Source organism: Globicephala melas, chromosome 1, assembly GCF_963455315.2.
Source record: "Globicephala melas chromosome 1, mGloMel1.2, whole genome shotgun sequence".
Classification (NCBI taxonomy): Eukaryota; Metazoa; Chordata; class Mammalia; order Artiodactyla; family Delphinidae; genus Globicephala; species Globicephala melas.
This window is the reverse complement of record NC_083314.1, coordinates 187,430,507-187,543,144: the sequence shown is the minus strand read 5'-3', so window position 1 is coordinate 187,543,144 and position 112,638 is coordinate 187,430,507. Positions and strand designations below refer to the sequence as shown.

General features: G+C 64.8%; 11 protein-coding genes across 25 annotated transcripts; 5 read left to right on the top strand and 6 right to left on the bottom strand.

Moving 5' to 3' along the window:
- Positions 1–2,867: 2,867 nt before the first annotated feature.
- Positions 2,868–15,786, bottom strand: SDF4 (stromal cell derived factor 4). Its single transcript, XM_030881944.2, has 7 exons — positions 15,640–15,786; positions 12,226–12,578; positions 9,340–9,476; positions 8,745–8,858; positions 4,431–4,589; positions 4,052–4,227; positions 2,868–3,401 (listed from the first exon to the last, which is right to left on the bottom strand). Exons 2-7 carry the CDS (start codon positions 12,528–12,530, stop codon positions 3,225–3,227), a joined length of 1,068 nt encoding a protein of 355 aa, XP_030737804.1. The 5' UTR covers positions 12,531–12,578; positions 15,640–15,786; the 3' UTR covers positions 2,868–3,224.
- Positions 15,787–15,899: 113 nt separating this feature from the next.
- B3GALT6 (beta-1,3-galactosyltransferase 6) lies at positions 15,900–18,981 on the top strand. Its single transcript, XM_060289575.1, has 2 exons — positions 15,900–17,553; positions 18,638–18,981. Exon 1 carries the CDS (start codon positions 15,900–15,902, stop codon positions 16,872–16,874), a length of 975 nt encoding a protein of 324 aa, XP_060145558.1. The 3' UTR covers positions 16,875–17,553; positions 18,638–18,981.
- A 9,834-nt stretch (positions 18,982–28,815) lies between these two features.
- On the bottom strand, positions 28,816–32,649 carry C1QTNF12 (C1q and TNF related 12). Its single transcript, XM_030865272.2, has 8 exons — positions 32,482–32,649; positions 30,517–30,633; positions 30,352–30,436; positions 30,103–30,254; positions 29,660–29,768; positions 29,334–29,424; positions 29,046–29,124; positions 28,816–28,914 (listed from the first exon to the last, which is right to left on the bottom strand). Exons 1-8 carry the CDS (start codon positions 32,647–32,649, stop codon positions 28,816–28,818), a joined length of 900 nt encoding a protein of 299 aa, XP_030721132.1.
- Positions 32,650–34,489: 1,840 nt separating this feature from the next.
- Positions 34,490–48,280, bottom strand: UBE2J2 (ubiquitin conjugating enzyme E2 J2). Of its 2 annotated transcripts, XR_009558994.1 has the most exons (8): positions 48,140–48,280; positions 44,326–44,456; positions 41,655–41,695; positions 37,610–37,712; positions 37,392–37,530; positions 36,995–37,075; positions 36,014–36,411; positions 34,490–35,520 (listed from the first exon to the last, which is right to left on the bottom strand). XR_009558994.1 is itself a non-coding variant. In XM_030881836.2 (7 exons), exons 2-7 carry the CDS (start codon positions 44,454–44,456, stop codon positions 36,127–36,129), a joined length of 780 nt encoding a protein of 259 aa, XP_030737696.1. In that variant the 5' UTR covers positions 48,140–48,280; the 3' UTR covers positions 34,490–36,126. The 2 variants fall into 2 exon arrangements, 1 of the variants encoding a protein (XP_030737696.1); XM_030881836.2 differs by having other exon boundaries at positions 34,490–36,411.
- A 43-nt stretch (positions 48,281–48,323) lies between these two features.
- On the top strand, positions 48,324–57,732 carry SCNN1D (sodium channel epithelial 1 subunit delta). The gene is given in 11 exon segments (XM_060295567.1): positions 48,324–54,026; positions 54,028–54,074; positions 54,621–54,784; positions 54,892–55,084; positions 55,261–55,579; positions 55,683–55,781; positions 55,973–56,090; positions 56,219–56,301; positions 56,376–56,433; positions 56,672–56,770; positions 56,847–57,732. Coding segments are annotated over 11 exon segments (2,373 nt in total). The 5' UTR covers positions 48,324–53,177; the 3' UTR covers positions 57,191–57,732.
- A 460-nt stretch (positions 57,733–58,192) lies between these two features.
- On the bottom strand, positions 58,193–72,553 carry ACAP3 (ArfGAP with coiled-coil, ankyrin repeat and PH domains 3). The gene is made up of 24 exons (XM_030881633.2): positions 72,417–72,553; positions 68,558–68,615; positions 67,763–67,882; positions 67,512–67,565; positions 66,287–66,345; positions 65,700–65,883; positions 65,223–65,267; positions 64,984–65,079; positions 64,829–64,903; positions 64,414–64,425; positions 63,711–63,823; positions 63,573–63,624; positions 63,235–63,335; positions 63,051–63,162; positions 62,606–62,814; positions 62,457–62,526; positions 62,237–62,331; positions 61,953–62,158; positions 61,676–61,780; positions 60,579–60,677; positions 60,275–60,495; positions 59,962–60,071; positions 59,713–59,823; positions 58,193–59,626 (listed from the first exon to the last, which is right to left on the bottom strand). Exons 1-24 carry the CDS (start codon positions 72,461–72,463, stop codon positions 59,479–59,481), a joined length of 2,502 nt encoding a protein of 833 aa, XP_030737493.1. The 5' UTR covers positions 72,464–72,553; the 3' UTR covers positions 58,193–59,478.
- Positions 72,554–72,732: 179 nt separating this feature from the next.
- Positions 72,733–76,241, top strand: PUSL1 (pseudouridine synthase like 1). 4 transcript variants are annotated; one of them, XM_030881764.3, is made up of 8 exons: positions 72,739–73,296; positions 73,559–73,616; positions 73,726–73,913; positions 74,073–74,222; positions 74,311–74,484; positions 75,254–75,308; positions 75,388–75,550; positions 75,914–76,241. In XM_030881764.3, the coding sequence occupies exons 1-8, from the start codon at positions 73,232–73,234 to the stop codon at positions 75,970–75,972; spliced, it is 912 nt and encodes a 303-aa protein (XP_030737624.1). In that variant the 5' UTR covers positions 72,739–73,231; the 3' UTR covers positions 75,973–76,241. The 4 variants fall into 4 exon arrangements, with proteins under 4 accessions (XP_030737662.1, XP_030737624.1, XP_030737654.1 ...); XM_030881794.3 differs by having other exon boundaries at positions 72,742–73,296; positions 75,868–76,004; XM_030881774.3 differs by having other exon boundaries at positions 72,769–73,296; positions 75,891–76,241.
- Positions 76,203–88,858, bottom strand: INTS11 (integrator complex subunit 11). 5 transcript variants are annotated; one of them, XM_030881675.2, is made up of 18 exons: positions 88,723–88,858; positions 85,775–85,872; positions 85,347–85,420; positions 84,882–85,027; positions 83,848–84,041; positions 79,775–79,873; positions 79,653–79,687; positions 79,269–79,407; positions 78,744–78,808; positions 78,387–78,576; positions 78,142–78,225; positions 77,637–77,726; positions 77,351–77,513; positions 77,132–77,239; positions 76,981–77,042; positions 76,768–76,910; positions 76,552–76,681; positions 76,203–76,468 (listed from the first exon to the last, which is right to left on the bottom strand). In XM_030881675.2, exons 1-18 carry the CDS (start codon positions 88,748–88,750, stop codon positions 76,406–76,408), a joined length of 1,911 nt encoding a protein of 636 aa, XP_030737535.1. In that variant the 5' UTR covers positions 88,751–88,858; the 3' UTR covers positions 76,203–76,405. The 5 variants fall into 5 exon arrangements, with proteins under 5 accessions (XP_030737535.1, XP_030737555.1, XP_060140541.1 ...); XM_030881695.2 differs by lacking the exon at positions 83,848–84,041 and having other exon boundaries at positions 84,799–85,027; XM_060284558.1 differs by lacking the exon at positions 83,848–84,041 and having other exon boundaries at positions 79,299–79,407; positions 84,799–85,027.
- A 129-nt stretch (positions 88,859–88,987) lies between these two features.
- On the top strand, positions 88,988–92,817 carry CPTP (ceramide-1-phosphate transfer protein). 6 transcript variants are annotated; one of them, XM_030881919.2, is made up of 3 exons: positions 88,988–89,034; positions 90,999–91,131; positions 91,292–92,817. In XM_030881919.2, the coding sequence occupies exons 2-3, from the start codon at positions 91,010–91,012 to the stop codon at positions 91,812–91,814; spliced, it is 645 nt and encodes a 214-aa protein (XP_030737779.1). In that variant the 5' UTR covers positions 88,988–89,034; positions 90,999–91,009; the 3' UTR covers positions 91,815–92,817. The 6 variants fall into 6 exon arrangements, with proteins under 6 accessions (XP_030737779.1, XP_030737770.1, XP_030737758.1 ...); XM_030881910.2 differs by lacking the exon at positions 88,988–89,034 and adding an exon at positions 89,041–89,234; XM_030881898.2 differs by lacking the exon at positions 88,988–89,034 and adding an exon at positions 89,041–89,693.
- A 144-nt stretch (positions 92,818–92,961) lies between these two features.
- On the top strand, positions 92,962–98,729 carry TAS1R3 (taste 1 receptor member 3). The gene is given in 12 exon segments (XM_030881931.2): positions 92,962–94,599; positions 94,601–94,679; positions 94,681–94,890; positions 94,967–95,285; positions 95,288–95,644; positions 95,647–95,747; positions 95,863–96,045; positions 96,158–96,435; positions 96,437–96,530; positions 96,532–96,758; positions 96,760–96,984; positions 96,986–98,729. Coding segments are annotated over 12 exon segments (2,601 nt in total). The 5' UTR covers positions 92,962–94,309; the 3' UTR covers positions 97,224–98,729.
- On the bottom strand, positions 98,086–109,953 carry DVL1 (dishevelled segment polarity protein 1). 2 transcript variants are annotated; one of them, XM_030881654.2, is made up of 15 exons: positions 109,708–109,953; positions 104,370–104,439; positions 104,121–104,242; positions 103,731–103,834; positions 103,349–103,487; positions 103,000–103,093; positions 102,851–102,920; positions 102,629–102,768; positions 102,477–102,553; positions 102,325–102,392; positions 102,030–102,182; positions 101,297–101,428; positions 101,051–101,218; positions 100,713–100,919; positions 98,086–99,456 (listed from the first exon to the last, which is right to left on the bottom strand). In XM_030881654.2, the coding sequence occupies exons 1-15, from the start codon at positions 109,875–109,877 to the stop codon at positions 99,068–99,070; spliced, it is 2,103 nt and encodes a 700-aa protein (XP_030737514.1). In that variant the 5' UTR covers positions 109,878–109,953; the 3' UTR covers positions 98,086–99,067. The 2 variants fall into 2 exon arrangements, with proteins under 2 accessions (XP_030737514.1, XP_030737524.1); XM_030881664.2 differs by having other exon boundaries at positions 102,105–102,182.
- Between the last annotated feature and the right edge of the window lie 2,685 nt (positions 109,954–112,638).

Genomic DNA, 112,638 nt, shown 5'->3' with positions numbered 1-112,638 from the left:
CAGGCTCGGCCCAGCCAGCAGCTGCAGTGTGCAGATCCGGGGCCTGAGTGAGGACCCGCAGCCCCCTGACCCCTGCCAGGGCCACCAGGCCAGGTCCTCCAGCCCAGCCGGTCTGCACTGACCCCTCCCCCTGGACCCCTCCTACTCCTGTCTCACAGGAAACTGGAGCCCCTTCCGCCAGGCATCCTGGCTGTCCCCCTGCCCTGCCCAGCCTGGCCAAGCTGCCCAGACCGGGGTGGTCTTGGGATCCCTCCACCTGGCTCACTCCTCCTGGGCGCCCCCCTCTCTGCAGGGCAGAGCCCTGAAGAGGAGCGGGGGGCTCACCCTGAGGCCAGTCCTCACCCCTGCCCCACAAAAGGGTGCCCGGAGCACATGGGCGAGCCAGGGCAGCACACTGGGTCAGGCATCAGGTGCAGGGGGAGGGCTGGTGGTGTCCAGGGCTCCAGAGCATGGTCACTGGCCCAAGTGTCCAAAACTAGCTCGGACCAATGCCAGCAGCACTGGTGGGTCAGATGCCTCATGACCAGTGCCCACAGTGGGTGCGCAAGCACGTGAGGGTGTGTGCTGGTGTGAGAGGGAGAGAGCAGCTGAGCGTCCTTGAACACAGCAGGCATCTGAATCCACGTTAGTGCCCTAAACCCACACGTGGAAGCTTGATCCCCGTGCAGCTGTACTGGGAGACCGGGGCCTCTCAGGAGGCCATAAAGGCTGGGTGGGGTCACAGGGTGGGCCTGATCCAGTGTGACTGGTGTCCCTACAAGAGGAAGAGGGCAGGGCACAGACACGAACAGGGCACGACCACGTGAGGACACAGGGAGGAAAAAGGCCTCAGGAAACACCAACGCTGCCCACTCCTCGGTCTCTGGACATCCAGCCTCCAGGACTAGCAGAGGGTAAACGTCTGTGCTGCAAGCCACCTGAGCAGACCGGACACGTGCTGCTGGGCAAGCCCTGCCCGGTGACCTGGGGGTGGCGTGTGCCTGGGAGCGTGCACCAGCCGTGTGTGCAGCACGCGTGTGTGGCGCTGGCTCCACATGCCGGGACGTGTGCTCCCATGAGCACCTGCGCATGTGCCTGGGGCGGGGCGTCCCGTGAAGACAGACTCTCCGCTCTGCCCCCTGGCCGGGCAGGGGCTATCTCCCTAAAAACTCTGGAGGCCATGCCAGGCTCTCCCTGCGCCACACCCACCCCAGGTTTAGGGTGTTCCTGCAGCACCACTGGGACAGGAAAGAGAGCTCCCGTGTCCTCAGGACAGGTGGGGAGGGCCTTTGTACCGGCCCCCCGTGGGGCACGAGGGAGGAGCACAGGTGCCCATGCACACACATGCACACGTGCACGCACACACGTGTGTACATGCTCCCTCTCATGCAAAGCTCTGATCCTGGTGGCCCAAGGCAGGGAGGCCGTATGGCTTTGGTGCTTTTAAATCTGAACCACGAGACAGGATTATCTGCTTAATGGTTAACCTGAAGCTTTGGCGGTGGGGGGGGGGGGGGTGCAGGCCTCCCGCAGTGGCTGGAAACCCCCCACCTCCTGGGGGCACAGGTAGGATGTGGGGCTCCCTGCCCACCTGCGGGAAATTCCGCCAGCCAGCTCCGCCTGCGGGCAGGGGCCACCGCAGGGTCGTCGCCCTCAGCCTCCAAAGAGAGGGAGGGTCCATGGGGGAGGGGCAGGGCTCCAGGCAGCCTGCTGTGCACACTTGTGTGTGCGTGTGTTGTGCCCCGTCTCCCACTGACAGTGAGAAAAACTATTTTAAGACAAACCATAGCTGCCGAGGTGGAGGCAACTCGGGGTCTGGCGGGCAGCACCCCATGCCTTATGGGGGCCATGGCAGGGGAGGCCGCCCGCCCCCTGCCCAAGGCCCCGACTCTGGGCAGCGCACCGGGGCCCGGCCCGCACCTCTGTCCCAGCGTCCCACCTGCTGGTGGCCACCCACCCACACGGCCAGAGCCACGGGCCCCGCCCTCCCACCCCGCCTTCTGGTCGCAGTTCTGAAAAGCCTTTCCTCTTGTTTGTCTGGAAACCGGCCCAGATTCTGCGGCGGCCCCTCCCCGGCCCCTCCCCACGCTGCTCGGAAGCAGGTCACGTGGGCAGCTCAGGGCAGCCTCTCTGCCCACCTGGCCTGAGCCTCCAACCCCAGCAGGGCCTTCAAAGGCCCGTGCGGACCCCCTGGCCGGGTGAGCCGTCCACCGAGGCACCATGGGCCACGGCTCAGGGCTCTGAGGGGGGCCCGGCGGGGGGCCAGGTTCGTGGGTATGTAGAGTGGAGACCCTCCCTTGTCACTTAACTCTCACTGCCCACACCCCCCCAGCCCGCACCCCAGCCAAGCCAGCGGGCGTGCCAACCCTGGGGGAAGGGCCCGGTGTGGTGGTGGGACCGCAGCCGGGGGGACCAGGTCTCACCCCTCCCGCCAGAGGCTCCTGACTCCCCAGGTCGCCCCTCCCCGCCCCCCCCCGCCCCAGGCCAGGACTCTGGGTGGCTCTTGGGGACTCCCCCAGTTCTCTGCCCCCAGCCCCGCGCCCTGGGGGCCCAGGGCTCGTCCTCAGAGCCCCCTCCACCCCAAACTCCCATTTCCTCCCAGCCCGTCCCAGGTGGCCTCACCCAAGCCTGGACTCCAGCTCCTGACTTTAAATCTGCAGCCCAGATCCCCAACTCCCGCCCTGCAGACGGCCCCTCCCTGTCCCCCACCAGGACACCGTCCCGCCTGGCGGCCCCGTGTCATCCTCCCCCGTGTCGCAGGTGACCACCGGCGCTAGCAAGCCCCTGCTCTAACCAAACCGCCCACCGCAAAGCTTCAAGTGGAAGCCGCCTGGCCACAGACATCCGAAGTCGTCTACGTGTTTTTTTTCCCACCAAAAAAATGAAGCTGGGAGAAAAAGGAAACTATATTTCAAAGTAAATTAATGTGATTCCTGTCACCAGTATTAGCGTTTCCTCGGAGACTGAACGCCACAGGGCCGGCGGCTCTCACGGCCCCTTCCCGACCCCCCAGCCGCCGGCTGCTGGTTTCCAGCAAAGCCTTCATCTTTCAGTTTTCAAGGAAACGGCGGGAGCTGCGTATTTCCCACGGTGTGGCCAGCCCGCAGGCCCTGATGTGGCCGGTGCCTCTGGCAGAAGGGCTCCAGTTCTCGGAAGCGAGCAGCAGTGGGCGCGCGGGAATCGCGGGAATCGCGGGAATCGAGGCGCCGCCGGGGGGACGGGGCGGGGCGGGGCGGCGCGGCGGCTCAGAACTCCTCGTGCACGCTGCGGGCGTAGTCCACCAGCTTGCTGCCCGTGAAGAACTCGCTGTACTTGAGCACCTCCTCGGGCTCCAGGCAGTGGTTCTGGTTCTCGTCGGCAACGGCGATCATCTGCTTGGCCTCGTTGAGGGCGCTGAACTCGTTCATGGGGTCCATGTAGTCCTGCAAGGGCCCCGGCTCAGCCCCGCCACAGCCCACGCCGCCCCAGGCCAGAGGCATCTCCTCACGTTCAGCCCGCATCCGGCCACGCAGCCGAGACCCCCCGCCCGGAGGACGCCCCATGCAGGCTGGCACCCCTGCCTCAGCGGGGCTGTGACACCACAACCAGCTCCAGGAGGTGAGGTCTTGCTGGAAATACTCCGTGAGCTAGTGGGACAGAAGCTGCGGGGCAGGGAGGTGGGAATGTTCTAGAACGTTCTGGAAGGTGGGTGCCAGGCCGGAAGTGGCTCAGGGACAGGCAGCCTGCACCGGCATGGGTAGCTCCACGCCCACGGAAGGGCAGGACAGGGGGAAGGCTGGCCCTGGAGCGGGGCACACGCACACGGACCGGCTTGGCCGCCGGGGCGGCAGTGCTGAGGGGAAGGAGCTCCTGAACCGGGGGTCCCGCCGCTATCAGCAGGGATCAGAGAGCTCCGGCTAAAATGAAATGACTCATGCAGCAATGGGGAAAAACAAGCCCCACGCAGCACCTACACGCGACACCAGTGAAGACACTCCCGAGGCAGGAAGCGGGTCCAGCGGCGCGCAGCCTTCCCGCCCCAGCGTCCGGCCAGGCCGACCCCGCTGCCCGGAGCAGCGGGCCCCACACCCACCTCCAGCTCCGCCGCGGTCACGATCCCGTCGCGGTTGGCATCGATCAGCTCCTCGAACTCTCTCTTCCTGTCTCGCACCCAGCCGTCGTCCACGTCCTGGCCCTGCTGGTTCTCCACGGTGCCCACGGGCAGAGAGATGAACTCGGACAGCGAGAGCTTCTTGTCACCATCCTGGTCTGCGGGACACGGGGGCAGACGTCAAGACTCCAGCGGGCGCGGGACCACTGAGGCCACTCCGGAGAAAACTCAACTGACGGGGCTTTGCTGCCAGGTTTTCAGTTTGTGTGGTTTCGGCCTGACCCCAAACAGCGGCCGTACAGCCCCCGCGGGCCACCCAGCCCAGGACCGGCCCGTGCTGACCTCCGCGGCTGGGCCTCACCCAGGTCCCGGATGATCTCCTTGACCATGAACTGCAGCATGCCGCGGCTGTGCTCAGGGTGCAGGAACGACAGGAACTCGCTCTCCGTCAGCAGCAGGTCCGGGGGCGGGTTGTCCGCCTGATACCAGCGGTCTTTGAGGTTCTCCAGGACTTCCTGTGCTGAGAGAGAGAGGCGCATCCGTGAGGACCCACGCACACGGGACCCCTGCACGCATCCAGAAAGTTCCGAGACACGCAGCCCGAGTGCAGGGGGGGCCAGCTCAGGATGTGGTGGCACGCGGGGCCAAGGGCCTGGCCCTCGGAGGGGTCCTCAGCCCCCTGGGGCGCAGATACACAGACGCCCCAAGATGCAGGTGCAGACCCTCAACCGAAACAGACCCCCCCCCACCCCGGACACAGACCCCCTTAGACACAGCCCCGCCCCCGCTCGTTCCCGGGAAGCGGGCCGCCGGCTCTGTGGGAACAAAGGCACGACTCGCTTCCCTTCCGTCTCCGCCCGTGCACTGTCCCGGGCAGGGCTCTGAGGGAAAACAGTTTCCAGGTATGACTCACGCGTCCCCTGTGAGATCCCCGCTACCCCTGCCACTGTGGGAAGGCCCGGCGAGGGGCCCTGGGGCCGGTGGTCGGTGACGGGCTGGGTGTCCAGCCAGGGAGCGGGGAGAAGCCGGCGCAGCATCCGCACCCTCACCCGGGGCCCAACTCCAGCTTCCGGCTGGGAACAGGGACGCCGGGCCCGGCCCGGTCGCGACGGGGAGAACCCCACACAACGCCTGTGGCCTCACACCTCGTGCCTTCTGACAGAAGGACAGAAGAGCCGTGGCAACTACAGGATCGCCCACTGCCTACCTGCCCGGCCACGGGGACAGGAGTGGTGGGACGGGCATGGGCTTGCCTTGCCGTGTCTACCCAGAGCCTGCGAACGCGACCTGATCTGGGAAAAAGGTCTTGGCAGGTGAAATTAGTAAAGGTTCTTGAGACGAGACCACCTGGGATTCAGGTGGGCCCTAAGCCCCGGTGTCCTTGTGTAAGAGGAGATGAGATTGGAGAGCAGTGGCCACAAGCAGGGACGCTGGCAGCACCAGAAGCTGGAGGCGGCCTGGAGGGACCCCGTCTGCAGCACAGGGGACGGCGGCCCCGGGGGGCCACGTGAGCTCAGCCCCCCCCCCACGCTCTCCCTCCTCTGGGACCCTCGACAGCCGCTTTTCATTTCTGATCCCCCAGAGCTGCTCATCCCCCTCCCCCCCCCCGACTCATGAACACACGGGAGTGAGGTGAGGGCTGGGCGGATGGAGATACCATGAGCTCTAGATCCAGGAAGAACACGTCCTGACCCCACACACACCCAAGGGAAAGGGCGCTGAGGACAGACAAGCAGGCACAGACGGCCAGCAGCTACCCAGGAGCCAGTGCTAAATGTCCAGTGCTGGCAGGAGGAGGACAGGGGCCCCCCGGACACCTCTAAAGGACACCTTCGGGGGACGGTCTGAACCCAGGACAAACAGTGGAAACACAAAATGGAGACAAACATAAATGGCCAACAACCATTTCAGGAAGAAAATAACATCCTATTTACAGGCTTTAAAAAACAGCAGAGGGGCTTCCCTGGTGGCACAGTGGTGAAGAATCCGCCTGCCAATGCAGAGGACACGGGTTCGAGCCCAGGTCCGGGGAGATCCCAAGTGTCGCGGAGCAGCTAAGCCCGTGCACCACAACTACTGAGCCTGCGCTCTAAAGCCCGCGAGCCACAACTACTGAGCGCACGTGCCACAACTACTGAAGCCGCACGCCTAGAGCCCATGCTCCGCAACAAGAGAAGCCACTGCAATGGGAAGCCCGCGCACCACAACGAAGAGTAGCCCCCGCTCGCGGCAACTAGAGAAAGCCCGTGCGTAGCAATGAAGACCCAACGCAGCCAAAAATAATAAATTAAATAAATAAAAACCAGCAGAACCAAAATCCTGGGTGACACCACACAAACTAGGAAGGAGGCCTCTATACTGCCCAGAACAGAGTAAAATGGTCTTGACTTAGACGGTCAATGACGGACTGAGAAGAAAAAAGTTAAGCTGTAAGATACAAAACCCCTGCCCACAATGGGCAGCCCCCATGGGCACACCTGGAAAGCTGGGTGCCCCATTCACACCTGTCAGGCCACCAGATAGGGTCATGTGACTGCTGAGAAAAGGAAAGTGGGGTCTCTAAATCCCACACTAGCAGAGAGAAAGATGAAAGGAAAAAAAAGAAATATCAATAGAAACAGAAATGAGCTTAACCCATCTATTACCAAGAAATTCAGGCTGGCTCACGATATAAAGCTAACGTCTACGCAGCCCACAAAAAACAGAACGCTTTGGAAAAACCAAGCCTCAAGGGCGGTTCACAGGTGAATTCTACCAAACATGTGCGAAGGGGGCCATACCAAGCTCCACAATCTCTTCCAGAGGAGAGAGACAGAGTGAACACTTCCTAACTCGTCCTCTGAGTCCTAACACTAAAAGCAGAAAGGACACAAGAAAACTACAGACTGATGTCTCGCATGAACGTAGACACAAAAACATTCAACAAAATATTAGCAGGGGCTTCCCTGGCTGCGCAGTGGTTGAGAGTCCGCCTGCCGATGCAGGGGACACGGGTTCGTGTCCTGGCCGCTGAGCCTGCGCGTCTGGAGCCTGTGCTCCACAACGGGAGAGGCCACAGCAGTGAGAGGCCCGCGTACCACCACCACCACCACCACCACCACCACCACCACCACAACAAAAAAAACAAAAAAAAACATATATATACATTAGCAGATCAAATCCAACAACATACAAAAACAATTACACGTTACAACCAAGTGGGATTTATCCCACGTAGGCAAGGTTGGTTCAACGTCTGAAATTCAACTGATATTCACATCAACAGGCTAATGAAAAGAAATCACGTGGTCGTATCAATAGATGCAAAAAAGCATCTGACAAAATCCAACACCCATTCATGACGAAAACTCTCAGCACGCTAGGAACAGAGGGGACTCGTCCCCTTGATATAGAATACCCACTAAAAACCCACTGCTAAGATCATAGTGGCGAGAAAGCCGAAGCTTTTCCACCAAACTCAGATGAAAGCAAGGATGGCCCTTCTCACCACTGCTCTTCAACATCGCACGGGAAGTCCAGCTGCTGCACTAAGACAAGAAAAGGAATGAAAGAGACACTGATTGGGAAGAGGAAATAAACCGTTTTTGTTCAACGATGTCACGACCGCCTACGTAGAAAACCCGAAAGAATCGACAAGAAACTCCTGGAGCCACTCAGCAAGCACAGCAAGGCTACAGGAGGGAAGGCTGCCATACAGAAGCCAATGGCTTCCCTGCACCACAGCAGGGAACAAGCGAAATTCGGAACTAAAAACTAAAGAGCACACACAGAAACAAGGCGCAGAGCGCAACCTGATGGCAGACGAGAGTCCAGTGCCAAAAACACCAACCCTGACAGAGAACCGTGGCGCCCACAGCACGTCTACACACATAACAGTAACGAACATCCCTGGACCAAAGAACACAGCGCCAGCCGTCACAAAGCAGACGCGGGAAGGGCCACAGACACCAGCAGGAGGCCATGACGCAACCCTGACGGCCAGGTGCACGTGAGACAAGCAGGGTAGCATCACAGGCACAGAGACGTCCCAGTAAAAATCCGGCACTCACGTGTCCATCAAGAGAAAACGACACACTGGATGACAATGGCAGGGACGACCTGCCCAGTAGAGACCGAACAGGAGAACACAGGAAGCACACGGCGCTCTGACAAAGCCCCCAACAAGCTGAACTCGACACCCGGCTGCGAACGAACCCCCGGGAGGGACGGGATGGCACAGAGCTGGAGACAGTAACCAGTGAAGGTCACGAGAACTCTTCAGTGGTGCTTCAGAACTCAGCTAAAAGGCGTCAAATTTTGTACCAGGGAGACGGGTTTTTAAAGGAACGTCTCTGAAAAGCTAAGGGGAGAGCCGGCTGGGACTGCGGCCTCCAGGCACCGCAGGCAGGAGCCCCCCCGGCCTTGCCGACTCCTGGGGTCGGACCTCATCTGGCACTGAGGACCTGTCCCAGCCGAGACCCGCTTCCGGTGCTTCCGCCACCTCCTCCCCGGAGCTCAAGCCCACCTGAGGCCGCCGGCTGCACCTACCCACCCAAGGCACCTGGGGGATCCTGGGGGCTCTGCCTAGTGGCCCCGTGGGAGCACTCGGCTGTGGCCACACCCGCCTCGCCCCCTTCCCTCCCGGCATCTGTGCTGTCACGCGCGCCACGCTGGCCACGGGAGGCCGAGCCCTTACTCTCTTCGTCGATGTTCAGGTCCCACTTATTCTTTATCTTATCAGCAACTTCTCTCTCATCATGGCCTTTGCTTGCCAAAAACTTCACCTTGTACTCATCCCATGACACATGGCCTGAAAGAGCAAGACAGCTTGTTAGAAGGTTTAACAACGAACGCTTTTTTTTTTTTTTTTGCCCGCGCCGTGGGGCACGTGGGATCTTAGTTCCCCGACCAGGGATCGAACCCGAGCCCCTCGCATTGGAAGTGAGGAGTCTTAACCACTGGACCGCCAGGGGCGTCCCAACACTGAACGTTTTAAAAAGATGTATCTAGTTACTTTAAGCCATCAATCCAAGATCCTGGTGCTAAGGGCATCTGTAGAGGCAGGGACAGCAAAACACGGTTCCAAGCTTCTCGACAGAGCCTAGCCCCGTGGTCCCCGCCTGCACGGCAAGCTGGCGTCTGTCTCCCTGGCAGCACCTGCAGACCCCTCCTGCCTCTCACCTCCTCGTTCCTGGGCCCTCGGCCTGGAGCCCCGCCCCCGCACACACCTCCAGGCACCGCCCTCCGCCAGCAGCCTCAGGCCACCAGGGTCAGGGCGAGGTTGGCTGTACCGTCACCGTCGGGGTCCACGGCTCGGAAGTGCGCCTTGCTCTCCGTGATGGCCTCCTGGAAGTGCTCGGCCGTCTTCTCCATGATCCAGCGCTGCATCTCCTTGGCACTGATCCTTCTGTCGGTGTTCAAATCCACCCTGCAGGCCCACGAGACGTGTCAGGCGAGGCCTCCAGCACCCCGACAGACGGGTGTACGGACAGAAGGATGGCCACAGGCGTTCTGCAGCAGCCACAAAACCACCACGAACAGCAACACATCCCACCCAACGGTGACGCAGGAGAAGTCGGGGGGATGTGGGGGACACAGTGGGGGAATCAGGGAGGACGCTGGGCAGTGTCACTACCCCATCCGTTTCGGGACCACAGCGAGGGGAACAAGTCTCCCCCCTGCCGCAGGACGGGGTCCACAGACCCACACACCTGGGACTCACGAGGAGTCCCTGGTAACAGGGCTGGAGCTCAGACACTGGAGCACAGTCGTGTCTACTCGCACAAACACAGCCAGCGAGACAAAGAAACAGCTGTAGGTGCAAGTGTGCCGGCAGCTGTACACTCTGCACACACTCACGTGCATATGTGGGTGTGTGCATGGCTAGTGCACACCAGTGGACGTGGGTCAGAACACATGTGTATGCACGGGCTGGCGCACACACACATAGGAAAGGACTACAGGCAAGGACACCCCAGCAGCAACGCCCACACCCGCTGCCAGGTCCTCGTTTCTAAATCCCACTCTCCCATGAAACAAACCAGCGCTCCCCGGAGAACTGGGTGATTCTAGGGCTGAGGCGGGAACACAACAAGATGAAGGGAAGCTGGCGTGGCTGGCAGTGCAAGAAAGGAAGGAAGTGCTCACAAGGGGCGGGGGGTGGGAGGGGTGGGCAACGACAAGGTCCTGGCGGCCAAGGCTGGAACGAGGTGGGCAGCCAAACCGACAGCGCGGAGCTGCATCCCCACCAAAGTGCAGACGACACCCACACGTCCATCCTCCTTACGGGAGTCCAGACCACACGGTGGGTCTTCCCCAGAGCTTCGCTCCCACCCCCGGGAGGGTGGGCTGCCCCTCTGAGTGGCTGCCAGAGAGACGGGAGGACAGGACAAGGAGCGACACTCCTTGGCAGATCCCCCCTGAGCCAGGTGACCAGGCCGACAGCCCCCGTGATGTCGTGCGGACGTCAGGTGCCCTGATGTGATGTCACGAGAGTGCCACCTCACCTCTGGGGTCTTCTTTCCATAAACCACAACCCCTGTCTAACCAGAAGAAAACACAGCAGACAGAGCCCAAATCAGGGACACGCTACAAAACACCTGAGTGGTCCTCCCCAAAACCGTCAAGGTCACGAAAAAGTAGCCTCCCAGATGGGACCCCGGGCAGAACGAGGACCCTGGGGCAGCGCGTGACCTGCAGCCTGGAGCGCGGGGGACAGTAACGGAGCACCGTCGTGTCCTAGTTTCCACAGTGTGCCTCGGTCTGCATCTTTCTGTAAACCTAAAACCACTCCAGAATAAAAACCTCACTTGAGAGGTGCTACGCAACCTAGGTCTTGAGGCTACGTGTTTGATCTGCCCCGGGCAGGGTGCAGGGGAGGCAACAGCAGCTGCAGGGGGCCCCACAGGGCCCACGGTGGCACCTCCAAGTGGGACGGCTCTGGGGGGGGTCCGACTGAGAAGGTGAACACGGGCTAGACGCTCCCCGATGACAAACCTGTTAGACACGGGACGTATAAGGAAGACACGTGACATGGGCGGATGCAGCCGCGCAGCTGCAACGGCCCCAGGAGCCCGGTTTTCTGCGTTTCCCGGTGATCTGCTCTCTGCACCTGAACCCCACTCCCACTCCCAGAGCAGCTGCGAGGGAGGCTCTGTCGCCACTCCTCCCCACTCCGGGGGTCCCCTCGGCCTGGTGCACGCGGCTGCCCTGCTGATCCCTGGAAGAAGCCACGTGCCCTGTGGCCCCGCTCACAGCTTCCTTCCCGGCTTCACGAGACAGTGAGGTCTGGGCGCCGGACAAGGTTTCGGTCACTTCAGCCGCTGACAACGATCAGTTCCTCAAACTGAAGAGGGCACATCCAGGGGGCCAGGCGGCAGGCTAGGCGCCTCGGGGGGCCGCCGCCCCGCCCCTGGTCCCCCACTTCACCAACGGGGATGCTGCCAGAGCTGGTCCCCCGGCCGCGTGACCCCTGTGTGCATGCACAGCCCCCCACGAGAGAGTCAGTCTCCTTTCTGGAACCAAGAGCCACCCATCGTGCATCCTGGCACACGACCCTGGCGGCCACCGTATCGCCAGTACCGAGCCTGAGACCTGCCAGGCCGGCGCTGAGGCAGAGCCCCGGGCCAGCCCACGGCCCGCGGGCACCTAACCCACAATGCGTGCAGAGAGCAGACCCATCGGGCCGCCGGGCGTCCCCGGGCCAAACCCCTCCCCCCCCACCACCTGCCCCGTGGGCCCTGTCCGCCCATCACCTCAACCTGTCGTGGCTCCAGGCCAGCAGAACAGTACAGCCCCGTCCGCACACGCTCACTGGAGCGCTGATGGCGGCGCGGAGCCGACGGCCGACCGTGCCCGGCAGCAGCTCCGCGCCCACGGGCCCTGCCTCTAACTGGCACTGCGACCAGTCCCACGGGCAGCAGGGTGCTGGCGCCTCTGCCCCACGCAGCCCTCCCCACGCCCTCTGAGCCCCCGCCGGACACAGGGCGCAGCTCAGGGCTGCCGCCTCGCAGCTCCCACGCTGCCAACTTCCCAGGAGCTCGTGTTACAGCACCACCTCCACAGCACGTCACCGAGGGGGGCCTCGTCACCTCGGCGCCGCGCAGAGCCAGGACTGGACCAACAGGGAGGCCGAGGCCAGCCCCCCACGCCCCCCCACAGGCCCCAGCAGCACCTACTTGGAGAAGATGGCCATCAGCTTCCTCCGGCTCCTCCGGGGCTCCGCGTCCTGTTCAAAGCCGTCCGTGTCCTTGCCCAGGAAGACCTCCTGGTGGAAATCCCTGTTGAGGTGCCCATCCATCTCTAGCTTCACCCCGTTCAGGTGGTCCGGAGGCAGGATCTCGTTTTCCTCCCTGCTACCCACTCTCTCCCGAGCGGACGTGTGGTTGGCGGGCCGGGCGGACGCGTCCATCAGAAGGACAGCCCCCAGGAGCCAGAGGCAGCGAGGGGCCAGGCCACAGAGGGGAGCCTGCCTGGAGGTCATGGCTGCCGGGGTCTGCGCTGCAGGATGGCCTGCGAGTGTGGCCGGGAGCTGGGGAAGGGGGGTGGCAGGTGAGGAGGTGGTGATCACAGCCCGCCTACCACCCAGGGCAACGCGGGAGGCCCCACAGCCAGCACAGCTGCCTGCGGCCAGCAGCCTGAGGCTGCCCGGTCCCAGCCAGCACTTAATGGTCCACGAAGAGGGTGCAGAGCCATGAGATGATGGAGCCCCAGCAAACACTTCTCTAAAGAGACGTTTACTTTGTAACACGAAATAGAAGTCCTTGGTTTCCAGGACCTACGCTGGGCATCCTGTTTTCTCCTTCTTCCACTCCCCCCTCCAACTACGATGAGGTGGCCCTGCCTCAAGGTACGCCCTGCACCGCTAACCCTGCCCCTTCTCCAGGCCCACCGAGCTGCCCCCAGCACGGCTGTCCTTGGAGGCTGGCCCCAGAGTCACCGTAACTCACTCTCCAGATGCCGGCTCAGCGCTCACGAGCTCCGGGACCTTGACGAAGGCACCTGCCCGCCTCAGCTTCGGCCTCCCCCCCCCAAGGCTTTGTGAGGGCCTGGTGCCAGCGAAGCCCAAACCCACCGGGCAGGGCACCACCCCTCCCCCTCCCTACCTCCACGACCCTTGTGCACACACATGTACACACGTAAACGCAGCGTGTACACACACACACAGGCACACACACACAAGTGCACTCATGCACATACACGAATGCACACACATACACAGGCACGCATCCACATGTACGCCCACGTGTGCTCACACACACACAGACACAGGCATCCTTGCTCACGTTCACACACGAACACCGAGAAGGCCAGAGTACCCAGGAAGTCTGTGACCCTGGGCGTGCCCGGGCTTGGCGGTGAAGGAACAAGGCCACCCTCTGTCCACGTCAGGGACCCCAGGGCCACAGGCGCTCACACCCAGCACTCGGCCACCCGGCCTCTCCCACATCTGCTGCCCACCCCGGGCCGCCTGCCTTCCCGCCCCCACGGCTCCTCCTCCAGGCCCCCCCCCCCACTTCCCCACTGCGCTCCTCAGGACCTTCTTGCACTTAACGTGTTCCTCTTGGAGCTTGTCCACCCAGCAAACGCCTGCCGGCCCGCCCAGGTGCCGCGGAGGCCCCCCTCCAGCAGGCCTGACAGGGAGCAGCGGAGGGAAGCCCCCCAGGCCAGGGTGGTGTCCAAGGTGAGGCACAAGGGGTTCGAACCACGGTGCCCTCCATCAGGCCAAGCAGGCACCTGTGCTGGCTGGCAGCGCAGCCCAAGGCCAGGGCCACAGGCCCTCCCCGGCTGGCAGACGCCACCGCTTGCTTCTCTGATGCCTCTTCTGTACCCTGCGCGCTCCTGACCAACGCCTCCCCTGGCACGGGGACACCTCAGTCGGTCTGACAAGGACAGGGTAAAGGGACAAAGCAGGTGACTAAACAGTTAATCCCACTAAGGGCTCATCCATGAAGGAGAACGTGTGGGAGACCCCTGTAAGTTAATGATCACTCTAGAAAGCAGGTTTGCTTAACCACAAAACCGAGCCGGCTTGCTTAGCAACAAACCACGCAACATAAGCACAAGACATGCCCCGGGACGATAAAATGGGGGAATGAGACCCACATCCTGCCCGCTAAGGTCAGTAAGTTAATGGTTCCTAAGACACGCTCCTCTGCGCAAGCTAAAAACAAAAATATAAGGACAAGGTGGCGCTACACTGAAGCCTGAGATGATTTCCCATATTTTAGTATGTGTTACTGCCTTTCTGCTCATTTCCACTGCGCCATGACAGTCCCAGTTTGACCGCGTAGGGACAAGAAAACTCCCCCGCCCGACAAGGAGGAGGAACTGGTGATGGAAGGGTGACGTCTACTCAAGAATGAGGAAGAAGGTGGTCTTCTCCCCTGCCCACTTTCCTTCCGCTATAAAAACGTAGCTTAGTTCTCAGGGCAGAGCTCCCCGCCTGCCCGCTTGTATCTCTCACAGGCGTCCTACAGTAATAAACTCTTTCCTTACCTGTCACTCTGCTGCTCAGTGAATTTCTTCTGCGCCGAGACAGAAGACCCTTCGCTCTACTATCACCCGAGACGCGTTCCGTCGGTTTCAGGTCCTCTGGGCCCAGGCGCTATCTGGACCCCTGGACGAGATCCTGCTCTCCCAGCTCAGCTGGCTCATTCCTTGGAGGCGCAACTCTCACGGAAGGGCCGCCTTACGTCCCTCCTTCCGTGTCTGTGAGGGCCTGCACCCTCCCCACACCCACGAGAACCCACCAGCTGTGCTCTCTGCGTGGTCACCGTCCCCTGAACCACATTTACTGGAACTTCCACTTGTCCCTCTCTGAGGGCACCGCCCCAGCACCCATCACACTGTCCACACAGCAGGCCTTTCTGCTCTGCCACGATGCATATATTCCCCAAGCCCACGAGCAAACCAAGACAACTTCCTCCTGGCCTTAACGCCACTCTGCTGACTGGTGGCCATAAACACCGAAAAGACTGGACTTTTCTGGGAAGAGCAGTCAATCCCACATTCTGCTTGATAGGCAGTACAGGGAATGTTATTTACATGATATTTTGCACAAAGAGTAACCCCCAAATAACCGTGTAGGCATCAGAAGGTCGGGCACTTCCTCCCCTCCATGCACAACGTTTCTGTACCGTGGTGAGCACAGGAGTCAGCCGCTCACTTCCCGCCCCAGGGGAAGAGATTTCAGAGCAGGGTCAGCCCCACTGACTGGGGGACCCATCCCGGACTCCTGGACAGCCCTGGTGCCCGCTCTGGTGAAACTAGTAAGAACAGCGTCGTTAAAACGCAAACACTTTTTCTAAACGCTCCGTCCTCGGCTTCAGGAGTCGCACACGGCGTTGGCAACGACTTCCCCGGGCCGAGCCGGGTGGCCCGGGCCTCACCCGGACTTCGGACCCTCCCCACCCCCCGAACGGCGGGGCCGCGGCCGCCGACCCGGCTCCACCGACCCCCGACTCCGGCATCCGAGGGGCCGGGCCGGCAGTAGATGCCGGCCGCCCGAGGCCCCGTCGGCCTGCGGCGCGCCGCCTTCCCGCCGCCCCGAGGCCGGGAAGGGGCTGTCACGTCCTGGGACCCTCACTCACCGGCCTCCCTCGCCGCACCCAGGATCCACCGAGCGCGACCCGAGCGCCTGCGACGCCTCCAAAGGGCCACCTCTTAGGCCGCGGCCATCACTCTTCCGGGAAGAGGCGGGTCGCAGGGCGGTGCGACCTCCCCGCGCCGATGCCGGCGCCGCCATCTTTCCCCCGGGCGGAAGCGGCCTCACCGCCCTCCCGGGCGGCCAATGAGGAGCGTACGCGGGTTCACGTAGCCCGACGGCGCGATCCGCGGCGCTCCCCGCGCCATGAAGCTGCTGCGGCGCGCGTGGCGGCACCGAACGGCGCTGGGCCTGAGCGCCCTGGCGCTGGGCGGCGCTGCGCTGCTCTACCTGGCGCGCTGCAGGGCGCCCGTCGACCCCGCTGCGCCCGCGCCCTTCGGCCCCGCGCGCGCCGCCGCTTTTCTGGCCGTACTGGTGGCTAGCGCGCCGCGGGCGGCCGAGCGGCGCAGCGTGGTCCGCAGCACGTGGCTGGCGGCGCGGCGCGGCGGCCCCGGGGACGTGTGGGCGCGCTTCGCCGTGGGCACCGGCGGGTTGGGCGCCGACGAGCGGCGCGCCCTGGAGCGCGAACAGGCACGGCACGGCGACCTGCTGCTGCTGCCCGCGCTGCGTGATGCGTACGAGAACCTCACGGCCAAGGTGTTGGCCATGCTGGCCTGGCTGGACGAGCATGTGGCCTTCGAGTTCGTGCTCAAGGCAGACGACGACTCGTTCGCGCGTCTGGACGCGCTGCTGGCCGAGCTGCGCGCCCGCGACCCCGCGCGCCGCCGCCGCCTCTACTGGGGCTTCTTCTCGGGCCGCGGCCGCGTCCGGCCCGGGGGCCGCTGGCGCGAGGCCGCCTGGCAGCTCTGCGACTACTACCTGCCCTACGCGCTGGGCGGCGGGTACGTGCTCTCGGCCGACCTCGTGCGCTACCTGCGCCTCAGCCGCGAGTACCTGCGCGCCTGGCACAGCGAGGACGTGTCGTTGGGCGCTTGGCTGGCGCCGGTGGACGTGCAGCGCGAGCACGACCCGCGCTTCGACACCGAGTACAAGTCCCGCGGCTGCAACAACCAGTACCTGGTGACGCACAAGCAGAGCCTGGAGGACATGCTAGAGAAGCACCGGACGCTGGCACGCGAGGGCCGCCTGTGCAAGCGGGAGGTGCAGCTGCGCCTGTCTTACGTCTACGACTGGTCGGCGCCACCCTCGCAGTGCTGCCAGAGGAAGGAGGGCATCCCCTGACCGCCCCGAGCAGGGCTGGGACGCCCGGCTCCAGACCCTGCGCAGCCATTCTGCCGCTCGTGGTGGTGTGTGGAGGCTGGACCGAGTCACTGGGGGCCGCCCGCCTGCCTTCCACTGGTGAAGCTGACAGCTTCTGGCTGGTCGTTAGCATGAGGCCGGCCCTCGAGAGGACCCAGTTTACCTGGTGACCATGGGCCAGATGCCAGGCAGCAGTGGACACCTCCTAAGCCCCGGCTCTGCTAAGCACCCATACAGCCTGCCCGAGGGCATCTTGTTCTGCGTCTGCGGCCAGCATCCTGTCAGACAGAAAGGTCCCGTCCCTGGATTTTAGCGTTTTGCCTGGACGTGGGCGAGTCCGCAGGCAGCCCCGCGGGGCCTGAGCACACACTGTCCTCTCCCAGGCCGGCACCAAGGAGCCAGAGGATGGAGCTGACAGGCCTTGCAGGACATGACCCCAAAGAAAAATGCCCCACCCCCCAGGGCTGGGGACAATGTCGTGTCCTGCCTCCACTGTACTGACCATCCACCTGCACCTGCTGAGGGCTGTGGCCGCTGTCAGCTGGGCCCTGGCACTTGGAGACTCGCCATGTGATGCAACCCAACAGCTTTTATAGAAGTTACTGTTGCTTTATGCGGTTAGGTCACCTCTTGCGTCTCGTGCTGGTAACCCTTGTCACATGTACGTCTAGGGTTTAACTTCGTTTTATGTGAGTCAGCTTTCGTGGTATTTTGGTCTGTGTGTTTGTCTGGAGTGAATTCGTGGTACGTGTAATTCAGAGCTTGCCTGCTATTTATTTATAAATTTTGTGAATTTGCGAAGATAAGCGTTTGAGTTGAGAGTTGGGGGGGTCTCATATGTTTTGGTATTCAAGAGAGGATTTTTCTACGAGAACTTGGAATTTGTGGGTTAATCAGTTTTTCCAACTTGAGTTGTTAGACGCATTGCTGCTTAAGAGTTGAGACATGGAAGAGCTCATCCACCTCTCTTCTGTTTACACGGAAGGCGACCCCACTGTCTCTCTCTAAAAACACTTTTCTTTAAGGCTTCCTCTCGGCCGCCCAGGGCAAGTGTTTCTGGAAGCATTGACGAGGTTTCCCAAAATCTGTCTTGAGACAGCCTTGCTATGGCATGTCCCCTTGGGGACAGCAGGAGTTCGTGGCACCCTTGCACGTCCCCAGAAGGTTGGGGCTTCCTCTTTTCCCCGTTAAATGTGAAAAGTGAGCACTGTGGTCATTGCAGAAGTCAAATAAAGTGGCTCCCGGGAAACGGGGAGCCCTTCTCAGGCTGGGGGTGTGAGAACTCTGCACTTTCTGTCTGGGTCCGGGCTGTGCTGCCACCTGCCTGCAGCCCAGGCTCTGGGGCACTAGGAACAGGAGGGCACAAGTCTCTGACTCACCTGTTTACTGCCATTCCCGAGCCCTCAGGCTGTGCATTTCAGGAGCGGTATCTTGGCCCAGGTGGCTTACACATCAGACGGCTCTCTCTTGTGGCTTCTGGAGGCTGGGGGCCTGTGATCGGGGTGCCGGCGTGGTCGGGTTCTGTCAAGGCCCTCGTTCTGGTGTGCAGAGGGCCACCTTCCTGCTGTGCTGTGGTGGGGGAGCCAGGGCGAGCTCTCTGCTGTCCCTTCTTAGCAGGGCATTAATCCCCTCATGGGCCCCCTGACCCTGATCCAGACGCCACTGCACCAGGGCATTGGGGCCTCCGTCTGATTTGGGGGGCACAGTCAGTCCATAGTGACAGGTTTGGTTATTTTTGTCTAAAGGTAGAAGAATATCAAGAACTCTCAGGGGCTTCCCTGGTGGCGCAGTGGTTTAGAATCCGCCTGCCAATGCAGAGGACATGGGTTCGAGCCCTGGTCCGGGAAGATCTCACATGCCGCGGAGCAGCTAAGTAAGCCCGTGCGCCACAACTCCTGAGCCTGCGCTCTAGGGCCTGCGAGCCACAGCTACTGAGACGGCGTGCCACAGCTACTGAAGCCCGCGTGCCTAGAGCCCGTGCTGTGCAGCAAGAGAAGCCACCGCAATGAGAAGCACGCGCACCACAACGAAGAGTAGCCCCCGCTCGCTGCAACGAGGAAAAAGCCTGTGCGCAGCAACGAAGACCCAAGGCGGCCATAAATAAATAAATAAATAAAAAGTCTGGGTCTCAGTCCATAAAGGAGGGGGTAGTCTTATGGTTGGTGACCTGACCACAATTCTCCTGCCTTGAGAAGGCAGAGGCTGGACAGCAGAGGCCCCAACCTCTGACCTGGCTCTGATTATGAGGTGTGGTGAGCCTTGCGCCAGGACTGACTGCGTGGCTGAAGGTCTGGGGACACCAGGGTGAGCTGGATGGGGCCCTGCCCTCCACTGGGTGAGTGCTGAGGGATGCTGACTGTCTGGGATGATGGTCCTGGGATGTCTCGTCTGAACCCCGGGATTATCGGAGGAATTGGTGGGCACACATGTCCATTTCTCAGAACAGGATAAGGTGCCTAGAGTGATGGGAAGACCTGCGGAGGCTCACATGGCCAGGGCAGAGCCGCTGGACCCTCAGATCCCTCCCGGGCACCGACGTCCAAGCCCCCCTGGTAAAAACTCTAAAATTCCAGGCGCCTGTCTTGGGGGTGGGGCACCGTGAGCTTTAGCATTTAGTTGAACCACGTGAAAATGCCAGTATGCAACCAGTTTTGACCCACAGACGTGGGAATCTCATACTGTTCAACCCAAAACACTAAATTCCAACACATCACACACAGCCTGGGCTGACGGTGCCCGTCCACACTGTGGTTGAGGAGATGTCAGACAGCATGTTGGAGCTGAAGGCCGGGATCCCTTCCTAGAGGGACCCACAGCCACCCCATCTGTGGTCCTGGAGCCCGTGCACGGGCCACACGTGGGCGTCACGGAGCCCAGCCTGCCACCGGCCTGGAGGAGTCTGCCCTCCAGCCTCTGCCTCTCTGCTCCTGCCCTGTCCGCTTCGGCAGGTTCTCCTGGCCGGGCGGGTGCCAAGCCTTCACCCTCCCTGCCGGCTGGCACCATCCCCTGCATGCGGACCGGCCACGGCGCCCCCTCCCAGGCAGCCCTCCTGGTCTGCACCTCCCATGAAGTCCACGCCATCTGGGCATGGGTGCCCTGTGGACCAGGGGCCGAGCCCAGGCTGTCCCGGGTTCAGGAGGCAACAGGTCCTTAGGAGATGGGAAGTCGGACCACCAAACTGGCTTTTCTGGGGGAATTTAGGGTACAGGACACCTCAAGTGGTGAACAGCCCATGGGGACCCAAAACTCAAAGTTTAAGTTAAAAATACGATACGATATCACTAATTAATAAAATAGAGAAACGTGGGACCCAAGAACCTAGAGGACACAGTGCCTGCCAGGAAGGCCCAGGCACGGGGGGTGGTCTGTGGCACTGCACTGCTGGGGTCGCCACACGGCCACAGGTGGGCCCTCTCCAGACCTCCAAATCCTGGGTCCACCTGGTGTGGCTGAGTTAGCAGGACCAGTGACGCAGTGGAGGCCAGGGGTTCACCCAGGACACATGGCTGCCAGAAGAGACCCTAGGACAGAAAGGGGCTGAGGCTCCCCTCAAGTGAGCCCAGAGGTGCGCCTGCCCTTGGTGCTGGGGCCTCCCGGCCTCCGGACCCTACAGTGCAGGCTGGTGTGCAGTTTGGAGCTGGGAAGAGATAGTGGCCCAGCTGTCCCCTTGTCCCTATGTGCTCAGCCAGCCCCTGACTCATCCCAGGGGGTGGTGGCGTCCTCCCTTCCCTGCCCACCCCCCAGTGTCGCTGTATATACCAGGTTTAGCCAGTAAGTTCTGGCCTTGGGAATGTCCTCCAGCCTCATATGCACATGATAAAAATAGAAACATTCAGGGCTTCCCTAGTGGCGCAGTGGTTGAGGGTCCGCCTGCCGATGCAGGGGACATGGGTTCGTGCCCCGGTCCGGGAGGATCCCACATGGCCCGCGTACCAAAAAAAAGAATAGAAACATTCAGATTCAAAGACCCCTGGTGTTTGAAGCGCCGTAACCCTGGGGGTTCTATGCCGAAAGCCCCTTGCTGGGTCTGGGAGGGAGACATGGGGAGGGGGAGATGCAGGAGCCCCCAAGATGCTGGCCCTACTTCACCACCTCCAAACCAGCCACTGAGCAGTGGGGCTGCTGGGGGCCCGCGGGGAACCCCAGAGATGCCCAGCCTGGCAGTTGGGGCAGGAAGAGCCAGCAACGGGGCTTCCCGGGCAGCCCAGCGTGTAGGACTCCGTGCTGCCACTGCAGGGGCACGGGCTCCACCCCCGGACAGGGAAGTAAGACCCCACAAAACGTGCGGCACAGCCAAAAAGTAAACTAAATAGATGAGAGAGAGAGAGAGAAGCCAGCAGGGCACCGGGGGCCCTGCAGCCGCTGCCCCCGTCACCTCCCCTCACTCAGGCTGCTCTCCGGGGCCCCTGGCTGCAGTCTCCTCTGCCCTCCACGCCAGGCTCACTCCTTCCCTGAGCCTCCACCAGCCCTTGCTCACGGCAACATCCCTTCCTTGTCCTCGGGGAGGCCCGTCCAGATCACCTGCCGACAGCTCCGCCGGCCTCGCGCTTCCCCCGGCCTTCACCTGTGTACCTGGCTGTCCCGGGGGTCTGTGCTGCCCCAGGAGTGAGACCGACCCGGGAAACAGGAGCCCCTTGCCTGCCGCCTGCTGGGCCCAACTGCTCGGAAGACGCCTCCCGGGAGGCAGAGCTGGCGCTGCTGGGTGCCCGGAAGCCATGGCTCAGGCTCAGCCAGCCCCGCGTCCTCCGGATGGGCCTGGGCGGCTGCCTCAGGATACGAAGTGCTGCTGCGTGTGGGTCCTCCTAGGACGTGGCCCCATCCCCTCGGACCTTCTCCGTCCACCCACCTGCCTGGGTGGGGCCCATATTTAGCTGTGGTCAAGGTTCTCAGGGGCCGGCTACGGGCTGTGCTGTGTCCCCCAGAAGACGTGTCAGGTCCCAGCCGCCAGGACCTGCAAGTGTGCCCTGATTGGGAAGTAGGGTCTTTGCAGGTGTAACTAAGGTGAGCACAGCAGGTGCAGCCCTACTGTAGTATCACTGTGTTCTCGTAGGAAGAGGAAGCAGAGACCCAGGAAGGAGGAGGCCCTGTGCCAACGGGCAGAGTCCGGAGCGATGCAGCTGCCAGCCCAGAAGTGCCCCGGTGGCCGGCCCGAGGCCCAGAGGAGACCGGCAGGGGTTCCACCCAGAGTCGCAGAGTCTGCTGAGCCCTGGATTTCAGCCGCAGGCCCCAGACTGTGGGAGACCCCGTTTCCCTGTGGACAAGCACAGCTCCGACGCCACCTGCCCGGTCCTCCCAACTCTGGGTGCTGGGCGGGCGCCTGCCGGGGCATTCCAGAGCCCTCAGCCACTGGCTGAGCCCAGCCTCCGCCACGTCCCAGGGCTCAGCACAGACCCTGCCACCTGGGGGCGGGCCCGCAGTGGCCGTGCCAGGATCCCCGCAGCCTGTGCCTCACCTGCCTGGCCCCACGTTCCCTCCATCCATCGGGCCCCCCGCGCCCCTGTGGACTGGGTCTCAGCCCCGTATCCGCAGGGTCTCACGGGGGCGGCCAGCCCTCTTCTCGGTCCCCCTGCCCCAGGCACCCTGTCCACATCGTGAGACCACTGACCCTTGCCATTCAGGGCCCCACGGAGCCCACAGCAGCTGCCGCAGACAGGCCTAAAGCAGGCCCGCTGCCCGGCCCCCAGCGGGGCCCCCCTCCGGAGCAACTTGAGAACCCCAAGGTCAAGGTCACATCCAGCCGTTCCTTGGTGCTTGCGCTCTGGTTCCAGGGGCTTGACGAAGGGCACGGGCTGTTCTTCCTTCTTATAAACACGCTCTGGGCTGAGCCGACATCTTTCTCCCACCATGAGTCCAGGGAGGCGGTGAAAGGCCGCCCCGCCCACCTGTCCAGGCCCCCAGGCCTGGGTCTCCCCTGTGGTCACCGTCCCCACAGCCTTGGGAGCTGGAAGAAGACCTCTCACCTGTCACCTGGCCTCTGCGGGCGCCCCCCAGGCCCCACCCCTCGTTTCCGCCCCCCCCCAACCCCACCCCATCTGTGGATGGTGCTACTGGCTCCCCACCCCTCCCCAGCACGCCCCCCTTCAGACCTCACGGCCTCACACAGAGGCAGCACTGCCCACCACGGCCACACTGCGGCCAGGCGACCCCTCCGACGGCGCCGACCGCTTCAGGGATCCCCCAGAGCAAACGGCAACCGGCCACCCCACACGTCCCCAGGGTCCCTCCTCGGCTGGGGGTCCCGGGGACCCACCCCACCCTTCCTCCCCAAGGACCCTGAGCCTCCCTTGCCACGGGGCCCTGGATGGGTGATGAGAGGAGAGCAGGAGGGGAGTGGAAGGCGGCCAGCCTCAGTCCTCTGCTCGGGCCACAGTGACCAGCAAGACCCTCAGTGTGACCTTGTGGACATCCCGCAGACCGTGGCTGCAGCACTGGCTCTGCCCAGGGCCCGGGTCTGGTGGGAGTCACAGGGGAGGCCAGTGGCCAACGGCCGAGTCTCCACTGATACCCCTCCCGGCTCCTGGAGCCCCAGAACAGGACGCGAGGAATGAGTGACATCAGGAAAGGTGAGCAGTTCCTGTGACGCTGGGGCAAGGCCTGACCCCACTCTGGATGTCAGCCTCAGTCGGCCGGGTCAGCAGACAGGGCAGAGGTACGGCCCCCGGCCCAAGCACCAGCAGGCACCCCGGGTCCAGCCAACGCCACCCGACTGATGAGGTCTGCCCAGGAGATGGAAGTGGGGGCCTGGGGGGAACCTAGGAGGTGGTAGGGTCACGGGTCTCTACAGAGGGGTTTCCACTGGAGCCTAGAGATGGCAGCTACCCGAGAGCACACCCCCCGCCCTGGGAAGGGGGCTCTGGTGGCCAGGTGGGCAGCTGGACCCTGGACCTTAGGAGGTCTGGGCAGTGGGGACAAGGGTGTTAGCAGGGGGCCGACTCTGACCTGGCCACTCAGCAGGACATCAAGGACCCTCCCACCATACAATGCCCTGGGCTCACAGCTGGTACCCCATGGCCGCTGGCCCCAGGTCATGCCTGCTAGCCGGCCAGCAGGGTCCACCGGGCAGGGCCCAGCTGGCCACGGTGCTGGGTGACGCTCAGGGCTGGGGAGGAGCCAGGAGCCAGGGTGGCCATGGGGACCGGACAGAGGTTGACTCCGTCCTCTAAACACCGAACCTCCACGGGCCTGCCAGCGGGACAGGCGCCCAGGGAGGGCCCTCGTCCAGCTCCCACTTCCCACTAACCCAGGGCCTGACCCGGCCCAGTGACCCGAGAAGGAAAAACCCCAGCCCCGGCCCCTCCCTCCTTTGGCATCTGAGGGTCTCGGCGGCCCAGCCCCCGAGGGGGCCCGGCACCCCCGGCTACAGCCGCCCACCCCGTCCCGCGCAGAGTGCCGGGCGGATGGCCAGAGCCAGGCTCGAGCCCGGCCAGCAGTGCTGGGTCACCGTGTCCAGCCCTCTGACTGTGTTCCCAGACGGACCCCAGCCTGCGCCTCCGGCCCCAGAGGCGAGAGCGGGCAGCCTCCACGGTGAAGGCCAGGCCGATCCCCGGCGGGGCCTGGTGCGGGCGGCGGGGCGGCGGGGCGGCGGGGCCTGGTGCGGGCGGCGGGCGGCGGGGCCTGGTGCGGGCGGCGGGGCGGCGGGGCGGCGGGGCCTGGTGCGGGCGGCGGGGCGGCGGGGCGGCGGGGCCTGGTGCGGGCGGCGGGGCCTGGTGCGGGCGGCGGGGCGGCGGGCGGCGGGCACAGGTGGCCACCTCCCCGGGCCTGGCCACCGCCTGCTGCCCCAGGTGTGCGTGTGGCGCCAGCTGTTGCAACACCAATGTCATCGCCCCAGAGGAGCCCACGAGTCACTGCCCCACAGCAGGGCTGCACCCAAATCCTCCCGAACAAAGGCCCTTGGTCCCCAGGGCCCTGGCCCCCGCCAGGCCTGCCCGCGTGCACCACAAGACACTCCGGCAGACGCGCCGAGGGGCAGGCGCGCTGATGGCGGCACACACAGGCACCGGTGTGGGAGTTGCCAATACCCAGGCGGGCTCCCCGGCCTGTGTCCACCCAGCTCCAGGGCTGGGCCGGGGGAGGCCCCAGGCTGCTGGAGGCGGCAGCTCCTGGGTGAGCTCAGGCACCCCGGGCCGGAGACCCAGCACCTCGATGACCTGGGTCAGGGCCCCGAGGTCATGCAGGGCTTGGAGTGGCCTGAACACGGAGCCCAGAGGGCACGCTGGCCGAGCCCAGCGAGCGAGCGAGGGCCCCCCCGGGTGCAGCCAGGTCCCAGGTCAGAGCGCTGAGTGCAGGCTGGAGGCCTCGGATGAGATAAGGCTCCCTGCTGCCCGCAAGGAGCTTCTGCGCCAGGACAGGGGCCGGGAGCCCCTCTCCCCTCCCCCATCACCCAGAGTCCCCGGCCGTCCGGTGAGTCCAGCTCCAGGCCCTGGGCAGTGGCCCTTCCCCGCCCGGCACCCATGGCCGTGCGGCCACCAGCCCAACTGCCCAGCACGAAAGCCCCCCTGGCTGGACCAGTGCCGAGGACCCTGAGCATGGCTGTTCCTGAGCTCAGGGACCGGCCAGCCAGGGTCTCCAGCCGCCGAGGCCTGGACACCTGCTCTGTATCCACTCCCGAGGGTCCTGGTGATTCGGCTCTGCCGAGAAAGCCCAGGCAGGCCGCAGGGCGGAGAGAGAGGGCACTCAGAGACCCCCACGCGGCATCCAGACACCAGGGACCATGGGAGGCTCCACCTGGACCACAGGGCAGGGCGGAGCTCCCAGAGTCACCACCGCAGCCACCACTGGGGCACGCGGGGTCAGCACGGCGGGCCCAGGTTCGTGCAGACCCAGGGAGAGGTGCACAGCCACACAGAGGACACGTCCACCCAGGTCCCAACGGGCCCCCTGCACTCCCCACACCCACACCCCCTCGGGCCGTTTTGGGTCCTTGGCCCAGGTCACAGGAGTCAGAGGGTCTGGGCTGGCTAAGGACAGGGGCCCCGGTGGGGAGAGGCAGCCCAAGGGGCCCTTGGAGCAGATCCCTGCGCCCAGCCCAGGCCTAGCCTGAGGGGACGAAGTCACACCGAGCTGGGCACCGGCCACAGGCGGCTGCAAAAGGCTGCAGCGGGCCGGCGTGTCCTGGCCACACCCTGAGGGCCTCCCCCTCCCCGGAGCCCCAGCCCAGGCCAGGTGGGCAGCCTGTCCTGCTGGCCTCACCCCTACCCTGTCCCATCCGCAGCCCACAGAGGGGACCAGGGGCCACCCCTGCCCCTGCCAGCTCCTGCGGGGCCGAGTGGGGGGAAGGGAGGGGGCTGGCAGCTGCACCCGGACCTGAGAGAACTTCAGACTGCCCTGAGCCAGAGACCCACATTCTTGTCTGCACTGAAACTGGACAGCAGGCCGAGGGTGCTGACCTGGCTCTGGCCCAACTTGGACACACCTGCCCCCAGCACCCCAGGGCTGCCTCAGCCTCGGGGCCGGGAGGGGCAGTCAGCAGCAGCCCGGCTGTGGCCGGGGACCAGGGCTTGGGAAGCCAGGGCTGGAGTGCTCCCAGGAGGAAGCGTCCTCCCTCGCGGGAGCCCCCAGCACAGCAAGTCCCCAGGCCCGGCTGCAGGCAGAAGGGTCAGCCAGAGGTTCTGGGAACTGAGCCTAGAAGGGCCAACGGGGTCAGCCCAGCACCTGCCGCTGCTTCAGAGCAGGGCTCGGAGTGAGGACTCAAGCTGAGGCTGCCAGCGCTGTGCTGGCCACCTCAAAGCCCAGCTCCAAACCCAGAGTCCAGGACAGGGAAAAGCCCGTCCCCAGGCCCCCAACCCGGAACCCCCGGTGAGCCCGAGGGGCAAGAGCTGCTACAACCCACCCCAGGAGCCCCTGCTCAGACCGGGTGGGTGTGACTGTAAGGGCCCAGGGCCCAGGGAGCTTAGCAAACACCCCAGTTTGGGTCCAGCTTCAGGAGATGACGGGGCCGAGAGAAAATGCTGCTGCTGGGTCCAGGGCGGGGCCTTTGGGGCCTCACCCTGCACTGGCCGCTCGTCCGCACTGGGAGCACAGCCTGCGTCTTTGAGGGCCACCCCAGCTCGTGCCCCTGGACCCGCCAATAGCAGCCACTGCCGCCCACCCCAGCCCCCCATGTCTTTGCTCCAGCTCTCCCAGCGCCAGGGCCCAGCTGGACATGGCACATTCCAAGGGAATTAGAGCTAAGTGGTTAATGACCTCCCATTAGGGGCAGAAACCGGGAGGAAGAAGAGACAGACGGGAAGCGTGGAGTCGGGTGCCGGGCGCGGGCCCTCCGGCCCTGGCCACCTGCCCGCAGAAGCCCTGGGCGGCCGGCTTGTCCGTCCTCTCCATCTCTCTTCTCCTCATCTCCTGTCTCCCGTCTGTCGCCCCAGCAGGGCCTGGCCCCAACCTCTGTCATCACAGCCCCTGGCAGGTCTGGGTGAGGTGAGACCTGCCCCCTCCCGGGCCGGGGGTAGGGTGGGGGGACCGGCCAGTGTTGAAGGACAGTCAGGAGAGCCCCGGGGGCGGGGGGGGCGGTCTGGTCCCACCAGTCACCGCCTCAGTGAGCCCTGTACATGGGTGGGAACACAGACTGGTGCCTGCGGCCAAGCTGGGCTCCATACAGCAGTGTCAGGAGGCCTGGGCTCCTCGGCCCACACAGGACCTCGGTGCCGGGGGTGTGGGGGGCGGCCCGCAGCCTCCCCCGACCTCCCAACAGAGACCCCAGTGCGCCACTCACGCCTCCCCCTTGCAGGCGGCGGGAACATCCCTCTCAGACCAGGCCGGCGGCGCCATGAAGCCGAGAACCGCCCCCAGACCCGGGGCCCCTGATGCCACCCGGGGGAGCGGGGAGAGAGGTGGGGACGGGTCAGTGGCCACGCCCGCCGCTGCACGCACTGGTGCCCTCCCGGCACCAGTGCTTTCCTGCCTCATTACCCAGCGGGCTGCAGGGAGGGTCTGGCGGAGCGGCGGGTAACCCACCCCACTCCCCACGCCAACCCGAGCTGGCAGACGGACGCCCGAGCCCCTGCCCTTCCCTGCTCAGCCTTGGAGACGGGTCTCCGGGCCCCCCTGCGGCGGAGCTGATCCCCCACCCCCAAGCCCCAGTCATGGGCGGAGGGGCCAGGTGCGGCCGCCCACCCAGGGCCCAGGTGCCAACCAGCGATGGTATCTCGGCAGCTCTGTAAAGACCCGGACGTCCACAACCAATTTACATTCTTCCGTCTGAGCTTGAGTGGTGCGGGCAGGGGCCGAATCCACAGGACCCACAGGCAGGGCCTCAGCCGCCTGTCCAGGCCACTCTGACCCTGTCGCCGGCGGGGGGGGGGGGGGCGGGCAGCCGCCAAGGAGAAGGTGGTGAGAAGTAAGGTCCCTGGGGGAATGAGGGACGCTGAGGACACCCGGGCCGCGGGGACATCGTCCGCGTCTGGAGGGTGTGAGGCCAGCACACCTGTCTGCTCCCCACCAGCCCCACGGGGGGCCCCGCCTCGCCCTCTGCTCCCCGACACGCACTGTGCCACTCACCAGCCTCGAGGTCTCCCAGGCCCTGTGAGTGCCCACGGGCTGCTACCCTCTGAGGCTGGACCGGCCCTGGGCAGGCGGAGGGGTGGTCCCAGGCCATGGGCAGGGCCAAGCGGCGCCTGAACAGACACCTGTCCTTGTCATCGAGGTAAACGTGGCCCCTGGCAGGCACAGGGGCCGTGGGGGACGCACCCCAGCTGCCAGGGTGCTCGGCCGGAAGCTCCACCTCCAGGGCCAAGCCCGCGCCCGCACCCATGGGTGTCCTGAGGCCACTCCACGGCTGCTGCTGCCCCCGCCCTCCCCCACCCCTGCCCCTACAACGCCGCAGCGACCAGGCGACAGGAAGGGCTGGGGGCTCTTTATTGCTGTGACCCCAGGTTTACCGGAGGGCAGCGGGGTGAGGGTTGCGGCAGCTGCCCCGCGGCCCGTTGGCCCCTCACGTGCCCAGGAGCAGGCCGGAGAAGCTGGAGCTGCTCTGGACGGTGAGGGCTGCGCCGGAGCCATTGTCCACAAAGACGGAGGTGTACTGTCCCGCCTGCAGACACCCACAGTGGACGTTACCACCCACAGGGCCCGGCTGCCGGCCAGGCGACACCCGGCCCGGGCAGCTTGGAGGCCCAGGACTGCCCCCCGCCCCCGCACTGCCCCACCGACCCCCGGCCTCACCTGCAGCTGCAGCAGCCCCTGCACGTGCACCGTGAAGACCCTGCCGCCGCTCTCCAGGCCGGAGATGGCCTCCAGGGACCTGGACGCGGGGCCGCAGGGGTGAGGGCACAGTGGCCGTGGGGTGGGGTGGGGTGGGCCCCCCGCCCCCCCGCTGGCGCCCAGAGACTCGCATGCTCCCGCCCCGGTGCTCACTGCAGTTCTCTGTGTTCAGGGAAGCCCCCCTCTGTGGGCAAGATGGTCCCCGTGCCCCTCAGGACGCCCCCACGACCCCCAGGAGGGCCCACTCACGTGTGGCGATGGCACAGGGACTCGATGCAGACCAGCACACGCACTGTGTCCCGGGCCCGCAGCCGGGCCCTGCCCTGCAGCTCCCTGGGGTCTGCGGAGACAGGCCAGGTCTGCAGCACCTTCAGGGAGGACGGAGCAGGGGGGGCAGGGGCTGGGGGGCTTCGGGGCACACTGCGGGTTGGGGAGGGTGGGCGTGAGGACCCGTCCAGCCCCCAAGGGAGTCAGGGTGCGAGCAGGAGACGCCTCTGCAATAGGACCCAGGCCTGGGGCACACCCGGAAGGCCAGCCCCCACGCCCCACATGCACCCTGGCCCGGCCCCGCTCACCCACGTGCAGGCTAGCAAAGAACTGGAAGATGGCGGTGACCGGGGCCGTGAACCGACCGGAGGCCAGGCTCAGGCCAGACCCCCGCAGGAAGGCGCCCTGGGCAGCGGGCTGAAAGGACAGCAGGGGGGTGCGGGCTACAGAGTCTGGACCCTCACCTTCCACACCCAGCCTGGCGGAGGCGCCTGAGACCAACAGCCCCCAGCCCAAAGAGGCCCCAGGTGGGCAAGGCAGAGGGCTGACCCGTGCATCTGCACCCACCCAGGCCTCTGGGCACAGATCGGGGCCCCAAGGACCTCCAGAGGGGAGGGTATGCCTGCCCCTGACCACCCCGGACCCCACCGCGAGCCTCGGCGGGGCGTGCGTGGGCCCGGGGTCGCCCGGCCCTGCTGGGGCCTGAGCACCCACGGTGGAAGCCCCCAGGCTGCCCCCCACGCCCACTCACGGCCTGGAAGCCCTGCAGCTCCACCAGCGTCCTCTTGTCCACCAGCACCGGGGCCTTCAGCCGACAGTGGAAGGCCTCGGACACCAGCCACCTCCCCGCCCCCTCGGGCAGCGGGGGGCCCAGCGGCGCTGAGGACCGACGCTCGGTAGCCTCTGTGGGGACAGGGTGGAGGGGCGGCTCGGCTCAGCTTGGGGTACCCCCAGGGTGACCTCCTGAGCCTCGGGAGAAGAGTGGGCGGGGGGTGCCTACCCTTCAGCATCCCCTGAAACTCCCGGAGCACAGCCTCCTGGGTCACTTCCGCACCGGGGGGTCCTGGGGGGCCAGGGGGGCCTCGCTGTGGGGGAGCAGGAGAAAATGAGGATAGCTGTGGGACCCACAGCCATCCCCATCCTGGGCTTAGACCCCGGGGCTCACCGACTTCTTGTCCTGGCCTCGGCACCGTTTCTTTGAGGCCCCGTCATCGGGGCGCCGGACGAAGTTCAGCCATGTCATGTGGGCATCTGTGAACTCAGGCCCTGAGGCCTCAGGCAGCTGAAGGGTCAGAGGACAGGGCTAGAGTGCTGACCATCAGGCCCCACTGCCCCCTGGGCAGACACAAGGAAGATGGCAACGGGGCACCACAGGCCACCCCCAGGACTCAGGCCAGGGCCTGACGTCCAGGAGCCTCGGGTCTGCTGCTGTGTTGCAGCAACCGTTCCCAAGCAGACGGGCACACCCGTGTGCACACGGGGCCGGGCCCCACATGTCCTGACAGGGGCCCAGCCCCGGCTGAGAAAGGCAGTGGTGGGCAGGAGTGAGTTCTCCAGAGCCGTGTGAGGCTGGGGGCAGTGGGCAAGGTCCCACTCTGTGCTGGGCATCGGGTGTGCCAGCTGGCAGCCCAGGATCGGACCCTGCAAGCCCCCCTCCTACGCCCAGTTTCTGCAGCAGGGCAGCAGGAGAGGCAGGGGCACGCCCAGCCCCAACGTCAGAGAACGCGACAGCGTGCCAGGGGAGGGGCATGTGCCAGGAGCTCGGTCCCTCTCTGCGTCCAGGTCTGTGTGCCAGCCTCACACAGAGGTCCCTGAAGTGGCCAGGAGCGCAGCAGACTCTGGTGTGGCAGGAGAGAGCCACTGCCACGAGGCCAGTGGAGCCCTGGCTACTCCCGGAGAGCCGTCCAGGCAGGCACGAAGAGGGGTCCTGGCCAAGGTCTGGTCCAGCGGTCAGCCTCCAGCGCCAAACACGACGAAGGCCCAGGCTCCCAGGGCAGGCCTTTACCCTGGGGAGCTGGGAGGGGCCCGCCAGGGAAGGGAGAGGAGCCAGGAACTTCCGAACGTTCCGGGTCCTCACTTCTGCTGTCCGCCTGTTCCTCTGGCCGCCTCAGACCCGAGCCATGTTGGAGGACCCGGGGTGGGCAGGTGGGGGAGGAGCCCAGCCCCAGCAGGAAGAGCAGGGCTCCTGACGCCTGGGGAGGGCCGTCTTGTGGCAGGGGTGGCGTGGCCAGGGACACCCCCCTATCTGCCCCCAGACTGCCCTGCCCTGGCTCTGGAGGGGCAGGCCGGGCAGGAACTGTCCCCAAGGACACCTCCCCCAGGAGCCTGGTTCAAGAGTTTGCGTGCCTCTGCCCCAGAACCTGCTGGCAGCCCACTCCCCTGGCAGCAGGGCCCGAGGCGGACTCTCTCCTCGGCCTACCCAGCTGGAAAACGGCGCCTCCGGCTCCAATGGGGCCGCGTGGGCCGAGAGCAGCCGGGGTGGCCGCCACGGAGACGCCCTCGGGAGGCGGGAGGCCAGGATCAAAGGCTCGAGGGCTGGCAGGGGGCCTGGCCCAGCAACTGCCGCTTCACTCCAGCGGCCACCAGGCCTGCGCTGCTGGGGTCAGCTCTAAGATCCCTTCGGGGAGCCCCAGCCCAAGAGGGTGGAACCCTAGGGCTGAGGCAGGTACAAGAAGCTCCTCTCAGAGGGCCGGGGGCCTCCCAGGCCTGGAGCACGTCCCATGCCAGAGGCCGTAAGGGGTGCTGGCTGCCCAGCAGCGCGTCAGGCAGAGGCTAGCCTTGGCCTCACCGGCGGCGGGAGTTGGGGCACCCCGGGTTGCAGCAGGGGCTCTGAACTGGCTGCCCAAAGCACTTCCCCAATTTGCAGTCACACCAAATGGCAGCAGGTTGCTCAGGGCATGATGGTCCCTGGGGCTTCAAAGGGTTCAATGTAGCCCACTGGGAAGCCCCTCCACGCCCCCACCCCTCCCCAGGCCCAGAGAGGGTCCTCGAGGCCCGCCCGATCCACACTGCTGTGGCTGCTGCCCAAAGCCCCCCACCCACCCAGACGGGGAGGGGAGGCCTGGAGAGTCCAGCGGGCAGAGCCTGCAGCTGGGAGGAAGGCGCCCACGTGCGCCCAGACCCTGCATACCTTGGGGAAGCCCAGTAGCCCCTCGCTGCTGGACGTGGTGGCGTTGGGGGCTGCGGGGTGCTGGCCGGGCTTCCGTGGCCTCTTGGGCTCCCGCCGGGCCCTCACGCCCCCAAGGAGCGTGAGCTGTGGCCAGAGGAGGGCCGCGGCGGCCGCCCAGACCCAGCGCATGTTGGCTGCCGGGTCGGCTGCAGCGGCTCAGTGATGTGAGCCCAGGTGCCTGAAGGCACTCAGAGCCCCGGCGCGGGAGCACAGCCCCGAGGGCTGCCCGGCCACCACTGGTGCATGTCTGCGCGGGATGAGCCTGGCTAGCAAGGGAAGCGGGAGGACACACCCCTGTCCCCACAGGTTCCCTCGTGAGCAGTGCCCTTGCCGCCCGCGCTGCCGCCAAATAAACCCTCCCCTCCTCCCCAGAGCTGGCGGACTCCAAGGGGGAGGGCTCACGGGGGGCCCGGGGCGATGATGGGGGCGGAACCCACACTGCTGCCGCCCGAGGGGAGGGGCGAGGCGGCCTCCACCCCGGCCCCTTCAGGGCGGGGCCCTGAAGCCACGGGCGGGACGCACTCCATCACAGCCCCTCAGCCGCCTCCTACGGCCTCTCTCCTCACCACCTCTCCCGGATCCTGACCCCTCTGGCTCCGCTGCAGGGCCCCCACCCTAGGGTCCTGGTGCTGCCACAGGCACTGGCCCCGCTCCCGGGAAGGGCAGGGTCTGGAAGCAGGACAGCCAACCCACCGGGCTCCCAGGCTGCCCCAGCCTTGGTGGCCTGGGGTGAGCGGGGCCAGCAGGGGAGACTGGCTGGCCTCGGAGGAAACGCGTGCCACATGGCTGCCCAGACCCCCCCCCGGGGCCCCCCTTACTGAGGGGCTGCCCTCAGCTCAGCCGGGCCCCTCGGGCTCTCCAGTCCCCAGGCCTGTCCCCCCGGCAGCCGTGCACAGCCAGACGAGCCAGCAGCAGAGGAGAGCAAGTGACAGTGGGCGGGTCCCCGGGGGAGCTGGGGCCCTTCCTCACCTCTGGGCTGCAGGCAGCAAGACGGCTGTAGCCAGGGGGCACCCACAGGCTCCAGTGGAGGCCCGGGTGGAGGCTCGATGCTTAAGGCAGGACCCCCACGGCCAGCCACCCCTCGGCTGGTGCAGCCTGGGGCTACGGGCCGTCAGAGCTGTGGCTGGCCGTCAAGGACCTGCTGCCTGCAGCCCAGCCTTGAGGAAGGTGGCACGGCTCACTACCCTGGAGGGCAGCACAGGAGACCCTCATGACACCACCCCCCCCGCAACTGGCAGACTCCAGCAGGAACAACGGGGAAGGAGACCCCGGCCCCAGGCCATGTCCACAGTCGGCAGCTACAGGCAGGCCCGCCCCAGACACAACGTGAGGAGCATCTGCCCGAGGTCACCTGGCCCCTCCCTCCTGGCTCAGGTGGAGGTGGTCACCTCCCAGGACGGCAGCGGCCAGCCCCAGTGACTCCTGAACTCACTGTGGGGGTCGAGTGTCCGGCTGCTGAGCCCAGGTCTCGAGGAGGTCATGGAACAGAAGCCTCCGCTGCGCCATCCCCGCTGGGACCCTCCACGTGACCTGCGGCCAACAGCCAGCCAGGGGGCTGCCAGACAGACCCCTCCTGTCCCAGGCTGGGCACCTGTGTCCTGCTGGCCTGGGCCACGTGGACATGGCAGTTGCGCCAGGCTCCGGCACCAGCCCGTGGGTCCTGTGGGTCCCAGCTCCCCCAGTGAGGCTGGACCAAAGGGAGCCTGCTCGAGGCATCCACGCCTCCCAGCCACAGCCACCGGCTGCCCGCGGGGAGGCTCAGGCCAGCTGCCCGCGACCCGACCATGGACACACCGCCTCCACAGGGGAGGACGGGACCTCGGAGCCCCGGCACAGCCCTCAGCAGGCCGTCTGCCCGCCGCCCGGGGGGAGCCGCAACAGCCTCAGACCGAGACCTCCGAGCTGCGCCTGCCAGGTGACACCCCAAACCTGGGCCTGGGAGAACCTTCTGAGGGAGAGACACAGGCCCAACAGGACAAGGTCATCTTTTATTCGGGGGTCACATCAGACAGCAAGCCGCCACGGGTGCCAGGGGGAGCCTCTGTACAGCACAGATCTGCTCCCACCGCTGACTGAAGTTTTTAAAAGTTGAGATTTCACACACACAAAAGAAAAAACACTTGTCAAGTAATTTCTATTTCCCAAATGTTCCTCCTCCGAAGAACCTCAGGAAACGCGGTGCGTCTGGAAGGGGCACCAACCTCCACAGACGCACCCTCGGGCCAGCAGTGGACGGAGGGAGGCCTGGCAAAGCCGCACCCGTCGGGGTCCGGGCCCAGCAGCACAGCACCACCCCGCCACCGGGGTCCACCGTGGGTCGCAGGACACCCAGCTGCCCACGGGCTACCCAGTGCTGGGTGGAGAGGAACTTGTGGTATACAGACCCCAAGAGCACAAAATTTAGGAACAAAGACAAAATGAAAGACTCTTTTTCACAAGAGCGGGTTGCATACACACAAGCAGCAAATCAAAGAGCAATTTTAAATAGATTGATCAAAAAACAAAGAACGTGAAAGAGGCGCCAGCGCCGGGCTGCACGCGGCCTCCCCGCCGGCCTCCGGAGCGAGGCCACAGGGTGTCGCGCGGCGGCGCCCGCACACGGCGCCTTCCAAACACCGTGCAGGATGTCATTAGCAGAGACGAGAACAGGGAGACGTCGGCGATGCAGGAGGCGCAGGCCCCAGGCCTGAGACGGCGCCCACCGGCGCTGCCCCTGAACCCGGGTGTCCTTCCCGGGCGGCCAGCCTCTAAGAACTGGCCACGGATCCGCTGTGAAAGGGAATGTGTGAGCCTGTCTCCAGGGCAAACCAAAGAGCTGGACCACGTGTGCGGGAAGCCCCACGTGTGCAGAGCCTGTCCGGCGGGTGGGACCCAGGGGCCCGCTGGGGGGGTCTCCTCCTTCCATTAGCGCAGCCAGTGGGAGCCCGCAGGAAGCCATGGGGGTGAGAGAAAGCCGGCAGCGCGACCACGCAGGACGCACAGCTCAGCCCCGGTGACAGCCTGTGGTCAGAAAGGAAGCAGATTCTCAACTTCAGCAAAACAGAGCACACGTGCTTTTCCCCAGGAGGAACCTGCTTCATTCTAAGTAAACACAAATGCCAAAGCCCAATCCCCTGACCCACCCATGGCTGTCCCCGGCCAGCGGGCCCCGGGCCACCCTGCCAGGCCCCCAGCCACCCTGCCAGGCCCCCGGCACTGCCTGCCGAGTCAGAGCTCCACACTAAGAACGCACGCAGAGTGTTGGATAGGCATCAAGTTTTATATTTTTAAGTGACCAAATCTAATAAAATGAAAAACAGATTACTAAAATAGATCCAAAAGACAATACAGGAGATAAGCTATAAAACCAAAGCGTGAGGCCCTCTCGTGGACATGGAGCCTCCCAGCCCCCAACGGACGCCAGGGCAGAATGGGGGCTGGGAGTCTCACGTCTCCAAATCCAACTACACACTTTGGTTTGTGTTTTCCTTTTGAAGGTTTTTAAAAAGCTAACCCCAGGAGTCAGGCAGGCCCGCCCAGTGCTCGGCGGCACGTCCAGCCAGCCCACGTCGAGCTCGGGCCCAGCGTCCCTCGTTTCCGACCACCTCTGCTGGTCGTGGCGGCGGCTCACTCCTGCGCTATGCTTCTCAGCACGTACTTGACCGTGTAGGCGAAGGCTGCAAACCCAACTATAACAAACAAGTTCGCCAGGGCACCGCCCAGGAGTCCGTGGTGCCGGTTGGCCTGCTGGAGCCCCGCGAGGTGCGGCCCAGCGCCCGGCGCGTGCCCGTTGAGGAGCGGAAGCCCGTTCTGGCCGTGGTGCGTCTCCCCGTCTGGAACCACGTCTGGTAAGGGGAGAGCCTGGGGTCTGCTACTGAGTTCGTCTTGTGCTCTCTGTTTTTGCTTAATTTCCTAAGACAAAAACAGCAAGAAACAAGGGTTGGTTGAAACAAGCCAGCTCCTTCAGGGCTAGGGAGGGGACCGCGGTCTACCACAGAGACCCTGCAGGGTCGGCGGGCAACGGCTGCACGTTTCGTCCTGACAACTGCCCTCGGAGGCAGTGCCGCTGCGAATCCTGTTCAACAGACGCGGAGGCCACATGACTTGCCAAATCCGCCAAGCCTACGCCTCACGAGCTAGGACCGAGGCAGGTCCGAGCTACTCTGAACCACCAGGGCCCCGACTTGCGTGTGGCTCAGCCTCCCGTTCATGGCCAGGTTGTCTGCTCTGGCACCAAGACCAGCAAGCATCCCTGCCCCTCACCCCTGGCCCCCCAGGACCTCGACAGGCCCAGCGGCCTTCCCCCGACTTCTCCCCGTCTCCAACCCACCATCCAACCCCCAGACCCCGGAGGAGAGGGTCAGGTCTTTGCACCTAAACGCCCCCCCACTCCCGGTCTGCAGTACAGGAGCACATGTTCTCTGTGGAAAGTATTGAATCAAAGTGTCCCTGACATGGGGAAAGCAAAACTAATGGCCAACTTTCACTTTCTTACCTCCACGACTTCGGGAAACAATTCACAGAACACTTTGTCTTTTAAATTAAACACTAAACTTTGTGCAGCCAGTTGTCTTTTCTAGGAAGAGAAAAGAAGAACTATCAGCCCGAAGGCTAATTTCAATTCTTTCACATCTAAACACACACTGACAGACAGTCGAGGGCTGCTGTCTTCTTGGTGCGGAAAGGACTCCACAAGCACGCTCCTCGTGACAAGCTGACGTGTGGTCTCCGAAGGCTGTTCACCTTCCTGCATCATCCACTGATGATGCTAGACCTGACCCCTACTTACAACGGGAGAGAAATGAAAGCCCGGTATCAAGGAGTCGCTGTCCTCACTGGGTACAGCAGCTGTGGAGACCAACCGCACTGCCCCCCTCCCGCCCCCAGCTCACTGTGAAGTCCGAAGTCTCAATGCTGCCCAGGGTGGGGCCCTTCTCCACCATGAAGCTCAGGAGCCCCGTCAGGATGGTGGAGACGGACCAGGCCGGGTTCCACGTGTCTGGGTGGAAATCCGTGATGGAAAGACACAGCCTGAAGAAAGGGACCCAGTCAGCGGGTGCACACTCCTCAGGACCCCAGGCCCACTTCAGAAGCACCCTGGGCGCCTTACCTCGTGTTGCACTTAAATCTTCCATTAGGAGTTATCATGTAAATACTAGGAGGCTTAAAAGGAAATTCTCTGGGAAAAATTAGTTTTCCATGATAATAGCCACCTGTATCAGAACAGAGAAGGAGCCTTGTCATTGTTCAGAGCGCGACAGGCCCTCACTGCCCTCAGGGTCCCGGCCCGGCCCAGCTAGGTGTCCCCACCCGCTACCCACCAGCCGACCATCCCTGGAACACACACATCTCACTGGGGCTCACGACCACCAACCTAGGGGGGGCCCTTACCCCCACTGCCGACTACACGTCCCTCCTCCACCCTCGCGTGCCCCCCTCCCCGAGAGCAGAGCATCAGGACAGAACCTCCAGGCTCCTCGCTGGCCCCACGTCCACCCCCGCGAGTGGCAGCTCTTCTGGTCCCCTCACTGCTGCCCCACCTGCCTCTCCTCCACCAGACCACACCCAGCAGCAGGCAAACGCACCATCATTTCCCCCCCTTAAAAACAAGTAAACAACAAAACTCTGACCCCCCCCCCCCCCCCCGCTCCCCTCCAAGCCCTGCCAGATGCTCCGCCTCCTTTATGTAAAATTCCTGACCTTGAAGTCACCAGACATCCCCGCTGGGCCACGTGACCCCATCTCAGGCCTCACAACCGTTCCTCAAGGCCCAACCCGAGCCCGGCTCCTTCTGGCATCCTCCTGGCACCTCCAGACCCTCCCCCACTCCAGACCTGCGTACTGACCGTCCCGGCAACACTGCCCCAGACGGGTACAAGATGGAATTCCTGCTTCTTCCCTCAAGCAGCAGCTCCGTCCTCTTAGTTATTCAGACTAAACTCTGGGGGTCCCCTGCTCCCGTATCACACCTACTCCATCAGCAAATCCCAGCAGCCCCACCTTCCCACAGATGCAGCCCCCAAAGCTTGGAGTGACCTCACCGGACCCCTGGCTTCCATCCCTGCCCACCCAGCTCCAGGTCCCACCATCCCGTCCCCACTGGAGGCCTCACCCCCTTGCTCTCAGGGTGGCACCTGGGAGCCTGTTGGAAATGCAGAGCCTTGGGCCCACCCACACCGGCGGGGCAGAACGTGAGTTTCACAGGATTCCCAGAGACGTGTGCGTGTCTGTGCATGTGTGCGTGTACAGAGAGGCTTGGGGTAGCTGCCCTGTCCTCCCACTGGAACTCCCAGCTGTCCCCCCAGCCCTGCAGGTCTCCGCTCCAGCACCCCACCAGGGCAAGGCCTCCCACCGCCTTGTACGGCTGCAGCATCCCAGCTACCTGGTGTGCTCTCGCTTCCACTCTCACTGTCGGGGGTGGAGGGGTGACCGAGACCAGTGTCACCTGCGAGGACAGCTCGGCACACAGACAAGCCCACCAGCAAGGGACTAACTCTAGAAGCGACGCTGAAGCACACCTGCAACCCACAAGTACTGAGAAAAGCCCAAATGGAAAAAGCGCAGGAGATGGGAACAGGCGCTCGGCCCAGAGAAGACCATGGTGGCGCGGTCGTGACGGGAAGCAGTGGGCTCACACCACAGGAACACTGTCCGTCTCGTTCAGTCGGGGGCGGGGGGTGGGGGGTGGCGACCCCGCCTGGCTGATCCAGAGGGGACCCGTCGGCACCCCCCGCCAGTCCCCAGAGGGAAGGGCTCCAGGCGCGGCCGAGCACAGCGAGGGGCTCAGGCAGAGCCATGAGCAGGGTCCACGGTGGCGGGGCCTGCAGTTCTCCTTGCACCCAGGCGCACACTCCCAACCTCAGAGGGTCCGTCTCGGGCCGGGAGGTGCATCCGAGGGCGTGAAAGGCCCCTGGGCCTCTCCTCCGGCTTCATTCCAAGTGTCCACAGGCACTGAGCCCCGGGACAGACAGACAAGACTGTGAGCACCGGGCCGGGAGGAGGCCTAGGAGAACCGCGCCTGGAACCCCAGGCACCTCCGGCCCCGCCCCGCTGACAGAGAAGCTGTGCGGGGCGATCCCTGGGCCCTGCTCCACCCCGGGACCCGCCCCGGCCACACCATCCGGTCCACACAAAGACACCGCAGAGTCTCAGAACGAGGCACGGTGACTCCCCCAGTTTTATGATTTTAAAAAACTATGTTAGCTATTCTAGGTCCTTCGCCTTTCCATAAGTTTTAGAAGCAGTTTTTGAATAAGCCTGTGCTCACCTACAAAAACCTGTTAGGGTTTTAATGGGATGCTGTAAAACCTCTAGACACAGATCAACACTCGTGTACTACCGGGAAGCCCACCGGAACTGTGAAACTAGTGTCACAGTTTTGGCACCGGCAGAGCCCAGAGCAAGGACCAGGTCAGCGGGCAACCGACACGGAGCCAGACAGACGTGGACGTGGGAGGGAAGGGTCAGAGCATCCGGAAGTCAGAGGAGCAAAGGAGGAGGGAGCCAGAGTCCACACAGGCCCAGACCCTGAGGCCTGAGAGCCATCCACCAGATGCGGCAATTCTGAGGGTCCCTCCGAGACCCTGATGGGAACAGAGTCAGCAGAGGATGGCACTGCAGACAGCAGAGCCCTGAGCTGAGGAGGGGACAGGCATCAGGAGAGGGCACAACAGCAGGTGCTGAGGGGAGAAGGGCAGCGTGTGGGCAGGGTGCAGCGGAGGAGGGGGAGGGCAGCAGGAAAAGCTTTGGTCTCCGAAGGAAAGCTTTACAAGGAGGATGAGGACTTTCCCAGCCTTTAGACCGGGAACAACAGGGACACACAGGAGAACAGATGGGGCAAATGAGAGGAAAAGTGACAAGGTTGGGTCTGGAAAAGGAGAGCCTTTCATCCAGCTCAGAGGGGCTGGGTGGGCGGGGGTCTCCTGCAGTCCCAGCCACCACACCGCTCGCTCGGGGCTGCCCTCTCCTCTCCCTGCCACCTCTACCCTCTGCCCAGGTGTCAGCCTCACTTACGCCACCAACAGTTCTGGCTGGTCCTGGGCTCAGTGTGTGGGGGGCTCTCATCACACAATTAGTAAGCAATGTTCTCTACTGTACGTTAAACACTAAAACCACAAAGAATAAGAAAACTCTGAAACCAGGCCTAACCCTACTCGCGAGAGAACACTGCTCGTTCTCGGTGTCTGTCCAAGTTCGCTAAAAACGTATCGTGTGTTTCGTAAGCGTTTTAACATGAGCTGTGCAAGCTGTTCTGCAGCCTGTCTTCCGCCCTTTCTCCTGGAAGCCCCACGCAAGGCCATCGCCGAGCCCGTTACCCTGTGGTCATGACACATCCACCCTATAGATACGCTTCTGCACACTGTTTCCCTAGGGCAGGTCATCCCCCAACAGGGATTCCTGGGCCACAAGAGTCCCACGAGGCTAGTGACTTGTCTTCCCAACTACCCACAACACTCCTGGGCGTCCAGAGCACCCACACTTCCTCCCCAGTAGCACGGGTCCTCTAGTGGAATCGAATGCACAAGCCCCCAGGAGGAAGACACAAGTGTGCTGCTCCGGCCACCCGAAATCAGGACCCAGGGACTAGAGTGCCCACTTGGCCACAGCTCTGTCCCAGGCTCCACCACCCGGAGGCTGGCGCCAGGCTCCCCTCGGGCCCCTGGAGGCTCACTGACTGACAGCTCCGAGATCTGTCTGCAAACACCAGAGGATGCTGGGTAGCATCACCTGACCACGGCAGGCCCTGCAGCCCCCTACACCTCAGGGTCCTACCCGCACAGGGGCCCGCCCCTCAGCTCAGAGGACTCAGCACAGAGTGAGCACTCAGGAAATGACCCTTCTTTCCTTCAACAATACACATGTTAGTCTTACTCTTCCCCCGTCTGTTCTCTCAGCTCTGATCCCACTGACGTCAGAGGCTGGGTAAATTCGATACTCACAGCAGCCCCTGAAGACGGAGGTACATGGGCAAAACCAAACCGAGCAAACCCCTCTATGACTTGTAGGAAACCAGAAGGGGCTCCACACGCGTGCGGTCTACCTCACGCACATCCAAACCAGAAACAGTGTTATTTACAAATAGGTGTTTCTCAGGCAAGGGCAGCTCTGAACACAGACGCCGCCACTTGTTCCTCTAACTCAGGGCAAAGACTTACCTTCGTAGGGAGTCATCTCAGGGCCTCGGACCACATAGTGCCTGAGGGAGGGAAGAAAATGAGTTGGCTTTGGGGACGGCAAGTTCTCCAAAGTCTGAGTCACTCCAAGGCCAGGATTTTTAGCGCCCACCCGCAACTAGACGTTCACAGACGCTCAGTAGGGGAGCTGAAGGGTGAACCCGACCAGCTACCCAGCTCCCAGCTCTGCAGCTTCTCCAGCTGCTGGCACGTTAGCCGCTCTGTAACGGGATCAGAGAGGCTGTGTCTCCCAAGTTTTCCACAGAGTACTTCTGTATCCACAACACAATATGCAAAAAGCTAATCCCCTCTAACCGTCAACCGACGATTTAAAAATTAACTTCACGGGCTTCCCTGGTGGCGCAGTGGTTGAGAGTCCGCCTGCCGATGCACGGGACGCGGGTTCGTGCCCCAGTCCGGGAAGATCCCACGTGCCGCGGAGCGGCTGGGCCCGTGAGCCATGGCCGCTGAGCCTGCGCGTCCGGAGACTGTGCTCCGCAACGGGAGAGGCCACAACAGTGAGAGGCCCGCGTATCGCAAAAAAAAAAAAAAATTAACTTCACAATTTATTCTTGAGACGTACCTGAAATCTGGTATTTTTCAGCATGCCCAAATATCACGCAGTAGCTAACCCGGGAACAGCTGGAGACACGCAGAGGCTGGGTCCCCGGCCCTGACGTCCTGGAAGAACCAGACTCGACCTCAGAGCAGCTGCCCTCCAGCAGGAGGGACAGGGACAGCCCGTGACTGTCACCAAAGTCCTCACACGCAGAGAGCTTCAGTCCAGGAGCACCAGCCGCCATGGACTCTGCTCTCCACGTGAATAAACGAGGCTTCATCTCTACGTCAAGAAGCATTTGAACTTATGATTTTTTTTTTTTTTTTTGGCCGCACCTCTCAGCTAGTGGGATCTTAGTGCCCCAATGAAGGGCTGAAACCTGGGCCCTCAGCAGTGAGAGCGCAGAGTCCTAACCACTGGACCGCCAGGGAAGTCCCTGAGCTAATGAATCTTCAAAGAAGACAGAAAGGCACAAAGAAGAAAGTAGACCTAACCAAAAATACCACACCAGACACACTGAGCACAGCTCAGTAACCGCCCCTTCGGGCACTGCTTCCCACCAGGACGCTGCGACAACCCCTACCCCCTGCTGCCTGATAACGTCTGACTCAAAAAATACTGTCGTCCCGTGTCAGCAGACCAGGAACACACCAAGGAACGTGGCCTTAGTTTGTTACTGCTCCCAATTCCTGTGCCCAATCTGAGGACACCGGGAAGGGCCGGTGAGCAGCGCTCTGAGAGCGCCCAGCAGCCCTGGGGCAGCAGAGCAAGGAAGGCTTGGAGGACAGGCATCTTCCAAAAAAACACGCTCTTCTCCCAGCTGAAGCAACAGACACCCACAGCTGAGCAGAAGAGCCCACGCAGCAGGCCTGACACTGCTGTCCTCAGCCAGCGTCTGGGAACTGGATTCCAAGGGGTTCTCATCACCCCAATGCATCTCAACTATTTGTGCAGAAAACGTACTTAATGCTGAAGGGAAGCCTGCTGTCCTGCTGGGAGTCTGGAACGCTGGCGGGTACCAGGCAGAGCTGCCCGTGACCCACCCCACTGAAATCCCTGGTGCTCAGTCCCGAAAGGGTTTCCCTGGTGGATACACCTCACAGGGCTTGTCACAGCTGGCCACAGGGGAGGGGAAGCTTGTGTCCGGTCTCCAATGGACTCTGCCCTGCGCCTCTTCCTCTGCAGCGGGTCCTCCTAACGAATGATGGAGCGTAGGACCCGACTCGACTCACATGCAGCAGGGGCCCACACAATGAGGATGTTCCCCTAGACTGCCATGGGACCCATCTGTCCACCTGCCAACTACGTCCTGGGGGCCACGCTTGGTTTTTGTCGTCTGGGGGCAGGGAGAGCTCTGCTGCGACACTGATGCCTCCCCCACATGCCAAGGCCAGTCTCCCCCCTGAGACCCTCTGCCCCACCTGCCAGTGCTGGCCCTTCTCTGCGAGCCAAGGGAGGAACGCAGACCCAGAATCCTCGAACACCTGTCCAACTTGGAAAACGCTTTTTAACTCAGATCTCTTTTCTCTGAATTTCAAAAAAATTTTTAAGTATTTGTTAAGAACAAAACATAACAAGGAGAAAACACTCCTTGATATTTCAGCCCTACACTTTGTCTCTCACAAAATCACCAGCAAACCTGGTAGGAGCAGCTCTTCTACAACACGGCGACAATCAATATGAAATGCACATTCCCAAAACACAGAGCTGGAGCATCAGGACCCGTCCCCCCGTCACCAACTCGCCAAAGTAAGACAGGGCGCCTCACAGCACCAAGAAGCAAAGAGCAGAGAAGGAGAGCCTAAACGCGCAGCTCCTCCAACAGCCATGAGGCCTGCAGGCCCCAAAGCCTCGCCCAGGAAGGGCCCTCTCTCTGGCCCCAGCACGCAGGGGCCAAGGACAGCCCACCACACCCCCAGCTGCTGCCCATCGTGAAGACACCCGGGCAGCGTCCACAGGCCTCACAGTCCACTCACACCTGCCAAGGGCACAGGAGCCCCTTCCCCGCGCCAAGACGGCCCATCCGGCCCACACAGCCCAGCCCGAGAAGCTGGGTGACGGGTGGTGTGGGCGAAGGAGGATGCAGAGCCTTACCACTCAAGGATGTTGGAAGGGAGGGGCTCGGCACAGATGTAAGGCACAGGGTCTTTCTTAATCCGGAGGTAGTCCTGCTTCAGGCGCTGCGTCGCTGTTGTGGGTGCTCTCTTAGCGCTGTTGCTGCTCATCTGTGGAAGACAAAGGTCTATGCTGACGAGGACAGAGGTGTTCCCTGCCGCCCTCCCTACAGGCAGCCTCCGCCACCCAGAGTCAAGGCTCATGGGCCGCGCTGACTTGCCTGAGCCCTCAGACACCCGCGGGCCTCGCGGAGTCCCCTTTCCTGTCTGCCCGCTAGGATCTTCGCTGACACGACATCGTCAGACAGAAAGGTTAAGAAAAACCCTGCAGCCACACTCCTGTTTTCAAAGAACCTCCACGGGGAGAGAGAGCTCTACCTGCAAGGGTCGCGGGAGGAGGCCCTGACCGCCTGCCACGCGAGCATCTCCCCAGTGCCGTGCTGGGCGGTGCCACTCCCCCACCACGGCCCACTGATGCCCGCTGTTAAACATTTTCCAGCACACCTACCACTGGCCACAGGTGGGTGGGAGCAACAGAGGAGCAGAGAAAGAGCCTCTTTTTGGGACTGGAGAGAGAGACGGGGACCCCAGAGAGACTCAGGAAGCGGCAGCTGGACAGGCAGAGATAAGGAAGTGTCCTGCATCCAGGACACACCACTGGGTCACCGCGGCAGGAGCCAAACACAGTGAACAGCGGCCGATGAGGCCAACCAGGGATGCGAGGCCAGGCCATCAAGCGGTGCCCACAAAGATTTTAGGCCCAAACCTTAAGGCACATCAGATCTTCTGTTAGAAAGGTCACTCTGGGGGCCCAGCAGAGGATGGATGCGACACCATGGGACATACAGGATGGCACAGGACAGCACTGAAGGCTGGGGACAGGGAAGGAGGGAGCAGGCATCATTCAAGGCAAGAGACCTGAGGGGGCCCTGGGACACCTCAGCTCTGCCCCAGAGGCGGGAGGGCAGGATGGGGACGCGCAAGACAGGGCTCCCCACTCTCACAGGCACCACGACGGCTCCAGCTCGATCCACTTAACCTACCAGAATTTCTCACAACGTAAGGTGCAAAAGCAAAAAAGTTCTACTGCTAAAAATAAAGCGCGAAAGCCACTGGTGTAAAACATGGTGGAGACAGAGAACACACCAGGGTGTGCAGCTCAGGATGGACAGGAGTGTCCAGGCTAGAGGAGAGGCCAACTGGATGGGGGGCAGTGAGGGAGGAGTCACTCTGCCCGAGTTCCCAACCTGTCCCGCCCACAGTGGCCAGGATCTCCACCTGCAGCCACTCCCCGCACCGGGCCGGCCCCGCCTCACCTCAGCCCGGGGCCTCTGCATGCCCCTTCCCTCCCATCAGCCTCTGCCCACGTCGCTGCACCAGAGGCCATGGACTCCTGCCCAGTGGGATCCTCCTCAGAGTAGCCTCCCCACCAGACGACGACCAGGGCTTGCTGTCTCGCTCCGCACCCCCGGGGTACCCGCAGTGGTCCCGCCACACGCATCACAGCGCAGCCCTGCTTCCTACTCTGGGGCCCCTAAACCTCGGATCCCCATTCACCCCCACTCTCCCCAGCCCCACCACACACCCCTGATGCAGGGCCCGCTGCTCTGCCCGTCAGAGACCTCGAGACTTCCGCCCAGCCTCCCGGCTCGCAGTCTCCCTCCATTTCAGTCCATCCTGTTCGCTGAAGTCGGATGACCCTTCTCATCGCACAATTCTGATCGCAGCCCTTCAGGAGGCACCCAGAACTAAGCAAATAAACGTCAACACCTCCACCACCTGCCAAGAGCTCTCCGGAGCAGCCCCAGACCGCCCTCTAGCGCCCGACTCCCAGGGCCCCCGACATGGCCTGAGCCGACCCCGTCCTCATCCCAGCCACACGGCCCCTTCCCGCTCCAGCCTCTACTGGCAGACAACTCGCCGAGGCCCTGGTCAAGCGCCTCCATGCCACCCAGCTCCGCTCCGCACAGGTGCCCGCCAGGCCCCCGCAGACACCACTGGCTGGTGTGCCCTCGCAGGTGGCTAGACCAGCCTGGGGGGAGCACTCCGTCCACAGCACCGCCCCAAAGGCCGGAGAAGCCAAGGGGACCAGGGCGATGTGTAGTGACAAACACAGCGACAGTCCAAAAGTAGGGTCACCACCCAGGACTCGTTTCCTTTAACTGCTCGCCGTAAAGTTAACTCTGCCGACACAAACCGGCTCACTGGGTAATTCAGATACAGCCGTGCGGGCCTCAGTCAAGCGGCCAGCTGGGTGCTTCACAGAGGGTAGCGCACGGCCACAGAAAATAAATAAAACAGATCCTGCCCGCCTGGGCACAAATGGACTTTTCTCTCGCTTTTGCTTCCAAAGCCGACTTACAATCCAGCTACCGGGTCCCTCAAAGGAAAGGGCTCCCTCTGCGCAGCGCCCTCAGGCCCCTCCGGGTGACTTCCGGTGAGCCGGCCTCTCCCAATCCGCCCGTGCGCACAGACCAGGCGCCTCCACAGGCCATGAAGCGCTCCTCAAGGGCCCTTCAGGCCACGTCCCCACGGAGAGAGCATGTAAGGCGTGTCACACTGAAGGAAACAGGGCGCAGACGTTCAAAACAGAACAGAACAAGAAACAGGGCCCGTGCACAAAACCGCAGGGCAGAGAAGCTGAAGGCGGGCAGCCCGAGGCAACGGGGGACAGACGTGCCGCCCGCCCCTTTCTCCCGCTCGGCGGCTGAGTGCTCCAGTGACTGTGCGGCACGAGACCTTGGCCTGACCCGCCAGAGGTCACGTGACACACCCGCGCCCGGGACTCGCACGGAATTCTCTCCCTTCACCAGCAGGGTTGCTTCACAGGCCGGACGGAGGCCCGGGGCTGATGGGGGCCGCCCCGCCGCCACTCCCGCACCTGCCAGAGATCGGCGCGGCCAAAGTGTGCGGATGACTGAGCGCCAGTTCTAGGTGCCGAGATCCAACGGTGCCTGCAGACACGCGGGACCTTTCAATCAAGCGAGACCCTTAAGTTCCTCTCCGCGAAAACGAGCCTACACCGAGGGCCTCGCACCTCCAAAGAACAGAGCCGCGACCACCGCCCTCACTAGCTCCGCTCGCCGCCCCCTCCACCGGCTGGGGCCTGACCTCTCTAAGTGTTTCATGCCTGGGCCCGCGTGCGGTCGGGAATGGATGGGAACTAAACACAGACCAACTAAGTGGTACTAACTGGAAAAGGGGCGAGACGCTTACACATGGCCAGACGAGAGAGCGGCCGTGCACAGGCGAGGAGCCGGCCCAGGGCCCACTCCGGCCGCCCGGCGTGGAGCGTCCCACTCTGACCGCCCGGATTTTCTCTCAGTTACCACCCCAAGGGCGTCAACCAGGCACGCTCACTGCTGGGGGGACATAAGGGGCGGTCTGGAGTCCTAACTGCTCGGGGATGAAGCGGCGGCGGGCTGGACGGCAGTCACCCCATCCCAACACGGATTCCCAGAGCAGTTTACGAACCAAGCTCTACGCCGGCCCGTCCTGACGGCAGCCGCAAGTGTGCCACTAACGGGAGGCCTTTCCGTGGGACGCCAACCGTGTAACCACCCGAATCCCCAAGCTAGCCGGAGGGAGAAAGAGCCGGCCCGGAGCCCCGGACGCCCCGCCGTAACCGAAATCGGGTTCCACGCACGGAAGCTCCAGGCCGGGCCCCGCGAGCGCGGACGGGGCGGGGATGGGCCGTGCGGAGGCCCCGCGCCCCCCCGCCCGCCGCTCGGGCCGGCTCCGGCGCGGCGGACGCGCGGCCGAGGCCCCGGCACAGGCCCGCGGCGCGTACTCACCTCTCCCCGTCGCCGCGCGTGGGCCGCCGCCGCGCTCAGGCTCGCCGTGCTCGAGGCCAGAGCAGGGAGCGAGAGAGTGGGGCCCGCGCCGCAGAGCTGCACCGCGCCAGGACCGAGCCCACCCCGACCGCCGCCGCCGCCGCCGCCGCCGCCGCCGCCTCCGCCTCTGCTTCCAAGATGGCCGTTCGCGGGGCGGGGTTATCCACGCTTCCGGTTCCGGGGCGCGGTTAGCCGGGGGGCGACCTCTCTAGGCAGCCGGGCGGACGTCGCCTGCGTCTCGCAGCCGCCACCCGCCCCAGGAAGCGGAAACAGTAAGCGCATGGGCAGTGGCTTGCAGCCTCGCGGGGCGGGGCCCGAGCCCTTCTGCACGTCTGGTCTGACAGCTGCGGCCCTCCGGTTGATCCTTCAGCCGCAACGCTGTCCGGCTGGCGGCCCCGGGGAGAGTCAGCAGCCGCAGCGGACCGGGGCCCCCCACCGAGCACGTTCCCCTCCTTAGGAACCCCGGCCTTCCGCGGGAAGACAGGTTCTGTTAGAGGGTGACCCCCGCGGTGCCGGCGTGAGCCCCGCCCGACTTCTCTGGGACGCCGACCCTCCCGCCGGCCCCCTTTCAAAGGATCGGCCCAGTGCGGACTGGGGGGCCCAGTTCTTGTGCCCATTTAGCAGGAGAGCGGGGGAGGCACTCTGCGTCCCCGGGCCTCAGTGACCGAACCACGTGGGGCCCTGAGAATCGAGTCCTGGGTGGCCTTGTGTGGCTGCGGTAACGCGTGGGACCCGGAGCCCCGCCAGAACCTGTGCCAGGTGGGGTCCGCCGTGGGAAGCCTGCCCAGCCCCTGCCCAGGGGGAGAGCTGTCCTCATAAAAAGTGTTGCACTGTTTCCCGACCGAATTTTCCACCCAGCCCATCAATAGGGTCATTATGCACCGTGGATGCCGCACTGAGGCTGGCTTTCCGCTCCCACGGCCCCCTCCCTGGCCCTGGGGGAGGGGGAGGCAGAGCAGGGCGGTGGGGCGGCCAGGGAAGGCCCCGGGGAGCAGAGGGTGCTGCCACTGGGACAGCATCAAGACAGCCCTGACCACGGGGCCTGGAGGTGTCATGTGCACCTCACATCTGCCTTGGGGAACACTGGGGGGCACGTGAGGATGGCACACAGGTGGGGTTCTGGAAAAGGGAGGGCTGGGCAGCTGGGCAGGCCGACACACTACCCTTCCTGGTGAATGGGGCTGGGGGTGCCCACACAGGCTGTGCCATTGCCGGCTCGGCTGTGAGGCTGGTGGTGCTCGTCAGCCAGGACCCATCTGGAGGGGCCGTCGCTGGGCAGAGCACAGGGCTCCGTGCAGCAGAGCTGCAGTTCAGACCCCAAGTTCTCACCCCTGACCACGACCCTGACTGCCTCTCGGAATAGACCACCGGTCAACGGGGTAACTGACCACGTGGCGATTGACGGTGGACTCCAAGCCCTGACGGGTGTAGCCGTGGCCACTGGCAGAGGGCGGGAGGGCGGCCATGCTCGCCCCCGAGTCTGGCCCACCCAGGGCGCCTCAGGCAGGATCTGAGCGGCCACTGCAGGGCTGGCCCCTGACCCAGGGCAGAAGCAGAAGGAGTGCCCGTCGTCCCTCGGCCCAGCACCAGGCGAGTCGGCCCGTGGGAAGCCAGCCTGCTACGTCTCTGGCCCCCAGTGTCCCCCGGTGCTGGCCCGCCCTCCTCCTGGGGAGGCTGACAGTCCCCAGGCCCCACCTCCTGCTGCCACGCTCAGGAAATAGCTCAGCCTGCCCTTCACTCCCCCGCCTTCCCCCGCACCCGGGCTCTGCCATCCCCACACAGGGTGGGCCCAGCTGTTTCTAGCTCACGGAGAGTTCTACAAGGGAGGCCACCCTGAGGCGCCAGAGTGTTTCAAACGCAGGTGTGGGGCAGACCCACGGCCGGACCCTGAGCCCCACACGGGCAGCGTCACGCACTCTGCCCACCGCAGCCAGCCGGAGCCCCCTCTGTGGTGGCAGGAGCCCCTGCCTGCCACTGCGGTCAATGCCTGGGGGATGGAGAGTTTCTGCAGTTGCACCGAGGAGGCCCCTTACCCTCCGGCGGGCATGGACTCCAGATGGGCCAGCTCCAGGGCGGGGAGGATGCCCCTACCTGCCCACCCCCCCAGGAATCCCACACACACGTGCAGAGCCCATGAGCTCAGACTTCACGTCTGTTGCACTGGAATTCCCCCAGGGCCAACCCTGAGCTGTCCCTGAGGGTGGAGGTGGAGCCCAGGCACCCGCAGTCTGCAGGGCAGCCCCGGCCTGCAAAGGGACGCCTTGGTGCCTCTAGGCCCAGCCTCGGTGAAGGCCACCACTTGAAGGCTAGGGCCAGCCGTCCTTCTGGGGAGAGGGCGGGGGACGGGGGCCCTCCGCCTTTCCCTTCTCTAATCCTTTCAACATACAGCCGTCAAGGGAGCTGGGGAAGCCCTGTCCCGCCCCCAGGCACCACCTACTGCTCCTCCAGGGACTGGAGGGGCCTGGTGAGGCAGGCGAGGGCACGGGCCCAGAAGGGAGGAGGGGGCTGCTGGCCTCACTGCCACTGGACGCAGTCTCTGTGTCTCTGCCCTCCCAAAGGCAGGCTCTGGGGTGGCCGCCTCAGGAGGAGGAAGGAGGGGCTCTGACACTGGCCCAGTGACATCAGTTGGTCTCACCTCTGAGCCTCGAGGAAACTCAATCCCACTTTGTATCTGAGGAAACGGGCTCAGAGAAGTTGAGTAACTTGGGCAATGTCATACAGTCGATGAGTGGCAAAGCTGTGATTCGCACTCACGCCCAGATGAGTCCAGGGCCAGCTCTTCCCCAAGCGTGACTTCCCTCTCCCAGAGGTCTCCTGTGGCCATCTGCCTCCTTCCAAAGCCACGAGGCTGGTGACCTCACGCCTCCTCAGAGCCAAGGCCCCACCAGAAGGGCCTGGTGGAGGTGGGGGCTTCCTCCCTCATCTCAGCCCGGGTCCTCAGCACCGATTTGGGGTGGGGTGTCAGGAACCCAGAGCCTGTGTGGGGAGGGGCAGAGGGCCTGAGTCGACCCCTCAAGCCTGGGACCAGGCTGAGGGTCCGGTCACTTGGGATGACGAGGCCTCTGGGTCATCCTAGAGCCATGTTGGGTCCCCCGGCCTGTCACCCTGGGGCTGTCCTGCCTCCAGCACACTGGCTGGCCTCATGCAACCACACTGAGGCCGAGGGTTTCAGCAACCGAGATGGTGTGTCCCTAGGGTGTGGTGCTGTCTTCGTGGGTGGTGCGTGGTCTTAGTATCTCCTGGGAGGCTGAGCTGTGGGCGCCATCTCCCACCTGGGCCCCAGCTCCTTCCCACAGTCCCCGCCTGTCCCAGGGGCTGGGCAGCCAGCCCTGGCAGACCCCTGTGTTCTGGGAATGAAGGCCCCTGCCCAGCGACCCTTGGCCACAAACACTTGTGGTCAGAGGCCTGGCAGGTGGAGGCGAGCAGGCATCCTTGCAGGCCAGGCTGGAGGAGAGTGGACAGGGCAGGGGGCATGCAGGGTCTGCTGCAGCGGGGTCCCTCCTCGCCCTCCAGAAACCTCGGGCCCCTCACCCCAGCCAGGGCCAGGGCCCCAAGCCTGGCGCAAGGAACCGGGGCAGGAAAGCTTCCCACCGGGGAAAGACGCCAGTGCCTGCAGCCAAAGGCTTCCCCTTCCAGGACCAGAGCAGGTGTGACTGCCCCCAGACGGGTCCCTCCCCACCGCCACGTCCCACGCCCAGCCTGTTGTAACTAGGAGGCTGCCTGGCCAGCGTTGGGCCACGGCTGCTTTGTCACCTGCTAGAACCGCCAGCAGCACCGCCACTGTCGCAGCCACCCAGCACGGGAGGTTGGAGACACCCACACAGGGAGGCTCCAGCCTCAAGGTCCCAGGGGTGCCTGAGGTGGCCTGTGGCCGGGGCAGTTGGGGCAGGCCATCTCTCCGGGTCTCCCCTGCCTGAAGTGGAGGGGCCACATCCCACGTGAGAGGGCAGGGGCTCCTGTCCACACCTTCATCACGCCACCCCCACTGACAGAGGGCTTGCTGTGTGTGAGAGGAGTGTGTTTTCGTGCAAGTGTGTGTGTGTGCGTGTGCTGCGTGAAGGGGCCATGCACCCCTGCTCCTGCCGCAGCTGAGGCGTCAGGGACCCGCGGTGCCCACACTCACCCCAGCGCATCCGCCCCAGTGGCAGGACCCTGCTCCCCGTCTCAGGAAGCCCTGGAGGTGCCTGGGTCTCCAGAGCCACCCTCCTCCTGCTCCAGCTGGGGGGGGAGGCGGCCGGTACGGAGTCCCAAAGAACCTTCTGGAGCCCCTTTTGCCTCGCCAGTATCACAGGGCTGAGGATCCTGCCTTCCCTGTGAGGGCTCAGTGTGATCACGGGACACACGTGTGGGCAGCGCTCTGTCCCGTGTGGGACCCGCCATCAGCACCCCATGCTGGCATGTGCCCCTGGCCAGGCCACCTCCACAAACCCGAGGCCTGGGCCCCACACAGCTGGCTGGTGCTAGGGTGCCAGCACGTGCCAGCTGAATGCACCAGGCCCTTCCTCTGGCTCAGCGCCCTCCCCAAGCGCCAGCCCAGGCCCCATTGGCTGGAGGGGCCAGAACTCAGGGGGCTGCACCCCAAGTGTGAGAGGCCTGACGATTCAGACCAAGATGGGGACATTGTGGGAAGTCCGCAGTAGGCCCGGGCAGTGACTCAGTGCGTGTCCTGGACCGGCAGGCCTGACCTGGTCAGGGCTCCACGGCCCTGCACACTGGGGGACCTGGGTCCCGGTACGCTGGAGCCTCCGGGTGGGAATGGGGGCCAGGCAGGCCTCGGGTCCACCTCCTTGCGGCCCTCAGATCCCCACCACGTCTGGCCCATCAGCCTGCTGCCTACTTTTCCGGAAGCCCGAGGCCCACGAATGGACCATCCCTGGGGACTCAGCTCGGTGGACAACTCCCCACCCCAGGCCAGCAGCGCCCACCGGTCTACAGGCCTGACCCTTGGCCCAGATGTGGCCAGACCTGCCTGGCTCCATCGGCCCCAGTCAAAGTGGCCATGCTGGCCGCTGAGGGTTGGTGGAGGCCGTGGAGGCCCAGAGTCCCGTCAATCCTCAGCACTGAGCAGGTCACCTGGTTGCCCCTCACCAGAGGCCCCTGGCCCACTTGGCAGATGGCAGCAGAGACCCACCCAGCCTCGAGCCTGCCTGCAAACAAGGCCAGGCGTGGCCTGAACACCATGTCCCCTGCTGTCCCTGCCCCACCGCCCAGGCTCAGCTCTGGCCATGACAAGACACACCCGCGGAGGCCGCCTGGTGCCCTGCCGGTCATCACAGGGGAGGGCCGCAGCGTCGGTCCCAAGTATGGACCAGCTTCTGATGGGGCCTCTCTTGGGCATCAGCAGGCCGGGCTGGGCCACTGGAGGCTGAGGGATGCGACGGTCCCGGGAGTTCCCAGGGACAGAGAATGGAAGTCGATGGCATGGCCCCGGGTGGGGACACCTGGGTGGGGTCAGACCGGACGGTGGGCTGGGACCCCACTGAGGCTCGCTTCTGGGATTCAGGCTGGAGCCATGGCCCAAGCAACTGGTGGGGGGCTGGGGACCCGAACGTGCCCCCAGCTGCCGCCATCGCCACCACCGCCCCCGCCCGAGGAGGAGCGTGGGGAGAGGCTGGTGGAGCTGCGCGCCTCGTTGAGGGAGCTGGTCGCCACCTTCTGCACCAACGGCACCATCCACGGCGCCATCCGCCTTGTGTGCTCCAGCCAGAACCGCCTCAAGACTGCATCCTGGGGGCTGCGGCTCGCGCGGGCCCTGGGCGTGCTCTGCTGGCAGCTCGGGCTCCTCTTCAGGCAGTACTGGCGCTACCCGGTCATCATGACGGTGTCCGTACACTCGGAGCGCGGCACAGCGCAAGCTCTTCCTGTCGGTCACCCTGTGCGACGTGAACCCGCGCCGGTGAGGGCTGCAGCCAGCTTGGGGCCCTCCCCACGTGCTGTCACAGCGGGAGCCCCCATCGTGGACCACTTGCCTTCCCCAGCCCTGAGCCTTCCCCAGCCCTGAGCCCCGGGAGCGGGCTAAAGGGCGAGAGCCAGCGGAATCCTGGTGTGACCACTGCCACCCGGAGGGACGCTGAGGCGCTGGGCAGCCCGGGGAGGGGGAGGGGAGGGTGGCAGGGGACTTTCCAGAAGGGCAGGCCCCCCGAGAAAGGAGCAGGGCAACACTCCAAAGACAGGGAGGGGCCGTGAACGAGCCAGAGGGTGGCGGGGTCCACGGTGGGTGGGGCAGGCAGGCCGGGGATCTGACTTCCCTCTGCAGCCCCGGCTCCCGAACCCCCTCCTAGGCTTCTGAGGACGGCGGGGGATGGGGGCCGCTCTGCTCTCCGTGACACCCAGGTCAGTGCCGTGGGGACCGGCGTGGCTCTCCCCGCAGTGTGCGTGGCTGTCGTGGGGACTCGGGGCCTGGCTCTGACTCTGCTGCCCCCCACCCTGGCCCTGCCCCCAGGCCACACCCAGCCCGCCGCCCCCTGTGGGCGCTGGACAACTTTGCCCGGCAGAACATCTACTCCCTGTGTGGGTTCAACTTCAGCGACAGCGTGGATGCCCCAGGGGCCAAGGCCCCGGGCCCCGAGCCCACCTTCCAGCTGGACCGCGGGATCCACCTCCAAGGCTGAGCCCCCTGGGGGGCCAGAACAGAGTGGGCTGCAAACTGGTGAGTGTCCCAGCCCTGGGAGGTCTGCATGGGACGGGGCAGGTTGGAGCCCCACGCTGACCCCGTGCCGCCCAGTGTAACAGCGCCGGAGGCGACTGCACCCAGCAGGCCTACTCCTCCGGCGTGGTGGCCGCCCGGGAGTGGTACCGCTTGCACCGCGTGAACGTTCTGGGCCTGCTGCCCACGAGGACGGCCACCACAGCCGCGGCAGACACTGTCTTCTCCTGCCGCTACGACGGCCAGGACCGCCAGGCCCAGTGAGTGCAGGCGGGTGGCTGCTCGCCCCGCCACGCCCCATGCAGTGGTCTGCCGGCCCCACGGCTCCCTCCAGAGATAAGGCAGCTGTGGTCCCCTCCCTGCAACCCCGGGGCTGCACACAACAGGGTGATGGGTCAGGGGTATGTGCGGGTCTGAGCGTGGCCCCTGGTTCCAGACGCTTCCAGACCTCGCACCACCCCAGCTACGGCAGCTGCTACACCTTCAACGGTGTCTGGGCCGCGCAGCACCCTGGCATCACCCACGCTGAGTGCCAGCCTGGGCTGGGTGTGGGCGGGGTGTCCAGGCCGGCCTGGCCTCACCCCCGGCCTCCCCCAGGGGTCAGCCTGGCCCTCGGGGCGAAGCAGCAGGATCATCTTCTTCTGCTGCCCACGGAGGCCGGCATCAAAGTCGTGATCCGCACGCGTGACCACACGCCCTTCCTGGAGCACCGGGGGCCTTCAGCATCGGCCAGGGACTGAGACCACCTCCGAGAGGTGGGCCGCCCAGCCTCAAGGCTCCTGGCCTCCGTGCCCAAACCTGGGGCCTCGGGAGCTCCAGGGCAGGGCGGCAGAACTGAACCACACCCCCTGCCCCCAGGACAAGGTGCACCGGCTCGGGAGCCCCTGTGGGCACTGCACAGACAGCACGGGGGGCGTGGACGTGCAGCTGCTGTACACCGCCTCCTGCACCAGGCAGGTGAGGCGGGGCCTGGGGGGCATGAAGGAGGGGGGAGGGGCCCAGGGAGGGGGTTGGGGAGTGGGGGGGCTAAGGCAAGGAGTGGGAGCTGGGGGGCGGACAGGCCAGTGGGAGGAAGGTGGGCGGGCGGCAGGCCCGGAAGAGGGGCGGCGGTCCTGGACCCACAGCTCCAGTCCCCGCTGTTCCCCCAGGCCTGCCTGGTCTCCTGCTTCCAGCCGCTGATGGTGGAGACCCGCTCCTGCGGCTGCTTCTTCTACCCCCTGCCTACGGGGGCCCAGCACTGCAACTCCGTGCGGCACCCGGCCTGGGGTAGCCCCCCCACTCTGCCGGCCTGCATGGGCTGTGGGGGGCAGAGTCCCAGGCTGCCCCGTCAAGGGCAGACCTCCCCACCGCCCCTGGGTCATTCCTAGCAGGTTCACCCATGACCCCCTCCCCAGGTCACTGCTTCCGCCGCCTCTGCAAGGACCTGGAGACCCACCGGCTTCCCTGCGCCTCCCGCTGCCCCCGGCCTTGCAGGGGAGTGGGGAGTGCCGGGGTGGGGTCCGCCCGGAGGCACCTCGCAGGGATGTGACGGGGTCTGTCTCTCCCAGGGAGTCTTCGTGCAAGCTCTCCGCTGGGACCTCCAGCTGGCCTTCCTCCAAGTCAGCCGTGAGTCCCGGAAGCGGGGTGAGGCCTCAGGGGCAGGGAGCCCTCCCCGGACTGACCTGTGTCCCCGAGGCCCTGCCCTCACACTGCCCCACAGCGCCCGGGGAGGAGCCGCAGCCAGTGAGCCTTGTGTGTGCAGGGCGGGCCAGGCCCCCGGAGCCCGAGCCCCAGGTGGGTGCAGCCCCCTCCTGCTGAGGTCATGTCCTGGCGCCCCCCCTGCCATCCTCGCCCTTCAGCGCCCCCAGGGACGGCCCCGCCCCTCTCGCCTGTGCCCCGCCCCAGGAGCAACCTGGCCAAGGTGAACATCTTCTCTCAGGAGCTCAGCTACCGCACGGTGGACGAGGACACCCGTCTACTCGGCAGCCACCGGGCCGATGAGCGGGGGTGGGGCAGGGCTGGCGCCCGGGGCCGCCGCTCACCGCCCGCAACACCCATATGTGCCACAGCTGCTTTCAGTCACGGGCAGCCTCTGGAGCCCGTGGTTCGGCTCTTGTGTCCTCTCAGTCGTGGAGATGCTGGAGCTGCTGCTGGACGCTGCGGCCCTCGCCCTGCTGCTGTGCTGCCGCCAGCTCCACGGGGCTCGGGGCCAGCCCAGGGCAGCCACGGGGATGCCCGCTCCGAGCCAGAGGCCGGCTGGTGGCCGGGTAGCTGCAGGCATGACGTCGAACGCCCGGGGGCCCAGCTCCACCTCCCATGATGTTGCAGGGGCTCCGGCAGGGGTCTTGGCTGGAGGTCAGCCCGGTGTGGGCCCCGGAAACTCCTGACACCTGAACCAGCCTGCGAGTGGCCTGACCCTGGGAGCTGTGGCAGCAGTGGGCTCTCCCGGCTGCCCAGGGCCGGCCAGTCCCGCCCCACAGGCCCCCCCCACCCCCGGCCAGCCGAGCCAAACCCGGGGCCCAAGAAGCAGCGGCACCAGAGCCCGAGGGCGGGCAGGCGCCAGGCGCTAGCACACAGGGCCTTCTTAGCGCAGCTGCCTGCCGGGCAGTGACCTCACAGGTCTCGGGGAGGCCTGGGGCAGGGAGCAGGGGAGCGTCCCCACCACTCGGGAGCCTCGCGTTCAGGGCGTGACGGAGCATCTCCCGTATGCAGGAGTGTGCACGAGTGCATGAGGTAGGGGGGCGCCCCAAGGGAGTGTGTTTGTCTGGTGTCAGCGTCATACATCCACATGTTTCCGAGCATCAACACGTCTGTCTACACCTCCGTGCAGGTGTGTGCAGGCATCGGGCAGAGCCCCCCTCGCTCAGGGCCAGTGGGAGAAAGGGCAGGACGAGGCCCGGGCACTCAGTGACCTGGGCCTGCTTTGCAGTAAAATGGATGATTCTACCTGGTGGCTGTAGTGTGTCCTGCCGTGCGCCCCCCCCCACTCCCCCCACCCCCGCAGCGAGCTGAAGACCTCAGACCACACCCCCACACCCTCAGTCACGGACACGGTGGGAGCTGGGGAACGGGAGGGCGTGGGGCCAGAGCTTGCCCAGGGGACAAGGCCAGGGCCAGAGCACCCTCGCCAGTTGGTGTCCATCCCAGAGGAGAGCAGAGGGCCAGGGAATGGGGTATCAGGAGTTGGTTTTAATCAAAGCAGCCCGGGCTTCCACGAGGCCGCCAGCAGGGGCACTGGGCTCTGCCTTACTACATGCTTTGGGGGCACGACTGGTACTGTCCCACGCAGGGCCTCCCCTTGGGGAAAGCAGGGGACGCAGAGACCGCCCCCCCCCCCCCCCCCCGTCCCCAGCCAAGACAGAGCGGAGTGAGGTGGGCGAGGCGAGGGAGCAGGTGCAGGCGGCCTTTTATTAACTGTGATCTGGAACGGAGGCGGGTCCCGCCAGCCAGCCGAGGCCGCAGCAAAGGCCCTGATGCAGGCAGTGGGGCGGGAGGCGGGGGCAGAGCTCAAGCAGGGAGAGAGGAAGGCATTGATTCTGCTCTCTAGGGGTCACAGCCAGCAGGAGAGGGAGCTGGGAGCCCAGTCCGCACCCACCTTGCTGCCCATGGGGCCTCCCTGGGCAGTCTTTGCATAGTGAGCAACCAACTGGCCTAGGCCTGGCCGAGGGCCCGAGTTGGGGAGAGGCCCAGCCGGTGCCCCAGGGCTCTGGGAAGGGGAATGCAGAAGGCATCAGAGGGCCCTGGGGAGTGAGCCGAGGCCCCATGGGTCTAGCCGGAGGTGGTGGTGGGGGAAGGCTGGCGAGGGGGCAGGGCTGAGCTGCAGGCGCCTCCCCTAGCAGCAGGCAGAGCTGGGGGTCAAAGTGGTCCTTGAGTCCAGAGAAAAGATGTGAGACAAAGTGAGAAGGAGATCATTGTAGAAAACCCCTCAGCCCGTGACAAAGGATGTCGGATGCAGGGGTGGGAAGAGCCACACCCCTGCCACCCACTGTGGGAAAAGGGGGGGATGGGTGGGGCTACGGGCACGAGGGCCTGCATGGCCAGCCACGCGGCCTCGGGACATCCGCACCCAGCCAGGGCTAAGGCCCCAGGCCAGAGCCCCCCGAGCACCCAAGAAGCCCAGCCTGGATGCTGGGGTCGCTAAGTGAGGTACGCGGGTTGATTCCCTGGATGGGCGGCCCCTTCTGCCCTCGCCACGTGCTGGTGGCCAGCCACCAGCCCCAGGGCCTAGTGGAGGGGTTCTGGGGATGTGGGAGGGCCCCTACTAGCAGGTCAGTGTTCTTGGGCAGTAAAGTGGGGGCACGAGGTGACACAGGCCCTGAGGGCAGAGTGGGGCGCCAAGCGGCATGGGCCCCAGGGATAGAGGGGCACGAGGTGACACGGGCCTGGGGGGGCAGAGAGGGGCACGAGGTGATGTGGGGCCTTGAGAGTGGTTTGTGACACGAGCCAACCCAGGCCCCCTAGGGAGGGGCCACCCGAAGACACAGGGTCCCTGGGTGGGGTGATGCAGCACCTCCCAGGGGAGACATGGAGCTTCAGAAGACTCAGTGCTGGGGTCCTGCTCCGGGCCGTGGGGGTCAGGGCAGCTCCGAGGGGGGCAGAGCAGGCAGCAGGGCTCCAGGAGCTCCGGGGCTCTCAGGAAATGGGCCGGTGGGGGTCCCGCCAAGGCCCTGCCACCCTAGCTCTCATCCAGGTGGAGGCTGATGAACTCCTGGATGCACCTGCGGTACTGGAGCTCGGTGGGGCTGCTGCCAGCCAGGGGCCCCGGCTGGCCAGCAGGCGCCTCGGCCTCACGCATCTCCTCGGCCATGCGCGCCAGACGGAGACTGGAGGAGGGAGGGCCACGTGAGGCGCTTCCACCCGCCGCCCGCTTCCCGCCGCCCGGCCCCCGCCGCCCCCGTGCTGTGCTCACAGTGTGACGATGTCTGCATTCGCCTCCTGCACCGCAATGCTCAGTGGGTCCTGCTGCGTGTGGTCCAAGGCATGCTGGTCCGCCCCCCGCTTCAAGAACAGGCAGACCTGGCTGAGGGCGGAGGAGCAAGTCGGGGCGGGCCCTGGGCAGGTCCTGGCAGGAGACTCGGGTCCACGGGGGGGCAAGGGGGGGTGGGGAAGGGGAGGGTGGGCGAGGAGGGGGCAGGGGCGCGGCCCACCCACGACTTACCCGGTGCGGCCCAGGAGCGTGGCATGGTGCAGGGGCGCCCGACCCCGGCTGTCTCTTTGGTTCACGTCCGCTCCGTTTTGCAGGAGGAATTCACAGATGATCAAGGAACCCTGGGGGGTGGGTGGGGGGTGGGTTCAAACCAAGCGGACCAACAGAAATGGTCCCTTACAGGGCCCCTGTCCCCCCACCCCCTACCCCCCAACCCCCCCACTATGCCTCCCTGGGCGCCCCAGCAGGACGAAGCCCGGTCCTCAGCAGAGGGCAAGGGCCCCGCGTGCGCGCCGTGGAAGGGTGCAAACCCGCGCCCACTTACCCCCAGCACGGCCTGCACCAGCGGCGTCTTGCCCTCGTCCTCCGCGTCAGCCCAGTTGACCTCGGCTCCTTGCGCCAGAGCCGCGGCCAGTGCAGGGAGGTCTCTAGTGCGCGCCGCTCGATGCGCCAGTAGCCCGGGGTGCAGCTCGCGCACGTCCGCCAGGCCCCAGGCCTCCGCCTCTCCATCTGCCTCGCCGCTGGACTCCTCCGACTCGGCACCCTCTGCGAGGAGGGGGCGGTCAGGGCCGTTGACCTGGCCCGCGGTGGGGGACAGGTGGCACGGGACTGGGGAGCTGCACACCCACCCTCCTCAGTGACGCGGTCCACCACGGAGCCCACGCCGAAGGCCAGGACATCCGAGCTGCCGTCGGAGCTGCCCCCTAAGCCGCTGTCGCTGCTCAGACCTGCAGGGTCCGCAAGCAGAGGAGGTCCTGAGCGCTTCTGCCTGCTCCCACAGCCCTGCGGGAAGGCTGGCACCCTACCCACCCTCCGGGGGGTGCTGCGGGGTGAGGGAGAGGGGAGTCTTGCCCAGGATGGGAGGAAAGGGGAGAGAATCAAGTAACAGCTTGAGAGAGCCAGGATCGCCCGTCCCCCAGGAGCACAGCCACAGGTGGAAGTCCGCCCTCTCAGGTCAGCCCTAGCTGTGGCCAGTGCGGGCTGGGCGGTCACCGCCCAGAGGTGGGGTCTTTGCCAAGCCCCAGACACAGCCCCAGGCCACAGCGAGCGAACTTGGCCCTGCTCACCCAAGGGCAGCCCTCACAGATGAAACCAGGCTGAGGGATGGTGAGACAGTGCCCTCTGCTGCCTGAGGGGACCTCCGTCACCCCAGCAGCCTGGCCAGTTCTTGGCCCCAACCTACGCCTGTGCCCACACGCCCCAGGCCAGTGGGTGCTGACAGACGGTTAACGGGGTGAGCCCTGACTTGTAGCGTTTGCACCCCCAACTCCAGCAGGGGTTGGGGAAGATGCACACAACTCTCTCAGGATCTGGTCCCGCCCCCAGCAGCCCCGTGCACACGTGCATGGGCACACGCCCACGCAGGTACACACGTATGCACGTGCACTCACAGGCGTGCACCTGTGTGCACAGTCACGCCCTTACACGCACATTCCTGTGTGCCCACGTCACTCCTGAGGGTCATGGCCCCAGCCTCCAAGCCAGTGGCCAAATTACCCCCGGCCCCTCAAGATACTGTCCCAGCCTCAGCCCTGCTTGACCTCCAAACTCTCCCCATCCCCAGACCAGCCCCTCCTGCAAGGAAAGCCCGTCCCTCCGGTCCCTGAGCGAGTGGCCGAGGCTGTCCCGCACTCATCCACCCTCCAGGCGAGCGTGCCTGGCTCCTGCCCTGCTACCCCTGCTGAGCGGGGGTGTGGGTGGGGGGGGTGGGCAGCAGGGGACTTACTGCGTGGACCGGCTGCAGCAGCCCCCGCGTCGAAGTAGGAGAAGAGGGAGTCCAGCTCATCCGGGCAGAAGAGGGAGTCCCTGCGGAACCTGGGCTCTGTGGAGCCTGCAGGGCGGGAACCAGGCTGCGGTGGGAGGTGGGCAGAGCTTGGGGTGCCCGTGAGCCCTGCCCCCCTCCTACCATCCCCCCACACCCCGGCCTCCCTGGGATCCAGAGTCTGGAGGCTCACGCCCTGCCCAGGCCTGTGAGCTGGGGCGCACCTGCCAGACCCTCCCACCTGAGCACAGAGCAGCCACAGAGGGCGGGACGGGCTCCATCCGGATCTTGCTGCGGCGGGTGGTGCGGGCACGGGGGGAGCTGTGGTGGCGTGGGCACTTCTGCGCCCGCCAGCGCCGTGGGGCCTCCCGGGCCGGTGCCGAGGGCGGCTTCCGCACGAACTTCTTTTCCACGTATTTGTCCTTGATCCAAGCCTCCTTGTCCTGCCTGGACCAGGACTGGACGTGAGGCTGCACTCGTGGGCCGGGGGTCCCCTGGCCCTGCCCAGGCTGCCCCCCACCTCACCTGGGGCTGCTGGCCGTGGGCTTCCTGCTGCCTGGCCCTGCGCACTGGGCCTCGTAGATCTGGTTCACAGTGCTGTTTCCCAGCTCACACATCAGCTGGCAGGAGAGGGTGGTGTGGGCATCAGCCCAGCTCACTGAACGCCCCCCAGGCTTGCAGACCTGGCTCCCGCCCCCGACCCGCTGCCCCCAGCCATCCAGAGGCCTGTGACGGCCCCCCACACCTTCAGCAGCTCCGGTTCCCACGAGTCCAGGGTCAGGGACCGCACCTTGGAACAGTGGACGCCCAGGCTCCTGGATGGCGAGGCGGGGGGAGGGGGAGTCAGGGCACGCCTTGGCCCCCGCGCCCCACCTGGCCACCCCGTGGTCCCACCTGTGGATGCCCGAGCACTCGATGCAGAGCAGCACGCCCAGGTTGATGCTGGCCCAGCGCGGGTCCGGCCGCCCGCAGTCGCCGCACTGGCTGTTCCCCGCCACGTGCTGCATGCGCTGCAGCACGCTCTCGCCCTTGACGCTGCGTTCCCGAGAGTCCGTGGCAGAGTCGATGCTGCTTGTGGACGGGGACGCCGTGCGGTCCAGCCTCTGGAGACAGGGTGAGGGGTCGCTCAGCCCCATGGGAGCTCCAGCCCCAGTCTCCCCAGCGGGGCCCCTCCTCCTCCCCAGACGCAGGTGCTGGCACAGGCCAAGGCCCCTGAGGCCCGAGCCCGCGCCCGCATGTGTGCACACACGCTCACGTGCGCGTACACACGATGCACACGCCTGCTCGCGTGCGGCCTGCGGGAGCTGTGCGCGCGTGTGCAGAGCGCTGGAGGGCCCACCTCGCGGTAGCAGCTGTCGGGGCTCTCCCGGTAGGCGGACGCGATGCTGGCTTGCACAGCCTGAACCCACGCCTGCCGCAGCTTCTCCGAGTCGGCCTGCAGCATGCAGCTCCTGCGGGGAAGGGCCGTCAGGCCGCGCGGGCAGGGGCTCCCTCCGCGCCCGCCCTGGGCCGGGCCTCCTCACTTGGTGGGCGACACGACCTCAAAGCAGAACCTGCGCTCGACGTCCTCACAGGGCTTCACGGAGCAGAGCCGGAGGTCGTCCACCACCACGGTCAGCACGTCCTGCGGGCGGCACCGCCGTGGCCCTCGCACTCAGTGCCCAGCCCTGCCCTGCACCGACCGCCCATCCACTGCTCTGCTCAAGAGACGCCGACCGCCTGAGACTTGAGTGGCCTCTGTCCCTGGCCACTCGGGCTTTGGTGCCTGTCAGCACCCTCAGCCCTGTGACGCCCCCCACCGATCGCCCACCCCAAGGCCTGGTGGGGAGGCCCCGGTCGTTGCTGCCTGGGCCCAGCGCACCTTGAGCTTCTTCTGGTAGACCAGCTGGCTGTTCTGGATGGAGAACCAGCGCCTGGGCAGGGGGATGGGCCAGGAGGGGTCAGGCCGGGCCGGCCCCCATGCCTGCCCCTCACCCCCTGAGGAAGGGCCCTCCCTTACCGGTTCCATGTCTTGAAGGCGTTGCTGGCCCTCTTGAAGAGGTAGCCCTCCATCACCACACCACTGGGAGCGTCCACATCAAACTCCACCTTGGGCTCATCGTAGGAGAAGTCCTGGGGGTGGTCGGAGCCCAGCCCCCAGTGAGCACCCACCCGCGGCTGCGGGGACACTGCCGCCCTCTCGGGCTGCCCCAGAGGCGAGGTGGGGGGGGGGCGTCTTCACAGCCGCTTCCTGACCCAAAACCCCGTGGGGGCAGATGCCTCCCGTCACAGCTGGGGGCCCGGAGAGCTCCAGCCCCCACCCCCCAGCCTGGCAGAGCAGCAGGCTCTGGGATCAGGAAGGAAGCTGTCCCCCATTCATGTCGCCAGCTGGGCTCCCCGACCAGCCTGACAGAGCTCCATTCACGCGGGCTGGGGAGACACTGAGCGTTGTCCTGGGCGTCCGGCAGTGGGAGAGGAGGCCCAGCCACCTGCTCCCCTGGCTGAGTGGGGGCGGGAGGGGACAGCTGCAGCTGCTCCCGAAGGGGACGAAGGGGACGAAGGGGACGCGGTCCCAGCTCAGCCACCTCCGCTGGAGCGGGCCGCGCGTCGGGAGCTGCGCCGGGGCCGTGGAGGTGTCCTTGGTGCTGAAACGCCGCGGGGCGGGAAGGGCAGAGGCCCTGCCCACCGGGGGCCCCCTCCCCCCGGGGTGGGCGCCCACTCACCTGCAGCAGCGTCTGAGGGCGAGAGCAGGAGAGGTGGGAGGAGGGAGAGAGCCAGTGAGTGAAGCCCTGCCCCCTCCCTGACGGCTGGGGACTGTCAGCTCCCGCCCCGCAGCCCGTCTCTGCCCCCGGCCGCGCCCGGCCAGCTGTGGCCGCAGTAGGATCCCCGTCCCAGCTGCAGCCCCAGCGTCTGTGGGCTGAGGGGGCTGGCGCTGGCATCTAAGTGACCGTTCCACTGTGCTGAGACCCTGAGGGTGGGGACCCCCGCCTCTGACTGCAGTTCAAAGATCAGAGTCAGCCTGGGGAGGGACGGGGCACGTGTCTGTGCGCTGGGCCCCCCAGGTCCTCGCGTGGAGCGGGGTGAGGGGCAGTGGACCCGGAGCCCCTCGGGGGGGCGGCCAGGGCTGCAGGGCCTCACCCGCTGCTGGATGGCGGCGTGCTTGCGCTCCATCTCCCGCTTTTCCACTGCCGAGTCGATCACCAGCTGGTCCAGCTGTGGGGAAGGGCACAGAGAGGGATGTGGACCCCCTCCCCTGACAAGCCGGCCCCAGGGCCCCCTCCCCGCAGGCTCACCTCAGCCGCCAGCTTCTTCATGTAGGGGTCCAGCCGGTGCAGCAGGCTGTAGCCCTGCTGGAAGAAGCTGTACTGGGCGTGCATGAAGGACAGCATCTGGGGGGTGGGGCGGGGCACGCAGGTGAGGCCCCGCCCCCCAGGGGCAGTGGCCGGGGCCCCAGCTTTTGCACCCGCACCCAGCACGCCTGCGGCACGTGCCTATTCTTGAGGGCAACCCCTCTCCCTCATCCAGCACTCACAGAATCCAAAATCTCAAACTTCTTCTTGGCCTGGAGAACGTTGATCTGCCAGGGGAGGAGTGAACAGGTGAAGGGGTGTCAGGGCCAAGGTCGGACCACGACCTGGACCTTGCCACACTGTCCACTCAGGGTGCTGTGGTCCCCCAAGACCTCCAGCTCATCTTCAGCTCCCTGAACTGGTGCCCATCCATCCTCTTGTGGTCGCAGTTCAGGACACTGGGTCCCTCCCATAGGCAAAAGCCACAAATTCTCTCCCTTGCTTCAAGTCCCTCCAAGCCCTGCCCAAGGCCTTCGAGGCCTCCACCCCCTGCAGCCCACAGCCCTGGCTTGTCCCTAGCCCAACCCCACCTCGGGCCTTTGCGTGGGCATCCGCCCCCCATGTCCGTTCCCAAGCATCTCAAGTTTTCTCAAGCCAGAGGGGCCCCTCCAGACAGCAGCTCCCTGTCTGCAGGGACACGGGAACACCCAGGGGCTGACCTGGAGCACGTAGTCCAGCGCCAGGTGGCGGAAGCACTTCCGGGCGAGGACCAGGGCACCCGCGGCCTCCTCCGCCTCATGCGGCCGGTGCCTCGGGGCCTGCGCGTTCCTCGCCAGGGACAGCTCCATGTCCTCCCGGACCCTGTCGAACTGCTTCTTAGTCTCCTTGAACTTGCGCACGTCTCTGGAGGCCGGTGGGCGTCAGGTCAGGGGGTCCGAGGAGGGGTGCACGTGGGGTCTCCCACCTCTAGGGAACGCTCTCCCTGCTCCCAGCCCCTCTGTGCCCCGAGCCTCCAGCCCCGCTGCCCCACCCCCTAGCCACCGCTGGCTGCCTCTTCCTTCTCAGGCCCCTCCCCCTCACTCCCGGGATTGGTCCAGCCTGGGGGGACCCCCAGCCTCACCCCGCTCCGGACTCTCCACTCTGGGGGTTCCCCAGCTGTACACACAGCACTGAGCTGAGACCCCTGCCAAGGCCCCTGGACCCTCCCAGATCAAGCGTAGCTGCGTCTGCTCCCCCTTCCAGCGTGGGTGTCACCCTGACACCTCCCGGGGCCGGGAGAGGCCAAGCCTCCCTCGGGGCCACTCACTCTTTGACGAAGTTGTGGAGCTGCTGCCGCACAGACCTCTGGGCCTGGTCAAACAGGATCTGGGGGCAAAGGAGGGTATGGGTGTCAGGCGTCTGTCCCCACATGACCCCAGAGGCCAGGCCCCAGGCCCCTCAGGTGAGAACCAGGGAAAGGCCCGTCCAGCCCCACCCTCACAGAGCCGGACTCGCAGGGTCACGGGCCCCCAGGCCTGGGTCGGCGGCCAGAGGCGACAGCTGTGACCACCTGCCCGTCCCCCCCACCTGGCTCTCAGCCAGACTAGAAGCCAACGCTGTCCCAGATGGACCCCCTCTTATGGTCCACCCCACATCAGCCCAGACAGGGCAGGCGCACACAGAATCCCGAGGGACACCCATAGCTGCCCGGCATTGGGAGGCCACCTGGGGGATGCCCAGCCCTGCAGTAAGAGGGATGGAGATGCAGCCGGAGCTCCCGAGTAATCTGGCCCGGGGGTAGGGTGGGGCCTCCCTGCAGCATTGGCCGGACCCAAAATCAGACCCCAGAGAGAGCTGGGGCCTAACCAGGAACAGACAGACAGACACACGGGGCAGGACGGCAAGCCATCCGGCGCTGGTTTATTTCTGAACTTCCCCTACAGGGGATGGGCCCCTTGTTTAGTCTGGGGCTCTGGTTTCCAGGCCACGGTCTGACCACCCACGTGTGCCTCGGTCTGTTCTGTGTGTCCACAGTGGGGGCCGAGGGGCTCGAGGGGCTCACACAGACCAGTCTGGGTAGCAGCGAGGTTGGGAGTCATCCGGTAGCTGTGGGGTCAGCCAGGGAGATGCTTTCGTTGCCTGGCCCATGACCCCTGCCGGGTGGCCCTGGATGACCCTCTAAGGCCTTGCCCACCCCAAGCCCCCGCTGCCCTCAGCCCCGGGCAGGGTCGAGGTGCCTCCCGGCTGGCGGTCTGGCCCTCACCTGGGACACAGCATTGTCTCGGCGATGTGCCACCCCCCACCCCCACCCCCGGCAGGAGCAGAAACGTGGCCTCCCCCACCGCCCGCCCCTGCCAGCTCAGCTCAAGCGCACGGAGCCAGCCCAGAGCCTTCCAGGCTGGGCGGGGCCTGCAGGGAGCCCGCAGGGGTGGGGGCGGGGGCTGCCTGGGATGGGGGTGGATGGGACGACAGATCAAGAAGCCGCCGGGTGGGTGGGCCCTGCCCTATCCTCCCCTCCGCCCCCCCATCGCCCCCACCCGGCCAGGGCTCACCATGTGGTAGGTGACCATCTCCTGCAGGCTGTCTCCGAACCTCTGCAAACATTCCTGGGGGCAGGGTGGGTGGGTGGGTGGGGGAAGACCCTTGCTCAGATGGGATGGCTGTGCCCCAGTGTCCGGCACCTCCCGCCCACAGGCCGCAGCCCAGCGCAGACGCCCACCTGCTCCCAGGGACAGGGCACCCTGAGGGGCTGTCTGCCCTCGCCCGCCCCTGACTAGAGGTCAGAGGTCAGCTGCCCCCTCACCGAGATGACGGTGTCGCCCTGGCACTGCTGGGACAGGTCGCGGACGCCACTCACGAAGAGCCTGTTGGTGGTGACGTAGGCCTTGCCAGCCTCGATCACGCCGCTGCACAGCTTCACCAGCTGCGGACAGGACGACGGATGGGGCAACCCTCACGCCACCAAGAGGCCAGGACACACGGGCAGGGACCCAGACAGGGCAGCCGGAATTCAGCTCAGGGTCGGGTCCGTCAGTGCCCAGGACACAGCTGCCCCCGAGCAGCCCCAGGCGGGAAGGGAAGGCCACTGCCCGCCCGCCCGCCCACCCTCCTGAGCCCACCTGGCACTGGGGGACAGCTTGGCATGCCCCAGGCCTCGGCTCCAGGGTGGGAGGTGGGAGGGGAGCCAGGAGCAGGGAACCCAGGGCCGGGGGGGGCGTGTGGCCCTGGACAAGGGTCAACAGAACCCAGCCAGCGAGGGGCTCAGGGGTGCCACCCCTCCTTCCTCCCTCTGGCTCTGAAGCCTGTGCCCTTGGCCCCTAACCCAGGCACTCGGAGGCACAGCCCCCGGCAGCTGCCCCCGCCCCCCGCCAAGGTCCCCCACCCTGCTTGGCTTGGCGGGAGGAGACCCGGCAGACACAGGTGTGTGTGGGATGTACACCCCGGTATGGGTGTGACAGGCCGGTGATGGACAGGCCCACGTGCTGTGCACACGCATACTCGCGCTCACACTGGTGGCCATGGGTGAACTGGGCCAGGGCCGCGTGGGGGACAGGGAGAGTAGCCGCGGGCCCTCCGTGTGCCCCCAGGCCCCCCTCACCTTGTCCAGTTTGGCCTCGATCTCAACCACGTCCGTTTCCACCTCGTCGATAGTTGCCCTGCGACAGGGACAGGGTGGCTGGAGACCCACCTGCAGCGAGCCTCCCCCACTGACTCAGCTCGGCCTCGTCTCCCAGGCACCTCCCCAAAGGGGTCAGCAGTGGGAAGGGGCTACTCTGCCGATGGCCACTGGCTCCTGCAGGCCCTCCTGCCTCCACACGCCCCTCAGACAGACCAGGAGGTGGAGGGTGGCAGTGAGGGGGGATGGAAGAGGGAGGGGGAGAGGGGGCAGGACTGGGACCGTGACTCCAGAGCCGCAGAGCCACCAGGGCCCACTGCCACCCCAGGCACATAGAGGCCCAGTTGGCTGTGACGCCCCCATCTGGGGTCTGTGGACGGGCGGGGGTGGGGGGAAAGGGGTGGTCAGACAGGTCCCTAGCACAGAGGGAGCGGCCGGGGTCCCGTGGAGGTGCACATGCAGGGCCTCGCTGGTCACCCCCCCCGGCCCAGCCCCTGTACCTCTCCAGGTCTCAGGGTTGACCCCGAACCCCTTCTGGCCCCCCCCCCCACCCCTCAGCTTCTGCTGCAGCCCACCCCGGCCTGGGGCTGGCAGGCCCCGGGGCAGACCTGTCTCAGCAGCTCTGCGGCCCCGAGAGATGCCTGCAGAGGCGTGCCCCTACCTCCTGCCTGCTCCCCAAGCTCAGAATACCAGGTAGGCCTCGTCTGCCTGGCAGGAGCAGTGGGCCAGACCCCGGAGGAGCCCACTCCCACGGGCGCGGCCTGCCAATGGGGCTGCCTTGGGGAGGGAAGAGTTAACGTCTGACATCACCAGAGAAGCCAGTGGACGGAGAATCCCGGAAGGCAAGGCGAGAGGCAGATGGATCAGGCACGTGACAACCCCCAACACTCCGGGAACAGGAAATAGGGAAATAGGGCCAGGATCCTGCCCTCCCCGCCCCACTCAGCTGGCGAGCTGGGCCCATCTGGCCTCCGGGGGACCAGGGACAACAGGGAAGGAGCTCCGGCCAGGGCCAGGGCAGGGCGAGGCAGAGGAGGCGGTCCAGGTCTAGCGGCCCGTCGCTGGCCCCTCGCTGCCTCCCAGCTGGCAGAGGAGGGGCGTGTTCCAGGCTTTCCCAGGCCTGGGGGGAGGGACTTAGTCCCTCACGCGGGGTGCAGCTCGGGACGCCCTCAATTAGGAGGTATGGGGTGAGTGCCAGGCTGCCCCGTCAGGACCCTTGGACCGTCCCACCACCCTCCTCCTCTCTGAGCAGCCCCTATCCCTTCCCCATGGGCTGAGGGGCGTCTGAGTTCCAGAGAAGGAAGGGGTCAGAGGGGACATCCGCTTGGACCGGTGGTGGCCCACGGCCTGCAGGTGCCCCCGCCTGAGACTGCAGGACCCTGACGGCTGCTGTAGCCTCCCCTCCCCCTCCCCCTCCGAGGGTCCCAGGGCAGGGAAGGACCACCCACCCAGAAGAGGGGGATGAGGCTCAGCCGCCCCAACTGCCCTGGCCAGCTGCGTGGAGAGCTGTCACCCTTGGGCTGGGATGGGGGGTTTGTCCCTAGAGAGCTGGTGAGGGTGGGATGCACCAGAGGCTGACAAGTGTGCTCATGGAGACAAGGTGGGCGCTCAGCAGACAGTCCGTCCCGGGGGCCCCACGCCCCTCAGGTCTCTCCTCCCCACCCCCATGGACCAAGGCCTCCTCTCCTGCTCTCCCTCCAGGATTTCCTCAACAGCTTGGATGCTGGGGAAGAGGGTGAGGCCAGCTCCCCGACCAGAGCCATGACTCAGCGCCTGAAGCCCCACCCCGGGGAGGGGGCACCGAAAACAAGGGGTGAGCGGCACCCCGCCGGTCTGAGAGAGTCTGGACCCCTCCAGCCACGTGCATCCCGGGGCTGTGGGGCTTCCCCAGGCCAAGAGCACGTAGGCAGGGTCCCCCTTCCCAGGGCTGGGGCTCCCATCGCTGACCACACTCTCCTGCCTGGCCCCGCCCTAACCCCCTGCCCCCAGGCTGGCCTCCAGGAAGTCCAGGTTACATCCTCAGCGGTACTGACAAGGGGACCCCAGAAAAGCCTCAAAAGCCATCACATCTCAGCCCAACCAAAACCCACCCAGTGCAGCTTCTGTGGCCCAAGGTCGGGGGATCTCCTTGGACCCCAGCCTGGTCTCGGCTGGGCACTCTCCAAGGAAGCATGGCAAAGCCCAGGCGCTGCTGCACCCACTGCCGCACCGTGGGTGCCACCAGCGAGCAGGCTGGTGTGGGAGGGAAGGCCTGGAGGTGAACGGGGTGCCAGCGGCCCTGATCCAACCGGGCAAGCTGGGCCTGGGCCCCTCCGCGACGGGAGGGGGAGCACGAGGCTCCGCAGCCGGGGGCCAGGGTGACGCTGCGGTGCTTCGGCCAGGACCAGGCCCCCTGCTGCGGCCCTGGCTACACCTCCGCCCGCCGCCTGGGCCGTGCTGGGGGCCCAGGATCACGGGTGCCGAGTCGCTTACACCCCTCCCTCAAGCAGTCAGGAACAGAAGATGGGAGAACACAGAGGGTGGCCCTCAGCACTCTGCCCGGGGCCTGGGGCCACTCTCTGGTCCGACCCCTACCCCTCATCCAGCCTTTCTTGGCCTTTGTTGCTGACCCCTTGTGTGGCGGTTGGGCAAGGGGCTGGCTCTAGGGAGTCGGGGGTAAGGGTACTGATGCTGAGGCCCTCCAGACACCCACACACAGGCCCTCTGGCTAACACACCCCAAAGACCCAGCGCACGCGCGTGCACACTCGCGCACGGCCAAGTGCGTGTGTGCAGAGGCGTGGCAGATATGCACACGTGCCATCAAACACGCATGCACGCAGCAGCGCAACGCACACGCAAAAGGGTGCACTCGCGGATACCGTGTATAGACACGCAGCCCGTGCTGAGATGCACACAGGAAGAAACTAACGTATGCTTAGTGCCGAAACTCACACTTTTATGACACACACCCACTATGCATCTGTATTCACACCCAGAGGTGACACATGCACACGTGTGCGTGCACCGAGCACTAGTCTGGACGCACGCATCAAGCAGCCAGTCCAGGGGTGCACAGCTCACCCACACATTCACGTCCAAGGTCTGGCACCTCAAGGGAGGGTGCAGAGGAGCAGAACTCACACGTGTGCACCCGAGCACGAGCACAAGCATGAGCACCTGACACACGGGAGGTGCCCCGTTAAAGCAGATGCGCGCGCACCATGAACGTGTTCACACGGATAAGCCCGCCTGCACTCCCAGGAAGGACTAAAAGCACAAACCCAGGGCCGGCCACAGCGCAGACCTCCACCAGTCCCTGGAACCCAGTCTGCTCTGGTAGCGCCCACCCTGCCAGGTGCCTAGGTCACCGCTGCCAAGCAGCCGCCCGAGGCCCTAACCGAGGCTCCAGCTGCCTGCCCCCTTGACTGCTCTGGGCACGAGGACCAAGACAGATTCCATGGGCAGACGCCCCACGCACGCAAACGACCCTGGCCACAGCCGGGCTGCAGCGCCCGGCTAGGTCTCAGCCCTGTGCAGGTGGCCAGCACGAAGGTGCAGACACAAAGCGGGGCGGACACTCCCACGGAGAGGTGGCCGCGCCGGCGGCCGCCCCGCCCCACGCGCGCACCCTCCGCGCGCGGCGACCAGCACAAGGGGCATCTTTTGTTCCGGGCTCTCGGGCCGGGGCGCTGCGGGCTTTGTACGAGACGCGTCCTCCTGCTCTCGCCTCTGGCCCCGGCGCCGGGCACAAAGGTGGCACCGGCGCCCCCGCCCGCGCCCATCCCCCGGCGGCCCCGGGTGCCCCGAGGGGCGGCGACCCCGCGGATCACAAAGGGCCGCGCCGCGCCCCGGGGGCGCACCTGAAGCGCGGCGAGTCCTTGATACACTCCTCGAACTCCACCGTCATGGCTGCGGCGGCGCGAGGCGCTCACTGGCACGAGGACCGCGGCGCCCCGAGCGGCATCCCCTGCCGGCCCGCCCGCCTGCGCCGCGCCGCGCCGCGCCGCGCCGCGCCGCGCTCGGCGCCCGCCCGCCCCGGAACGAGGCCGCCGCGCCACCGCCCCGCCCCGCCTGTCACCGCTGGGGAGCGTCGCCAAAGTCCGCCGCCCGCGCGCGCCGCCCGCTGTCACCGCCGGGGAGCGTCGCCAAAGTCCGCCGCCCGCGCGCGCCGCCCGCTGTCACCGCCGGGGAGCGTCGCCAAACGCCCCGACGTCCCGCCCCCTTCGTCCGGGCAGGCGGTCGGAAGTGTGGGTGGGCCCAGCAACAGCCGCGGGAGCCGTCGGGCCCCGCGCGTTCCAGCGATCCGGCCGTTAGGCAACCCGGGGAATTGGCAACAAGCGCTCGGCCGGACTGCGGCGGGAGGATGGGGTTGGGGGCCAGTGTGTGGCCGGCGGAACGTGAGAGTCTGCGTGGGGCTGTCTCCCCTGGGTCGGCACTTTGCACCCGCTCCCTAAGTCTGCCCCGCCTCCGCCCCCGCCCTGGGCGGCCAACCGAGGCTGCCTGGGCGGGGCGAAAGCACAGGCGCAGGCGCGGGATTGGCCCGGGGGCGTGACCAGGCTGGGTTCGCGGGCGCGCGCGGGCGCAGCCCCACGTGCCGTCCCAGTCCGCCTGCCGCTCCGCGGGGTCCGGTTCCGCCTGGCCCTCCGCCTGCCCCAATGCCGGGTCTGGCCTGGCCATGGGCGCGGGCTCAGTGCGGGCGCGCTACCTCGTGTACTTCCAGTACTTGGGCACGGACTTTAAGTACGTCATCTAGGCCTCCCACCCGTGCCCGCAACCCCCTCATGTAGCTCGGCCCCGCGGGAAGCACCCGAGCTCGAGCCAGAGAGCAGCCGACGGCCGGCGCCCGAGGGGTTGGAGGGATTTAAGTTTAGGGCCCACACCTCCGGCCTCGGGCCCCGGCCTCCCGGGCATGGAACGGCCGCCTTTGGCCGCATAAGATGGGACGGGCGGGGTCCGGGGCGGGGCGGCCTCGCGCGCTAACCTCCGCCCGCCCTGCCCACAGCGGGGTCGCGGCAGTCAGGGGCGCCCAGCACGCCATCGGAGTCCAGAACTACCTGGAGGTGAGCTCCGCCGGCCCTCGCCAGGGAGGGGTGAGGGAGGAGGGCGACCCGGGGGTGGGGCAGATGGGAGCCCCGCCCGCGGCCGCTGTGCGCTCCCCGCCCCCCTCAGGAGGCCGCAGAGCGGCTGAACTCGGTGGTGCCGGTAAAGTTCACTATCTCCAGCCGCACGGATGCTGGGGTCCATGCCCTGAGCAACGCGGCGCACCTGGACGTCCAGCGCCGCTCAGGCCGGCCCCCCTTCTCCCCTGAAGTCCTGACGCAAGCCCTCAACACCCACCTGAGGCACCCGGCCATCCGGTGAGCACCTCTCTGCTCTCCCGGAACTCGTCCATTGTGGTGGAGGCGGGAGGTGAAGAAGGACTCTGTATCTGGACAGGACTCCTTGGGGGTGATGGCAGAGATGCCAGGGTGTCACATGGACAGGGCAGGGGGTCATTCCTGGCCTCGTTCCCACAGGGTACTGCAGGCCTTCCGTGTGCCCAGCCACTTCCATGCCCGCCACGCAGCCACGTCCAGGACCTACCTGTACCGTCTGGCTACTGGCTGCCACAGGCCTGACCAGCTGCCCGTGTTTGAACGAAACCGGTGCTGGGCGCTTCGGGCTGAGTGAGTGGGTGTGAAAGTGACCCTGAGGGGTTTGCCAGGCTCGCCTGGCCGGCCATTCGCTCCTGACCACTCACCTGGCTCCCTGCAGCTGCTTGGACGTCGCTGCCATGCGGGAGGCCGCCCAGCACCTCCTGGGGACACACGATTTCAGGGCCTTCCAGTCGGCTGGCAGCCCGGCCACCAGCCCGGTGCGCACCCTGCGCCGAGCCTCCGTGTCCCCCGACCCTGCCAGCAGCCCCTTTGTCCTCCCCGAGGAGAGCAGGTGAGAAGGGCAGCCTACACTCTGGTCTGGAGGCTGCAAAGGCTGGATTTAGCTCCAGCACCTTCCCTGGTGCTGCACTGGGGGCTCCCTGGGCACCCGTCCAGCCTTGGGGGAGAAGGAGGTGCCAGTCAGCCAAGTGGTGTGGCCCCAACACCCGTGAGCCTGCAGCTGTGCCCTCCCCTGGGCTAGGGTCCTGCCAGGCTGGGGGGCAGAGGGCAGAGAAGGCTGCCTAACCTGCCAGAGCTCACTGCCTCGTGGATGGATCCCGGCGGTCGGTGAAAAGACTCCACTGGGGGAGAAGCACCAAGCCAGTGGTTCGTTCGGGCCCAGGCTGGCAGGGGGTTGGTTCCACTGCCCCCAGCACTGTCCCAGGGGCCTCTGGCCAGACCGCAGCTACTGACTTCCAGAGCCTTCCCACTTGGGCCCAGCACTGAAGGGAGGAGGGACTTTGCACAGCCAGCTTCCAAGCCTCCGACTCCTGCTGGAGAGCCCAAGCCCCAGGGCTTGAGTCCCTGGGAGAGAAGCTGGCCGCTCCACCTCCTTCGCAGCCCCCGAGCCCAAGGCCTCCTCCTGCAGCCAAGACCCTGGAGGCGCTGCTGTCCCCGCTCACAAGCAGCAGTCCTCTGGCTTTAGTCTCTCTTCCGCCAGTTTCATTTACAAGGGGTTGGGGGGGAGTAGGTGGGGGCCCCTGGGGTGGGATGCGGGGACGCCACACTGGAGGGTTGAGGCTGCCCTAAGGTCCGGACCTCATGGGCACCTGTGTCCCCAGGCGGTTGCGGTTCTGGAGCCTGGAGTTTGAGAGCCAGTCCTTCCTATACAGACAGGTGGGCTGTGTCCTGGGGCCCTGCCGGGGGTGGGGCCTGGGGCTCGGGCAGCTGCAGCACTCTTCACCTTGGGTCACAGGTGCGGAGAATGACATCTGTGCTGGTGGCCGTGGGGCTGGGGGCTTTGATGCCTGCTCAGGTGAAGATGATTCTGGAGAGCCAGGACCCCCTGGGCAGGCACCAGAGCCGTGTGGCTCCCGCCCACGGCTTGTTCCTGAAGGCGGTGCTCTACGAGGGCTTCGGTAAGAGGCGGCATGGAGCGGTCCCTGCTTGTACCCCGTTGACTGACGGACCCCTCCCAAGGCTGAGTCCTTGCCGTGGGAGGGGCTCTCAGTGGCAATGCTGTCCCAGCAGCTGGGACTCCAGCCTGTGGCCAAGAGGAAAGCCAGAGCCCAGCAGCCCAAGCCCCAGCCTGGCCCTGTGGGGAGGGAGGCTGAGAGAGCGTTCTAGAAGGCAGCAGAGGGTAGAGAGGGGCTTGAACTCTGGGGCGAAGGCAGGGGGCTCTGCAGTCCTGCTGAAGGCTCTCGCCTGGCCCCTGCAGAGACTGTCACGCCCCCAGGATGACCTGGGGTCTGTTCACAGGTCCTGCCTCTATGTGCCCTCAGAGTCCACAGCACAGAGGTCACACGTGACCCGACACGCAGCAAAGTCAGGGCAGCCGTAGCACACTAGGCCCAGCTGCTGGACGCTGCCCAGCTCTGTACACCACGGTGCATCACACAGGGACCACGGCAGGCCCCACGCCTGTCAGCCTGGACCTGCCACAAGTCCCCGCCTGCCCCGGGTGGGCTGCCAGAAGTGGGGTGTAGGAGACAGGCACAAGCACCGGAAAACGAGACACCCAAACAGCCTGTGGTTGTTTTTACTGGAAATCAACACCCCGGGAGCCCCCCCCCCATCTCCTGGGAGCCCAGGAGCAGAAATAAAAGGTGAAAAGCCCCCCCGGTCCGTTTCTTTCTTCGGCCAAAAGCAGCCACTCGGGCAGGGGCGTGGTGGCACTGTGGTCTCTGCACAGATGAGGGTCGTAGCCAGCTGTGGGCTCCACATCCGAGGACACAGGGAAGACCCAGGGTGCACACAGTCCTGGCGGCGGGGCCTCAGCTGGCCTGGGGCAGGCCCTTCTTGAGCAGAGACGTGAGGTAGCTTCCCAGCTCCTCGTCCTGCAGCCACAGGCAAGAGGGGCCATTGGTCCCGGTGAGGCAGCCCAGGGCGACTGGGTGACCCCACCAGTCCCGCACCTTACCTGGTAGGTCCAGGAGACCAGCAGCACCTTGGTGCCTGGGTCCTCTGAGTGGGCAGCGGCCTGAATGAGGATGGACTCCACGGTCACGGAGCCGTCAGGAAGGTGTTGCACGCAGTGGTCCTTGAGGACGCTGCGGGGAGGCACAGTGAGCCCCTGCCTGGCGCCCCCGCTGGCGCCCCGCCCCCCAGGTCCGGAAGGCGCGGCCGCAGCGTCTACCTCTTCAGGTGGCTGTACACGCGCACGGCTGTCTCCTGCTCTTTGCGCGTGTCGTGCAGGTGCACACGGCAGGTAAAGCGCAGCTGGTGCTCGGCCAGGCCCAGCTCCTTGAGGGCCTGCTCTGAGGACACGAGCCGGAAGTTCTGTGGGGCAAGGGCAGGTCAGGGACGGCGAGGGCGGACCCCACCGCCCCCAGTGATGGCTGGCACTCACACTGTCCTTCATGATCAGGGTGCCATGCAAGAGCCGGGGCTTCTTGGAGTCAGGGAGCAGCCCTGTGGGGCAGGGGCAGCGGTCAGAGCTGTCAGTGGGGCCACCTGCCCAGCAGCTGCCCCGCCCCCGCTCAATGGGCCCTGCCGCTCACCCTGTGCCATCTCCCGCTTCAGCAGCCCCAGTGAGATGCCCACGGGGATGCTGGGGCTCGTGGGCAGTGTCACCGTCTCGCCGTTGGCCGGCATGTAGCAGTTGACCCCTGGGCCGGGGTGTGGAGAGAACCTTAGTCCAGACTGGCGGGCCCTGCCTGCACCGACCCAGCCCGCATACCCTCCGTGTCACCCAGCCCGCCCTGGCCTGGGCTGCCTACGGAATTCCTGCTCAATCTTCTGCTTCAGAAACTCCATCTTCTTGGCCTCGCCGTGCACCAAGAGCACGTTCTCCGGCTCCGCCTGACCCACCAGCTGCATGATGCCCTTGGCGTCCGCGTGGGCGCTGAAGGACATGTACTCCACCTGCATCTTGACCTCCAGCTGCGGCATCACGGCAGGCAAGCCATCAGCACAGGTGGTGGCTCCCAGGGCCGCCGCCCCCCGCCCCCCCCCCCCCCGCCACAAGAGGGTCCACAGAGCTGGTGAGAGAGGGTGAGGACTCACCACCTGCCGCCCCTCCATCTCCAGCTTGCGCTGCCCGCTGAGGATCTTGTGGCCCACGGTGCCCTGCACGCAGTAGCCGGGCATGATGACCTGCAGGAGGGAGGGATGGACGAGCAGCTCCCCTGCACCTCCTGCCTCCTACCTCAGGGCTTCCTCCCGGGATGTTCTCCCACCCGCCCCTCTGCCCACCTGAACCCAAACCCTTGGTGGAGGCCCCTCCCCCTTCCAGGGCCCACTGCAGACCCAGGCAGGCTCAGGGGTCTCAGCACAAGCCCGCCCAGGCCTGACCCCCATGATGGCTACTTGGGAAGCCGGGGGCTTTCTTGCCTGGTGCAGACAGGCCAAGACACAGCAAGAGTCTGAGCCTGGGTCAGACACCGATGCCCAGGGTACCAAGCTGCCGCCTCCTCCTGACAGCAACAGTGTCCCCCCAGCCAGGGGGAGCCCCTGCCCCTCAACCTCGCCAGCCCTCCAGGGAACCGGCCCTGGGGCCCAGACCCCTCACCATGTTCTTCTCGTTCCCTGCCCACTTCCTGAAGATCTGTAGGGACTGGCCGGCATGCAGCATCCCTGGTGTGGCAAACACGACCTTCGGGGCAGGTGTGGGACAGTCAGGGCATCAGATGCCCCCCTGCCCTCAGCCTTCTGACCGCTGGTCTTCCCGGCACAGAGGCGCCCCGCTCCCCTGCGCGACTTGCCGGCAGGGCCCCGGCCCAGCAGAACCCCACCCCAGCCGGCAATGGGCCGCACCATGGGACCCGGGCTGTCGGCAAACGCCCGATCGAAGGCCTTGATGTGCTTGAACTCAAACATGTTCCTCTGCACAAAGGTCTTCCGGATCTTCTGGTTGGTCCAGGGGATGAAGAGCTTGTAGTAGTGGTTGGCCTTCTCCGTCAGGCCCGTGGAGAAGTAGATGGGGGCCTTCAGGTCCATGCGCTCCCTGTGGAGGACGGGGCTGGTGGGGAGGCTGCAGGGGCAGGGCTGGCCTGCAGCCCCCATGTGCCCTCAGCCTGGGTTGGGTCCAGTGCCAGGAAGGGCGCTCCCCGCCCTCTCTCACCCCACGGCCAGCAGGGCCGGGCCTCCAGAAACCGTTGTGGCCACACCTACCAGAAGGTCTCGAGCAGGATGCAGAGCTCCTGAGCACGGCCCAGCGCAAACACGGGGATCAGCACCTGCAGGTGGGGTGGGGGTGGGGATGGGAGGCCAGCTCGGGAGGAACCCCTGGCCGCGCCGCCTGGCCACCGAGCCCACAGCTGTGCAGAGGCCAACAGTTGCTCCTGTGGCCACCTTCTCAGGAGACCAGCCCTGCCAGCAGCTCTGATGGCCGGAGGCCCCATGCAGACTGCCGGCAGCCCCCCCCATTCTGTCCCAGCACAGCCTGTCCCAAAGTGACCATGGTGGACACTCTGGCCAGCCCTGCATTGGGATCTGAGTCACGAGGAGTAGGTGAGCCCCACTAAAGGGTCTTCGGGGGAATCTGTCTTCCCAGTGCTGAGCAAACCTTCCTCTCTCTGTGCCCAGAACACAGCACCCCTGTCCCTGACCGCATGCCAGGTCAGCCGAAAGACCCATGTAGCATGGCCAGAGGCACACAGCCAGCCCCACCTGGGGCACCCGCTGCCCACCAGCTACCTTCCCGCCACGATCCACGGTCTCATGGACCTTCTTTAGGAAGTCTCGCTCCCGGCAGCGCTTCGAGTCTCGGATGGTGGTGGCGTACGTGGATTCTGTGATCAGGAGGTTGGGCCGGCATTTGTCAATCCAGGCAGCTCTAGAACACAGGTGGGTGTGGCCAGAGGTGGACAGGCCACACAGTGGCAAGGCTGTACACAGCCATGGCCCTCCTGGACCATCTAGCAGGCAGCCTGCCTCCTCTGCACAGGCAGCACTTGAGGGGACAGAACATCCAGGGACAATGACATGCAGACTGCTCGGGAACCCAGCACACCCCTCAGGGACCCTGTCCCCCGGGGGGACCCGCCCAATAGGATGAAACAAACGTACTGGCCTACTTACCCCAAATGCCGGTCTGGGGTCATGTTATAATCCCCCTAGCAAAGAATGTGGCAATGAGGAGGGTGCCTCCTTCCTCTGCCTGGCCAGCCAGCCCTTCCTGTGCCCCAAGTGCTTCCACTGACCGTGTAGACCACAGACTCTGAGCCCACTTTAATCTGGAACATGGCCGCCCCCAGCACGTGGCCCGCATAGTAAGCCTTGATTTCCAGCTCATCGTCCACCTACAGAGAAGAGGGCTGACCTCAGGTCTGCTGGCTGTGCCGGGCAGAGGGCAGAGGGGCAGGGAGGTGGAGCCTGGGGCAGTAGTGGGCGCAAGTTGATGACATCATTCTAGCCTTTCATCATCCCTGTTTTTTCATACACGACATCCAGTTCTCAATCAAAAGCAGACACAAGGGCTTCCCTGGTGGCGCAGTGGTTGAGAGTCCGCCTGCCAACGCAGGGGACACTGGTTCGTGCCCCGGTCCGGGAGGATACCACGTGCCGTGGAGCAGCTGGGCCCGTGAGCCATGGCCACTGAGCCTGCACGTCCGGAGCCTGTGCTCCGCAACAGGAGAAGCCACAACAGTGAGAGGCCCACGTACCGCCAAAAAAAAAAAAAAAAAAAAAAAGCAGACACAAGAGATGAGACAATAGGGCCAGAAAGAAGAGGAACAACAGTCCAGAGAAACAGATTCAGGGCTCCTGGAGTTTTCAGACACAGGCTTTAAAAGGATTGTGATTAAAATATTCAGAGAGAGAAAAAATTAAGAATGTTGGCAAAAAACTAGAAACTATTAAAAACAGTGGAAATTGTAAAACCAGGAACTATAATAACCCAAGTTAAGGATTCAAAAGAGCCATACTATCCCAGGTAATCTACATATTCAATGTAATCCTTATCAAAACACCAGTGGCATTTTTCACAAAACTGAAACAAATAATTTTAAAATTTGTGTGGAAACACAAAAGACGCCAAATAGCCACAAGAATCCTAACAAAGAACAGAGCTGAAAGAATCACACTCCCTGACTTTATACTACAAAGCTGCAGTCATCAAAACTGCATGGTAAAGAAAATCGGAGCTGGAGCAATCAGGCTCCCTAACTTCAGAGTATACTACAAAGCTCCAGGAATCAAAAATGGTACTGGCACAAAAACAGAAATATAGATCAATGGAACAGGACAGAAAGCCCAGGAATAAATCCATGCATCTACGGTCAATTAATCTATGACAAAAGAGGCAAGAATATACAATGGAGAAAAGACAGTCTCTTCAATAAATAGTGCTGGGAAAACTGGACAGCTACATATAAAAGAATGAAATTAGAACATTCTCTAACACCATACACGAAAATAAACTCAAAATGGATTAAAGACCTAAATGTAAGACCAAATACTATAAAATTCCTAGAAGAAAACATAGGCAGAACACTCTGACATAAATAGCAACAGTATTTTTTTTGGATCCGCCTCCTACAGTAATGGAAATAAAAACAAAAAAATAGAACCTAATTAAATTAAAAGCTTTTGCACAGGGACTTCCCTGGTGGCACAGTGGTTAAGACTCCGTGCTCCCAACGCAGGGGAACCGGCTTCGATCCCTGGTCAGGGAACTAGATCCCCCACACATGCCACAACTAAGAGTTCACACGCCACAACTATAAACAGACATACAGATGGCCAAGAGGCACATGAAAAGACGCTCAACACCACTAATTAATACAGAAATGCAGGGACTTCTCTGATGGCACAGTGGTTAAGAATCCGAGCTCCCAATGCAGGGGGCCTGGGTTCGATCCCTGATCAGGGAACTAGACCCCACATGCATGCTGCAACTAACAGTTTGCATGCCACAACTAAGGAGCCCACAGGCCGCAACTAAGGAGCACATGTGCTGCAACTAAGGAGCAGGCGAGCCACATCTAAGGAGCCCACTGGCCACGACTAAGACCAGGTACAACCAAATAAATAAATAAATAAAATATACTTTTTTAAAAACAGAGAAATGCAAATCAATACTATAATGAGGGGCGCTTCTCTGGTGGCTCAGTGGTTAAGAATCCGCCTGCCAATGCAGGGGACACGGGTTCGAGCCCTGGTCCAGGAAGATCCCACATGCCATGGGGCAACTAAGCCCATGCGCCACAACTACTGAGCCTGCGCTCTAGAGCCCGTGAGCCACAACTACTGAGCCCACGTGCCAAAACTACTGAAACCCATGTGCCTAGAGCCCGTGCTCCACAACGAGAAGCCATGGTAATGAAAGGCCTGCGCACCTCAATGAAAAGTAGCCCCCACTCGCCACAACTAGAGAAAACCCGTGCGCAGCAATGAAAACCCAAAGCAGCCAAAAATAAAATAAATAAATAAGTTTAAAACAATTAAAAATAAAAACAATGAGGTACCACCTCACACTGGTCAAAATGGTCATCTACAAATAATAAACGTTGGAGAGGATGTGGAGAAAAGGGAACCGTCCTACACTGTTGGTGGGAATGTAAAATGGTGCAGCCACTTCGGAGAACAACATGGAGATTCCTCAAAAAACTAAAAATAGAGTTGCCATATAATCCTGCAACCCTACTCCTGGGCATATATCCGGAGAAAACCATTATTCGAAAAGATAAATAGACCCCCAACGTTCACTGCAGTGCTATTTACGATAGCCAAGATATGGAAGCAACCTAAATGCCCATCAACAAATGAATGGATAAACAAGATGTTGGTACAAGGACTTCCCTGGTGGTCCAGTGGTTAAGGATCCACCTGCCAATGCAGGGGACATGGGTTCGATCCCTGGTCCAGGAAGATCCCACATGCCGCAGAGCAACTTAAGCCCATGCGCCACAACTACTGAGCCTGCGAGCCACAGCTACTGAGCCCACGTGCCTAGAGCCTGTGCTCCGTAACAAGAGAAGCCCCTGCAATGAGAAGCCCACGCACCGCACTGAAGAGTAGCCCAACTCACCACAACTGGGAAAAACCCGCATGGAGCAACAAAGACCCAGCGCAGCTGGGGCGAGGGAGGGAGAAAAAGGGACTTCCCTGGCGGTCCAGTGGTTAAGACTTCACCTTCCAGTGCAGGGGGTGCGGGTTTGATCCCTGGTCGGGGAGCTAAGATCCCACATGCCTCGTGGCTAAAGAACCAAAAACCGTAAAAAACAGAAGCAATATTGTAACAAATTCAATAAAGACTTTAAAAATGGTCCACGTCAAAAAAAAAATCTTAAAAAATAAAAAGGAAGCTGTGGTACACATATACAATGGAATACTACTCAGCCATTAAAAAAAATGAAATCTTGCCATTTACAGCAACATGGATGGACTTGGAGGGTATTATGCTAAGTGAAATAAGTCAGACAGAAAGACAAATACTGTATGATATCACTTATATGTGAAATCTAAAAAATACAACAAACTAGTGAATGTAACAAAAAGGAAACAGAATCACAGACGTAGAGAACAAACTACAAGTGGTGAGAAGGAAGAGAGGAAAGGCAAGACAGAGGTGGGGGATTAAGAGATACAAGCTATTACACACAATATAAGCTACGAGGATACACTGTACTACAGGGAAGATAGCCAATATTTTATGGTTACTATAAATGGAGCATAACCTTTGAAACCTGTGAATCACTATGTTGTCCACCTATAATATATAATATTGTAAATCAATTATATATCAATTAAAAAATTTCAACAAATTTAACAACCACTTACATATAACCAAAAAGAGACTTAATGAACTAAAATATCTAGTAGAGACTATCCAGCATGAAGCACAGAAAAATAAAAGGACGATGAAGGCTCTGGAGAAGCAAGACCTACATTCAGCCTGGAGAGAGCAATGGGCAGACCCAGAGGCCTCAAACCTGAGCAGGCGCAACAGGACGAGAACAGGTGGGGCCAGCATAGCATCCCTCCGAAGTCCACAGGAAAGGACATAATCCCACAAGCAGCCAAAGAAAAGATTCTCTTCCAAACAGCAGATGGGAAGACACATTCAAAATACTGATAGTAAATGCGGCCCCAGAATTCCAAACCTAAGGGGAAAAGTCTTCAACATTTGCAGACAAATAAAATTTGAGAGCATTCATCACCAGCAGACCCACAATGGTGTTCTTCATCCCAAATACAAAGTGAAGAACACAGGCAGTAGAGGGGAACAGTGGGAAAGGCAAACAGAGACGGCGCCCGGCAAATCTGACCTTACCAGCATCAGCGGTGAGGTCCCAGGGGTCTCGCACGCCGAGGGAATTAAAACACATGGAAACAAGAGCCAGTGAGTCAAGGGAGGAGTAAATGCATTTGAGGTGCTCTGAGGCTCTTGCACCGTCCCGGAAAGAGGCAAAAGTTCCAAGTACCTTAGAGCTCTGTTGTCATGGATGTGTTTTGTAATCTCTACCACTACAAAAATTATAAAACAATATTTAATTACTTACCAAATAAGAGGAGAAATAGAGTTTTTAAAAGTCAGTCCAGAAAAAGGCAATAAAGGAAATAAAGCATAGAACAGGCAGCACAAATACGAAGCAAATGGTAGGAGGATACAGCTAAATCCCAAACTATTACCCGTACAGTCCAAACCCTCCACCTACAGGACCGGCTATCAGGCTGGATTAAACCCAAACTACTTAAAACATGATGCAGAAAGAAAGTACAAAGATGGGAAAGGATGCCCCGTGCAAACGCTAACTAAAGGTGGGGGAGGAGGAACGGTGACCCGTTCACCAGAAAGGTGGACTCAAAGGTAAGAGCGTTCTTGAGGAGAAATGCACTACTTCATCTTGACAAAAGGTTCAACCAGGATAAGACGACCCCAAATGCTAGACACGTGGTAACAAGCAAAACCCAGACTCTGAGGAAAAGCAGACAACTCCGCGAGCCGCGGGATAAATTTCTCCACATCTGGTATCACTTTCCTGCCTCCTCGCTGGCCCCCGGACAACTGCCACTGAGCCACAGCCCACACTCCGGTCGGCGTCCCGCCCAGCCTGCCCCCCCGCCTCAGCCCCGGCGTGCTCAGGTGGCACAGGTGCCCTCTCCCGCCTCTTCAGTGCACTCAGGCAGCGCCGGGGAGCAGCAGAGGCCCTGCCAAGTGCTGCATCCGCCTCCAGGCAGCTCCCCGCCGGCAACACAGCGGGGTGGGGGTGGGGGGCCTGACCTGCACCGTCTGGTGGAGGTGGACGGCCACCACCTTCTTCATACAGTCCTTGATCATCTGGGACGTGAAGAAGTTGGCCTCACCCTTCTTGTCCACGGCAATCTTGCGGTAGTCCTCCAGCAGGATGGGGCAGATCGCCTGGGTGGGCTGGGTCATGTAGATGGGCCCGTCGTAGCCCACCATCTCGCTGAAGTAGGGGAGCGCCCCGCAGTGGTCCAGGTGGAAGTGGCTGGGGAAGCAACACGGGTCAGCCTGGAGGGCCCTCCGCACCTCCCCACGGGGGCTACCGTCCCCCCTCCCTCGCTCGCTGAGGGCCTGCCGTGCACGCCTCAGACACCCCGCCCTGAGAGCCGCAAAGCAAGAGGGAGCGAAGGGGCCGGAGCGCAGTCGCCCTGGGGCTCAGCGCCCCAGCGTCTAGCGGCGCCACCAGCACGCAGTCACTCTGGGGTCAGCCTAATGCTCCAGGAAGGAACAAGGAGGGGCTCAGGGGGACGCGTATCAAAAGTCGCCACTTGCGTGGGTGGGCGGGTCCTGGGGAAGGCACCCACCTGATGATCACGCAGTCCAGGAAGTCAGTCAGCCGGCCGCTGCGGGTGATGTAAGAAAAGTCGGGGAAGCGCCTCTGTGGGGTAGGGGAAGGGTCAGGATGCCACCGGGGCTCAGGAGCCAGTGGGGCAGCTGGGGCTGCAGGCACGGCCCCCGGGGCTTAGGGTGCAGCTGAGCCTGACCCCCACATCCCCACCCCGCAGGCCCACCGAGACCGCCAACTGCTCAGAGCCTCGGAGCGTCCAGGAAGCGGGTCAGCTGCCCAGCTGGTACCTGAGCCGGGAGCCCCGATCTGGTACAGACCGGCCCCGCGCAAGTGCCCCACCTTGCCCCCTTCTGTGGGTCAGAGCCTGAGACGCCGAGGCCCGGGCCCACGGTTGGTGATGCCAAAGAGCAGGCTGGGTGGCGGCCGCCCACCCAAGGGACTCACGTCGTCGCTGAAGCCCATGTGCATCCCGCAGTCCAGCATGACGTTCTTGCCCGCAATGGAGACCAGGATGCAGCTTCGGCCCACGTCCTGGCCAGCCCCTGCACGGGTGGACGGGTGAGAGGTGCTACCACGCTCCTCTCCCCGAAACTGCCCCTGCGAGGATGGCCCCAGCCCCAAGGCCAAGGCCCAGCCGCCTGCTGCAGACCCCTACAGGACCCTCTGGGCCCCTGGCCCTGCAGAACCCTCTGTGGCTGCTGTGTGGACAAGGTGTGAGGTGAGAAGCATTGCCACCTCTGCACATGGGCAAGGGAAACGCACAGGGAGGGGACAAAGCACCAAGGCCACCTTGGACCCTTCCCCATGATGCCTCCAGCCTCGGGCCCTGCCACTCACCTCTCAAAGCAGTGGCCCACAGGCTTGAGGCCAGGAGCTGAGTAAGGGGTGCTGGCCTGTGGTCCCAGCACTCAAGAGAGGCAGGCCAGGGCTCCTTGGGGCCTCACCACCCCTCCCAAAACCTTAGCTGGGGCCACATCCGAGCTGTGACCACCAGGCACCTCCTGGTGGTGCCACTGCAGAGGGACACTGCGTGGCTTTAGCCCAGCCACGGGGAAACATGGCCCTAGCTGTCCAGCAATGACCAAATAGAGTGGCCACAGTACAGACGCCCCACCGCTGGGCCCCCTCAGGTACCCCCAGCCCAGACCATAACCCAAATCTCATCCACAGTGCTGACCTCCAAGCCCTGCCCAGATGCTCCAGGCCCAACGGGGCATATCCCGGCCACCTCATACGGCCATCTGTCACCTCCTCTAGGGTCTGGGCACCCAGAAGGAAAGGGACACAGCCTCACAAGGCCCGATGACAGCAAATGACCTATTTTTCATCTTGGATCCTACAAGTCTCCCTCTGCAAGGAACCTTCTGAACCTTCTGTTAGCACCACACACACCAGGGTGACCAGGCCACCGCCCAAAGTGGGCCGCGGCTGGTCCTCAAGAAGCTTCAGTCACCTGTGACAACGGCAGGTGAGAGCAGCCACGAGCTTCACCTGTGAGCCTCAGGCAGCCCAGCCACAGACAGTGGCCTCGAAGTCTCTCATAGGCCTGCTCCCCCCACCAGGATGTGAGCTCCCTGAGGGCAGGGTCTCAGCCTGCTTCCTATTGCACCTCCAGCCCCAAGCCATGCCCCGCTCAGAGGCACTGCAGACATGTGTGGGAGGGAGAAGGGCCACCCCTCTTCACGGACGAGGATGTGAAGTCCCAGAAGTCACGGGATCCGCCCACGGCACATGGCTCCTGAGCATGGGACCAGGGACAGTTTTCCAGACTCCGGAGCTCAGCTCTGAGGCACTGGCCGCCTGCTCCCAACAGGAACACCCACAACAATCCCAGGAAGCAAAGACAGTGGCCCGAACTGGGCAGGCGAAGTGGGGACAGAGCCTGGGACACACAGGAGGATGGGAAGAAAACAAGGAGACATGTGGCCGCAGGGAGTTTAGGTTCCAGGTGGGGTGTGTGTGTGTGTGTGTGTGTGTGTGTGTGTGTGTGTGTCCGAGAACACGGACAATAATCACCTAGACAAACTTGCATTCGGGGAGATCAGCACCTCAGGAAAAAGTAAGGCAGGGAAGGGCACACAAACTTCCAGCCCTGCCTGAGAAGACGAATTCCGAGCAGGGTGGAGAGGGACAGCTGGGATGAGAGGGGCAGCTGTGCAAAGGCCCTGTGGTGGGAGAGACCAAGGGGGTCATGAGGCAGAAACTGGCAAAGGCAGATGGTGACACAGAAGTAGTTCTGCTCTGATGGTGCTGTGGCTGAGTGACTTTGGGGGCACACCCAGGTGCAGATTTGGGGTAAAAGAAGCAGTAAGAAGATAGGATCATTCAAGAATGAGCGGTGACAGAACAACTAAGCCCGTGAGCCACAACTACTGAGCCCGTGTGCCACAACTACTGAAGCCCGCATGCCTAGAGCCCATGCTCCGCAACAAGAGAAGCCACCACAATGAAAAGCCCGCGCACTAAAACCAAGAGTAGACACTGCTCACCACAACTAGAGAAAACCCGTGCCCATCAATGAAGACCCAACGCAGCCAAATAAATAATAAATAAATCTTAAAAAAAAAAAAAGAATGAGTGGTGAGAAAGGGGTCACCTGAGAAAGGGTCAGGCTGGAAGGATCCTGCAAAGGCCCCTGGAGAAGAACCAGGCGTGGGGAGAGCGTGGGGCTGAAGCAGCCAGAGGGGACCCGGAGCCAACAACTAGGAGAGGCCGTGGGGGTGACGACACCTTTGGTGGGGTAGGATGTGCGCTGTGACCCAGCAGGCCAGGGTCAGGAGTGTTCACTGCAGCTGTCAACAGCTCAGTGTCCACGCTGGGGGCTGGGTGGGCTATTTTGAGGAGAGCTCACCACAAAAGAAAGGATGTGGAGCTGCGGGGGACATCCCTAGGAGAAGATGCTTCCAACACACGGCCAGGGCAGGGGGCAGGTTCCCGAAAAGCCCCTGGCACGTGTGCACGGAGACCCCAGCTGTTTCTGATTCTGAGTGATCTTTCCTCCTTCACACTGTTCTGTACTGCTTGAGTCTTTAAACTGTGCACTTACATCTTTTGCAAAAAGCAAAGTTTTGAGGCTTTTTTTGTTTTGTTTTGTTTTTTAACGCTGCGGCGGTCAAGTAAAACAAGGGCTGACTTGGGGTGGACCGCAGACGGGTAAACGGGTAAACGGGTAAACGGAGGCTGCAGGGAAGCGGGACGCGAGACAGATGGAGGAGGTGGAAGGGCAGGAAGTGGCGAGGATGCAGAAGCAGAAGAAAGGCGCCCTAAGCACCGGTGCCGGGCAGGGGGCCGCGCGGCAAGGACGACACGTCCCGGGGTCCCCGGCCCTCCGAGCCTCCCACCGGCCTTTTCGGGCGCTCCTCCCGCGCCGCGCCGCACCGCGCCGCACTCACCCAGGGGCGTGACCCTGATCTCGGGCATCCTGTCGGGCGCGCTCAGCGAGCCGGCGGGACCACTACTGCCTCACGAAACCCAGGCGCCTGCGTCCCGGACTCCGCCATGCGCGTCCGACTCGCGGCGACGCACTGCGCAAGCGCAACCCCAGAGGCGCCAGCTTCCGGCGCGCCCGACGGAAACTCGGACCCGCGCATCGGACCTTCTGATTGGGCGGCCGGCAGCCAATCCCGGGCGGTGGGTCAGTGGCCGGGGGCGGGGCCGCGGCCTCCACTGCGGCTGCGCGGGGCAGGTGAGGGGCGGCGTTGCAGGTGAGCCGGACGCGGTGGGATCGAGCTGGCGCTGAGGAAACCCACCCCAACCGAACCGGGCGTGGGAGGGGGCGGCCGAGGACCCGACTCCCGCGCTGGCCCGGACCCCGGGCCCCTGAGCCATCCCTGGGCCTCAGCTGGAGCAGGACCCACCCGAGCCCCGGATCCCACCTCGGCGCCACCCGGAGCCCCCTTAGCAGGCGAGACTGGGGCTGTGGTGCCGGAGGGTTGCCCCCTTTTTCCTGGGGTCCTTCAGCTTGCTGTCAGCCACAGGGCTGCGGTGCTCAGGCCGGCCTCAGGACGAGCCCTGACCTTGGGACCGTGGACTGCCCCTGGGGGAGCCTTGGCGGTGCCCTGCATCACCTTCCCAGAGCTGGCAGGCTGCCCGCCCCCGGCCGCGCCGCCCCTGCCCTTCCTGTTTTTTCCAAGCTCTGAAAGGCTGCTGGCACCTCCTGTTGGCTGCTGGCTCAGGTTCTGGGCAGGAAGGCCAGGCCCACAGGATGTCTGGTGACCAGGAAGGTAGCCCTGAGGGCCTCAGAGGCCATCTGCTCGGTGGACAGAAGACTGAGGGCCTGAGAGAGGGGAGGGGTGTTCTAGAAACCTCCGGAGTGTTATCTTCCTGAGTCCAGGCCCGGCTGTCCCCCACACCTGAAGACAGGGTGAGCTCACCTCTGGGCACTCCACCCAGTGCCAGGCATGCGGCCAAGCCGTGGGGCCTGCAGGGCCTCAGCAGCACCTACTGGGCCCCATCAGATGCTCCCAGCAGCCTGGGTGGTGGGCAGGGGAGGGTGTGCGGGCCCATTTTCCCCAAAGATGTGGGACAGGATCTTAGAACAGTGCACGATTTGCCCGCACAGTGGAAGGCAGACCCTGCCCAGGCACACCAGTGTGCTCTCCTGGCTGAGCTCTCACCACACACCTCGGGCGACCGGGCTCCCACAGTGCTCCCAGCACCAAGAGCACAGGAACCCCCATGCCCAAAGGGGTGAGAGCTTGTCCTGGACATGAGGTGAGACACAGCTCAGTCCCCAGGGCCTGTCAGAGCCACACCGCAGTGCAGGCCCCAGGCACCCAGGGAGGCAGGGGCTGAGGTGCCCAGCGACACCCACTAACGCTTGGGCACTTGGGTGTTTGTGGAGTGACTATATGAATGCTAGAATCCAGAGCAGGCCTCTGGCCTGGGGCACTTCTGGACTCCCTGGGGCTGGGGGAGGGCCTGTGGCTGTCTTCAGAGCGTGAGAAAACCTGTGTGTGCTCCAGCTGCCCTTCTGTGTGCGACGGGGACAGTTACAGTAGGAGTGAGAAGACTGGTGTCTGTCCATCTGTCGGCAAATGCTGACCCCGCAGCCTCTGCTCTGTGTGTTGCGATGCAGCTTCAAGCAAGGAAGGGCGTGGCCCTCCAGCCTCAGCCCCCAGTCTGTCTCTCCACGGTGCTTATCCTTTTACCTACTGTGTTGAACTTCCTGTCTTTGCTATTATCACACACACACACACCTGCCACTAGGATGTTGCCTCAGCGGGGCCAGGCTGTCGGTCTCACTCACAGTGCACTGGAATGGGTGCCTGGCTCTGGGTGGGGACTCAGCAAATACTTCTCCAGTTAGTAGGAACAGACATACACTCAAGAGAGACAGACTATAAACCAGCAAGGAAACCTGAGCAGAGACGCCTCCCGCGAGTGAGACGTGGCAGTGGTTTGACAAGCCTGAGCGTCGGGGGGCCGTGCTAAGAGCCGGGCCAGGCCTGTGTGTCTGCGAGTGTGTGACCCGAGCAGAGCGAGGTGGGCTCCTGGGGAGGAGGGGCTGGCCTGGGAATGGGGGTTATCGTGGGCTTTCACTGGGGAGCAGCAGTAGCCCAGCTGTTTCTTTCCAGCTGCCCCTGCCCTCCCTCCCCGAAATAATGACCCAAGGAGGGAGCCTCCTCACCAGGAGACAACCCACAGCCTGACTCCCGGTGTGTTTCAGTTCCTGTTGAAATGGATGACTTGGAGTCAGAGTTTAATCTGAAAGTTGTCCTGCTCAGTTTCAAGCAGTGTCTCAACGAGAAGGAAGAGGTGCTGTTGGACCACTACCTCGCCAGCTGGAGGGGGCTGGTCAGGTGCGTGCGAGGGCCTTTCCTGGCCACGTGTCCCACTGCGTCCCGCTGGCACTCGTAGGCACCTGCCGGCCCGGTGCTGGTCGGCTGTCCTCACTAGCGGCCCAGAAGGTGGGGGTGCTCTCCCCCGCACCCCAGCTGAGCGCCCGCCTCCCTTGCGCAGGTTCCTGAACAGCCTGGGCACCATCTTCTCGTTCATCTCCAAGGATGTGGTGGCGAAGCTGCAGATCATGGAGCAGCTGTGCGGGGGCCCCCAGCAGGAGCACTATAGCACCCTGCAGGCCATGGTGGCCTACGAGGTGGGCAGCCAGCTGGTGGACCTGGAGAGGCGCTCCCGCCACCCCGACTCGGGCTGCCGGACGGTGCTGCGGCTGCACCGCGCCCTGCACTGGCTGCAGCTCTTCCTGGAGGGCATCCGCACCAGCCCTGAGGACGCGCGCACTGCCGCGCTCTGCACTGACTCTTACAATGCCTCGCTGGCCGCCTACCACCCTTGGATCATCCGCCGCGCCGTTACCGTGGCCTTCTGTGCACTGCCCACACGCAAGGTCTTCCTGGAGACCATGAACGTGGGGTCCCCCGAGCAGGCCGTGGAGATGCTGGGCGAGGCCCTGCCCTTCATCGAACGCGTCTACGACATCTCCCAGAGGCTGTACGCCGAGCACGCCCTGCTGGACCTACCCTAGGGGCTGGCAGGCCCAGGTGGGGTGGGCTTCCCCTAATCCGGAGCTGGGTGGGGGCAGCCGGGACCTATCGGTCCCACCGTGGAACTTTCTGGGTCCCCCTGTGAGCTGAGCTCGTCGGGAGCCATTCAGAGCATCCAGCCGCTGCAGACAGGCTTCACGGAGAAGGCAGACGCTGGCCGTCTGCTCCACGCCCGGCCTCTCCTTTGCCTGGGCATCTCATCTTTACCCTCAGCTAAGGTACACTCATGTCCAGTCAGGCCTTTCCCGGGTGGATGAAGTGCAGGAAGCAGTCAGTGGGGGTCAGGATTAGTGTTCATGGAAAAGCTGCCCCTGCCGGGGAGTCGTGGGGCGCAGGACGCAGTGTCTGCCCAGCTGGGCTGCCTTGGGCCCCTCTGTAACGGCTGGCTGTCCCCAGGACAGGGAGAAAGTCCTGGGCAGGGGTCAGCACTGCAGGCTTTCCCCCCGCCCCTCGCCTCCTCAGCCAGGGGCCCACGTGTCCTCAGCAGTGACAGCAGGACCTGAAGCCCCGAGGGAAGGACTGCCCTGCTGCCACCGCCCTGCACACGTGTCAGCCGCTGCCTGTGGCCTAGAGTCTGCACAGCACAGCCTGAGAACCCCCAGGATCCCAGGACTCCTCTGGGCCAGTGCTGGCTTCTCCCTCTCCAGCATCCAGCGAGATGCTGTGCTCCCTCTTCCCTGCCCCTTACTGCTCCATCCCCGTGGAGCTCAGGAGTCCCAGGATGACATAGCACAAGGGAGGGGGCCTCGACCGCTTTGCCTCAGTGACAGGCTGGCAGGTGGCCACACCCATCCCAGCCATCACCCAGTGCTTGGGGGCCTGGCCCCACCCACTGCCTCTTCACTGTGAGGCCAGGACCTCAGGTGCCAAGGGGACATTATTCACCGTGCAGCAAACGTACATAAGTGCAAGCTTTCAGGTACCCTTAGAAGCTGTAATACGGGTGATGGCTTTTCCAAAATAAATAAACTGCACTTAGCAGAACTGCTGCTCTCCAGGACGGGGGTGTCGGGTGTGCCAGGTACCTGCTCCCAGGCAGTCAGGGCTGTGTCAACCACAGGGACGTGAGGTATGCCCCGGCCAGTGCTGGGGTCCTGCCCATCTCTGTGCAAGCTTTAGCCCTGCTGAACCCCATCTGTTGCCAAGGTCCACATTATCCCCACTTTAGAGGTGAAAAAACTGAGTCACAGAATCACCTAAGTGGCTGAGTTGGAAACGCAGGTCTGAGGCCAGCCACACACCGTGTAGAGAGAAGAAAATTTGCCTGGACTGCAGCCAGTGGAGGGGGGTGCTCACGCCATGGCAGTGGCCTGGACAGAAGGAGGATGCCTGTCAGGGAGGGTCCTCTCAGACGCTGCCCCAAAGCCAGCACTGAATAGCAGTGCCCAACACAAGCCACCTCCAAGTCCCCACACCCAGCGGGGACCAGAGCCTGGTGTGCCTGCAAAGGCCAGTGACTGGGGGAACAGCCTGGGATTCCCCCGGGCCAGACAGTGAGGGCTGCACGTGTGTGCACGTGTGCATGCAATGGTGCAGGTGCAGGCCCTGTGCATGCGTGTAGCGTGTGTGCTGTGCCATGTGTGCGTGCCCCACAGGGCAGTGGAGACAGGCAAGGACTGGATCCCTAGACCACGTCCCATAAATGTCTGCCGGGCCCCACCGCCATACCCCAAGGCCATCGCTAGCCTCCCCCAGCTCCTCTGGGTGCCTGCAGCCTGGTGTCAGTGAGGCCCCCAGCCCCAGACTGGGGGAGACGGGTCCTCAGGCACCCAGAGGCTAAGCGGGAGCTGCTGGCCTGGCCCCCAGGCCCCCGGCACACCCTGGGGCTGACCTGGCTGCAGCAGCCCGCTTGGTTACAGCATTTCCTCCCTCGCTTGCATGCCGCTCCTCGGGCCCAGCTGTGAGCCTGGCCCGTGCAGGCAGGGCCCAGGCCGGTGTGAGCACGGCCAGCCACGGGGCCCCGCAGCTTCTAGGCCTTAGACCCTCAAGGTGCACTGTCCCCAGGCAGGCCGAGAGCCCACGGCCTCCCCCTCGGGACCCTCCCCACCCTAGCCACGGGGTGGGAGTGGGCCATCCGGCCATCCACTGTCCTCCTGGCTGGCCTGCAGGGCTGTGGGACGCACCCCCCCAGGCTGCCCCTGGGCCTGCCAAGGGAGCCACCCCTGCAGTCTCCCACCCCGACTGCCGACAGTGCCTCCCCAGGGCTGGAGGGAGTGTTTCTGTGCCCACTCCCTGGGGCATTGGCACCTCCAAGCCTGTCTCACAGGCAGCCGGAGAATCCAGGCCCCTCTGGCAGACGGGTACAGGGTGACCCCTCTCCAGGAATAGGTGGGTGCCAGGGGCTTGGGCACAGGCAGGTAGCAAGGTCACAGTCAGCGGCTGCCCAAAGCCTGCCTGCCCGGGTCACTGTCAGCCAGAGAGCCTAGTGGTGGCATCAGGATGAATCCAATGTGAGCACACCTGTGGGGCCCAGGAGATGGAGGACATCTCCAGGGCCCCGAGCTGGCAGGTGAGGACAGGCAAGCGCTTTGCTAAACAAATCCTCTGCCCCTCCACGCCCCGACTCCCCATATCTGGCGCCCCGGTCAGTCTGCCCACTTGCCGTCCCTGCTGGAAGCTGCCACCTGCCATGCCAGGCCTGGCTCTCCTGGGCCTCGCGGCTGTCCTGGGCGTCAGGGCAGGGGCCCCGCTGTGCCTGTCCCGGCAGCTCAGCTGGCCAGGGGACTACGTGCTGGGGGGCTCTGCCCCCCTGGGCTCAGCTGAGGATGCTCTCGTCCCCTGGGCTGCTCTGGGCGCTGGCCACGACGATGGCCATGGAGGAGGTCAACAGCGGGTCCACCCTGATCCCCGGGGCTGCGCCTGGGCTACAACTTCTTCAACACGTGCTGGGAGCCTGTGGTCGCCGCGAAGCCCAGCTTGGTGTTCATGGCCAAGGCCGGCAGCTGCAGCGTCGCCGCCTACTGCGATTATATGCAGTACCAGCCCCACGTGCTGGCCGTCATCGGGCCCCACCCCTTCGAGGTCGCCCTGGTCACCAGCTTCTTCCTCATGCCGCACGTGCACCCCCCAGCCCGCGTCCCCCCTCCTGCCCGCCTCGGGAGCCCCTGCGTCAGGAGCTGCCTTGGACCCGCAGGTCAGCTACGGCGCCAGCACAGACTGGCTGAGCAGCCGCGAGACGTTCCCGTCCTTCCTCCACACGGTGCCCAGCGACCGCGTGCAGGTGGCGGCCGTGGTGGAGCTGCTGCGGGAGCTGCACTGGAGCTGGGTGGCCGCCGTGGGCAGCGAAGACGAGTACAGCTGGCAGGGCCTGTGCCTCTTCTCTGGCCTGGACGACGCCAAGGGCACTTGAATCGCGCGCGAGGGCTGGGTGCCGCTGCCCAGAGCCGGCAGCCCGCGGCTGGGCTCCGTGCAGGGCCTGCCACGCCGGGTGAACCAGAGCAGCGTGCAGGTGGTGAGGTGTTCTCCTCTGCCCGCACTGCCCGCACCGTCTTCAGCTACAGCATCCGCTACAGGCTCTCGCCCAAGATGTGGGTGGCCAGCGAGGCCTGGCTGCCCTCAAACCTGGTCATGACGCTGCCCAGCATGGACCGGGTGGGTACCGTGCTCGGCGTCCCGCGTCAGGGCGCCCAGATGCCCGAGTTCCCGTCCTACGTGCAGACGTGCCTGGCCCTGGCCGCGGACCCCGCCTACTGCGCCTCGCTGGACGCAGGGCAGCCAGGCCTGGAGGAGCACGTGGTGGGGCCGTGCTGCCCTCAGTGTGACTGCATCACCCTGGAGAACGTGACTGACGGGCTGCTGCACCGCCAGACCTTCGCGCCTTCGCAGCTGTGTACGGCGTGGCCCAGGCGCTCCACAACACGCTGCTCTGCGACACCTCGGGCTGCCCTGTGCGGGAGCCCGTGCGGCCCTGGCAGGTGAGGGCATGGGAGCTGTGCCACCAGCGCCACCAGGGAGGAGGGACAGTGGGAGCAGGTCTGGGCTGGGGGGGCTGGGGGGGCTCCCCGCCCCCCTGTCCCCACCCCCCGCCAGCACCCGGAGAACACGCACAACCTGAGCCTGCGGTTTGACACCAACGGGAACGTGGACGTGAATCATGACCAGAAGCTGTGGGTACGGTGGGACCGGACGCCCACACTGCGTACCGTGGGCACCTTCAATGGCAGCCTGCAGCTCTGGCACTCCCAGGTGAGGTGGCACACGCAGGGAAACCAGGTGAGCGCCAGCCCTGCCTGAGGGAGCGGGGCGGCCCCCAGGGCTCAGGCAGCTGCAGCCAGCCGTGCGGAGCCTGAGCCCCGGGGCCCGTGCCAGGAGCCCGTGCCCGGAGCCCGTGCCCCAGTGCTCACGGCAGTGCAAGGAGGGCCAGGTGCACCGCGTTAAGGGCTTCCACTCCTGCTGTTACGACGGTACCGACTGCAAAGCAGGCAGCTACCAGCGCAACCCAGGTGAGCCCTCCGAGAGCCGTGGCAGGGGCGAGGCTGGGGGAAGCCGACGGCCCCCAGCACCCCCCTCTCCTCCCCCTGCCCTCTGCAGCAAGTGTGACCAGGACCACAGGTCCCCGGACTGGAGCACCGGTGCCTCCCCCGCCGGCCCAAGTTCCTGGGGCTGCTTCTGCTCTGGCCCTGGCTCTGGGCCTGGTGCTGGCAGCCCTGGGACTCTTCATCTGGCGCCGGCACAGCCCATGGTTCGGGCCTCGGGTGGGGGGCCACAGGCCTGCTCTGCCTGGGCCTCGTCTGCCTCAGCGTCCTCCTGTTTCCCGGCCGGCCCAGCCCTGCCAGCTGCCTGGCCCAGCCGCCGCTGCACCACCTCCTGCTCACCAGCTGCTGGAGCACACCCTTCCTGCAGGCGGCTGAGATCTTCGTGGGGTCAGAGCTGCAGCCGAGCTGGGCAGACCGGCTCTGCAGCCGCCTGTGGGGTGCTGGCTGGTATCTTCCCGCCGGAGGTGCCGACAGGCTGGCAAGTGCTGCCCACGGAGGCGCTGGTGCACTGCCACGTGCGCTCCTGGGTCAGCTTCGGCCTGGTGAACGCCACGCTGGCTTTCCTCTGCTTCCTGGGCACCTTCCCGGTAAAGAGCTGGCCCGGGGGCTACAACGGTGCCCGCGGCCTGACCTCTGCCATGCTGGCCTACTTCATCACCTGGGTCTCCTTCGTCCCCCTTTGCCGACGTGCACACGGTCTCCCAGCCTGCCGTGCAGGTGGGCGCCATCCTCTTCTGTGTGCTGGGCATCCTGGGCACCTCCCACCTGCCTAAGTGCTACCTGCTGCTGTGGCGGCCGGACCTCAACACCCCTGAGTTCTTCCTGGGAGGGGGCCCTGGCGATGCCAGAGGGCGAGGCAGCAGTGGGGGCGGGGAGGAGACTCAGGGAGAAAACAAGCGACCCCTGACCCAGTGACCTCACCCCAGTGAACTCATACCTAATCAAGGTGCCCCCAGACCAAGTCCCTATGCAGCAACCTAGACTGTGCCCCAACTCCGCTGTGACTCCCCAGCCCTACATTCTGCTGACCTTGACCCCACAGTGACCTCCAGAGTGCATAAGGGGCCTCAGCTCCGTGGGATCTCAACCCCTGGGGCCCCAGAGGCAGGCTCTGTCCCTGCCCCAGCCAAGCCCTGGCCTGCACAGGTGACCCAGTGCCACTGTTCCAGACAGAGGCCCATGGAGGCCTCCTCGGGGCCCCCCGTAGCCCAGGCTGAGCGCACAGGAAAGCCCCCAGCCAAACCATGTGAAGGCAAAGCTGGATAGCACTTGCCTGGCTGGGCCCAGCCTGGGCCCCACCCCCCCAGCATCCTGTCCAAGCATCGTAGGAGTGGGAGGTTGGCGGGTGGGTGGGGCTTTCTTGACCCCTCTGCAGGGGTGTGTGCCTGACTGTGGGCCCCACTGCAGGGCAGAGACCCGCTCAGGAAGGAGGGGGCACCCAGCTTCCTTCTCTCCCTGGCCAGCGAGCCAGTAGAATGTGGCCAGTCCCCTCCAGCACCGCGGACAGAGCCCGGCCAGGGTCGGGGGTCAGAACCAAGGCCAGCACCAGCCGCAAGGACGACCCACCCCACCCCACCCTCCACCCCCCGCACCCCCCACCGGAGCCAGGAGCCAGCGCCACAGACAGAAGACCGCCCGCCAGGACTGCTGCGGCCAGGGCCTTGTCGCTGGGTCCTGGGTCCTGGGTCAGCTCTCGGACGGACCCTGGGGAAGCTGACCCGGCCCCTGCACCCCAATCTCCTAAAGTGGTTAAAAAGAGACACAGATCACACGTCGGTCCCATAAAATTAAATGCTTTTTAGTGTTTAAAATAGCATTTACACAGAAGCAGCTCTATTAACTACCTGGACGACGCTCCAGCTCCGCACAGTATCTACAGTGCAGACGTGTGCAGGCCAGCGACGCTGGACGGAGGGAGCAGCGTGCGTGCGTGCGTGCGTGCGTGCGTGCGTGGGCGGCCACCCCAGGACCGCGGGGAGGGGCGAACTGGCCACGCCCTCTGCCCCAGACCCCGCCCCGGCAGCAGCTGTGTGCATCTGTGGCCCTTGCCCTCAGTGTCACCTTCCCTCTCCTGCCATCTCCCCCTCACCGTCCTCCCGCACACCTTCAGACACACCGTGTGTCCCTGCGGGGTGGGGGTGAACACATGAAACTCTGCTCCAGTGGCTGGGAGTGGGGGGACAGCTGACTTGGCCGCCACCCCGTGGAGCACACAGGCCAGGCAATAAATAAATAAATTAGATCCCTACCCTGGGCAGCCAGAGAGAGGCCTCGGGGCTAGGACCCTACCCCCGAGAGGGCCCCCCACCCCGGCCTGGGCAGGATGGGGGGTGGGGCCTGTGAACCGGGTGAAGAGGGGGGCCCAGGCCTAGCGGCCACCTCTCAGCTCAACCTGAGGCCCCGTGCACAGCACTGTGGGCGAGTGCGGGTCCCTGAGGCACACGCCAAGGCGGGCAGGTCAGACCTGCCTGAGCACAGGGAGATGGAGGCCCCCCCCCACCGGGGTCTGCACAGACACAGCTGCTCTGGCCAGGAGGACGGGCTGCCATCCAGGTTACGGTGGCCTGGGCTACCCTCAGCCCCTCTCCTCCAGCCTGCTGCCACTCTGGCCAGGCCCAGACCCCATGGCACGAAGCACAGGCTGGTCTGACCCAGGAAGGCCACGAAGGCCACACAAGCTCCAGGTGCAGCCCCTCCTGCAGGGGCAGCAGGACCACTGGCTGGAAGCAGTGGCCAGGCCGGAAGCACTCTCTCCTTGGTCACATGATATCGACAAAGAACTCACAGGGGTTCCCCATGGCCTTCTGGAAGGACTGGCGGCTGCCTGTCAGCTCTGGGGGGACAGCGGCCAGCTCCCGGACAGGCGGCCCCCCAGGCGGCCCGCCCACCACCGAGTACGCCTTTGTCAGGGGGTGCAGCGGGGGGAGCCCTGGGGCGGCGGCCGAGGCCTGGCTGCGCGGGCTGCTGCCACGGCTGAGCTGGCCAGCAGGACGCTCCCGCCAGCCGCCGCTGCCCACCCCGCTTGGCACTGTGTGGTCCGACTCGCTGCCACTGCCCCCAGCTCCAGCCGACCGGCTCTCCTTCTCGCGCCCCAGGGCCCGACGGCTGCTCCCGCCAGCGCTCCGGGTGGACCCACTGCTTTTGCTTCCTGGGGTCAAGAAGGGGGGAGAGGAATGGGACGGTCAGTGCCGGGCCTTGACTCTTCCAAGATGGCCGGCCATCGCGAGGACAACCAGGGGCAGAGCCTGGTGGTCCTGAGCCGGGGTGCAGGTGGAGGGGGGAGCCATGCAGACACAAGGGCTGGGCCGGCCCCGCCCAGGGAAGCAAGAGCAGCTGCAGCAGGCCGGGGGGGGGGCGCGGGGGGGCAGTGGCAGACAGGCAGGGACACCAGGGCCAGCTCAGTGCCCCCACTCCTCACCCCAGTGGCTGGACCGAGGGCCTGGTCTTGCAGCTGAGAAACCGAGGCCCAGAGAAGGCCGTGTGTGCTTGGCGCACCTGCCGGCCATCTCGGGCTCCCCACCCAAGACCCGCCTTTCGTCTGACCCTGGAGCCCTGGCTGGCCACTCGGCTCAGCCCCTCCTGGGCTCAGGAAGTGTCGGGAACCTGAAGACGCCCACTGGCTGGGGATGTGCCGGGAGGGACGCCGGGCAGGACCCTGGCTTACCGGCCCCGAGGGTCCGTTCCGCTAGTCCTTCAGTCTAAGGCTTGCCCAGCACAAAGCAAGGGATAGATGAGTTACAGAGCAGGCCCGGCTGGGCACCCACACCCTGCTACCAGGGTGTGACCCCACCGGCTGGGCCTGTCCAGGGTCCACAGGTGCCCAACACGGCTTCCCCTCAGACACCACTATCCTCCGATCCACTCTCCTGTCTCCCCGTCCCTTTCTGGGTCCACCGGGCCAGCCACCAGACCTCTCCCCAGACGCTGGGGGCACGGGCCCATGGACCTCACTGACCCCACTCAGCCTCGGGACACTTCCAACAGGTCCCCTCCTCAGGGACACCCCAAGCTTCCCGCTCAGCTGCCCCACACATCCCAGCATCGGGCTGGGCCGTCTATGAAACTGTCACCTCCGGCTGCAGGTGGAAGGCGGAAGTCTCTGTCCTCCACTGTGTCCTGGGGTCCCCATGCCACTCCCCCACCCGGGCCACCACACCCCGACGCCCCCATCCTTCCCACACCACCTCTGGCCTCTGCCACGGCTGGAGCACCGGCCCCCACACGCACCCCCTGAAGCCTCCGGGTTCTTCTCCTCTGGCCCCCCTTCGACCACTCGCCCCTTCTAGAAGGAGCCACCCAGGGCCCAAGCACAGAGCGGATGGGAGCGCACAGGGTGGAGGAACCAGCACACAGGGCAGAGCTAGGCGGTGGGGAAGGTGTGGCGGCCGGGCGGGAGGCCCTCACCTTCACTCTGCTGACTGCCAGCACTGCCGCTGCCGTAGCCGAAGCCGGGGTCCTGGTACGCGGGCGGGAAGCAGGGCGGGGGCCCCGGGTACTGGTAGGGGTAGCCCTGCCCCAGGGGCCAGGGGGCGGCCGGGTGGGGCAGCGGGGCCAGCGTGTCCTGATCCGAGGCCCCGCTGGAGCCGCTGTTGAGGTTCAGCGCCGCGAAGTCTGCGAAGGGGTAGGCGGGGGTGAGGGGGGTGGGTGGCGCGGGGCGGGGGTGGGCGCGGGGTTGGCGTGGGGCGGGCGTGGGGCGGCGTGGGCGGGCCCTCTGGGGACCCCGCCCCGCAGCCCCTACTCACTGCTGCACAGGTCCCCGAAGACGTAGTAGCACTGCTCGGAGAAGGTGATCTTGTTCACCGTGTGCCGCAGGAAGCCGCGCTTCAGCATGCTGCTGGCGTACCTGCGCGCCTCCCGCCGCTCACGGAAGCCCTCCAGGTGCGTGTACAGCCAGTCCACCACGTCCGCCCCTGGTGTGGTGGGCGGCCGTCAGGCAGGGGCCCGGGGCCGCCCCGCCCCGCCCCCTCTGCTGGCCGTGGGACCCTCACCAATGACGGCGTTGGCGATGGTGATCTTGAGCCACATGCGGTCGCGGATCTCCAGGCCTGAGTCCGGCAGCTGCATGACCCGGACGACAGCGCCCATGTCACTCTTCACCGTCAGCGGCACCTCCTCCAGCTCTGCAAGGCACGGCCTCCTCCTCAGCCCGAGTGGCTGACAGACGGGGCGGGGGTCAGAATGGACCCCAGGCCCCACCTGCCGCACCCCCTCAGAGACCAGACTCTGCTGGCCCAGTGACTGGGGGGTCCAGCCCCACTGCTTGACAGCTCCGAGGGTCAGGGAGCCGGCACATGGGGGTGGGTGGGGGCTGGACCTTCGTCTCCTACCCTGCAGGCGCTTCATCAGAATCTGGGATCCAACCAGGACGAGGAACCCACGGGCGGAGATCGGGCCTCTTCAACCCCCTCCCCCGCGAGCTCGGGGCTATTAGTCATGTTAGTGGCAGGAAAGCCAGGTGAGGGCCCTGCTCAGACAGCCGCCCCTCCCCGCCCCGCCCCGCCCCGCCCCGCAGGCAGACCCCTGGGCTGGCCGGGCCCCTCCAGGCATCTTCCACCTCCACCAGAGGCTGGGAGGAGGGCGGAGCCCTGTGGGCGCTGCATCTGACTGCCGGAGCCTGGCATGGGCTGGGCCTCGGGTGCAACCGACCATCCCCATCCGAGGCGCCGCGGCCAGGCCCTCGCCTGGGGCCTCAGTTCCCTGGTCTCGTGAGCCACCACTTACGCGGAGCGCCGGGCACCGAGCTGGTTAGTGAGGAGGTGCTGGTGCGCGTGACGGCGCTGGAGCAGGGGCTCGTACCGTAGCGGGGCAGGGCTCCGGTCAGCGCCGCCGTGTGCGACAGCCAGGCGGCCGGGTCAATGGGCCGAACGGGGTCAGCTGGGCGGCCACCGCGCGGCAACAGACGGACGGACGGACGGCGGGAGAGAGAGCAGAGCACAGGGGCGCAGAGGAGAGAGGACCTTCAGGCCGCGCTGGGCACCCCCCGCCCCCGCCCCGCTGGCCCCGTGGGGTCACTCACCCCTCGGGATGGTGAAGTAGCTGCGGGGCGTCGGGTCCCAGCACTTGGCCACAGTGAGGCTGATGGGCCTGCGGGGAGGGCGGGTCACACGGCGAGGCCCCGGGGGGACCCCCCCAACTCTCAGCCCCTGCCCCGCCCGCCCCGCGCCTCACCCTGTCTGGGACACGATCTCCCGCAGGACCCGCACCGCGTCGTCGTTGCTCATGTTCTCAAAGTTGACGTCGTTCACCTGGGGACGAGGGGTCAGCGCGGTGGGTGCAGGTGCCGGCCCCCCGGCCCCCCAGTGGCTCCCCCGGCCCCGCACCTGCAGCAGCATGTCACCCGGCTCGATGCGGCCGTCGGCAGCCACGGCGCCGCCCTTCATGATGGAGCCGATGTAGATGCCGCCGTCGCCCCGGTCATTGCTCTGGCCCACGATGCTGATGCCCAGGAAGTGGTGCCTCTCTGCAGAGAGGGGGGGTGAGCAGGTGCCCCCCACCCGAGGACCCCGTGCCAGGCCCGAGGACCTGCCCCGCCGAGGCCTCACCCATGTTGAGCGTGACGGTGATGATATTCAGGGACATGGTGGAGTCCGTGATGCTGCTGAAGGAGGAGGCCTGCGGGGGGCGCCAGGTGAGGGGCTGCGGGTGGGACCGCGGCTGGGACCCACCTGCCCGCTCGGGCCTCCACACCTACCCGGTCTGTCTGCCGCAGGCGCTGCTTCCGCCGCCGGCGCTTGTGCTTCCGGATGAGCCGGGAGGAGGTGCTCTGCTCCGTGGAGCTGCTCAGCCTGGCGGGGTCGGGGCGTGGGGGGTGGGGGTGGGGGGGGTGGGGGCGGTCGGCGCAGAGTCAGGGCCTGGCCACCCCTCCCCCACGCGGCAGAGGAAACTGAGGCCAGAGGGGCGGGGGCGGGGCCAGACCTGGGGAAAGCCGCCCCCCCAAGACAGCGAGCCACCAGCAGGGCCCCCTGCCCACACGTGCACATGCACGCGGACACACCCTGCGCACACGCCCCGCCCCGCCTCGCACCCCAGCCCTCGCCCACCGGCTGGTGTCGTCGTCCTCCTCCGAGTCGATGAAGCTGCTGGACTCAAGTTCACTGCTCAGCACGGTGGACGCGCTGTCGGGGGGCAGCCCTAGGTCCCGCCGCCGGTCCCCCCTTGGGTGCCCGTTGGTCCGGGCGGCTATGGGGACAGCAGGGAGGGGGGCTGGCTGTGGGGTCCCCTGGAGGTCACGGGCAGCCCTGCAGCCTAGAGCACCTGTTGACCTGGGAGCTGGCAGGGTGACCGCTGGGTTGCTGGGGGGGGCCACTAGGGTCCTGGAACCTCTGCCAAGGGACCCCCGCTGGACAGGGCAGTACGTGGGGGTCAGCAGGGGCTTGGGGCGCCCATGGGGTCCCGGGGAGGTCAAGGGTGTGGCCTCGTTACCCTCCTCGCGGTTCCGGCGTCGGGCTCGCTCCCGCCGGTGGCTGACCAGGGACTCCGTGCCGGTCTCGTTGTCCATCCCATCTCGGCTGCCGGCCACATTCGGGCTGTGCCGACAAGGGGGGCTGGGCTGGGGCGGCCGGGCCACTCACGCCTCGAACGCCCTCTCAGCTCCTCTGCTGCCCTCGTCTGGTGGGACCCCGACTCCAGCAGGGGCCCCCAGCCACCCGCCGGCCCACTCCAGGCCTCTCCGCCCGCCCCTCCTCTGCTGACCAGCGCCTACTGACCGTGGGTCCCTGCTCAGGGACCTGCCCCTCCCCACCCCTAAGAGGCCTGGCAGGACACAGGCCCCTCAGAACCACTGGGCTCAGCGCCACCCCTCCGAGTCCTTACTGGAAGGAGGGGGGCCGGGAGTCCCCGATGCCGCCTGTCCGCTCGAGAGGCGGAGGCAGGTCTGCGTGGCCGTCAGTGCCCTGAGACCCTGCATCCGAGTGTGTGCCCTCAGCCAGGACCAGCTGCGGAGGAGAGCAGGGCTCAGGGACCGGCTTCCAGGCAAGCCTTGGCAGGGCACCGGGGCACAGGTGACCAGCCTCCTCCACTCCCACCAGCCCAGGGCCCTCTGCCAGCACCCCGTGGACTCACCCAGGAGACCACGCGGCCGTTGAAGCAGGGCAGCCTAGCATTGTCGTCGGAGATCTCCTCCTTCACAACCCTGCAGGCAGATGCAGCCGTGAGGCCACTGCAGTGGGGCCTGCTCCCAGCACTGGGCTCTGGACGAGGGCCCCAGCTCGTCTGGGGTGCAGGCCACACGGGGCGTCCAGCCACACGCCCAGATGTCAGCCTGTGCGGATGCCCGCACCTGGCACCTCCCTTCCCAGGAACCTTTACCACCCTTCCAAGGGCCCCTTCCAGGGTCCAGGTCCAAGGGGACCCAGACACTCCCAGCACCAAGGGTCACTGCCTGGACGGCCCTAAAATGCGAGTATCTGCCTTGCTTTGCGCCTCTGTGCCCCCCCGGCCTGTGCATGGTGAGGGCAGAGCCCACCCTGCCAGCCTAGAACAGGGCCTGGTTCACAGCAGGCCTCAGCACAGATGCGGGCAGGTCGAGAGGGCACAACACACAGACCGACACGCACACACTCCAAGGGCAGGCGGCCGCCCCCCGGCCCATCGGCCCAGCCAGGGAGACAAAAACAGACCCCCACTCAACGGCACCAGCCCAGCTCGAGACCTGGAAGGGCAGCCAAGCTCAGGGCCAGCTGGGGCCACAGAGAAGCCTCAGGCCCTGGAGGGCAGCGAGCGCCACCAGCCATACCACTGCCCAGCGGGGTGGGGTGGGAGAGGCAGGTCGCCAAGGGCCCGGCAATGCTAACTGGGAAGGAGGCCAATGACCCTGGGGCCAGAAACTGGTTGGGGAGGTCCAGGTGTCAGGTTCAAAAGGGTGAGGAGGGCAGCAGGGGAAGGGCCACGGGGCAGGGCGGGCAGTGCTGTGGCCCAGACACATGCCACACTGCGGCCTCCCCGGGGAGGCCCGGAGAGCAGGGCAGGCAGGGCGGGGCCTGTGGCAGGAGGTGCCCCGAGGCCCCGCCCCCTGGAGGCCAGCCCTGCCCAGCGTGGCAGGTTCCTACACTTGGGCTTGGGCCCAGTGCAGAAACAGGAGCCGGGAGGCCAGGCGGGAAGCGGCCTTGTGGCCCGCTGGGCACAGACACCGCGACTCGGCTAGTCCTTGGCAGCAACAGGTGACACAGGACGCTCCCATCCAGAGAGCAAGGCTCCAGTGCACCCCGCCCGCCGGGGGAGGGCCCAAGACCTCAGGGCAGAGTGGGCAGAGGAGACGGGCCAGCTGGGGGGCGCCCCGCCAGGGTCCTTCGGTGACGCCCCCGTTCCGTGCCTGTGTGGCGTCCCAGGGCCAGCCGCACAGGCACAGATGAGGTGGGCAGAACGAGGGACAGAAAGAGTCATTTCTCAGGACACCCCGTCTCCCCAGTGAGGAGCAGACACCACTCACACATCACAGTCCGGCAGAGCTGAGCTCTGGGGAGGCCGAGACCCAGCCCAAGATTTAGTCAAGGAGGCCACCCAGGAAGACCTGCGGTGGCCTGGGGACACTTGTGGTTCTGCCAGCTGCAGCCAACAGACGGGGCTGCAGCAAGCCCTCCCGGGCGCCCAGCAGGCCCCAAGCACCGTCTCTGAGCGACTGCGGTGACAGAGACATGGGAGGGACGTGGCTCCCACTTCACAGCCCCAGTGGCCCGGCCGGCGGCCCCCCCTGCCGCCCCCCCGCCCCCGCCCTCGCCCTTTCTGACTTACACCACGGGGCCTGCCTGGCTCCCCCAGAGGTGGACACCCCAGGCAGGGGGGCCCAGGGGCATGCTGAGTGCCCACACGGCCAGAGCCTCCAGGTGACCGCCGCCCGGGGCTGCCTGAGGCCCCCATGTAGCCCACCCACACACGAACGCCCCTCCCAGCGCCCAGAGGCGCTGCTTCCCTGGCCCTCTCCAGCCTGCGAAACACATACCTTGCAGCCTGCACTACGGAGCATCCTGCCCTCCACCGGGCGTTGGGGCGCTGAGGGGCAGCTAGGCCGGGACAGCAGGGAGGGAGGGGCAGGTGCCCCAGCCCCCAGGACAAAGGGCACAGGGGCACACGCTGCCCACCCCCGGCGATGACCAGGGATAGGGACGAGGTCGGGGGTGGGCTTGGGGGAGGCCTTGGCCAAGCCTGGGGAAATGCCCCCCACACAACCCCAGGGCTCCCCTGAGGTCTGAGAGTAGACCTCAGGAGCAGTGGTCAGTGAAGACACTGAACCTTGTGGTGGCCACCCAGGGGCACCCCCATGGGCATCTTGCCCACAACCTCAGGATTCCTGGCGAAATCCCAGTTACCCTAGAACTTGGGCTGCCCAGCCCCGCCCGCTACCCCTGCAGACTCGCCCCGCCAAGGAATCTGCTCAGAGCGGGGCCCTTGGAGCTGAGCCAGGGGCCCAGGGGGACCCCTGGGCTCCCAGAGGCCCAGTGGGATGGCCCCAACTATGTCCCCAGAGGCACAGTGTTCCCCCATGGGTCGGGGTCCTCAGCTCCCCCAGAGCCTTCCTCTGTCCCCTCACTGCCTCCTGCCCAGGCCCAGGCTCTGCAGGCCTCGGGGTGAGTGGATCCAAGTCCTCCAAGCCCTGCCACAAGCTCCGGGGGGTGACCCATCTAGACTCTCCCAACACCACTAGGGGCACTGACTCCAGATGGTGGGCAGAGTGGGAGCTCGGGCAGCCTGCGCCAGGCCAAGCACAGCCCCCCACTGCACCCCCCAGGGCCCACAGACAGATGGCCCCACAGACCAGAGCTCCTGGCGCAGAGATGCAGGGGCCAGGGCCACTGCCAAGTCCAGCCAGGCCTGGAATCGGCAAGGCAGCCCTGGCAGCAGAAACCTGTGAGCCAGACACCCTCACCCTCTGCCACTCAGCCCAAAGGCTGGGCCCAGACGTCTCCCTGCACTGCCGCTCACCAAACCCAATGCCTGGCACTTCCAGGCCAGCCGAGCACAAGCCCAGAGACCCTCCCCAGCTTCGCTGGGACACAAAAGCTGTGACCTGCATGGGAAAAGTGGGAGGTGGGTGCAGGACTCGCCACCCACTTGGCCAAAGATGCCCGTGGGGAGTGGGACCCGGCCCAGAGCATGGGGCGGTGGCCACACCTTAGACTTAGTAAGGGAAGGGGTTCCCTTCCTGGCCAGCCGTGGCCAGGAACAGAGGCCCCAGGAACTCAGGGCCCAGCCCACAGTGGGCTGAGGGGTTAGAGCAGGAAGCCCAGGCTCACAAGGTGCCCTCACAGTCCCCAATCTGAGGCCACCCCTCTTATGAGGGGGCTGCTGCCCCAGCCCAGCCAGGACCTGCCCCCACTTTCCCCAACCTCCAGCTACATCCACTAGGTATCTAGGGTGAGCTTCCAGCTCTCATTTATACTAAAGTGTGAGTGACTATTCAGCCCCTCCCAGAGGAAATTTATTACACTGAGTAAATGATTCTACAGAATAAATAAAACTTGGAGCTCTGTAGGTAGACCTCAGGGGAGGGGAGGAAGAGGCAGATCCTCTCCAAGGGTCCCTGAGGCCAACAGGCCACAAACCAGAGGTCTCGGGGGTGGGGAATAAGGTGAGCCTCCCCTGCTCTGTCTGCCCATTTCGCCTTCCAGAGTCACCCGAATCCCTCCCCGTCCCAGCCCAGCCTACTAGCCCGGGCTTGTTCTCTCCCCCCTCATCCCAGTCATGCTGAGACAACCTGAAGAACTCCTACTTGTGCTTCAAGACCCAGATCTGCCTGCCCACTGACCTCCTAGGCCAGGGCACCCATGGGTCCTGCAAATCCTCCAGCAGGCCCAGCCTCTGCTGGGAGTGCACCTTGATGGGGGCAGGGGTCTCTGCAGCTCAGCAGCTACCAGACGGAGGACCAGGGTCAGGGCCCTCAGGATGCACCCCAGATCATGGTCCAAGGGCAGCAACCTAGGGGGTTGGGCACACACTGTGCCTCACATTCCCTGCAGGCTTTGGTTTGTGACAGAGCATGTGTGACTTCAGTAATTTTTGTTGAAATAATATACTAAGTTAAAAACAAAAGCACCCTTTCACATACCCAGTGCTCACAACCAAAGCACAGCAGACCCAGAGCAGTGAGACTGTAGGAGATCACCCAACGAGGGCTGGCTCCCCAAATCAATGCCCTACCAGGGGAGCCCAGCCTGGGGGTGGCTCCTAACACGAGCCCGGCAGGGCTGCAGGCTGCCCAGAGCACATGCCCCCTTCTCTGCCTCTCCCTGGTGCTGGGGAGGCATGAGAGTCCAGCTGCCCACATGTCCCTCAGGCCTTCCTGAGAGCCACAAAGTAGCCTCAGCTTGACCTGACCTGGGCCTGCCCAAGGCCCATGCAAACCACAGAATCCAGGAAATGGCTCAATGTCAAAGTCCCGAGACGCAGCCACAGACAAGGACACGGGCTGCCTGAGGGCACCCAGGCACACCTGCTCCGCGCACGAGGCCTCTGGGTGCCCCCCCCCGCCCCCGCCCCAGCACCGCTGAGCAGGGGACTCAGGTTACCCGTGGCTGTGCCGGGTCAGGCCTCAAGCGGACAGCCAGCCTCCAGCTCACCGCTCACCGTTCCAGAGGCCCAGCCCAGCACAAGCGGGAAGTCCCCACGGCCAGAACAGCCACCACTAAGGGCAGACATGCGGACGCTGACACAGAAGCTGCCCCGAGTCAGCAGTTGGCCTGGGCCGCTCCCAGGAACCCAAGTGCCATGTGGCTCAGCAGGGACAGAAGCCCTGTGGCCAGCAACCCCGGGGCAGGGGTGGGTGGAATAAAGCCCCACATTGCCCAGGGACCCTTGACCTCTGCCCTGTCCCGAGGGCCCGGGAGAAGGGGGTCAGGAGGAGGCTATCCTGAGCCTCCAGAAACGTCTGCAGACCCCAGCAGACAGATCTGTGCCCCTGTCCCAGATCACCTCATTTCCCCCATGCTAACTAGGGAACCCACTGGGTGGCCGGCACCCTGTCCCCACCCCCACCCCTCCCCTCCCAACACTCGGACACTCCTCTGACCCCAAGCCCCATGAATCGCAAGCTCTCCAGGCCATCCCTAAGCATCTGACCTCCACATAAGGGGGGCAAAGGACCCTGAGCCTGACAGGTGCCAAGGTGGTATTTTCGAGGTCGACCTGGACTACAGACCTCCACCGCAAGTCACACTCAGGACAGGACCCAGGGCAGGTGGAGAAGCCAGGACCCTCGCCTGCCCACCGTCCAGAGCTCTCAGGCTCCTGGGCAGGCAGTCAGGGGCCCAGGCGTCCCCTGCTCAGGGCACAGACAGGTGGGACACACCGCACCGGGGCGCGCAGGCACGGGGAGGCACCGCCCGGGTCACAGCCCCAAGATCTGCCCTGCCTGGCGCAGACAGGTGCCCACACGCGCGCCCGCGCACAGGCCCTGTGGCCCACTGACCCGAAGTCCTGGTCCATGGACTTGAAAAAGAATTTGTAGGCGTGCACGGGCCGGTTGCTGAGCACGTTCTTGAAGTCGGCCAGCGTGACGCGCTCGGGCGCCACGGGCAGCTTGACCAGGTACGGCGTCTCCTCCTCGTCCATGTGATAGATGATCTTGGTCTCCGCCATGGCGCGGCGCTAAGGCCCGGCCCGGGCCTTGGACGCGGGCGCCTCCCCGCCGCCGGCCCGCGCCCCGCCCGCGCGCCGCTCCCGGCCCAGCCGCGACCAGGCCCCCGCGCCCCCGCCCGGCCGCTCCGGCCCCGCCCGCCCTGCCGGCCTCAGCCCCGGCCCCGGCCCCGCACACACCACGGCTGCTGCCCCGCCGCCCGCGGCCACCCATGCGCCCCCGGCCCGGGACGCAGGCAGGGAGGGCGCGAAGCCCGCCGCGTCCGTGCGCCCCGCCGCCGCCCCCTCGGGCCGCGCGTTAAAGGGACGGCGGGCCCTGCTGCGCGCGGCCGTGGGGGGCGCCAGAGAGCAGCGGGCCTGACGTCACCGGGCTGCCCGCGGCAAGGGGCGGGGCTGCGCACGCGCGGGCGCGGCGAGGGCGGGGCCTCCCTGCCTGCGTCCGGGCCGGGAAGCCGTGGCGCGCGCGTCCCGCGGCCGCCGCGTGCACAGGGCGGCAGCCCTCGGCTCCCGGCTCTCGGCCCTTGGGCGGCCGGGGCGCGCCCCGCGGGGAGGAGGTGGGTGGGGGCCCTCAGGAAGCTCTGCACCCGGCCTGGAGCCCTCGGAGGGGTTCCGCGCGGCCAGGCTCCGGTCCTCCTCCTCTTAAGAGTCCGGAGGCGCCGTGGTCACATCGGCGGGGTGCGGGGGAACCGCGGGAAACAGAATTGTGTCCGGGCCGGAGCCGAGGACAGTCGGTCACATTGCGCCCCCGCGCCAGCTCCGAGCTGGCGCGCCCTCTACCGGGTCACACGGGGGCTCCGAGAAACACGGGCCAAGGGAATGCCGGTGCCCCCGTGGACGAGGGAATGCAAGTGTGAGCACGTGTATGTGATGCTCAGGCGACGGCGGGGTCAGCGCGGGCAGGTGTGCGCACGCAGGGGCACGGTGCTTCTGGCAGCAGGTGTAGGGATTCTTTTCCCGGCCGCTCTCCATCGAACCTGCCTGGGGTCCTCCTGCCTGGGGTCAAGGGAGACGCGGAGCAGCGCCCCTCCGGCTGTGAAGGGTCCAGCCCAATGGGGAGAGCGGCTCTCCCTACCCCCCACCCAAGGAGGAAAACTTGAGGCCACTAGAAGGAGGCCCACGCTGGCAAGAGTGAGAAGGGAGAGGCCCTAGGATGCGGCCTGAGAGTTATGCCGGTGGGCGGCACATGCTGCTCTGAGGCCCGTCCCCAGCGCCCTGCCTTGAAGCTGGCTGGAGCTGAGACTCTCCCATCTGTCGGGTCACGACCATCCTCACGCAGTGGGCCAGCACAAGAGGAGACCTCATTAGTCCATCACTGACTGGAGGAGCTAGAGTTTGGCCATAAGTCCCTGAGTCCAGGCCGGGGACCACCCCCAGGTGAGCCTAGGCAGGGGTCCTGACCTCCACTCCCCTGGGCTCTGTGAGGTGGGCACCCGCTCAGCCAAGCCTGGGCCTTCTCCCCTCGGGGCTCAGTTTCCCCAGGCAGGACTGCCTTAGAGGAAGGGTCCGCCATGGCTCTCTTCTGGGTGCTCAGGGTTAGGGAGGAAGACCCTGAGAGCTCACCGGGGGACCAGATCCCCCAGGCCAGGCACAAATGGCTGCCAGTCACACAGATGCAGGGGCTCTGATGCCTCAGCTGCACTCCTGCCCCTCAGCCCAAGCCACAGGACAGAGGCTGGTAGCCAGAAGCCAATCCCGGGACTGATGCTCATGTGGTCGGGCTGGGGCCCTGCAAGGGGCCTGAGTCTGTGGCCAGAAGAGTCCTGACAGGAAGGGCCTTGTCCAGTGGCATGGGGCCACTGGGGCCGGGGGTCACTGGGCTGGGGGGAGTCACAGCTCCGTGCCCCAGCCTCCCTCCTGTTGCCACTGTGGGGTCCTTGTGGGGGTGTGACGAGAGAGCAGCTATTTTGAGTTACTGCCCAGGTGTTTCACTGTATGACTGTCCTGCTTACACCCAGAGCCTGGACATTCAGATGAGGACCAACGCTCAGGACTCCCACCCCAAGTTCCTGCCTTGCTTTTCCTGGGCACCTTTTAAAATAACCACTCAGAGCTGAGCCCATGAAAGTCAGTGACTGCTGCTGCAACCACCTTACAAGTTCTAGGTGCTTGCTACCCTGCTGGCCATCTCCTGGTCACTGGTGACCTGGATGGAGGACTGCCCTTCCCCTGGCTCCCTGAGCACACACACCGCCACCCAGTGCGCGCACGCGCACACACACACACCCAGCGCACACGCACACACACCTAGCACACACACATACACACCCCACCCAGCGCGCACGCGTGAACAAACACACACCCAGCGCGCACACACACACCTAGCACACACACCCCCACCTAGCGTGCGCGCACACACACCCAGCGCACACACCCACACCTAGCACACACACCCACACCCAGCGCGCGCGCGCGCACACACACGCCCAGCGCGCACACACACCCACCCAGCGTGCACACACACACACACACACCCAGCACACAGACACCCCCGCCCCCCCAGGATCTGTAAGGAACACATTTCGTGACTCTTTGTGTGAGGGCTTGAAACTGGGCCTTCATCAAAATGACCCCGGGGTTTTCACCTCCTCCAGGTACGAGCTCGGATGCAGAGGGAGCCCCCTGTGGGCCACCCCCCCCCACCCCGTGTGGGTGGCTCGTGCTTCCTCATTCGGAAGGTCATGATCTCAGCCCATCGCTCTGGGTTTTCCAACTTAGGGTGACAGTCGCCCCTCCTGCCCCCTGCTGTCCCTGAGGGCCTTGGAGG

Bases quoted from the DNA above. Each gene is read 5' to 3' on its own strand.
- SDF4 (XM_030881944.2), bottom strand. From the start codon at position 12,530: ATGACCTCCAGGCAGGCTCCCCTCTGTGGCCTGGCCCCTCGCTGCCTC. The intron at 9,477-12,225 runs GTAGGTGCTGCT...GTGGGCCTGCAG, and splicing joins CTGATGGCCATCTTCTCCAA to GGTGGATTTGAACACCGACA. The intron at 3,402-4,051 runs GTGGGTGTGGGG...GGGCCCTTGCAG, and splicing joins TGACCGCGGCGGAGCTGGAG to GACTACATGGACCCCATGAA.
- B3GALT6 (XM_060289575.1), top strand. From the start codon at position 15,900: ATGAAGCTGCTGCGGCGCGCGTGGCGGCACCGAACGGCGCTGGGCCTG.
- C1QTNF12 (XM_030865272.2), bottom strand. From the start codon at position 32,649: ATGCGCTGGGTCTGGGCGGCCGCCGCGGCCCTCCTCTGGCCACAGCTC. The intron at 30,634-32,481 runs GTATGCAGGGTC...CTGACCCTTCAG, and splicing joins GGCTACTGGGCTTCCCCAAG to CTGCCTGAGGCCTCAGGGCC. The intron at 30,255-30,351 runs GTAGGCACCCCC...CTGTCCCCACAG, and splicing joins GTTTCAGGGGATGCTGAAGG to AGGCTACCGAGCGTCGGTCC.
- UBE2J2 (XM_030881836.2), bottom strand. From the start codon at position 44,456: ATGAGCAGCAACAGCGCTAAGAGAGCACCCACAACAGCGACGCAGCGC. The intron at 41,696-44,325 runs GTAAGGCTCTGC...TCCCTCCCTCAG, and splicing joins CCTTCCAACATCCTTGAGTG to GCACTATGTGGTCCGAGGCC. The intron at 37,076-37,391 runs GTGAGCTGGGGG...TTCTCTTCCTAG, and splicing joins TTGAGACTTCGGACTTCACA to AAAAGACAACTGGCTGCACA.
- ACAP3 (XM_030881633.2), bottom strand. From the start codon at position 72,463: ATGACGGTGGAGTTCGAGGAGTGTATCAAGGACTCGCCGCGCTTCAG. The intron at 65,268-65,699 runs GTCAGCCCCTGG...CTCCCCTGGCAG, and splicing joins CGCTGGACTACGTGCTCCAG to ATCAACGTTCTCCAGGCCAA. The intron at 60,072-60,274 runs GTAAGTGGGCGC...CCCACCCCCCAG, and splicing joins TGGTGCAGGCCGTGCTGGGG to GGTTCCTTGATCATCTGTGA.
- PUSL1 (XM_030881764.3), top strand. From the start codon at position 73,232: ATGGGCGCGGGCTCAGTGCGGGCGCGCTACCTCGTGTACTTCCAGTAC. The intron at 73,617-73,725 runs GTGAGCTCCGCC...CGCCCCCCTCAG, and splicing joins GAGTCCAGAACTACCTGGAG to GAGGCCGCAGAGCGGCTGAA. The intron at 74,223-74,310 runs GTGAGTGGGTGT...GGCTCCCTGCAG, and splicing joins TGCTGGGCGCTTCGGGCTGA to CTGCTTGGACGTCGCTGCCA.
- INTS11 (XM_030881675.2), bottom strand. From the start codon at position 88,750: ATGCCCGAGATCAGGGTCACGCCCCTGG. The intron at 85,873-88,722 runs GTGAGTGCGGCG...CCACCCGTGCAG, and splicing joins GATCAGGGTCACGCCCCTGG to GGGCTGGCCAGGACGTGGGC. The intron at 77,240-77,350 runs GTAGGCAGCCCA...ACCCCGGCCCAG, and splicing joins GAAGATTGAGCAGGAATTCC to GGGTCAACTGCTACATGCCG.
- CPTP (XM_030881919.2), top strand. From the start codon at position 91,010: ATGGATGACTTGGAGTCAGAGTTTAATCTGAAAGTTGTCCTGCTCAGT. The intron at 91,132-91,291 runs GTGCGTGCGAGG...TCCCTTGCGCAG, and splicing joins AGCTGGAGGGGGCTGGTCAG to GTTCCTGAACAGCCTGGGCA.
- DVL1 (XM_030881654.2), bottom strand. From the start codon at position 109,877: ATGGCGGAGACCAAGATCATCTATCACATGGACGAGGAGGAGACGCCG. The intron at 103,835-104,120 runs GTAAGGACTCGG...TTGTCGGCACAG, and splicing joins TCCCGGCCCCCCTCCTTCCA to CCCGAATGTGGCCGGCAGCC. The intron at 102,393-102,476 runs GTGAGGCGCGGG...CCCTCCCCGCAG, and splicing joins GAGATCGTGTCCCAGACAGG to GCCCATCAGCCTCACTGTGG.